Raw genomic sequence first — 101,917 nt, forward strand, 5'->3', positions numbered from 1 at the left:
TACTCACATGTACATATAATTTGCAGGTTTAGATTTAAGGGACCGATTCAGAATTAATTGGGAAAAGGTTTTTTTTTCCCCTTTCTGAAAGCAGCTCTCTTTGCTTTACTACAAAAACATCCTGCTATTGCTTCTGAAGCTGCAGATGCTACCACAATTGTAATTGCCTGTCACGCAGTGAAGAAATCTAATTAAAACCACTTATTTGTACCTATTAACCAGTCTCTTTAAATGCAGACAAAAGATCTTACCACAAGCTAAAACATAAGTACAGAGTGTGGTCTGCAATTCAGTAAGAGAAACAACGGATGTTTTCAGATAATTACACTTACCTCCATTTTCCTACTACTACCAATTAGCATTAATCGTGAACTTAAATGGCTATGTAAATCACTATACCTAGTCACTATTCCAGTCACAGTTCAGACTGTTAGCATATTGGACAAGGCATTTCATCTTTCACTTACTTAAAGTGGTGACATTTTTGTGTTGAGGATAAATTACTGATCACAGCATGGTTTAGAGGTATAATATACAATAATTATAAAAAATGTTTAATGAAGTGCAAGAAATAACCTGCAGTTTTCTCTCAAGAGTCCCAGGATTCTTGAGCAGTTTCATAGATAGCAGTATATTCCCTTGGAGGCTCCTTCACCGTATCATTTAGAACAATTAAGGTGATAGTTATTTCATAAGAAAAAACTCAACAGTAACACAACAGAAAGCTTTAACGTGAAAGAGGCAAGCAGGGCGCTAAACCAGAATGATTTAATAAATAGCCTGCTGCACAAGCTCACCTGGTAGAGTTTGCTGCACTTCCTAACGTGAAGCCTTCACTCAAGACTTCACTCTTTGTTTCACATTGTGTTGACTAGGCAGGTGGAAGGGCTGTGCTGCATACCAATTTATTACGACTGGGCATCACCACATTGCTTCTTGCTTTCTTTAAGGAAACTGCACTGCTAGGCTGAACTACTGAAAAAGTAGTCACGCTTGTACCATTTCAGGTTTCTCTATTTAAGCAGCAGGCCATTAATAAACTAAAAACTGTGGCTTATAGCCGCGATAGACAGACTTCCTTAAGTCAACGCTGTAGGAACATGGGTTTTTACCCATCTTTTGTGACTTCTTCAGGGTGCCAGGCCACCCTCACGCCCTGTGTGTGCCCATCACTCATCCACCGCTGCCTACGCAGCTACTGCGCGCTGAGCTGCCGCTGTGTCTGGTCTGGCGAAGGGGAGATGGTTAGGAGCAGAACGGGGGCTGATCTCTTCGTTACCTCAACATACGCCTGCGCCACACGGTTTTGCGATACCCTCAGCGACAGATACCTTCACAGTCGCCACGTGGGCCGACCTTCGCCTGGCACCGACCCCGCCAGCGCTGCCAGCACCCCGCTTCCTCGGGGGCGTCCCTGTCAGGCTGTCCCTGCTTCCCCACCCCGCGCAGGAAGGTGCCAGTTCCCCTCAGGTGCCCCCATCCGTCCCCCCCGCGCCCTGGGCGAGGCCGCCCACACCTCGGCGCAGGTCAGAGTTCCGCACGCCGGGGAAAGGCGAGGCGAGGCGAGGCGAGGCGAGGCGAGGCGAGGCGCGGCGCGGCGCTGCCGGGTCCGGGCCCCGGCCCCGCGCCGCCCCGCAGCGCCGCCTGCCGCCGGGCGAGGCCGCGCCAGGCCCTGCGCGGTACCTGGGCGCTGCGCGCAGCTTCTGCCCGCTCTCTGCGCGGAGCGGCCGCCGCGGCGCCACCTCCTTCCCCCCGGCCGCCCCCGCCCCTTGATTCATCCCACCGACCCCCGCCCGCCCGGGCACCGTCTTCCCCCTCCCGCCCCCCGCACCGGGCCGCGGCCGCCAGAGGGGAGCCGCCTCGTCCCGCCCATCCCGTCGAGGGGCGGGGATTGGGCAAGCCCGCCTGTCGCTCCGCGGCGGCGCCGCGCACGGGTTGGCCGCTGGCGCTGTCAGTCAACGGCGGGGCCGCGCCGGCCCCTTGTTGTCACGGCGCTGTGCGGGGCTAGAGCTCTTCGCGCCGCCGCCGCCGCCGCCGTTGTTGCCGCCGCGGGAGCCCGGGAGGGGAGCGGTTCCGCCGGCCTCGTCGCCCGCTTTCCCGGCGCGGGAGGAGGCGCCCTCGCCATGGCCACCAGCACCACGGGCTCCACGCTGCTGCAGCCCCTCAGCAACGCCGTGCGGCTGCCCGTCGACCAGGTGAGGATGGGGAGGCGCCTGCCCCGCCGCTGCCTCCCGAGGTGTCGCCGGGGAGGGGCGGTGCCGCGCCGGTCGAGCGCCCTCGCTCCGCTCCGCGCTGTCCCGCCCCGCCCCATCCCCCCGCGGCCCCTCCATCCTCCCCGCCTCCGCCGGGCGGGGGGCCGGGGGGAGGGTGGGCAGCACCCGGCGGGGCGGCGGCGGCGGTTCCCTTCACGCACCCGCGGGCGAGGGGAGAGGGGGGGTGCGACCCGCCGGGGGGCGCCGGGGCGGGGAGCTCCGGCCGCGCTCCGCGTGCAGGTGCGCTCGCGCCGCCGCCCGCCCCGCGCCCGGCGGTCCAGCAGCGCGGCCGCATCCCGGGCACGGCCCGCCCCGCCCCGCCGGCGCGCGTCTTCGGGCGTGCCGGGGTCAGGCCGCGGGGGCTGCGATCGCGGCCGGGCTGCTGCGGCGCCGGGCTGGCCAACTTGTTGGCATCCCCCTTTGGCCAGATGTGGCTCCGCAGCTGGGAACGGAGCCGGTATCGCTCGGCAATGCAAAGGTTAGATAGTGATCGCAAATGCAAAGCAGGGTGCTGTGCCTAGATGCGTCTGCCAGTGATTTTTAAATGCAGCGTTAAATAATAACGTGTGCTGCACACAGTGCTGTTGTGTACTTTGTAGGCAGAGCGTTCCTGTGGTATCTTTTGTCCGAGTGATATAAAAATTCCTGAAGGCTGTTAATCCTGTCGTCTGCATAAAACATCAGAAGATTACAAAATAAGATTGGGAAACTGAGGTTTGCAGAGTTTAATGACTGAAGTTAGACAGAATGTTTATGGGGGGAGTGGTCTAGACCTCCTAAATCTGCAGAATATTTTGTGTTTGTGAATACATAAGTAAAGTAACCTTAAGTAACTACTCCTATAAATTTTGTAGCACCAGGAATTTTCATGTGAGGAATTCTTATTTAAAAAAAAATCTCCATTAATGTATGAATGAATGAAACACATCAAGGAAGACATCTGTGCCCGTGTAGAGGGAGATTTTGATGGTTTGGTTTTACAAAATACACCTAATGAGCGAGAAAAGTAACTGGAAATGAAATACAGAGGAAGGACCATGTCTAGTGGAAGAGTTTTGGAAGTAACTGAACTGTACGCTTTTCCTTTTTTCTCCCCCCCCGCCATTTGTTTGAATGGAGGTGAGAGAACCTTAGGTTAAGGATACACATGAAAAAGTATTTTCTAGAGAACTGACAAAAGTGGGCAAGTTTAAATTAAGCTTGCTGCAATGGAATAGATACTGCACACAACTTGCAATGATACCTGCATCCGGGATGAATGGCACCACATGGCTCAGTGCCTCATACGTGCAGGCTGTAAGCTCTTCTTGGCAGGTGCCGTGTATTTATTTCCATAAAGCGTGTAGCTTCTACAGGGTACCGTAAAACAAATAAGAGATGACCATCTTTTTATGCCATGATGCTGGCATCATATAATTACCTATTCATAATAGTAGTCATAAATTTAATTGCTTCATGACGTAGTGCGGCTTCTACCAAATTTATTTTAAATACTGTGGATGTGGCATTTTGATGATAGTAAAGTTACTTTTTATCAAAGCCTGGAAAACTTTCTTGTATTGAATGTTTCGCAACAGATGCTCCTGTAAAGCCAAGGTGTTTTTATAAAATACTATTTGAGCTCTGTTGAAGCTTTTGGGGGTAATCACAATGGAGAGCGGCTAAACACATGGTTTAAAAGATTTGTTATAAGCAGTTAAAAATCATACATGCTTTGGGTTTAGATATCAGTGGACCGTACGTAATATAGGTCCAGTTGTGTATGAAGAGCACTGATTATGACTGGAGTATGAATTGAAGAATTACAAAATTATGCTGCCCTGAGGAGAATGCATCTATAACTGATTAAAAAAAAAAAAAGGCAAAGTCAGATTTTTGTAGTCTCTCATCTTAAGAGTCTATCTTGATTGTAAGTTTGTAATACAGAAAGAATGTGAAATGTGTTCAGTGTAATCAAATCAAAGGTAGTAAAGGAGAGAATGAGGGCAGAGAAGAAAAAGGAAGTGCTGATACTGTTTGGTGTGTGTGCTCGAAGATTATGCATGATATTCAGTGATACTATATGCATACTGGGTATAAAAATGTAGCAGTGCTTTGAAAAAAAAAAATAAAAGAATAAAGGTCTTCTGATTAGTAGGTTGTTTCTACTACTTGGTCCAAATTTGTACTGTGACTATGGTCATACCACTACAGCAGGTACTTGGAATGGGCACTCCAGAATAATACCAGCACTCAGAACTGACGGAGGTGAATGGGTTTTGTTTCTCCACTTCTATGTTTCAGTTTTGACCACAAGTAGATATTAATCTTTATGTCCAAAATGTTGTGATTGTGATTTACGTTTAAGCTGTTACTGTCTAATTTTCCTGCTATAAAATTTTAGTGAAGACAAAGGCATGTACCTCTGGGAGGACAAATGCAGGTAGCATTGACTACTGTCTGGGTGTTGAAACAAATGGATGGAAGAAACTTGCCTATTTGGCAGTGAATGGAAGTTAAAGGTGAAGCTGCTATCTCTAAGGTTGAACTAATTAATCAGATCCACATCTGTGTGTGGATTGAGTGTGGGAAATTGATTATTTTTTGACTTAATACTTGGTAGAACTAGAGGCACAGATTTGTTTGAGAGTGGTGTTGGTTATGTGCTAGTTGGAGATCAGTGTAAAAGATGGAGCATGACAGCTCTACCAGAGCCAATTGACACCATGTAAAAAGAACAGTCTTCTCTATGTGCCCAACTGTGTTACAAGAGAAAAGCTTTGTTGCTTTAACAGATTGCTATTCCTGGACCTTTCTTGATACTAGAATACTAGTTAGCTATAGGAATGGAGAAGAACTTGTTTTCCACTTCTGTGTATATCCCCAACGAGGTATTATGTGATAACTTGTTGCTATGTTAACCCTTCCTTTGGCTCTTATTTTGTCTTGCACCAAGTTGAAATGGCTACTTGGAAAAGCTAATGCATATTTGATAGGCTTCTTGTTCCAATTTTTCTATTGTTATTTTCAGTTGTTTGGTGCAAGGGAAGATGCTTGGTGTGAACAAGAACCTACGATTATCTCTGCAGGCAAACTTACACACCTTTCTTTAGTGTTTTGTTATAGGAAAAAAAAAACCTTCACTCCTTGGGGGTGAAAAGCTTTGTAAGAACTATATCTTCTTGGAGAACCTAAGCTTGCTGCTCAGCAAAGGAAGCATCCTGTTGATGACTGTGCCACCTTGAGTCCTTAAAGTTAATGAATGAGTGAATGACTGTTAATGTACCACAGTATTCCTTCTGTCTTGTTAGGGGAGAGAGGGAATAAAAGTAGTTTTGTCCTTCCCACCCCTGAGAGATAAAGAGAAGTATGGGAAGGATTATAATAAAAACTTGGCTGCTAGAGAATCATGTGTTGCATAATCCATTGAGGTTGCAACTTGACTGATTTTACTATAGTTACGTCTCTCACCTAACCTTCTGTTTTTCCTGTCTGTACTCACGTCGTATTTGTGTCTCTGCTGCTTTCTTTTTTCTCATAGGTGAAGCCTGACAAATAGCACGTTGGACCTTGGTCCATTTCTAGTTCTGGCACTATCTTGCTGATTGTCTATTGACAAATGACTTCTCTTGATGTCTTGTCAGCTTACCTGACATTAAATTGGAGATACTTAAATTTGCTGTGAGATGAGAATGGTTCTAGGAGAGCAAGGCTTTCTTCTTGGATTTAGGTCTCTGCGGGGTGAGTTCAGACAATAATCTTTGCTTTCACTGCTTCCACCAGAGGGAGCAAAATTTTTATCTCAAAAAGGGCAAAAACTGTATGGGTTATTACTGCCCTTCATTTGCCGTAGAAACAGATAACCATAGTAGAGGAATAGCTGAGCAGGGGAAATAGGAGATTGACTATGACGATACGTGAGGATCAACTTTTTGCATGGGTTGTCTAAGAGATTGATCTTGAGGTCCTGAAATACGGTCTGAACAACTGGATCAACTAAGCTAGCTTCAGTGATTATCTTCTAGGTAAGAAAAGAAAGAGTATGGCTCTAACTGCTAACAGTATAGCTATGTGAAGATGTGTGGACTGAATAAAATGTCATGCTTACGATTATGCACTTCACTTAAAATCCAGGATGTAAAGATAAGCAGTGTTTTTTCAACAAAAATAAAAAAAAATCCTTGCTATTTCCACACTTGTTTTTTTTTCACAGTCTAATTTTAGCTTTTATTTGAATAAATGTGCTCATTTGTGTAGAATAAATATAATTTTCTACATAAGTGCCATCAACCTTCAAAGAATCTAAACCTACCTTTTTTGATAAGAATAGGCAGAAAAATCCAAGTCCTCCTAAATGTGAATTGTGATCACAAACTGATCTGCTGCATCTACATCTTTGCATAATTTTCAGCATACACTTCCTCATGCAGAGGGTCACCCGAGTTGCTTTCAACATGCCCTTAATGCACTTGGTTCTACATAAAAGCAATTATCATTGACGTATGTTGAGCCTTCAAGGAGAGTGGGCAGGATTCTTTTTTTTCCCCTCTTATATATGTATGAAATGTTTATTTCTTACACACATATGATCGGCAAGATGTATCTGCAATTTTTTTTACTTTATTTTGATGCCTTGGAGATAAGCCACAGCTGGCGTTTAGGTAAAAGACCAGGCTCGGAGGTGGCATAGGGAATACTTTTCCTGAGAAGCAGTATGCACCTGATTTGCCTGCAGGGAACATCTGGATGTGTTTCCTAGTTAGCTCTCTGTTATCTCTCAAAATTTTGGGCATTAGTGATGCCTTAGCCCCCCTTGTTTTCTGCCAAGGCAACTTAACGTAGCCTCCTGAGGACTGAAGTGTTTTAGTCCGATAGAAACCTTTTTGTCTAAACATGGAGTGGAAATCAAAAAGTTTGTCCTGTATAGCTCTCTAGAATTTAGATGGCCTAATACTTGTCTTAAGCACTATGAAACTATTAAAAAAAAAAAAAAAGTGAAGAGTGTCCCAAGTTTTATTCTCTTTCACCATGGATTCTTAGACCCTTGTGTAACTGTGAAATACAGAGCAGCACGTTATTGATTTTTCTGATGTGACCCAGGAAACTTAGGAGTAATAAAGTGAGTAAAAGTAACATTCATGGGTGTGTGAAATCCAAACACTGAAGATAAGGGAGTGGTAGGATAAGAAAATTGTGCCGCTACTTTGCCCTGTACTTTCCCTATCTGCTGCTAGCAGCAGTCAGAAGAACGAAGCAAAGCATGATCTCCCATGACAATAGATGCAGACAGTAGTGGGTGAAAAGAAGTTGGAAAAAAAGTCCTGTTCTCCGTTCTCTATGTGCTGTTCTCAATGATTAGATGTTTTGAATTGTTTGGATTTGCTAGCAAAGTCCAGGGACGGTGTTTTTACTGGTTTCTTAACTTCCCTTTGAACTAGTGAAAGAGAGGGAATGTATCATCAGAAGGGTCTTAGTCTCTTTGCAATGACACCTTTTCCAGATTTTAGTATTACTGTTTAGGTGTTGACTTAACTCTCCAGATATTGTTGGTTGAAATTACTCTGTAATTAAAAATGTGTAAAGAAGGATGAAACTGTTGGGATAAGAGAAAAAATTGGCAAGAGAACGTGACTATCTTGAAGGAAGGAGTGGAAGCTGTAACGAACAGACTTGGAAAAGAAAAAGCAGACATTGGTTACAGTGTTGGAAAAGATGAACCATGTATTAAGTGATAGAAAGATTTAGTGCAAGAAGAATACCTCTATTTAATTCAGGTTAATTAATATTGTTGTGAGGATATAAAATACAGAGCTACTTTAATTCTTTAATTTTTAGGGAGGCAGCAGTGAATTTTAATTCTGATATACTCTTGCTAACTTTCATACTGGGTATGTTTTCTCCAGGTTTTTGTGAAGCAGTGGAAAAACTAAAATATAATTACAGCCCAAGGTTTCTACAGTAAACATCTAAAATAAACAGTCTTTACCTGAACAGCCTATAGTCACCTGCTTTGTTTTGTTAAATTGTTTTTCCCATCCTTAGGCAATCAATTTAGGTGGTGTAAGTGTCAACACTTACTGACCTATGTTTACCACAGTACAAGCCATTTCTGAGTTCAAAATGCAGTTCAGAAATTGCTACAAAAATACTGCAGTCCTGGGATGTTGAAAAGAAATACTGAAGTGCCCAAAGAACAGGCTAATAAAGAAAAAACAGTAAGGCATAAGGAAGATGACAAGAGTCACTTATTTACTGAGTACATGGTTACCACTGTGTTGCTTTCTGTTTTTGAAGTGTTACTGTTGTAAATCTATTGTACCACAGCCATGTAGCTCTTTTCCCTCTGTGGGCTTTGTTGGGTACAGTGCTGACTTAAGACAAGAGTTCTGAAAACTGATAAAACTGAAATAAATTAGTCATCTTTATAATTCATTAGTCTTGATATTTGTTGACTTTAACTCCAGTTTACCTGTTTCCTTTGTTGACCTAGTCAAGCACTGTGATACATCTTTTGCAGCCTTGATTACAGCATGTCGTCTTCACGTTTATTATTTTGACTAATGTGCACTTTTCCTGAGTAACAGTTGCCCAATTTTTTTTCTTGTTTTCCAAGCCTTTGAATGAGGGATCTAGACTGTGGGGTTTTATTTTTTCCCGGAAGGTGAGAAAAAAATAGACATACCCAGGTGAAAACCTGTTTACTTAATGCATGCATCTTTGCAGTATTCATTTTACAAAGAATGTTGATGCAGTTCTTCAGTATGGATATTTCATTTTCTTTCTTTCCTTTGGAAAATACTTTAAATTCAACATTGGTTATCATTATTAGTCTTCTAGCACTCACTCAAGTGAACAGAGCTGTTTGGCAGTTTCAATTTGTCTGCAAATTTAGGTAAATGCTAGTTAAGCCTGCTTGTTTTAAGTGATGTTTTCGGCAGCTAAGCCATCTTTTGCAAAGGAAAACATCCATAGCTCTGCCTTTTATTCTGGAATAATATAGCCAAAGGTGAAGCAGCTCTTTTGGTTTGGCTGTAATGGTGTAAGTTGCTGTAGTTGGGATTTTGGCGTTTCCTTTTACTTCTAGTTAAAGTGGCCTAAGCTGAAGGAGAAGGTGCTCTTATTCTGAAACACGGCTTGTGAGCACGCTGGCTGTCTAACTACAGTGGTATATTCTGTACTGGTAATGCTACCTGGATAGATCATTCCTAATCTTTCTGACCTGCATTCTGGCTGAACAATGCTCTTGATTCTACTGCTTCCTGTCAATCATTCATATATATATAAATAAAATATATATTAAAAACATAATAATTCAGCGAAGACTAAGCATGTCACTCAAAAAGTGGACTGACAGTCCAGAGTATAATGAATGGGTTTTTATTCTTCATGGTGGAAGAGCTACAAAGAAGTTGAGGCCATCATGAATCTGCAGGAATTTATTAGAAGCCCAGTGATGGCTACCAGATCTGTACAAGGTCTAGCCTTAGAATATGTTAACAAATTATTATCTGTAAGGGGATCGAATGTAAGAAGTCAGATAAAATATTTTAATATGGATGCATAATTCTAAATGTTACTAAAATATTATAAAAGAAAATTGAATTAATTTGAAAAGCTGTAACAGTTCGAAGTAGTGTCCGTTACTTCTGCAGGTTGCTGTGTGTTGCCAATATTTACAGGGCTGTTGTGGTGCTTGGAGACTTTGTGGGTGGCCGATTTCATGCAGATGATTTCTGAATTGGGAAGAGCAGGAGGATAATAGACATGGAGAAGTAGAGACCATCTAGCTGAACAGTAGTTCATCCAAGGGAGAGCATGGCGAACTCCTTTTCTTTCTTTTTTTTTCCATGGAGAACACTGAGAAGCTGGCTGTTTTAAAGATGGGGAACATTCGTTTTACTTGCTAATTAAATTGACTACTGCTGTTACTGGATTTCTGCAGGCTATGTGGACAAGAGAGTGTTACTTTCCATGTTTTGTTGCTTACTTTAAGATGGATTTCAGTTTCTCATGTATCAGCAGAATGTAATAGTACTGAGGTAGATCTTAATGGAGAAAGTGTCTGTTTCTGGTTGCATTTGAGAAGGATACCTCCAAAGATGTTAGTTCTTTTGCTTTATTTTTAAATTACTAGGAAAGTGAGTAACTTGTAAAGTTTTTACAAAATTTCAGGCACTGTAGTGGTTCTCTGAGCATTAAAATAAAAACTTGTCATTTAAATATACATTTGAATATCTTGTGTACTGGTGATACTCGTGATGAAGAGTAGAGGTTTTGAGGTTAATCACTATGTGCATGTGCACTGTGTGCATGTGATAAAAAATCACACTTCTGAAAACTCCGTAGCTGAGTTGGTCTTTGTTTGGAACTGTGTTTTGCCAACATAATGCCAGGCTGTTGTGTCTTGATGTTGTAAACCCTTTTTCCCTGGGAGTCCAAGTTCTGCAACCTTTAACTGGCCAAACCAGTTTTTGCTCAACAGAAGCAAGTGGTTTAGGTCCTTATTGTTTTCAAGGAGAGAAGAAACCAAAACAAAACGTGCAAGCAAAAACCCCAAGCCAGCATTCTTAGTCCGATTTCACCTTTGAACCAAACTTCCTTCCTCGATTTTGGCTATTCCTGTGAATAAATAGCTGTTACATGTGACAGCTCAGTATCTATAATGCTGAATCCTTAAGAGCTGATTGGAGAGAACACCCTTCAGCTTACATCTTCCTATCCTTAATGAATTAGTTTTGGTTGTTTTCACTATGAAGTGTGTACATTGATGTTTCATTTTACATCTTTAGTGATACAGTTTTTTTTAGAGTAATTCTGAGTAATGATTTAGTAAGCCCTGTTTGAAAAAGCTTATTGGATTTGATGCTCATTTATTGCACAAACCAGATTACTGGTGCCTACATCATGTTCTTCGTGATGTTCTTCACTCTCTCCAGCATACTTAAGAATTACAAGCTAGAAATTGGAAGTTAATACTGGAAATAGAAATACTATTATTAATGTATGTCATGACTGTCTTTGATGTTTTGGACTGAAATCAGCTTGGAAAGAAAACATTCAGAATCTGATGAGTAAGTCCTTACAGCTACCAATAAATTCATATGAAGATGAAGTATATTCGTGCAACATTAAAAACTTTTGCCAGCGTTGTTAAAGTTGACTAACACAAATGGTTAGAGTACGGAGTTCAAGGAAGTGGCTGCTGTTAGAGGGGCTGTGCTTGGAAGTCTCATCTGAAAATAAGTGTCCCTTCACATTGGGTACTGTATAAACATGCAGTTAACACAATCTTTGCTACAAAGAGCACACTACCTTAACATAAACATCTCCCATACTGATACTACCCCAAAATAACCACTGCTGCTTATGCTCTGTTTCTTCATATTTCACCCGTAAGTGAGGTTGAGACTTCAGGGCAAGAGTGTTAATTAGTTACGTTTTCATCATGGAAGATGCTGCTTATTATTTGAACCAAAAATGCATTTGAAAGCATTGCCACAAGATTTATGATTTTTGAGTTGCAAGAGGAATACCTGGTTTTTCCTATCAGTTAGAGAAGAAATGTTCTCTGAATTAATCTCTCAAGTGTCCTTCGGCTTTACTAGATACCTGTGCCAGTGTCTCTGGACTCCTCTTTCTGATATTTCCCAATAAATTGCAGAAAATTACCAAACACTTTGATTTTGATTGTTTTCATGGAATTGCTTTTTTCAGCTTTACTGTGGAAATTGTTCTTTTTTTTTTTTTAATATCAGTGCAGCAATTTTCAGGAAATAGTTAGAAAATTGATTGTTGGTTTCGAATAATAGTTATTCTTACTCTTCAGTTCTTAGTCATTTGGCAGCAGGCAATTATTGGATAATTGTACAAGCTGTTTGTTCCTTTTCTTTTATATGGGATGAAGGTTAGAAATTGGACAGAAGAAGATCCATCTGTACTGCTATCTGGTTGCTGTGGAGAAGCATCAGCTCTTCTGTGTTATAAGTAGTTTTTTGTGAACATCTGTAGATGTTTTTAATTCCTCAACTGACTGTTGTGGTGGAAAAGGGAAATAGTTTTGACCTAACTGACAGCAAGGACAAGAAAATACTGATGTTTGAGAAACAAGGCACAACTGAGGCTTCATTAGTTGTGATAAGGTTTGGCAATTTTTGACAAGTATGTGTCAACAAATATGATGCTTGGAGGGGTTTGTGTTTTTACAGTGTTACTGCTAATAAAATAGCCCTATAGACTTAGAAAAAAATTGAAGCCTCAGCTTGAAGATCGGTGCTTCTTTTTAAAGAAAATGTACATTATTCTGTCTTGATCACCTCGCTCTTGCAAGAGCTCTTTTTAAAGTGTTTTTGCAGTTCATATTCTAAAATGCTTTTAAAAATCGTCTTTTCTCTCTAAAAACTGTAGTTGTTGAAGATAGGGCCATAAGATGGGAGACTAGGAACGCTGCTCAATGCACCTTGCTCACTAGCCTTGGCGGACAAAGCAGGAACTGCATGTGCAATAACTTTGTTTCTGTGGTAGAGTGGTGGACCAAAAATGGCTATAGACAGGCTATAGACAAGTAATGCTGGCATCTTGCAGCTCGGAAAAACTGAAACATACCATGGTGTGGCAAAATGGGGAAACCCCCCTAAATCTCTGGCTGCAGAGTCATTGTCTCCACAGGTTCTTGACTGTTACTTATGAAGCATCTTGCATCTTAAAACTGTTGTTTTAGGCTCTGTGCATCAGACAGGCTTCAGTGCTTCTGCTTATATTTTGGTCACCTTTTTCCAAAGCCTATTTCATCAGCAATAAAAACTAAAATGTCTTCCTTTTTTTTTTTTTTTAAAATGAACAACTTAAAAACAAAACAAAACAAACCCCCCAGCAAAACCCCCCCACAAAACCAACCAGACAAACCAAACCGAAACAAACGCACATCAGCTTTCATTCATCAAAAGCATGTTATTGAGGCCGCTGGCATTCATTGCAGTTAACAGGTTTGAATACTTTATTTGGTCTTCTGATCAGAGAAGATTTGTTAAAAATAAGAAAATAAAGATGCACGAAGAGGATGTAACTTTCAAAGAGTTTGTGTGGGTCATTGGCAGAAGAGGTAGTAAAATGCTGTTTTCCTGAATCTTAATTTGGTGCTCTACCTGCCAGAGCACTGTTTCTCTTGTAAGGTAATTTATTGTCCCTGTTGTACTTACAGGTGCCTCTCAGTGCCTTGCTAGAGCTAGTAAGCAAAACTTTATACAATAATATTGCTACTTCTCAGTGGATTTTAGCCTGTGTGGGCCACTGTGATTAATTTTTGTCATCCAGTTAGGAATTATCTATATCAGTAAAATTCCCTTGCTGCTTTAGCTGCTTTTCTGAATGAGGCAAATGCCTTCTGTGCTGTCAAGTAGCAAGACTCTGGAGGGCTTGGCTGCACGATTAGCTTTTGATATTAAAATATAGCTGATATGAAGAGGAAGTTTAGCCTAAAATCTGAATTAGTGGATAGAATTGTATAGCAGTATAGTAAAAATTAGTTTCATACGAGAGAGAGTCTTTTCTTCCATATTTCTTTTTAACATGGACTTAAATTTCTTTAATGGTTTATTAAAAATGCTGCCTATGTCGGAAGGTTGGAGATTTCTAGCTGTTCAAATGTTTTGCCAAAACTTCCTCTTGATGATGAAAATCCCTGTAGCAATCAGTGACCTTTTTCTCCTTTTGCTTTGTGTAAAGACTTGATTTCTCAAACACTTTTTTCTTAAAAAACAACTTTGTTTTTACAAATGTGTGGTATAAATTACATTTATTTTAGTCTTTCAAAAAATTAAATGTATTTTTAGAAGTTTTGTTATAAACTTTCCATTGACTTTTGCACAAGTCATGCAAATAGGAAATTTCTTATGTAGGTAGTTTAATGCAGTTAATGGTATAATGGATTTGCATTTTATGTAGCTACTCCAAACATTGCAACTGTGAATTCATGCTCATGTTTTACTGTTAATTTGGCATAAAGCATGCCTGTAAACTGCACTGGCTGTACGACTGGTCTTGCACCAAAATAGCAAATTTCATTTTTTAATGGCTACAATACATGCAGCAGGTTTTGTTATAGCTTAGTATGTCTAAGTGGTATTTAACACACACCTGCATTAATCATTGCTGAATAACCAGTGCTGATAATTTGCATTATCATTGTAAGTTTTTTATTCTTATGTGTGCATAACTTTCCATTACACATTACTCTCTATATGGGACTTTGAGGTGTTACTGTCATGATAACCTGAGCTGTTGGTATGACCTGTACCTGAGGAGGTAAAAAATTCTGTTTGTCGTCTTATATGTATGCTAAATTACAACTATTCAGGGTGAAACTTGCCATTCCATGCATCTGCATCAGAAATTTTTTCCCCTAGGAAGTTTCTGCTTTAAGTAGATCAGGGTTTTTTATTTCTTCTATAAAATTGGAGCTGCTTATTGGAACAGGTTTTATGACTTCAGGGAGGCCAGTTAGAATTTGGTTTGAGGAATGAATCAAGCTGTTGTTGGGAATGTGTCATCTTTGTTCTTTGTGGGTGTTCTGCTCACATGTGACCAAGTCATGAGGTGTTTAAAAGTTGTATTTTGCTCATACTCACCATGTTATAAGAGCTTGACATAAGTTTTCTAAAGGTATGCAAGTATACCACTCCCAGATGTTGAAGTTACTGTATGTAACATTTGCCAACAAAATAACTGCTTGGTTAAGCACCTGTTTTTTGTGGAAACTTTCCATGGTGGTGATGTCCAGCTCTGTCCTTGTTCCTGCTCACTTGCGATCTGAATGGCTGTTCCGTTTGTGTTCTAGGAAGCTGATAATTTTTGTGCTCTATTTCAAGGCAAGTTGTATACCTTCAGTTCTTCATGTATCTCAGTGTCTGGATACAGCGGAGCTGTATGTCAGCTCCACACTGGTCAATGTGGGTAAAGATGGGAGATGTAATTAGGAAAAGGCTGGATGTTAAATTTTGGCTTTGTTTACTTCAGCAATTAGTGCAGTACAGGAGAAGTGTTTCTGTGGAGTGAAGCGGTTGGCATTGAGGATCCAACATTGATGCTATAGTAATATTGGGAAATACTGCTTTTGCCTAGGTCAGTCCATGGGCTAAATATCCGCTTATCTTTGAAGCAGATCTTCTAGTTCAGTTTAGCTTAAAAGAAATCAGGTTTGTGTATTCGGACACCACTGTACAATGCATGCCAAAGCATCTGAAGTGAGGACGACTGGGAGGCTTGCTTCAGAAGCCCTCTCCTGATCTGAACTAAAACGCTGTGTAGATGCATGAATTGTCTTGCTGCTGGAATTGGAAGCGAATGGGGTGGAATTTGGGATCCCAGAGAATCAGTTTCTCTTTCTATGCCCTATAGCATTGACAAGGGATTAATCTTATTTCTGTGTGGAAATGAGTACATATTTCTGATAGCCGAAGTGGTATAAATCTGTGCTTTGGACTGAATCAACCACAGGTGATAGCAAATGGATAAGCTTTTACTTTGTGGTAGAAATGCTGTGTTTTCCATTTTGAAATGTAAGAAATCAGATACTCAAAATGTTTACCAAGTGAATATATAGCCTGTGATAGCAAATACTCAAAAGTCAGAAAGTGTCAGATGAAGATTACCTACGTGACTGTAACACAGCCCGGTAGTGATCACAAACTCTTCCATATGAGCTCCTTCCCTTATTCAGAATACAAATCACTAGTAAACCAGAGACTTTTAGTGAGCTGGAGAAACAATATAATGAAAATATGTTGTAATGATGATTTTCAATTCCACTTGCATTTTGAGATACTTTGAGCCTCGTTTATAGGTATGCTGGATATTCAAAATAGGAGTTGAAGTTAAATTTTCAAAGCACAGCTCCAGTTAAAGTTCTGTTAAAAGTACTGACTGAAAAACCAGGCACTGAGTGTCTGAAATTGGGCAACCAAAGTTAGTGGGCATTTATTTTACCCTTTGGGCTTTCATCATTGCATGCCAGTCACCTACCTTTAGAACAGGAATAAGAATACTGATCTCACAAAATTACTGCAAAGTTTACATTTATTTTGTGTAGTCTTCCCACGTTATGGACAGATCTGCATAAACATGTCTATTGGGAAATGTAAGGTTTTTGTATCCAGCGTAGGATGCAGATGGTAAGCATTTAATGGGTCATAGGATGAGGGCAAAACTGAGCAGTTGTCCATTTGCTGAATGAAGCAGAAATCCTGCTGGGGAAAATGGAATAAAGCAGCACAAAAAATATTATCAGAAGTAGTATATATAAAGGCTGAACTGAAGTTGCATGGCTTTCAAATCTTAACTGCTGCATAGCTTGGTTTTACAAATATGTATTTAAAGCTTTGGGAGGATTTGATGTAATACAAATCTGCAAAACCGTTGGTGCTTTGTAATCTGCATTTCGGTGCACTGCGAGGCAAGTGTAAGGATTGGATTGGTAAGAGTAGAGAAGGAATGCAAGGTGGTGTGTGAACATTGTGGTGATGTCTTTTATGTATCCAAGTATGCATACATTTGTACACTTTTTGGGTGCAGTTTAAAAATACTCACTGGTAGTTTTGGAATCAATTGTGAGGAAGGCTTTCGGAACAAGATTGAATTGTTTGAGTCATTTAGTTGTATGTTCAAAACACCAACATCATGAATTGACATCCCTGGAAGTTTTGCTTGTGGGGTTGGTCTAAAGGTATGATATCCTGCATTTTATTGCTGTTCTCAAAATATTCTTGTTGGGAAAGGTGTTTTGTTTTTTTGGTTTTGGTTTTTTTCTGTTTGTTTTTTTAATGGGATACTGTTTTTCAGATATGGATTTGGTCATTTGAGTATATAGCTAAAGCAAGAGCAAGTGCTCAGGAAAGGAGTCAGCAGGTAGGGAGTGGAGAGGGGGCACCTTTCTCAGATTCTCTTTGCATGTCTTGTATGAGGATTTTCCACATTCCTAAACCTCCAGGCTCACCCTCAATTGTGAAATTCAAGGTTTGTTGTTTTGCTTGTCTGCTCCTACGGAGATGATGATACAGGTCAGAGATGCCAAGCACTTCTGCTCCTTGCCGTGGTAATAGCAGGAGCCAGGTGATGACTTTTCTTCTTCCCTGGGTCTTGCTAGCTTGCTTTGAGGGGTAATCTGAAAAAGAAGGGCATTATGAGACACCAGTTGGCAAATAATCTGTAATGCAACCAAAGCAGTGATGTCTGGACATTCAGTAAAACCAGCAATGCTAATTGTCCACTATGCTATCGCTTACAGACAGGTATTCATGCCCATTTCTGCCCTCTGTCTCTTCACATCAGCTTCACGGTGTATTTGTCTCAATTTTCTCCTGTGTCTCACTCCCCCTTCTAGTCCCTGTAGGGTGCGAGTTCCTTGGATCAGAAACATGCTCTGTGGTATACATAGCATAATTTCTGTGATAAATATCCAAAACAAATGTCAATACTGAATTCATAGTTAATTACTTCGGCTTTAATTTTTTTTTATTGCCCTCTTTTTTAAAACATCAGTTTGTTTCTCTTTCAGTGGTTCATTAAACTTGACTGTTTTGTATGAAACTTTTCCACTAAATCCACAGACTCATTCCAAGTTATAAACCGTGCTCCGTTTCATTTGCATCATTGCTTATAAAGGAGAGAAAACAGGTCAAGTTATGCCCTGAAAGAATATCTCCTCATTCATTTAGGATTTTTCAAATACTGTTAAAAGCATAATGTAAATGTGGGAGTAAAAGAATGGATGGCAAAGTGTACGTGAGAGTTTAGTTTAGGGAACTGCTCCTGTTAAAAAGAGCAGCCCTGCCTTCTGAGCCTCTTTCCCTGCTAGCACTTAAAGCTTGTGTAACTTGGTATTACAGAAGGTTTTAGAGTGATCCAGAAAAAGGGGAATTATCCTTGGATTTGCAAATGGGTAATCTATGCAATTGTTACAAAGATGAGAGTTCTGTAGGTAGCTGGTGTTACTTGGCTTCTACTTTAAATATAAACATGTTTGCATACTCTCACACCCCTACCTGTTATTGCTTGAAGCTTGGCTGAAAAATGATGAAGGAATTGGCTAGATGAATTGTAGTACTAAAGGCATGCACTGTGTTGCTGCAAACATCAGTATTAGGCCTGCTGTCATGAACATAAAAATAGTGTTGTCATTGTACCCTGTGGTATGAAGATAAAGTATGTATTTCAGGTAAGTGACATCAAACAGGCTAAAACACTGTAGTGCTAAGGACTAGTCAAGCATGCAGTATGTGCAGGTTTCTTGTGTTGAAGCGATTATGACCTGAAGGAGTGGTCCCCAAGCTGTTGCTTGTGATGACTTGGGATACTACTGTTAGACACAGATAGTTGTTAGGCAATTTTCTATGGGAAAAAAAAATGCATGGAATGGGAAATGTTCTTTTCCAAATAAAGGAGTTCATCTGGCATTTTGTAGCTTAAGCCAGTTGTGGTAGTGGTTGCTGTATTCGAGGAAATTATTTCTTTATCGTGCCCTTACTGTTAAATTTATTTCGGGCCACAGTCAGAATGATTTTTTTTTTTCCCCCCCCTTACTCACTGGTTTGGTTTTTCTAATTCCACTTTTCCTTTCAGTGTCCTAATGTCTTTAAATATTTAATATACAAGAGATTTTCTATCTTCTAGAATAAATGGCCTGAAGGGAGGAGGAATTTCTGAAACTATCCTACTTGAATGTACAAGAAGAAAATGCAGTGTACAACCAAGCTGTTTATCTGATTACATACCACAGAAGTGCACTTCGTTGAGCCCTGCTTCTGCACAGGCCACTGAAGTGATCTGCCAGTGATTTGTGTAGCTGATGCGTATTTCCAAGTCATGCTCACTTAAAAAGTAAATAAAAACCCAACCCAGATCTTCACATTACTGGAGAGTATAAATGATTCCATGATTGATAGAGTGGTTTGGTATATGGAAAATTTACAGGAAAATATGTAAAAATTAATTTTTTTTTTCCTTGATTCATGCACAGATTGCCTCTACGGGTTTGATGTATATTTTCTTCTTAGCTGCTTAGGGGAGCACTGTTTTGTGCTTTAGGAGGGGAGGGGTTCTGGGGAGAAGGAAGCTCTCTGAGGCTGACATGCTGTGTAAAGAGCCATGGCAGTGCCAAAGATTCTGCAAATTGCTAATAACGTGTGGATATTTATGTTAATTTTTAATACACAAGTGTGTGAGAAGTTTTTTCTTTTCTTTTTCATGCAGGTCAACTTTGTAGTGTGCCAACTGTTTGCCTTGCTTGCGGCTATTTGGTTTCGAACATACCTTCATTCAAGCAAAACTAGCCCATTTATAAGACATGTTGTTGCAACCCTCTTGGGCCTTTATCTTGCACTTTTTTGTTTTGGATGGTAAGTTGCACATAAATTCACTTTTCAGGGATTTGTAGATTTTCATTTCTTGTTTGCAGAGAAGCAAAGTTTTGTTATGAAGAACCTTATTACCTAATTCTGTGGGTTTTAGCTGCTGCAAACGTACAGAAATTGGCTTAAATTTTCTGATGCGGTGCACAAATATTGAAAGATCTTCCATTTGCAAACTGATAACTAACATACTGTCTTCCTGTGGTTTTGGGATGATGGAGCAGGTGCAGTTTGTTTAACTTTTACCAGTTTTTCTGTAAACTTGCTTGAAAAGTATTCTCTTGAGGCACAGCACAGGTGTGATGACTAAGATAATTCCTCCTAAATATTCAGTGCATGAGATAACTCGCTGTGTCTTTTTCTGAATATTGAATATAATCTGACTTCTTGTAGGAAGAGTGGATGGAACCGCAGAACTGATGATTCTCCTAGTAGTATAAAACACCTGGAAAGGAGCTGGCCTTGATTTGAGAGTTTTTTGTGTGTGGGTTTTTTCTTTTATATTTTGGAGGGAGGGTGTGGTTTGTGGGTTTTTTGTTTGGTTTTTTTTTTTTAACACAAATTTTCTGTGACTGCTGTTTTCACATCTTGATCTTTTCATGGTGTAGCAAGCCAGAATGTTAGTAGGGCTAATAAAGGGTATGCATTTAGTTTGGTGAAAAATTTTTTTTCCTTCAAAATTAGCTTACTAAATGGCTCTTATCTTCCCAAGCTGGCTGAAGATTAATTAAGTGCCAGTTCCATTTTATCACATGGTAAACCAAGTGCTTGCCCAGCTTTAAGTATATAGAAGACTTATTTATATGACTATTGTAGAGTATTACTGAACTACGGGGAATTAATCAAGCTGTTGTGCAGGTGGGAAGATGCACACAGAGTGTGCATGCATGTGTCCGTGCACACACAGAGTGCGTATAAGTAATTCTTGGAATTCCTAACCACAGATTTGGCCTCTACATTGGCATGTTGCAGAGGCTTCTCAACATTAGTTGTTATGTATTACTTTTAAATTTAGGAAAATAAAAATCAGTAAGTTTTATTCCTTGGATTTACATGTGCAATTTACTTGTATATATAATTCCATAACTCCCATGCATTTCTTAAACTTTTGGCCATGGTATTTTGCTTTGAGAGAATGATCTGATGGCAAAGACTTCCAGTCTTAGCACCGAATGAGGAGGATGATACGGGAGATCGGTGCCACTGTGTGTGGCTTTTGTGAGAGCTGTGTAAACTTTAGAAGCACATTCTGTATCCATTGCTTTGGAAACAGAAATCATTAATTGTAGCTTGTAATTAAGAAGTGTTGACGATATATTCATATCTGAAATTTGGGGATGGGAGACTTTAGAAAGAAACAACCTCCACCCCCAACAGATATAAAGATTTGTGGAAGTCTCTCGTTAGCAATATGCCCTGGAAAAGAACTCAGAGAGAAATCTTATGCTATAGTAGAAATCCAGATTATTCTAGTTTGCTTTGGATCATACTTAAAGCAATTATTTTAGCGATGAACTTCTATTTTACGAAAAGTTTTTTTTCTTACAACCATGGAACAAAAAGCTTTTTAAAAATGCCGAAAAGAAAGAAAATAATTTGAGATGTTAAAAGTACCACATTCTTTAGCTGATACTTCTGTTGCACTCATGCCAACTCTTTTTCCTATTGCTTAAGTATGTATTATACAAGCATGTTTTTTGAAGGTTTTGTTTTCTTTGGTTCCTCTCACCCCTCCCCAAGGAATCAAGTGTAAGTATAGGTTACAATCTCATGGTACACCTTCAGCGACTCTTTAATTGTGTTATAAAGTGTGTGTACAAGAGGGGAACGGTTCCTGTTTTCTTACATAGTGGTTATAGTAAATGTAAATTTGCAGAAAATCTCATGCAAACCTAAATATGGGAAATAATTTGGAATCTGCACCCTTTTTAGAATATTTATTAGTCATTATGTTGTCCTCTTCAATTTCAGATGTGTTAGTTTTCAGTCACCTTTGTAGTGCTTGTGATGGTGATGTGGGACAGGAAGAGAAGGGACAATTTCCTTGGGATAACAGCGAATAGCATAAAAGACCTAGAAATACCTTTGTATGTAGCTAAAATGTACTGCTTCGTGTTGTATTTAAATGCTTCCCTTTTAATTTTTGAATTGGAGATCAATCGTGTTGCTACTGTTAAAAACTCTGAAAGAGAAATATTTTCAGAGACTGTAATCTTGATATGATATTCCTTGTCAACCCAAACTTTTTCAGGCTTTGATATTGTATGATGTCCCTTTCTCTGTTTAAGAAGCAAACGTTTTAAACTTTTTTTTTGTCATTTCACTAATGCTTGTCTTTACTACACAGTGTTGCTAATATGTGGCTGATATGAAAAGAAAAAGTTAATTTTTTTTTTTAACCGGCAATTGCTTGTATTAAATGTGCATTTGAATTTTAGGTAGTTATATCTTAGATGAGACTAGCTAGTAGTGAAGCATGAGAGTGTGTACAGGTTGGATCTTCCATAAAAAGTCATGATTTTCAAGGTCAGTTAATATCCAAGTGAATTGTTTTCCCTCAGTTCATCATGTGTAGACTTTGTAGGATTTTAGCTGGATAGAACTGGGTTTCTTGTTGAAAGTCTTTGAAGACATTTCCTTAGGAATAGATGAGGAGTGAAATTAGGAAATTGCTGATGATAAGCCGAAAGAAAACAGTATCAGCAGTATAACAAAACAGTAGCTGCTTTTTAGGCTGCTTTTTATGGGAGAAATTCCAAAACTAGATCAGTGTGTCACCTGAGCAGTGTAAGTATGCTACTGAGGCACTTAAAGTACCAGAGTGAAAGAGAATCAACTTGGTGAAGATCAGATGCTTTTCCCCAGTTGCTGGCAATGGTTTGCCACCAGTGCTATATTTCAGCTTACTGAAATATAACTCCTTTAAAAAACAAAACAAAACAACCCCCCAAAAAACCAAAACAATGGTGGTATAGTAGCTATGGTGGTAAGCTGTGAAGAACAAATAAGGAGAAGAGGATAGAGCTCCTTCGTGAAATAAATCTGTGGGTTGTTGGTGTGTAGGTTTTTTTGTTTGTGTTTTTGAGACCATCATCACCACCATCCCTTTATCAGTTATTGATGACCCAGGGCAAAGAGTCTGGCTGGACAGAGTTATTGTTTCTATTGACTGGGAAATCTTCCCATGTACTGTTATTGTGGATACTAAGATATTGTTGGCCTTATCTGAGATACCTATTGTTGCAAACAGGTAAAAAAGATGAGTATGGAAATTGAATCGCAAAACATTCATGTTATTTACGCATGAAATAATGCCAGGTGCAAGTATTATGAGACATATTCTTTATATTTTAAGGATTATCAGCACTTACTATATTCTGGTTTATGAGCTGGAGAATTCTAGCTAAGTCTGTAGTTCTTGTTCATTACTGCTGCCTGTGCTATGCTAAAGGGGGAAGCTCTCAACAGAAGGGAGGGCTGCAGGAAACCTAAATAGAACAAAAGGTTTTTTTTGAAGCAGAGGTGAAGTTAAAATTTGACAAACCTCTTTAATTTCATGTTAAATAAATAAATGCATGCAGTTTATTGTCATTAATGAAAATGCTGTGAGGGTTTACTATTTTTTTTTTTCCTAGGTATGCCTTACATTTTGTTATACAAAGTGGAATTTCCTACTATATCATGATCATAATAGGAGTGGAAAATATGCACAAGTAAGTTTCCATTCTAAAATTTTTTTTTTGTTTTTACAAGAATGCTACTGTTTAGGTTTTTTTGTAATTATGCACATATGCCATACTTCTGGTTGTATCATAATATTTCAGTATTTGAATTCTGCTAACCGTGGTTTTATTTCCAGGAGAGAAAATGGCGTATTTGGGTATTTTTGCCAGCTTTTTGGAATATCTAGAGCTTGTTCCAATTGGTAATATTCCACTGAGACTTCTTTTGTGTTCTCAGCATTCTGATTTTTTTTTTGTCATTACTTAATCATAAATAATTCTAGGTGTCTCACAAATGAGTTAACTATACAAATGTAACTTGATACATAATAACAGCCAGTGCTAGTAGAAGGAAGATGTCTGAAGGGAACAGAATTTGTATCGGAATTTTTTAGGTACTAAGCGTTTGTCATTTCTTCCTTTTTTTGTTTTGGTTTGTAATAATAATGCAGTGCGGATGCTGTCTTAGGTTAAGAATACTATTGTAAATTTACATACGTAGGGCATTATTTTAGGTTTGCTTGAACACATGATTAGACTAGCTATATATGAATCCATATAGAATGACACTTGTTTCTCTTTTTCAATCATTATTAGAAGCAGGGAAGACATTTATTTTATTACTGTATGCATATGTTTTACTATTCCACTAGTCTAGAGATCAGAACCAAATTAGGTTCCCACTCTGTTAATTCCTGCATAAATGTTTAGTAAAACGGCAAATCCTTGCGTGAATAGGTTCCTGAAGTACGTGAGGCTGTCAGGAAAGATGCTGGTAAAAGAACCAAACAGGAAAATTGCTTTACACAGAAAGTGCAAAGCCAGGGTGGTCTTATTTAATGATCCTGCCTGTTAGAACATTCTGCTTCTTTATAGTCTGCTATGTAATATAATTTTATTGTCTTTTGAAATATGCCATATTAGGCACTTATTTTCAGGATTTTCTACAAAGCCTGGTATATTCAAACTACTACAGATGTGAGAGACCTTCATTTGGTTGGATGGCTGGTTTATATTCTAATGGTTTATTTGATTAGTTTTGAAGCAACTTTTTCAATGTAAGTTATAACTTATGTAGCTTAATATTTTAAAAGAAATTATTAATGCAGTTAAGTGCTGCAAAGGGAGGTACCAGGCAGGAGTACTTTGGTCTTTATCATAAAAAATTACATAGGTTTTTCATAAAAGGAAATCTAGCAGTGGTTTACTTCCCTAATAGTGAGAGGTAGATAATCATGTGTGTATTTAACATTCCTGCATTGGAGCAAGGAAACTTGCTAGTTCCTGATCCTCCCAATTCATACCAGCTGGTTTAACTGCATGGTCTGATCTGCTGAAATGTTTGCTGTGCTATACACAACTGTGCACATATGTTCTCTGTTGCTCCTAGTTACTGCACAGGTGGGAGGGTAAAACCTGGATTTGACTACCGGGCTTATGTTGCTCTATCATAGCATGAATTAACATACTATTGGGTAAAACTAGAAAGCTCTTCTTTCAGTGAAGGAAGAAAATGTAACAAATGGAGTAATTTGTTACTTCAAGTTTTGGACAATGCTTGGATGCTGTATGGGAAGCTCCAGGAGCCACTTCTAATAGGTGATACAGGCAAGACTGTACAAGGTTTGCTCCCTCCATTGCCACAGTATCCCAGGAGGGATGATGCCTCTTGGTGTCCCTATATGCCTGTACCTTTTACTGAAGGAATGCACCATGTACTCTTAATTTTCTGCTATGAAAATGCCGCTTACAGCTTTCTGTTTGGCAGTCTGAACAGAAACTAATGTGAATGACTCCCCTTCCCACCTAAATGTTTGTCTTCAGACTACAAATGTGTCTCATGGAGCCCAGGGGAGATTTAAGGTTAAGTGCTCTATAGTAGGATGCAGCTGGTATCACCTGGCCTCAGGATTGGAGAAGGGCCCTGTCGACGTTTTACTGGGGGTGTGTGTGTATATAAACAGCTAATCAGAGTACTTATGTATATCTGCATAGCCCAAGTTTTGGGATTTACTTTGTATGTCATAGAGGGACCCGTTGGCTGGCAGTCCTAATTAGAGATTACCTGCATTGTTCATGAGCTTCTTAAACTTGGAGACTATAGAACATCAAATACCTATATATGATGTAAGTATGGATTCAAGTGACTTTTATATTGGCAAAGCAGTTGTGTGTTGTACAAAATATTATTGTCTATTATCTAAACTCATTCACTGAAGTAAGTTTCCCTCTTTTCCCTGCCCTGCTTGCTGTCCTGCAGATTTCATGAATGTATGGATTGGGAAAACCATTATCCCTCTTCTGCTTCCCCCACCCCCTAATGTAGTTCTTCAGTCTCTCCAGACACTCTAAAAATTGTTTGAACAAATAAGAGACAACTGAAGTTCTTAGACTGCTTATCAGTTCAGCTGCTATGGGCTGTGTGTACCAGCTTTCCTTACCACCTGAAGCAAGGAGAGGTTTTTGATAAACTTCTACGTTCTCCAAAGCAGACTTTCAAATGTGATACTCTTCTAAACCTCTGTTGTTTTTTTAATGTACTTCCATTGGATCCTAAAAGTCTTTGCTCTGCAAGGGTCCTGTCTTTGTGACTTTCCTGAGGTAACTGAACCGTGTGCAGCTAATGCTTCTAGGTTGGTCTTGACAATACATGTTATGTTAAAGATGAAAGCCTTACTTGAACAACAGAAAAGGGAGGAGGAAAAAAGAAAGAAAAAGGTAAAACCCCTGGTGGAAAAAAAAAAGAACTGACCGTATTAAAAAGGAAGGAAACCTTTTTATATTTTAGCAACTTTTAGAATAAAGTTAATTAGCAGAAAATGAGTTACCTGAGGACTGGATTTAACTAAAATTGATCATTTATTTTTGTATTTAAGTCTTACTTAAATATGGTACTTTAAATGGAAGATGGAGTGGTAACACCACGCCTGAATGGTTTAAAAGCTCTTATTTTTTAATTTATGACTAAGCTACCTTAATATTTATTTGGTGCTTTCATGGCTCAGTTAATTGTTTAAGCACATGTTTCAGTTTCACAAGTTCTCAATTCCAGTAAATTTGCATTTCGTAACTGATACAGTGCTAATATTTTTTTTTTTTTCCCCTTAGAAATTCTTCTGTTTCTTCTAAGGTTGTGAAATTGTTACTTCTCTTAAAAGACAAAACCTCAAAGGCCACAAGGTTTTTCCTTAAAGCATTTGGCTATCGTTAGCCAAGAGCTATGTAAGCAGTGCTTGCATAGGTGATTTGATGACAAGGTTTTTAAAGTTTCTAGGTAACTCTCTCTTTTGATTTGATTGTTCACTTTGTGGTTGGTAAATAACATCCCTCAGCCTGTGGGGAAAGGAAGGTTAATTATGGGGCTCACCGTTGCTTCACTGAAGTCAGTAGTTTTCTCAGTGACTTCACTGACAAAATATAGAAGTCCCAGCTGTGTAAGAGTAGAAAATAAATGTTTATTTAAAATCATTCTTGTTAAACTGTTCACTTCAATTTCTTAAATGTGCTAATGTAAAATCAAGTGGCAGACATGCTATTCATGTCCGATATCTTCTGTGTTGTGCTTGAAGTTGCAGGATGATACTTGTTTCAAAAGTCTAGAGTTGAACTACGAAGACTTAAGGAGGTTATTTCTGGCTTTAGAAAAGAAAAAAATCATTTAACTTTTCTGGCATTTTTAAGTTATGAAAAGTAAATTAATGAAGTACCCAGAAACCTGAGATAACTAATAGCAGTAAATATATAATGAGCTGACACGTGTGTGTATGCCACAAGGGCCACAAAGCTGATGAAGGGACTGGAGCATCTCTCCTATGAGGAGAGGCTGGGAGAGCTGGGACTGTTCAGCCCGGAGGAGAGAAGGCTCAGGGGGATCTCATCAATATGTGTAAATACCTGGAGGGAGGGAGCCAGGCTGTCAGTGGTGCCCAGTGACAACACCAGAGGCAGTGGGCACAAACCGAAACACAAAAGGTGCTGTCTGAACAGCAGGAAACACTTACTGTGAGGGAGGTTGTGGAGCCTCCATCCTTGGAGATATTCAAAAGTCCTCTGGACAGCTGGCTCTAGGTGGCCCTGCTTGAGCAGAGGGGTTGGGCCAGACGACCTGTGGGGGTCCCTCCCAACCTCAGCCATTCTGTGGTTCTATTTTATTTTGATGCATATACAATTCTTTGTACTGTACCTACACTCATGTACGTGAGCTGTTTGAACATGGTAATGTAAAGAGATACTTGAATTGGAGTAAACAAACTTGGGTTGTGACTGGTCTAGCCCCTGTGGAGGTGCTTCCTGGTCATTCCTTTCCTTGGGATTTGGGAATGTTAGTCCTCATTAAGTTCCCTCCCCCCTCCTAGCCAGAGCCAGGACAGAGCAATGCTTTGCTCCCCTTCTCCCTCACTTCTTGGCGTGGCTTTGACAAACAGTGGGAGATTTGGCAGAAAGGTGGAGGAGACTTGATGGTTTGATCTTAAAAATCTCAAATTAAGAGACAAATAAGTCTTGTTCATCTGAGTGAGCTAAATCACTCAGCGTGTTAATTGAGGCACTTTATTAAATACCTGACTGACAAATTATGCTGAATGTCATGACTTGTTGATAGACAATTTTGACTGCTAGTTAGCCTACAACTTAGATTGCTGTGAAAATAAAGTTAAGGTTTTTTTTAAAGTTATGGTTTCAGTGAAATACAAAATGGATCAAGCAAACGACTTGCATCTTGTGAGTTACTGGTAAGGTTTTCGTAAGCATCTTTGTATCTTCAGAAGTGAGAGCATTCAGAAGCTGAAATGATTTTTGAAAATGGGAATTAGGCTGTTTTTTGAACTTTTGTCTTTTCCAAAGGCCCTTGATCAAGGTAAATGCAAGTTTGTTGGTTTGGTGTTTGTTTGGTTTTTTTCCTTTTTTCTTTTTTCTTTTTTTATTGCTGTCTGCTTTTGATTTGATCACAGGTGTCTTAGTCTATGAAGAACATACATGATGTGGATAACGATATTTTTTTTTTAATCCGCAAAAGAGGATCTGAAGCAACATCTAAAATTAGTTATCATGAAATCAACAGACTGAAATAACAATATCTAACAATTGTTAAGGATTTGACTAAGAAATGCTATCAACTTCTAATAATAATTTTTAGCAAATCTAGGATTGGAAGCCTGCCAATATAATTACAGTTCTTTGAAGGCGCAAGGCCATCCAGACAACTGTAAGCTATCTGGCATAACTTCTCTGTTACAAATTTGTAATTTATTTATGTAACTTGAATAAAAATGTCTGGTACACAGGTAGCTGCCAAAGGACAGTGGGCATAGCACTGAGAATACCTGGATTCAGAATTTGAAGTATTAGTAGCTGTGAACTGTTCTGCCTATGCAAACACAATTTTTCTGCATTTCTGCTTCTACAGTTAGTGCAAATAAGATAAACTTATTTGAAGTTAAGAAACTAATTGAGAGCTGAAAAATATTAAGTATGTTCTTATCATTCAGCCAAGGATAAATGCAAGATGGAGGATGATGAGATTTACTGGTTCTGTAGCCTTAAATAACACAAAGACTGAAAAAAACAAGTACTGTTCTGTCACTGCAAGCAATTTTTGTTGTCTTATCAGATCTGTTACATGCAAAAAAACCCTGTTAAAATTTTATAATGATAAAGTTTGTATTTGATTAAAAAGCAATTAAAAAGTATTTTTGTATAGATTAGAATCAAATACATATTAAACAGTATAATTTCTACAGTATGCATAGAAATATTATCCTCCTCTGTTAGAAATAAACATCAAGGCTAACGAGTGGCTGTATTTAGGAGTATATTTCAATATAACTAAATTGATCGATTCCAATATCAACTAAAAAGAATCAGTTTTCCATTCTGAAGTGGTACGTCCTTTCCCAAAGGAAAGGGATTGCACTTGTTGATTTCCCTCTAAGAAAGGGTGGATGGTGATTATATGTATCTATCTCAGCATGAGCAGTGTTGTAGCTAAAATAGCTGATGAAAATCTTCAATATATAAAGAACATCATCAGTGGTTTGTTTGGTTTTTTTTTTTATTTCCAAAAGTAGCAGTGAGATTGCAGAATTTTGTCCCATTCTAATAGCCAGGATTAAGGAGTGATTTGGAAATACTGAATCTCATGTAAAGAGCCATAGCAATGATTTGGGGAACTGAAACCAAGTATTGTTAAGAACCTCAGTGGGTTCTTATCAAGGAACTGCAAGGCAATAAAGTATTTACATTGGAGATAAAAATACAGAGAACTTCTATTTTAGCAAAGCACTGCAAGAAGTTGAGTTAATGGTATTGAAAGCAAGATTGCTGTTTTCCTTTAGATGGAAACTCTTTTCTGCTATCAGAAATACTGTTATGGCTCTATGCAGAAGGATGCTTTACCTCTCTTGTTGAATTGGTTAGTACTTTTTTTTTTAATAGCAAAGCATATGGTCTGGCTGCTAGATGGTCTTCCTAGTGAGATAAAATCTTTGGGGTTTTGCTTGTGTAATGGCAAAGACTTTTCTTGTTTGTTTGCAGAGGTGAACACTAATTTTTTTTCTTCAAGTATGTAGCTTATCTTGTACACATATATTAGAAAGGTAAAACCAAAGTTAAAATAGAACTATTGGAGATAACCGAAGCTTGTGATCTGAAATAGGCTTCATGTTTTCATTAAAATTTCTCATGGCTGCTAATTTTGTCCTTGAACTGCCGAGTTTCTTCTTTATATGGTTAAATCAGATGATCTACTTGAGAATGTCTTAACTTGAGTTAACTGTGCAGATGAGAGCTCTGCACATCTCAAATTCTTGTATCCTGCTGCTGCTACCTTGGTAATGTGTGGGGATAGGACTTGCATGGGGGATATCCTGTAGTTCTTTGAAGTTTAATAGCTGCATCCTACATGCTCTTTACATCACTTCTACATCAAATTACTCATCAAAACCACTTACTGTTTAAAACTGACCTATGAAATTTAAAAAACAAAAACAACTCCCCCTATATCCCTGTTTACTTTTTTGGAGCTTGGAAATTGAGATTAATAGTACTAGAGGTCTTGGTTTTTTTCGAGTGTGGTTTATTGACTTACTTATCTTCATAATTTGTTATATGTTTGATTTTTCTGATGCTTCCTAGAGATCAGACTTTTGTATTCTGAAGAGTGTGAATGGAAGTACTGACTAGCACCAGGCAGTTACTCTCTGTATGCTGAAGATTTGGCTGTTACAAAAATAGCCATGTAAATGGATGGCTGTCTTCAATGACTTGAAAAGTGAGCACTTGTTGAAGTTAACAGCTGTGAAGGAATTTCCTAGTAATCCTTATGAATTTCTTTTGAAAGTATTTGTTTTAAATAGCTATTACAAGTTCATCCACTTTGATAACTTCCTGTAACTTTCCTGGCTGTGTTTGCATAGAACTCAATGCATTACTTAAAACAATAAAGGTATAGGTGAAAAACAACTTGATATATTATCCTTTTTAAAATTTGAATGTTTGAATGGAAAGGCCTTTACTGATCATATTTTTTGTAATTACGGAAATGGAGTGAAAATAGAACTGGAATTTTCTTATCTTTAGTGCCTATCACTTTTGCCTTATTTTTAAATAAAGATTAAATACATTTATTTAGTCTTTGTGTTGTACCCCCCCCTTGTATATGTAGAGAGAAAGGAAGGATGGGAATCACGTAGTGTCTGCAGCTTTGTGAAGGTTGACATTTAAGTAGAGAGGCTGATAAAGATAATAAACAACAATTCAAAATAAGGCATTTTTTAAGTGTTGTAGCCACTTCAGTTGCTTTGGTACAAAAGGGGTTTATGCTGTTTTAATGCAACTAGAAAAAATTCAGATTGTATACTTTGTATTTCCAGGGAGAAGAGTCTAAGTTAGTCTATTTTAAATTCCCTCCCTCTTTTTTTTTTTTTTTTTTAAATTTTATTTTTCACTTGGTTGCTGATGTTATTCAAAGACCAGAGTTTTTGGAAGAACAGGCATTTTAACAATGTTGTTGGCATATAAAACCTCTATCATCACACTTGAGAAAACTCAGGTGAAAAAATTTCTGGACTTCTGTTTTATGAAGTAGCCCGCCAGCACGGGTTCATGGAAGGCAGGTCCTGCTTGACCAACCTGATCTCCTTCTATGACCAGGTGACCCGCCTCGTGGATGAGGGAAAGGCTGTGGATGTGGTCTACCTGGACTTCAGTAAAGCCTTTGACACTGTCTCCCACAGCATTCTCCTAGAGAAGCTGGCGGCTCACGGCCTAGACAGGTACACTCTTCGCTGGGTAAAAAACTGGCTGGACGGCCGAGCCCAGAGAGTTGTGGTGAACGGAGTTAAATCCAGTTGGCGGCTGGTCACGAGCGGTGTTCCCCAGGGCTCAGTGCTGGGGCCGGTCCTGTTCAATATCTTTATCAATGATCTATATGAGGGGATCGAGTGCTCCCTCAGTAAGTTTGCAGATGACACCAAGCTGGGCGGGAGTGTTGATCTGCTGGAGGGTAGGAAGGCTCTGCAGAGGGACCTGGACAGGCTGGATCGATGGGCTGAGGCCAACTGTATGAGGTTCAACAAGGCCAAGTGCCGGGTCCTGCACTTGGGCCACAACAACCCCAGGCAACGCTACAGGCTTGGGGAGGAGTGGCTGGAAAGCTGCCCAGAGGAAAAGGACCTGGGGGTGCTGGTTGACAGCCGACTGAACATGAGCCGGCAGTGTGCCCAGGTGGCCAAGAAGGCCAACGGCATCCTGGCCTGTATCAGAAATAGTGTGGCCAGCAGGAGCAGGGAGGTGAACGTGCCCCTGTACTCGGCACTGGTGAGGCCGCACCTCGAATCCTGTGTTCAGTTCTGGGCCCCTCACTACAAGAAGGACATGGAGGTGCTGGAGCGTGTCCAGAGGAGGGCAACGAAGCTGGTGAAGGGCCTGGAGCACAAGTCTTATGAGGAGCGGCTGAGGGAACTGGGGTTGTTTAGTCTGGAGAAGAGGAGGCTGAGGGGAGACCTCATCGCGCTCGACAACTACCTGAAAGGAGGTTGTAGTGAGGTGGGTGTTGGTCTCTTCTCCCAAGTAACCAGCGATAGGACAAGAGGAAACGAGTGGTCATTAGGGTGGACATTAGGAGAATGGACATTAGGAGAAATTTCTTTACTGAAAGTGTGGTTAAACATTGGAAGAGGCTGCCCAGGGAAGTGGTTGAGTCACCATCCCTGGAGGTATTTAAAAGACGTGTAGATGAGGTGCTTAGGGACATGGTGTAGTGGGCATGGTGGTGTTGGGTTGACGGTTGGACTCGATGATCTTGGAGGTCTTTTCCAGCCTTAATGATTCTATACATTATTGAATATTGATGTTTACCTGAAAGAGGGTTCTCTTACTTCCCTAAACTTTAAATTGATAGGTAGTTTTTTCACACTGTGTACTTGATTTCTGTAAGTATGTAGAGGACCACCTTTTCTTGGAAAGAAGCAGTAGTGTAAAATGGCTGGGTGTGTTGGAAAACTGTTGGGACTGAGTAGCTATTGCTTTTTGGCTTGCATAGATATCACTTTTTTGCGCTCAAAGTGAAGCTGAGCACAATCAATCAAGCAAAGGAAAATTGATAGTGAGAGTCAAGTCATGTTTTCTGGGCTCTGTATTTGTTTGGTAATCTCTGAAAGCTGTAGCATCTATATAGATACTTCTTTAACACACATTACTCTGCCTGTCATGCTGCCAAGCAACTTGACTGCTAGCAAATGAGCTCTGAGTCATGGTATCATTGCTGCATGGTTTATTACCTCAACAAACTATTGATGTCAAATAAATCAGGCTCCCTACAAAATGAAGTGGCAGAATAAATTGTACCTAGAAGAGTTCAGTGAAAGCTGTGTTCTTCAGCTCCTGGCAAAGACTGCTGCTAGTAAGAGTTGATTAAAAATTCTGGTTGCATGGCATTGACTGGTGTTTGTGATAGAGAGATTAGATGCAAGGATTCTGTATATTATAGTCAACTTTCTTCTCTAAGTGCATGCTACTGCATAGTTTTTTTTATTCTTTGGTGAAATATCTTTTATTTGAGACAAATTTCACTTGAGTAATTATGACAAGCTCAGCAAACAATCATTTCATTGTCCTTAGTGGAACTGTTGGCTGTAAATTATGCAAGTCAGTTTTGCCTGCAGAACTGCAAGTGGTGGTGTACAAAGTGTCTGGGTTGGAGCTAAAAGATATTTGAAGAAATAAAAGATGGGGAACCTTTTTGTCACCAATGCACAACAAAACACAAAAAATCTGTTTGTTTTGTTTCCCTATAAGGGAAGGTGGATGTAAATAAAAAGCATTGATATTTAAAAAATACAAACTTCTTCACTTTAAAATCCAGTGTCTCGATTAAACATGTTAATAAGTTTCATATAGCTTTTAAAGCTGATCGGTTTTGCAGGTCAAATGCCTTTACTGGAAGTCAAAGATGAGATCAGAGAGTCTTTAATAGCTGAGGAGGGAAGCGTTTTCGAGTCCACCCCCCCCTGTTCAAAGCAGGATCAACTAGAGCAGGTTGCTCTGTGAAACCCAAGTCGTCTTTAATATGAACACGATCCTGGGTAGCTCCAGTTGTCATAAGCATGCTAGCCATTTCCTTTTGGTGTCTTGCTTCAATGTCTATTATAGCTTAAAATTTATTTGAGGTTACTTCATGCAGCATAGTTTTCTGATCAGATCTGGACTTGCTACAAAAGCTTTTTTTATTCTTTAATTTTCCCCCACCCAATAATTGCACAGCATTGTCAAATTTCAAGGGAATTGCACAGATGTAGCATTGTTAACTTAAATCTGTTAGGCTCAGTTCAATTTTAAGTGAAATAAAACAACTGCACTTGAGACAATTATTTTGGTAGGAGAAGACCATGTTAGGCAACAAGTAGTAGTAGTAGTCTGTCTTCCTATGCTTTTTTGTAAGAGATAGTATCAATAATAAAAAGGAGGGGTAGGGGCGAAACACACATAAAAAAGACTGTGCCAAGAGAAAGTACGTAACTCTTGTGTCTTTAAGTCAGCAGAAACAGCTGGAAGCCAGGCTGAGTAAGAAAGAGGATCAGAAGGAGTATTTGATACTTCAAGTTCAGTTTTACTTTCAGTTGCGTTTGAAGACAAATGTGTTTCCGGTATTGAAACAAGAAATCCATTCTTTTCTATGCTGTGAGAAGATACGCAAGGGATCTACTTATACACTCTTCAGTATGGATGAATCGCCTGGAAGTTTTTAAGAGGGCTATGTGCAAGAAGTCCTATTTCCTTGTATATCGGTTGGTGTAGTTTTTAGCTGGGAAGCTTACTGTTTTGTGACAGTAGATTTCAAACTTTGCTGTTTAAAAGTTGCACTTGATTATGTTGAAAGAGAAATGGGTAAATAAAAAACGATATTGTAAGTGTCTTTGATTCCCATCTTAAATCTCACTTAAGTGATAGTGGAGCTTTTGGTGTTTGTATTTTCTGGGAAATTTTGGCTATATAGTACTGAAGCAGGTTTGTTGTGTGTCTACAACTGGTAAGAAGATCCCAGGCACAACAGGAACTGCAGTCAGTAAGCTTGCAAAAGGAGGATCTGGGTATTTCAAGTGTATGATTACTTAGAGAGTGAATAATCTGTTTTATTAATAGATCATATCACATGGAAATGCATACAAGTAATGCGTAATTTTAAAAAACGGTCATGTAACTGGCTTTCTTTTGCTTGGTATTCCACCCTTTCTAGGAGTGTCTGTGATGTTTTAAATCCCATATCCTGGAAACTCCCTAGTAAGTCTCAGGCTTTTCAGTTCATCAGGTGTTCCTCTTCTCCTTCCCTCCACCATGGTATCCATTTGTGTTACCATGTTTAATGTATGCTGTGGCATCATCCATGTGTTTAATTACTGTCTTCCGGCTTTGATATCAAGTGCTTATTTTTTGTGGTTGGTATTATTGCTTCTGTAGAAAGCCTTTTGTTTTCAAAGCAGCTCGCAAGCTATTGAATGCTTTAAGGACATCTTGTGAGGTATGAATGAGGTGGTATGCATATAGTGAGAACTAGTAAGATTCTGCCATTTCCCTACATAAGGTATACATATGCCAGCTAAAACTTGGTAAATGTGTTTTAATAAATCAAAATAAAAACCTATAGAGCCATCTTTTTTTTCCTACAAGATGATGGTATGTCTTATTGTTAGCAGTATTTACTTTTTGTCTCCAAGTCCAGGTTCCTCTCTTTCTTTCTCTGTGTGACCCTGGTGCTCTGGAAGGCTGACCAGTAAATGCCGTAGGCACATTCTTCTGCAGGCAGAGGACATAAATATAAAACTGTGGTCTTGAGGGCATTGTTTTTTCAGTTGTCTTGACTGCAGTAGTTTCACTGGAAGGTTTGCTTCAGAAATTCATGTAAGAATTGTCCCCACGGTAACTTCTTACCACTTTATATGGTAACAAAAGTAGGATCGGTTTCTGTGAACATGATTTAGTATGTTATGTTACGGGGCCTGAGGGAGCCTTCTAGAAGAATGGGAGGGCCTTGCTACCGAGCTGCTATCAGAGCTGCAGTCAGAAGCCAGTGGCGGCTTCATGGTTCCTAGCTGCTGGAGAGCAGAATAACAGATTTCGCTGTGTTTTATATAAATGTCTGAAGTAACAACATCCGTATCCAGGCAGGATATCTCCAAACTGAAATAGCTAAGGCTTTTTAAACTTTTCAAAAGGGTGTGAAAGCAAAAGTGGTTCATAAGTGGCTTCTGAAAAGTGGGTTGAAATAAAGCTTTATTCTGATGTTGTTTTGATGGGTGACTTTGGAAGCTGGTTAGTTTCTCTGGCATTTTTCCACACTTCATGTTTGAGTAATTAGTGTATGTGACACAATCTGTATAAACAGTAGAAGGGTCTAAATAGAGGAGCCTAAGGCACCTAGAAGCAGATTGAGTTTAGTTTGTTGTGCCAGCTATGCTTTGCTATTCATGTAACTACTCAGTGCATTTTTCAAAGATCCTGCAAATGTATTCCCTTTGCAGTGTAGAAGAACAAGTACCTCAAGACTATGAAATGATTTCTGTTCCTCAGCGCTGTCCTCTTACGAATGAGGATTGAGATACAAAGTACAACATCAATCATCTAAAACACACACAAAAATGAGAACTTCTGAAGGGCTGGAAGGAATCTCCTATGAGGAGCAGCTAAGGACTGTGGGTTTGTCTAGTTTGGAGAAAGGGAGGCTGAGGGGCGACCTCATTGCTCTCTACAGCTTCCTGAGGAGGAATTCTAGATGCAGTCCCTGTCTAGTTCTTATGGTAGAAGAGATCGTTTTCCTGGAAGTAGTAAACCCCATATATTTTAGCAGTTAATAATAATGCATTGGGTTATGAGACAAGCGTTGCTTTCTAAAATTGGTAAAATGGGCAATGGTAGAAGTAATGCCAGTGTTGGCTAATACATCCATTCCTCACAAGCATCACCTTCTTGTGTTTATGAGCAGAATCAATGAAGAAGTAAAATCATTCTTAATCTTTTGAATCTTCTGCTATAGGTGTTAACTAGATGTAGGAACATCTATTATTCAAGATACTTCTTGGAAACTTATTCTTCAGATCAGCACTGGGAGTCAGTTGTTTAAAGTATTTTTTAATCAGAACAGTAATGACCTGCTGTGTACTTGTGTTCATTGTGAAATGAAACCATTATCTGGTTATCCATAGTGTATTTCTCCGGTGTTGCATAATCACATATTTGATTTTCTTTCCTTATTTTCTCATAGTAAGAGTGAAAATATGTGAACAATCAGCAGATAGTTTCTGTGTCTTAATTGTTCTTTTTCTCCTTCACCATCTGCAAACACAGGAACATTGTGGCCAACTCTCTGGTTTGTTCTGGATACACTGCCTCAATTTCCATGTTGCAGGACATTAACAGTGATGACATATGTTTGAAATGGCATTTGATCAAGGCACTGAGCAGATACCTGACCAACCTGTATAGGTCACTTTCCTTTGCTCATTTTAACAGTGCGAATTCTTACAGTGTTCCTGTCCCTGTGTGCAGGTATGCTTAAGAATTGTAGTAGGTAGTGATTAACAGGTAACTCTTGCAACTTGTGGTTCATTCAGCAGTTGAGTGAAGATGGGATGGGAAAGAGGAGACCAAACAACCCAAACAGAATAATTAGTACTTGAATTATGGACTTTGCATATTTATTGTTGTCCTGACCTGTTGGTCTCTTATCTTTGAGTAATCAGGCTTTGTTATTGGGTAACTTCAGCAGATGATCCTTGAACTATCAGCGTGGTCAGCTAAGGATTCTCAGTCAAAGGGAATCTTTTGCAAATGGAAATATTGATTAGTTTTGCCAGAGAAGTTCAGAGTACCCCATCTCTTAGAGGGAGCCTGAAGCGTTCCAGAATGGGACTCCTGCCAGATGGGTGCTGGTTGCTGGATGCTTTAGATGCCAATAGATCTGAGGAAGCAGAGCGAGAAAATGGATGGTAGCCTCAACATAAGCCAGGCAGTCCTCATTAAAGGCTCAACAGTGAATCTTCCCCTGCAGCAACTGGTTGCTTTGTCTGTTCTGTCACCATCTTATTTTCTAATGGCAAAATTCTGGTCTTGGGGTTCCAAGATTAACTCATACACAAGCAAATCCTAGTTTTCTGATGCTTACCTGAAATAATCTGTTTTATTAATTGTAATAGGCTGAAAAGTCTTTGCAGAATCAGAGAATGGTTGAGGTTGGAAGGAACCTCTGGAGGTCACCCTCCTGCTCAAGCAGAGCCAGTTGTCCCAGGACCATGTCCAGATGGCTTTTGAGTATCTCGAAGGAGGGAGACTCCACAACTTCTCTGGGCAACCTGTGCCAGTGCTCAGTCACTCTCAAAGTAACAAAGTGTTTCATGATGTTCAGAGAGAACCTCCTATGTTTCAGTTTGTGCCCGTTGTCTCTGGTCCTATCACTGGGCACCACTGCAAAGAGCCTGGCTCTGTTCTCTTTGCACCCTCCCTTCAGGTATTTGCATACATTGGTGAGATCCCCCTGAGCCTTCTCTTCTCCAGGCTGAACAGGCCCAGCTCTCTCAGCCTTTTGTCATAAGAAGGATGCTCTGGTACCTTATTTTAGTAGCCATTTGTCGGACTCTTTCCAGTATGTCCAAGTCTCTGTTATACTGGAAAACCCAGCACTGGACCCAGCACTCCAGGTGTGGCCTCACCAGTGCTGAGTAGAGGGGACGGGTCACCTCCCTCAACCTGCTGGCAGTACTTTGCCTAATGGGGCCCGGGATACCATTAGCCGTACTCGTGGTAAGGACACACTGCTGGCTTGTGTCTGAAATGGGCTGTTATCTAAATAGAAGGAACTTTTCTTTTGGAAAACAAACACAGGAGTGTTTTCCCTTAAGAAAACCTATTAAGATATTTAAGTCCACCAGCTTCAAAACCATCCCAATTTGCTTTTGTACAAATCTTTCTAGCCACAGTATTTATTTGCCTATTTGTTGTATCTGAGGCCATACTGCTTTATTGTATGGCATGTTCGATTTTGCTTTTTAACTTTTTAATTCTAAAGCAATACCTTAAGACACTTGCAGATTTCTAAAGATCGGGTCCTCATTTTAGTATTGATGGGATTAACTGTTCCTCCACAGTTCAATCCTTTTCTGGTCCCCTTTCTTAAAAATGGAAGTGTGTGATGGGCTTGGTGTGGTTAGCTTGGTTGTTTTCTTTTTTTCTCCCTTCAGTGTCTTAGTGAAAGGAAGCTAATGTTATGCTTATGCATTTGAAATTGGCCAACTGATTAAATCAGCTTGGGCATAAATTTGACTTTCTTCAAGATAATTTCCTCTGCATGTTGTGAAAATTGGATGCCGAATGGAGAAGAGAGTACTGACTGTCCCAGTTCTGTGACGCTTTCAAAACCTTCACCCACCTCTTGCAGACTTGCTTTGTCCTGCAGGTTGAACTTAGCCATCCCCTCGTACACATATGTTCCCCTTCGCTAGCTCGACCTTCCGTTTCCTTTCTGAGAACCTGCTAATGGTTGCATTCCTGTGAATCTATGCAACTCCTTCTGTTTTCCTTCCACCTGCTGCCTGCCTCTCCTGTCTTTCTGTAGAACACTGTGGTGCCTCGACCTTTTTGTCTGTTGAACTACTGTGCCTTTCCATGGTCTCCAGTTCATGAGTGGCGCATTCATTTTTCTTGAATTTGAACTGGTGATATTTATCTGACTCTTACATACTTAGTGCTCTTGTGATTTCCTGTATCCATGTCTGTTATAAGCATTTTCTGCAGGTCAAACTGAGCTAAGTTTGGGCAGAGAAAGAGCCTTTCGGCTTCAGGTAGGAAAGAAGTTGTTGCATGTCTTTTCCAGGCTTTTGTGGTAAGAAGTGTAGGACAGTTTTAGAGAGCCAACTGCTTCCAAATTATTTTAATGCTCAGGTTCTTTTTTTTGAAGGGATTAACTACTCTCCCAAATACATGGTGCTATCGGAGCATATACCAGAATCTCATTTCCTTTAGGGTTCTTCTAAAAGATCATTTTGAGATAATCTTCCTTGCTAGGGTGTCTTAGCTGTAAAAACCCCAGGCAAACAAAAAAAAACCCAACCCCCCGAAAACCAGACCAAAAAATTCCAACCAAAAAAAACCTCCACAACCCAAAACCTCCCAAAACAAACAACAACAAAATAAAACCCCAAAAATCCTTGGGTATTTGTTGTTATTTTTTAGTCTGACCTATTTCAGTATAGCAAAAGCTAAGAAGAGGAAAGTACAATGTGAAAGGTGAGAGAGTTGGGAGAAGGTCGTCTGGCTTAATTAGTTTACATATGGACTTTGGTAACTGTTACTTTTTCCTACAAATATAGTTTGTGGGTTTTTAAAAAAATAATCTTTGCATCGTGCTTTCCAGCTAAACCTTGGGGAGGAGGTGACTTAATTTCTAAAAGGAGACTAGCAGCTTTACCCTTTAAATGTCATAGGCTATTTTGGAGATTATTTGGCTGCAGTAATGAAAGATACTATATCATTCAAGAAAATTCAGATTCCCTGCTACTTGAACTAGATAAATACAATCAAATGTGATTTCCAGAGGTTGCATAAATAGAGCTCCAAATCCACAGGAAACATTTCTAGATAGTGGGAAAGCATTTCTGGACTTCCTTGATGACCAGGTTTCAGACATCTGGCTGTCCTATTCCCAGGTATTCCACTAGGATAGAAAGCTGTCTGAAATACAGAGTGCAGAAAGTCTACCAACCAACTGCTAATGTGGAGGTTACCATTTAAATGAAGCAAGTATAAACCTTCCTTTTAGATGAGCTTAGACTTTTAGAAAGAGATTGGTTCTTGATGATTTGTCTCTATTAAAATGTTAATTGGAAAGGGAAGGCTTTTTCTGAGCTGAAGAATATTACAAATACTTTCAATTTAGTTTTTTTTTTCCCTTGGAAGTAAAGAAAGCCTCTGTATTTAAGTGCATTACTTTGGTTTTGATTTTTATTCCCTTTGGCAGACTGGGTAGACCATGAAGAGATCAACAGGAATAGGCAGGAGTAGGCCAGAAACAGTATTCCATTTCTTCCTACACTGTCTTCTCCCAGTTGCTGAAAAGGAGAAAACAATAAGATTTATGTCAACAGATTAACACTCCTGGAAGTGCCTTTTTGAAGGAAGAAGACTTCATCTTTCTTCATGCTTCTCTGCCTGCTTCTTTCTTATTGTGCTGATCAGGGCATGTCTTGTAAGAATCAATGTGTGGGTGCAGTTCTGCTGCAGAGTCCAAGATCACTGCTCAAAGAGGAGGAGAAAGCTTCTGATGTAATGTAACTTTCAGATTTTTAATCCACAACTTCTTTACATCTGTTCCTGAGGTAAATATGCATATTTGGGTTTTTTTAATGAAAGTTTTAGGAATAACTTGCCTCACAGAGGACTGCTGTCAATGTTGCTTTGACCACAAGCTTTATATCCTCATTTAGGATGGTGCTGACTCAAATGCCATAGTTCTATTACTAGATTTGCATCTTGCTCAATATTTTCTCCCCTTTTTATGGAAATTAAGGAATCCAGTATTCTAAGCATAGAATTTGGATTTCTGAATTTCGTTAGAGAATGTCCTCTTTCTTGCAGTCCCTGCTTTCCCAAAGGTATTAATGAGAAATGTTCCATCTGGCTTTTCCAGGAGAAAAGCACGTAGAGTACATGAGAGATACATGTAGAAGGAAAAAAGTGTGTGTGAGAACTTCAGCTCAGTTCAATTTTCTACATTGCTTGCATTTTATTTTTGCATTTCGTGATGTGTTCTGTGGCTTATTGCAAGAAATTTGATACACAAAGTATTTGAACAGTCTGTAAATTAGAAGATAGAAAAAAGGTTGTGGGTTACCTCCCTCTTAACAAATAAATGTTTCTGAAATTACTGGTGCTAAAGCCTCATTCTCACTCAAAAATACTTGTTTGCATCGATCAGGAGAAAGAGAGGTGTAGACTATGTGCCCTCAGAGCATAGCTGAACTCCTTAATCAAACAATGTTTAGCATATGGAATATGTGTTCAAAAAAGGTATGTGACTATATAATGCAAAATGTGAAATCTTTGCAGCAAATGTAACCTTGGTTTGATAATGTTGGAAACATTTGAAAGAAATCTGAGTAGTACTAAAATGTTACAACACAAAAACAACTCCTGTGGGTGTGTCTCTTTCATTCCTATTCTTGTGTTGGTCTTGCCAGATCATCAGCATCTTGACTGGCTCCCACAGCTGTTTTTCCTCTTTATTGCATCTGAGCCCTTAACAGACTCTGGATTATAAATACTTTAAATACAGATGTCTTTCCACCTACATACTGGATCATTTTTAGGCAGATTCCTTTTCTTTCATTTCTAAAAATGTTTATTTGGGAAACAAAGCTTGATAATAGAATTTTGGAAAAGGAGGCTGGAAGGGTTTTGAGAGTTTATCTGGACCTCTAATCAAAGGCAGTTTGAGATGTTTTAAAAATTAAAAAAAAAAAAATCCACAGAGTTTCCAGCCTTGTTAGACAATCTGTATAGGTGCTTAACTATGCTTCCAGTTAGGCTAAACTTAGGCTAATTTTTAAGATAACCTAAGTCTTCTGTAGTTTGAGCCCCTTCATCTGCGTAGGGAAGTATATTTCCTTCCTTTTTGTAGCAGTCTTCTATTTATATTATCTCATTTCAGTCCAGTCAAGCCTGAACAAGTCTGTTTAAATCTCTCCTCAGGTTGTGTTTTCAAGACCTCTTTCCATTTTTGTGTAGCTGCTTTTGGACTTCTTTCTGTTTTTCTATGTCATTTGTAGATGTGCTTTTCAAAACAGGTTGAGGTATTTGTAATGCTAAGGAAAGTAAAAAGCTTATTCTGTCTGTTTTGCAACACTGTGACTTTCCACAGATCCTTTTCTGCTCTAATGCTACCTAATAGTTGGTTTCCATTACAGATTAGTATGGTTGATTACTTAGAGCCAAAATTGTGCTTTGCACACAATTTAATTCAACTCCAAGACTGTAGGAAAATGCTAAGGGCTTCAATATCCTTACTGGAGAGAAAGGATTCTGGGAGGCTTATAAATACTAGGCATCAAAATCTAAAATGGTTTCCTGCTATAAGACGTTAAGATAAAGCTTTCATGAGGATAGGGTAAACTTCTAAAGGGAGATTTTTAAGTTTATCTTACCTGGCTTCTGATATAGCACAGACATAGTATTTCCCATGCTTATTATAACCAATAACTTGTTTAATTAAATGTATTTCACAGTCAAGATTGGATGCTTTTGCAGAAGATTCTGAGAGTCAGAAAATGTTTTCCATTGAAAGTTGATTCCCATAATCATTTTTACTGATTCTAGTCTGAATGTTTTTGAGCTATATTCCTGGCATTATTTCTTGTTATGCCTGCCTGTTTTTCGCCTTTTTAATAGGTCTTCTAATGGACCTCCCATTCTTTCACTATGAAAGTAATGTTTGTCTTCTAACCAGGTATTTTCTAGTCTGTGCCATCTGGTTCTTGCAACTGCTTCTGATTTATCTGGTCCTGACAAGGATACAGAGTTAAGTGAGCCATTGGTTTGACCCATTATGTAAAACAAAAATTGCCTAAGAAATACCAAGGTAAATTCCAGTGAACAAAATGCATTGTGACTCATTTCTTCCTTTTAAGACAAAGATAGGTGGATCTCTTGTATGGAGGGGGAAATTGCTTCTTCCTTTGAGAGCTTGCTTAGGGATTAAGGGACTGAGAAATTGCTGAATTGTGGCAAAAGGAGAGTCTCAGTGGGAGCTGCTGATGCCCATGGCTCATCTAGAGGCTGCGAGGCTTCGGTGAGGGGCCAGGAGCGGGCAGCCAGGCCTCGGAGGGGACAGGGAGAGCTTCCGAGGGACTGGGGGTAATTGAGCAAAATCGGCCACCGTTCAGAAAATAGTAGAATTGGCTGGAAGTACGGGCCTGTCTGCCAAGGACACAATGAACAGAGGGAGGGATGTGCTTTTTGTTCTGTCTGCCCTACTTGCTCTCAGATTTTTCTGTTTAAATTTAAAGCTTCTAGTTCTTGTTTTAGTAATGCTTGTGTGTGTGCTGGTTTGGTTTGGTTTTGTGTGTCATGTTCCCCCTGCCCCAAATCAAAAGCCTTTATAACACTTCTGGAAAGGGGGGGATCCAGACATGTAATTTTTAAAACTGTGGCTAAGTCTGGGTGCTTTGCATAACTCCTGTCCTTCCCTGACTAAGTGGTTTGGGGCATGCATATGTAGAGATTTTTTTTTTAATGATGGTTTCCCACAGCAAATCGTAGTGACTTGTGGAGCATGTGGTTGTTAAAGTAAATCATCTTTTTGACTCCTTTCCTCTCAGATGCTCCTGATATTTCTTTCAAAGTATCTTTACAAATGTTTGGCATCTTTAATAAAAATGTGGATTTTTCTACAATCTCTGCCACCTAAACTAAAAGTTGAGATGAAACATTTGCTCTCATCATTACAGGCTTCTGTAACTTAAAAATGAGTATTTGGGAGTAAATAGTTTTGTAGATAGAGCAGTAAGAGAAATCTGAGATTTAACTGTGATGCTTACAGTGCAATGGAATCTTCTATTTAAATTCACATTTTAGGAATTTGCAAGTTTGTATAGAAGGTACATGTTTCTACTATTACATAAATTGAAATACTGGAATTTTAAAGCTCGGTGCTTTTAGTAGAATTTCATAAATATAGCAGTATTTTATAACTTACTATATGGTGATGTATAGATACTATACAGATGAAACTATGTGCAAAAGTATCATTGTTGTTGCATTTATCCCATGTGGCAACATCTCAGTTGTGCATCCGGTGATACTCTTCTTGTGCAACTCTCCTCTTTCGCAAGTGCTAGGAAGAATTTTGATTATTTGAGGAGAATTAACTTGTTTTGGGTCAAAAAGCCGTTAGACACTACTATTTTATGCTTGGAATGCAGCTATGTTATTATTTGATGGCAAACTTCAGTAGAAAAAAGTTGCTCATTTTCTTTGCCACATTTTATCTTAGAAAATTAACAGTTAAATAAACTCTTAAATTAACAGTTAAATTTATAAATTTAACTGTTAATTAATTCATAGAATGAGAGATTTCAGGTGGAAGTGACCTCAAGAGGTCTCTGATCCAGCTTCCTGCTCAAAGCAGGGTCAGTGATGGGGTCAAATGAGGTTACTCAGGACTTGTTGGGTCCGGATGACTGTCATCATCCTATGCTGTTCTTCAAGCTGATAATCAGCTAGGAGTAGATCTATAAAAGATCAAAGTAGACCTTGAGAACAACAACCTGCCCTACACTTTATTGTCCACATTGAATTAAAATTGACCGCAGTTAATGTATTTGATTACCACTTCCTAAAACATACCTTAGGCTAACAAAACAAAGTGCAAAGCTGTGGTCGTCTTAACAGCATTTCTAATAGTCTGAGGTTTTCCTGTCTTCCTTGCAAATCTGGTCTCATGGTTTTTGCAGTGGTCCAGTATGATTTGGGCAGTGATGAATAACTACTCCTCTGGATTAAAATCTTTGTCCCTTTATTCTTGCAGTCATAGATTTCCTAAGAGAGATATGTTCGTCCTTTTTTCTATGTTAGTACATTCACAGGCATTACTGCTTCACTGTTGAAATAATTTGAGAAATAAATTGAGTCATTGCAAAGGTTTAGCATGTCTGTATCTAGTGGCAATAATGAGTTTAGGCTAGAGGTGTGCTAATATGTTCATGATCTCCTAAAAGTGCCTTCTCAGGCAAAGGTACAGTTAACTTAAGGGAACGCTGTTGATTTTCTGGCTATGTCACTGATTTAATTTATTAGTAGCTGAAGGCTAACCTACATGCTGCTTTTGGTTATAATAAAAATATCTGATCCGCATCGGAGAGCCTTCATATAGACTGAAAATACTTCAGTAAACCAACAACTGAAAAGTTTAAGATTATTGTCTTTAGCTATTAAGTAATTAATTCACTATGAATTGTGACATGACTGAAGCTCCCTCCTGTAAGTGTTGAAGTAGAATGCTTTTTCTCATGACGACTTCTGTTGATTCTTTATTCCCTGTCCTTTTTCACTCTACACTTTTCTTGTTATCTTTGCATTTCCAGAGATGAAGTATGACAAGGTTCTGGCATTCAGCTGAACTCACCAAAGCAAAATATGAATCTTGCAATCTGTGTGCTTGTTTTTAATTCTGTGCTCTTCTCACAAGACTGCCACCAACTTTTTTCTTCTTCTTGCCTCTTCCTAGTTAGAATGTGTGTGCTGGCGTAAGACTCTCTGTGAAATGGTGTTATAGCAAACAGTATTTGTCCCTAACGCCTAGCAAAAGTTTGAAAAGCATTCCATCTTGACATTTTGTCAAACTAATGCCATTTAGATTTTCTCTACTCATTTCTAAGTAACAAAAAGGCCTAAACATAATGTTTTCAGACTAGTACTGTCTTAACAGAATGCTTTCTTAACTATTCCAACAACTAAAGGTGGGAGGAGAGTGATTACTAGTAGAAGAAGAACATTATAAATGGTTGCACAGCTAGGACTCTGAGTATTGAATAGTAATTTAAATTTAGCCCTGAATGGAGGGATACCTAGTCGTCTCAAGGTCAAGCAATTTTGAAAACATAACTTGTAATCAAATAACTAAAGCAAAAAATAGGAATATAAACACAATGTGTTTTGTTTCAGATGAATAGAATGTAGCTCATTCAAACCCCTCATGGGGGAGTTCATTACTCTGGTCTGTGACTAGATAGATAACGTATGGATTTCGGTGGCCAAAACAGTATGAAAATCTGTTTGCTTAAAAGATGCAGTCTACTTCCTCTCACATTCTTGATTACTAATAAGTGTCATAAACCCCAAACATGTCAAACTGTTTTCTAAGGCATGTAGAACAGGACACGCACATTTAGCTGAAGCTTTTCTTCAAATGTGGTTTATAATGAAAATGCAGAAGGAAGCTTAACTGCAGTGACACTGCCAGGCATCACAGTAATGAATAATCAGAGAGTGTGCACTGTGTGCTTGTGTTAGATTAGTTTGTCTTGACTGTTATAATATAAGTGATTTTTCAAAGTCTTGACATTCCTGGCAAGTGCAGCGTAGGAGCTTCTGGATGCATGCTAAATTTCTGGCTGACTGGCAGTCACGCTATTTTTAGGCTTGAAGGGTTACAGTGTGGAGTTTAACATGCTTAGAATGAAATTTAAAATTCTCTTCAATCTGAAAATTAGTAATTTTAATTTGAACACAATTTATATGTATGTGGGATGCTTTCCAACAAAACTTGTCTTGGAGAGTAGACAAGTTTAGTGTTTAGGTGTTCCTATAATAGTGACCATAAAGCGGTTCAGTGAATTGTAATCTTTAACGCACTTACTCATAGAATGCTCTTGTAAACTAGGTAAGTGTTTCTATTCATGTTTTATAGATGGGGCAGTCAGAGGAATTGAAATAGCTCTGTAAATTTAGCTCCTAAATATCAAGGTTCTGTGGATTTATACAATGGGAATTTGAATGCCTAAAGAACAACTATATAAATAGGAACACTTGCATTTGTGGATCTTGGTTTAAGTCACCCGTTTGTAATCGTACAGTGAGTCTGTGATGGGCCTCCCAGGCTGCTGGAGTTCAGTTCTCTTTCTTGGTCGTTCTGCCTGTCTGTGCTGGCTGTTGAGCGGTGTTGTGGTGAACTCTCTAACGCGTAGTGGGACCTTTGCCACCATAATAATAGTAATCTGCTTCTGTATGTATGTAACATGTATTTCTTGCTATGAACAAATAGGTATAAACTATTTCCTGTAAATTACTTTTTTGACTGTTGCTCTAAGGCTAACGAACTTGATTCTAAGGGAGAATATTTGGTTTTTAATAGCGTAAATACAGGGGTTTTCGCTGCATACTGTCTAGAATTATGCTTAAAAAGAAATTTGAGCATATTTCCTAATTCAGACTAGTACCGGTCATGAAAAATACAAATCAAGACAAACTCTCTTCTCAGTCTCTTTTTTGTAGTTCAGGTTTAAAATTCATAGATGTCTCTGTAGAATTCTCTTGTGACTTTTGTGTTACCTGTAGATAAAGGAATTTAAGTAACAAAAATTATCACAAAGGAAGTTTTGAGCTGGCAAAATGATTGCAGATACCTTCCTTGTACATAACTTGCAGCCTCCAGGCAGTCCTGCTAGCAGCAGCAGATTTTGTTCATTGATAAGTCAGTGTCACAAAAGATTTGGGAGTGACAAGTTCATTTGCTTGGGCACGCTGTTTGTGACGAGAAAAATAAGTGGTCTTAGCTCGCATAAAGAATGGCTCTGTGTTTGGTCATATCCATACTTGTACAAAACAGAATAAACCAGTAGTATGAGGGAGTTACCAGGTACTCAGTAAGTATGAAGTGTTTGAATGGTGGGAGAAAGAAATTGATGAAGTAAGATTGATTATTATTTATTTGCTTGAGAGAATTTTAAGTGACTTTTCTCAGTTATATTAGTTCAAAATTCATTGCTGAGGTCTGTAGTGAGTTTAAGGGAATATAAGAGAGAGAGAGTAATTCAGGAAGTTAATGGAACACCTTGATCAGGAGTGATAGGCAAATGGCACTAATATGGGTGTACATACAGGTGAATAATTCATGATTTTGATTCAAATCTCGAAGGATAATTGATGAACAACCTGACATTCCTTATCCTTCTTAGCATTGACATGAAAACTGTATTTATACAGATATGTAGCCTCTTCCACTAGCATATATTGTGATTAAAGATATGTATATGTATATATAAACAAAAAGTTTCTGCTAGTTGACTTTATACAATATGTTGTTAGGGAGAGGTCATATGATTCTTTCGGCTGGAATAAACTGAGCAATTCTGATTTTTTTTTTAAATTATTTTTATTTTTAGTTAATTGTGAGATAATTTGATTGCTCTAGGCATTTAGAGGGAAGCTTTTGAAGAGCATTAGAAGATCATGAACACAAGTGGTTTTGTACGTCTTTACTGAAGAGCAGGGAGATTACAAAGCAGAGTGCAAGCAGTTCCGTGGCTAGTGTAGGCTGAAAGTGCAGCTAAGTTCAAATGTGTATGGAGCTAGGATCAAAACAGTATTCAAGTAAATCGAAACTGAAAAAAGATATAGTTTATATAATTATAAATATGTGTAATGTATAACTATATACTCTGAGAATACAGTTACTTCCTAACTTGGAGATCATAAATGTAGCTTTGAATAATTATTGTTTGCCTGGGGTTAACATATGACAGTCCGTGAGTGATTGTGCCATGACTTGGACTGTCACTGAGTAGTTAATTTTCTTTTTTTGGTTTCCCAGTGTTAAATGGAAGAAGGAGAAATGTTCCAAAAATACATGCAAGACTTTTTTCATATTGGGTTCCTTGTGTACTTGCATGCAACAATCTACAGGTACTGATTCTTCCTACCCATCAAACTGAAGTATTTCCTTGTGAGTGTACAGTAGGACACAAATAACCATTATGCATAGAGCTCACTTTTGCTGAGGATTGGTTTCTTGCCCTGCCATTTCTATCGCATGTCACTCTTTTTGTGGAGTATCTCAAATTCACCCCTGGAAGTAGTCAATAGGGTTTCTGTTATGTGGAAGAAAAGAGATCTGCTTGAAAATAGAAGTTGCCATCCTGTATTCAGGAGTGAGCTGTGTCAGGCTTCACCATGGAGCAAAGAAAATGGAGCTACCGAGAGGTTTTCTCCAGGCTGGGAGCAGGAGACAGCTGACTTAGATCTCTACATGTGATTCTGCAGGAGCATGTGACAAATACTGTGACAGTGGTGAAGTTGATGCATCATGTGAATGTTATATACATTGTCATGCATTGATTATAAATTGCTGTGTGATTGTGGTGCTTTAACTTAGCTTGGGTGGGGGGGTGTGGGAGAGAAAACTGGACAGAAATGAAACAAGTCATCTGAAGGGATAGGTCTTTCCAGGTTAAAGGAATGTTAAGCATCAGAGCAAAGCAGGCATTTCATTTAAGCTATATTTTAAGTAAATCAGATTTTTCAGAAAAGCTTTTATTCCAAATGTTGTGCTGCTTGAGATGCATGTCTGATTGCAAGACGATGTAAATAGCTCAGGAAGGAACAGGGCTGCAGGTCTGGTGCAGGTCAGACCAGCTGTGGGGCTTGCAGTCGACTCTGTGGCCAGTTGAAATCGGAACTGTTTGATTTCTTCCTGAAGGTGAAGCAAGAAATAGGGTGGGAAGTAGAGTACCATCATCCCCTCTGATAAGTACCTCTGTAAAAGAGGGCATTTTGTTTTGAGAAATGGTTTAAAAGGAAATGCAGCTAATTTCTGGATGTGTTAGGTTGTTAACACAAACTAACTCCTGGCTTTCCTTTGATATTGGAATCATTCAAATATTCCATTCCTGTAACTAAATTTGATTCCTGTGGCCTTTAACTTTGCATACTCCACCTTGCAGGGATTTGGGTTGTTTATTAATCTGCTGGCTGCCCTGTGTACTGATTCTGGCTGCACAACCACCTTCTCAGCAAATCACATCCCATATGTTTCCCAGCTGCTGCCATCCTTAACGCATTGCAGAAAATGTCTGCTGGCTGGCTGAACACAAATTCCAGCTGGCATCACCTCATGACTGAGCAAAACTCCCCCGTCTCTCCCAGCCGTGTTACAGTCGCGCTGTTTCTCCGTCTCAGGTGTTGTGCCTCCAGGCGAGGATGTGGGGTTGCAGCAGAGCTTGGGGGGCTGAGACAGCTGGGAATCTGTTCTGCTCCACAGCCAGGAAGGAGCAAGAGCTGTGGGGATGTGCATAGGGTACGGAGGGGGTGTGTAGCTAGAGCAGGGTGATGAGTGGATGAATGAAAATAACAGCTCGCTCTTATCTTTGTCCAAGATGATACTTGCCAAGTACCGAGTTATGGCAGTAACGGGTTTAATGATTGACCTCACCATGGTTTTGCCAGCAGAGAATTTGTTCTGTTTTACTGGCTGTGAGTTCTTGTATGAAGCTTTATGGTCCACTGAAACAAAATTACTTAGTCTTGCAAAATATTTTGTATTTAGCAGTTCTAGTTTATAGTTGCTAAAGCATTATGGCTAGTAGGGCTGTACTTCAAAATAGTACTTTCAAGAGTCCTATTATTGTCAAAGTTCTGTAATAACATCTTTATTTCCTTAAAAATATTCTACAGAAGTTGTGTTGCTGCCTGGCTCCTCAAAGGAGACCGTTTTCTGGCTATGTGCTCCATGGGTTTCTGCTGGTTTGCAAAAGTAAAGATACTGGGCATGGTTCTGGTGTTTGAAAGAAGGTTACTTATGTATCACACAGCAGAAAGAGGAAGGATAAAATCACTTGCATGCTGTGATGCTGAAACATCATATAGTTATGCAAATATTTTGTATGGAAAAATGGGTGAACACATGAAAATTCACAGCGCCAGCATAGAATTGTTTGTGGAACTTAGAAGCTATTTTATTTCTGAGTTATGAGTACTTGTCTTTGTCAGAAGGTGTGTCAAGAATCTCCTTCCTTCATGTGGGCTTTGTAAGGTGGATTCCAGCATCAGGGAGTTCTGCCTTTACGTATTTTGTGTTGTGAAGCTGGTAGGCTTTCTTCTTTATCTGTGTTTTTAAGTGCTATGTACTATTGTCAACTTTTTAAAATATAAAGGTCAGTTCTGGTGCTCTTATCTACATTGTTTACTGTTACACTTTCAAGCAATTGCAGACATAGGGGTTGATGACACACTATGGTTTTTCAGGTGAGAGAGAACTTAGGTAACCTCTCATGTCTCATCTCAGTTTAACGTTACGATTTTGGACAGGGTCAACTTCAGCTGTAACCTTTGAGTCTGATAAGGGATAAAAGAAATTTTTCTATTCCCACCCTTCCTGGTTCCATGTTCCTTTGGAAACTTACAGGAAGAATGAAGCGCACATCATGTTTCTTCCATCCCAGGGAAGAAATGAAAGCACCCTCCTCCCTGCCTCCCTTTTAGTTGTAGATGATGTTCCTCTCTTGTACGAGAGCCTGAAGCTGATGTCCTCGTCCTTGAGACGTTCCAGGTTTGGAGGGAGCGAGGTGAGAGGTTGGAAAGCGAGAGAATTTAAACTCAGGGAAAAATACCAAGTTTTTAGTATGCATTTTGACAAGAATATCTGTGTTGTATTTGTCATGTATTAATGTTGCATTTCAAATATGGCCTGTAGCTATAAATGGAATGATAATTTAATTTAGCTTGGTTCAAGATTTACTTTACCAAGCCATTATGTTGCGATTGTGTAGTAAAACATCAAAATACATTAGGCAAGTGATAATGTTTACAGTGAATCTGTACTAAAAAAACTAGCAAAACCATTGCAAATGGGTTCTGGGTGCCGTTGAGCTGACGAAGCCTCATGTCCAATGGCTTTGTGTGTATGGTTGTATACAGGAAACCGATGGGCCTGGATAGCTTTTGCTCTACTGGCTGAGCAAGACCCAACATAGACCCTAGCGGGTCCGGAGGCGTGGGCCTGACGCATGGCCAGCACGTGCTGACCAGCTCATCAAGCCACTGCACCGTAGCGGCAGGCAGGCTAAGCAAGTGGCATTGGAGGCCGCATGCAGCCATTGTGCCATATGTTGGTAGGACTGCTTTAAAATGGCTATCAGACCCAAAACTCTTCAACTGAAGGTTGAAGAGGGATGGGGTGGGATAGTTGGATTGCTCGTTACCAAAGCATGATGGTATGCATGCTTCCTTCTCTGGAAATGGGCTCATATACTGTATGGTTTTGTATTTTTTGGGTTTTTTTCAATGCGTTTTGGATCTTTGCTTGAAGTAATCAGAAGGGACAGACTAGCGTGTGGATTAGAAGGCTTCCAACTGGCTCAAAAGGATTAATATTGCTCACATTTTAGATAGTCATTTCTTGAAATACAGAGAGGATGGGGAGTTGGTTAAGGCTATACACTCAGAGTCTGTTACTGATTACATCATAAAACGGATCCATGTTCTGAGTAATACTGATGATGTATGTCAATAGTGCATCCATAGTTTGAACAGGAATTGTGTAAAGAGGAATCTCTTCTTGGTGTAACAACAGCAGGTTGTGGCAGGCTAGCTTATCTTGTGACTGTTAGACAGTCAAAACTAAGCTAATTCTAATCAGTATTTTTATTGGCTTGTACTTGATGATTACAGAATTAAAGAGGTGTTTAGCTTTGGCACTTTGGACCTTTTAGCTTGCTGTATATTTTTCCCCCTGAAGTTTTGCTGACAAATATTGTATGTTCTAACTGCATAGAGGTGAATTTCTCTGTGCGAACAATGAAAACTAATTAGAATTTAAGCAATTAATATAGCTGCATTTTGGTAAGAATTCAGTTCTGACCCTAGAGACAAGAATTTATTTTTTTAGGGTTTTTATGTTGGCACAAGCAGTAGGAAAAAGAAACAAACAAACCCAGGCAGCAGCTTTCAGCACAGGGCATGGGAAAACTCGGAGGCTATTCTGCCACCTTTTCTAAAAATCAAAGCAGTATAATGTTACATGGTGGTCAGATTTGCCTTTAGAAACCGAATAATTACACTTTTTTTTTTTTAAATTGTCTTATTTTCTAACAGAATGGAAGGAGTGGATCTTGACTGGACATGAAACCTTTATTCCAAGACTAAATCTGTTGTATATGCTGACTAGCTGGTGAAAAAGTGCCCTATGTTGATTGGTTTATTTAACTTTCTTCCAGCAAAATAACATAGTGTGCTGTTGTCCTTCCACTGCATGGGAAGAGCCTAAAATAACAGAAGCTGTTATGACATCTCCCAAAGCGTGCCTTTGTCAAGGTCGCAGTTCTATTTTTGCTGCATTTTGTGCAAACAGAGATAGGTATGGTAGGTACTGGACCAAATGTTTTATAACTAAGATGCTGAGTCCCCCAAAAGTGTAAAATCAAACAAAAATGCAACTCTCACCCTGGTTATGCAAATACAATCAGCATATATCCTATGGTTAGCCTGGGCATGTGTGCAGCCCAGCTTGCCCGTCAGTGGATACAAAGCTGTGGAATTAACCCATGGATGTTCTTGCTCTTTCTTGGCCAGCAACCCAGAATTTCTGAGGGACACAGATAAAAGCTGGGGGTTCTCTGTTAAACTACAGAATATAAAGCTATGGAATCTTTATATAAGCAGGTTCTGCTGGCTCATTCTGTGCTATCAAATTTGTACATAGTTATGTTGAAAATGTAGAAATTAACAGATCTTTCTCAAGTGTATTTGGAGCAACAGAGGGTGGTAAAGATGAGGGTGTGCTTTGGAGCAAGAAGTTGATAGAGGAGTAATATGCTGCGGATTATTAAATGCGTGGATGCCATTTTTGAATCCAGGTCTTTAAGGTGCTCATGGTTTGAGTCTGGGAGAGCATTGAGAAGTAGTTTCTGTCCTTGTTCTGCTCATCTGCTTTCCTGGGCATCTGTGTTTTACCTGCTGCTTTGGGGAGGAACGCAGTCCTGGATCCTGGGCTATAGATGGAGACTTCGCCTGACCTGTGCTGCCACTTGTGTGGCAGCACTTTATGTCCTTCTCTGTTACAGATGATGTGGTGGGCAGGATAGTAGGTGTATCACCTGGTGGGCAGGATAGTAGGTGGAATGAATTTATAAGGCAACACTGGATAAAAAGGCTTTGCCTATAAGGAAAAAAATCAGCTGTTCAAACAAAATCAGACCACTTTGCACTGAAGTAGATGAGCAGCGCTGGTGTGAATGTTCTGTTGGCTCTGCTGAATTTGTGAGGACAATAAAAAAAGAGCAGTGTACAGGAATGAGACTGATGAGGTTTTCTGCATTAGCAGAAATGGTGCTTCAGAAGTCTATTTAATGTAGCTACTCCAGTTTAGCAGTAGAAAGTGTAACAGAAAATGTATATCAAATTCCATTGAGATGTTTGGAAAGTAAAAGAAAGTTCCTGTAATGTGAAAGAACTGAAGCCTGTATGTTTCTACGTGTGTATGTATATGTAAGTATACATACAGATATAAGGAAGCTTTTTGGCTATACATATATGCAGGTAAAAAACCCTAACAATTTATTTTGATTAATGTTACTTGACAAAAAATTACTGGACAAGAAATAATGATATAGGGCAATGTATTTTCTTTGCTAATAAGAGATTCCTTTGCACTTTTTTTTTTTTTTGAATAGAATTAAAGTCTTGATGCTCACCTTCTGTAGAGTACTACTTGGAGAGGCTGTTTATGTAGTATGTAGTAACATATATGTTTATAGTATGTTATAAGTTATATCTTATGTATAATATGTTAAATATACTTTTAAAAATCTCTTCGGTTAGTTTACTTGATATATTTGTTTTTAAAGGAATGATAGAATTTTATGGATAGAACATAACAAATATTATTTTTAGTGCTCTAGGAAGTTCAAAACAGTCAGGAATTAAAACATAATATGGCAGAGTTGTACAAGAGGAGCCCTCCTGTATAATGGGTTATGCAGTATTGTTTGCTTAAAATCTATTTTGGTTTTTTTTAAAAAACTTTAAAGCAGAAGTTAGACATATCAGACAATCTGTTCTGCTTTCTGCTACTTCATTACCGCAGTGTCTCTCAGACACGTCTGACTTTGTTGTATCTGTTGATAGATAAAGTAAGGTCATTTTGACAAAGATCCTGTGATTTAATCTCAAACATATTCTAAATGAATGTCTTTGTCTTTTTGTTATATATAGTACAATATTCGTTACAGGTCAATTTGTCTTAAAGTTATTTGTAATAATAACAATATTGTGACTTGCTTCTAGTTGTTCATGTCCAGACTGAATTACTTCTGTCATTCTGCTCACAAGAACATTATTCACTGCGTAGCAGGTATAGACTAACACTGACTTTTAAGACCAATTGCTTTTCTGCTGTAAGAGAAAATTTAGCCTTGGGTAAAACTGTTGCATTCATGTACAGCCTGTAATTAATTTTGTTGTAGTTGGGTAAAACTTCATGTGGTTGAGCTCTGCAAAACCTTACTCAATTTTCTGATTTAAGGGGTGTTTTTGGTGAATGAGACTTTGAAGAGAGTAGGAAGCATGCAGTAAGAGTACTTTAGAAAGCATTTTCAGATCTGTGTTGAATCTTTTTTAAGTAAAGCTGGATTTGTATGAGAGTTAGGATGATCAGCAAGTTGCACCACAAACCTGCAGGAGAAACAACAGGCATGACACAAGTTTGTTGTAAACCTTTTAAATTTTCTTTGGGGAGAACATGTTGCTGTAATGTTACTGTACTTTCCCTGGTTAAATGACATTTCTCATCAACAAGGGATGTGATGTGGCATGGCTAGTGTGCAGAGATGCACTTGGAAGGTGAAAAGCATTGTATGGGTTGCAAGTTCCTGTATTTTCCTCGTCCATTAAAAATTTGAAGTCTTCCAAGTTGTGTGTAACTTGGAGCTGGTGGCTGACATAGTTGAAAGATAGTTAAAATTCATAGTTGTGTTTGGTGAAAGCAACATAGCAGCAAGTTTCACTGCTTTGTGAGAGGACAGCTTTTGGTTTAGGTTGTAAAATGGAATCTGGAATCTCAGAAGTTTAAAGTTTTTTTTCTTTCTTCCATTTCTGCACTATAACTTCAGTGTGGATATTAACTGAATGTTGCAAGAAATCCCACCGTGTCGGTTATGATGGCTAACATCTGTTTCAAAGGATATCTGGAAGTACCCAGGTGGCTGACAATTTGGTCAGCAGATACCAAAACCAGAGAAATGCTGTATAAACATGAAGGCAAGAAAGGATGCGCTCATTTTGTTGCTGTTCTTTCTAACTGGACTTTTTGTAGTAAAGTTAGGTTTTGGTTTGGAAGAGGGTATGGGGAAGCATAGCAGATGCTGGATTTGATAGATGTTTTTGGCTTTCCTCAAGGCAAAGTGCTAGCTGGGCTCCTGCTCAAGTGTCACAGCAAATGATATTTTCTCCTTTAAAGATGTTGGGAAAGCTCTGTCCCTCCTCCTTGTCGTCTTTACTGCAAGGGCACATTGCTGGCTCATGTTCAACTTGGTGTCCACCAGGACCCCCAGGTCGATGTCTTTCTTATGCTGGGGGCCCCAGAGCTGGATGCTTACTCCAGAGCAGAGTAGAGTAGAGGGGCAGAATCGCCTCCCTCGACCTGCTGGCCACGCTTCTTTTGATGCAGCCCAGGATACGGTTGGCCTTCTGGGCTGCGAGTGCACATTGTCAGCTCATGTCCAGCTTTTCATCCTTTGGTGTCATCAGCAAACTTGATGAGGCTACACTCTGCCCAATCGTCCAGATCATTAATGAGGATGTTAAAGAGGATCAGACCCAGTATTGACCCCTGGGGTACACAGCTAGTTACTGGTCTCCAACTCAACTTTGTGCCACTGATCACCAGCTTGTGGGCCTGGCTGTTCAGCCTGTTTTCTATCCTCTTGACTGTCTGCTCATCCAGTCCATACATCATCAGTTTGTCTACGAGGATCCTATGGGACAGAGAGTCAAAAGCTTTTCTGAAGTCCAGGTAGACAATATCCACTGCTCTCCCCTCATCTACCAGGCCAGTCATTTCATCGTAGAAAGTTAACTTGCTGTAGGAGTTGGAAGGCATTTAAGCCCCAGGAACCTGCAAGTGAAGAAGTAACCTGCCCTACATGTTTCACTGTTCCATAATCAGGTAGCATTTCTGCCTCAGTCTGTGTTCCTAAGTGTAGGACACTACAACGTGGTTTAAACTACTTGTATTAGCTACAAATATAATCTTTCACCTTTCATGGAACACCTGTGGTTAGAGTTGTAGAAGTACAGAGCACTTGTGTGCGTGTGATAAATGTACTGGTGATAACCTTTCTGTCAACGTCAAAAAAAAGACAAGTTCGCCCAAGAATTGACCTTGCATCTCCCCAGTTTGGTATTCAGACCCATGTAATCTCTTTATTTCTCAATTTTCTCATCTGTGTAGAACTGGGGTAACATTGAGTATCACTAAAATTCTTCTTAAAGAGCAATGCAATTTTTATGAAACATTTGAATGCATGGAGGATAACTGAGGAAGTGCTCATGGGGAAATCCCAAACTTCTCGAGTGCAGCATGTGGAAGGTATGGAACAAGTAAAATCACTGGATGTGTCTTGAACTTAAATGCAAAGCCTTTAAAAAATATCAAGAATAATGACCTGTTTCTTCAATGAGACAGGAATTTGCAGTTGCATGTTCACATAATGCTGCAGGACTGTTATCATAATGACTATATAGAAAAGAACCTAAGGTTTCCTGACTTCTCAGTGCTTTTCTTCTTTTAGGATATTTATTAGTTTTTCTTCACTTCTATACTTATCAGCCTAGCTTTTCTGCTTGCAAAAGGATGTCTTCATAATGTTGTGTTTAAAAACAGTGTAAATTTTTTATGACATGAACTATGAGGTAGAAACTGGTATCTGTTTTCTTCCATCTGAGAGTGTGTACCTCAGTTTTATTAAGTGTATTTCTTGCCCTAACAAAGTATGGATTGCTGCTATGGATAACATTTTAAGTTATGAAAGCTGTAGATAGCGTCACTTTTGTAATTCTGTTTTTTCTAGACCTATTGCAATATACTGTGAATAGACTGTTGTTAATAAATACATGATCTTGCCAGTGGGGATAAAATGACAATCTCTTAAAGAAAACTACAGTATTTTAATTTTTCTTGGCTTTTTAGTATGCTATCTATGGGTGGGTATGTAGGTATCTCTACACATAACAAGTTACTTTTAATCTAGGATTGCTTAGTATGTAAATCAAGAGGCTTGTAAAGCTGAAAATCATACTGAATTTTTAGTGAATGGAAGAACAGGGACTGATCTCAGCGTGGGCAAACAAAACCCACATACTTCTCATTCATGTGAAACCTGGGTGATTTGAGGGGGGGTAGTTTTTCTTAAAATATCGCAGGAAAATTTTAATTCCAAACTTTTTAAAAACGGTTCTACATTATATCATACCCCTGATAGCTGCAGTCCAGTACATGCTACTTAATTGTGTTAAATTGTTTTTCTTGCTGAAATAATTTGGTATAATTGAGCCAATTATTGTGTAATTTTGTTGGATTCTTACTGTAAACACTTTTGTACCAAGTAGCCACCCAATATAATATTGTTTCTGGATTATTAATATTCATGAAAATAGAAAATAAACTATTGCTAAAACAGGCACCCTAAACCTTTTTTAAAAAAGTAACAAGTGTGGTTTAATGCAGCTACTGATATATAAGGTAATCTGTAACTTGAAAGTTGGATGTTTTAAAATATTAAATGGTTTATATCTAGCACAATTCTTAAGTAAAGATTAAACTGCAAGTGTTCTGTGTGGCAAAAACAGGTATCACTTTCAGATTGAAGAATAATTTCTAAGACTTTAGATTTTTTATGTTAATGCTTTTTTTTGAAAAATACTTATTTGGAAGAGAAAGGAAAACCATGTTCCAAGCTCTTCCTGTAGTGTACCTCACTATTTCACCTAAAATCCAGTCATAGTCATGATTTTCCATTTGGTGTATGAATTTTGTCATTCTAACTGGATTTTGAATGTATAATATGGTCTGCTGTAGGGGTTGCACATTAGTCTTGTGAACATAAAACAAGTGCTTGATTTCATTACCATGAATGTTTCTGAAGCTATGCGGAAAAGTTCAAGACTGTAAAGTTCGTACATAAAGTCTTAAAGGATTAGTTAAGTTCCTGCTGGCATTCACCATCCTTTTTGACTGCGAAGAATATCTGGCAGATTTTGTGAGGTGTATTGGCAAATCAGTTCTCATTAGTATGCTGTTGTACATCTTAAAAATGGTGTTCAAAAAAATCCCTGACCTGAAAAAAATTATAATACTTATATAAGGTGGTTCTTATCTGTGTTTTTCTTGCATTTGCTGAGGTTCAGCTTTAACAGGAGGCATAAAGGCATCCTATTCCTCTTTCACTCAGATATGTTTTAATGTGTATATTTGAAAATTAATTGCCTTTTCCAGTTCCTTTGAAAACAGCAGCAGTGGGATTTGTGGTGCTGAATTTTGAATGTATAGAAATACATTCAGTGGAAATTATGTTTGATGTATAATTTGCCAAATTTCTATGCTCATGTAGACAACTTTGAACTAAAAAAAAAGCTTAACAGATTCATTTTTTCTTTATAGGACTTCCAGTTTTTTACAGTGGCACTTGAAATTATAAAACCTATGCTTTATTTATGTGAATAAATATTTTGGCTAATGATAATAGAATTTGTAAGTTAGTACTGCACACTTTTAAAAAAAGAAAAGTGTATGTGCTTGCATAGAATAAATGTTACCAAAAAAAACAGTCAGGATGAAAGTGTAATTACACATGCCAATTATGTTATATTCACTAGAAATAATTGGAGACTAAACTTTACTTAAAAGGTAGTTTATTCAATGGAGAAATGTTTATGGTTTTTAATTGAAAAGCTTTTTTTCCCATTTTCCTTCCAGGTATTGCTTTGTTTTTGCTTTGGGATACCTCACTGTGTGCCAAATTACTAGAGTCTATATCTTTGATTATGGACAGTATTCTGCTGATTTTTCTGGGTAAGGAGAAGAATAATCTTTCCATCTTGTCGTCCTAAGCGATATTGTATCTGTTACTGGTTTTGTTTTTTTGTCAACCTTTTAAATTTTGGAGAAAGCTGGGCATGTGTGCGCACACACACACCACACTCACCCCCCACACACTTACCACACCCCCCCCCCCCCCCCATGCTTTAATCACGCAAACTGAGGATTTTGGGAACTGTTAGAACCACAAATGCATTATCTGCTGCTTCCTGTTCCTGTCTGAAGAGCATACAGGCTTTGGTGGCTGTGGAATTTTTTTGCTTTTGCTTTTTCCCCTAAAATCTCTGTTATCACCCATGATGAAACTCGAATTGTATCTGATGTACTTGTATGCCTGGCACAGTCTGATACCACTTTGTGAGGAAAATCTGAATGCTTTATGGAATTTAGCTTTTAGCTTCTTTCTTTTTTTGGTTTTATGTTAGAAGGAAAAAGCTAAGGAGAGAGGCACGTGTATGGTGGAGTAGTCACAGCCCTTGGAAATAGAAAGTTTTGTCTATATGTGTTCTTATTTTATATAATGAACTTAAAGCTATATTTGACTTGAGCTGTATGGGAGCAAAACAGTTAAATAGGCAAAGTAAAAATAAACTATATTGGTGATGATTCTTTGTGCTGGAGACAGAGAAGTGAAGCACAACATTTCCTCTAAGTAAATTTGCTCCTGTGATGGTGCTTTTTTTGATTTAAAGGAGAGTATGTATTTTGAAAAACAGAGATGGGGAGTGTTTGCTAGTCTGCTTGAAAAAATGCATTAAATATTTTTTGGGAATACTATGAATGGCATTGGTCTTTGTAGTTTAGTATCTGTGTTGTGTAGTAGAGGTGTGCTCGCTAGCCTTGTTGCTTCTCAGTCTTCATTGGTAACAGGCATGTAGTCCAGAAACTTAACTTGTAGGCTAAAGCCAAAAGCTTTTATGGTTAAGTTCATCTTTTCTGTCATTTTTAGCTGGGTCTTACCTTCTGAAACATCTTTCTACATTTATGCCTACATCCAGGTATCTGCCTTCAAGCCAGATATCCAAGTTCCAATTGTAGTCAGTGGAGATCTGATTGATGTAGACGGTAGAGCCTGGAGGGCATTTCAGCTGACCCACCGCTAAGTATCTACCTTAGTGTGAACAGGGTCACTTGCCAGATGCCCCTGACTCTATTGACTAGATCTCCACTGGATATAATGAGAGCTTGCAACATAGACATATGCATAAAGACACTTTAAAACTAGGTTTACTGATGTTGAATTAAATTTCACTGTTACAAGTGGAACTGTAATCCAAATGCTATCCCTTCCAGTTCACTGTAGGGCCGAAGTGTACAACCTTGGCAGTGATCAAAGCCCTGAGCTGGCTCTGAAAACAGTATAATTGCACTTGTTTGTTGCTGCTCTCAAACTATTAATAGAGTTTGAGCACATCATTGCTCAAATGCAACTGTACTGCTTTCAGATTGTAGCTGTCTTTGTGGCTCTGTTGGTTTGGTGTTAGCTCAGAGATTTCTGTTAGGTCTAAACATGTCCAAAGATTTATGAGATCTGTGCTCTGGATAGAACTGTTCTGAAGCCTAGATTCAACTCTCTGATTGTATGTTTGAGCTGATTTAAACCATCCTTTTCATGCACCAGTTTCGGAGCTTGATGTATGCATATCACATTAAATCTCTGGCATATACTGCATCTGCTCCCTTGAGGCCTGAGACAGAGGTTTCTTCCAAAACAGGAGGAGAAAGAAAATGAACCAAAGGGGGCTATTTGCTGTCAGTTTTCTCTAGTTCCAGGGGAGGAGAGTAAGCTCAAGAAAATAACAAAAATTGCCTAACCAGCTGTTGAACCCCACACTAGCAAGTTCTTTCAAAGATGATGTCATGGATTCATATAGTGGTTAGCCCCAAAAGAGCTTTAAATGTCTGTTTACCTAGATATTTGTCCTAGCATGCCATGCCCATCCGAGGTGTCCAAGCCCAGAGAATCTGCAAAAAGTTTGAAGGAAGGTATCAATGTACTGACAGTGGAGAAAACTGAGGAGACCTCATGCTGGAGGTGCAATTTCTTGTGCAGAGCTGTGTGGTCCTGGCTTCAGTACTAAAAGATCCCAGCTGCCAGTGAGCCTTCCACTGCCTTCTTTGCCTTTCTGCCAGCACCTAAAAGGGATCGTTAAAATCCTGGTTCACAGCCTCGTTGTTCCAGGAAGGACTCTTCCTCTTTTAATTTCTAGATTGTTGCTCCTCAGCCAAATCCCTGAAGATCCTGGAATAGCCACTTGAGAAGGAAAAAAAATACCGGGGTCTGCTATAATAACAATGACGGATGTATCAGCTAGAATTAATGTAAGGTCTGACTGAGCTCTTCCTGCACTCCATCCTTCTACCAGGCACGATCCATGCTGTCACATGTCCACTTACAGAAGGAAAACCCATTACGTTCAGAATCAATTGGAGATTTATGCCAGCATGAGGCAGGTCTACAGCTTAAATGCTAGAAGAGATACGAGGGATTTCCCAGACTGTCTGTTCTTGTTTAGTTTTCTTCCTTGCTGACCCTTGCCTGTCACTCTAGTCTTGATATCAGGATTTTGGGGCACTGATAATACAATAGAAAAAACTTTTTCCCAGATTGCATTTTGAGGACTAGAAATATTGTGTGCTTTGAAGTAACCATAACCTAAAAAAAATTAATTTGACAGACTGAGCCATCTGGCAAAATACCGGCATAGCCCTTTCAATGAAGGAGGACTTGATGGCTCTTGGATTTGTTTTTCTGGCCAACTTAAATATGTTATGAAAAGGCCAAGTGCAGTCAAAAGACTTTAACAAAATTATATGCCCATCCTACAGTACGATTATTTTGTTGTGGGTTTTTTTTTGTCTCCATACTCAGTCTCAGATACTACTAGGTAAATACAGCCCCTGATATATTTTTGACATCTGATTTCGAAGTTAAATTTCTAAACTCTGGTAGCCTACTTTATGCTTTGCCCCATCCCCTCCCTCCCCCCAGGGGAGTTAGCAATGCTGGGATTTACATCAGTCAAAAACTCTTAGATACTATGAAGATGGTTCTCAGTATAAAGCTGACTTGCTTAGTCAGGAAGAATATCTCTTGGACAGTCTAAGATCTGCTCAAGTGTACCAAATTCAAAACAAACTAAACTCTGTTGGAGCCAGCATAATTATGCTGGTTTTTTGTTTTGCCAGATATGTTTACTTGAAGCAAATAATTCTAGATGGAAAAACTAAGCATAGGACCAGGTGTTAGTAGAAACAGTGGAAGTAGTCTGCATATCTAAATAGATAACAAATGTTCAACTTTGGTATATTTTTATTGTCCTTTGCTTACTGCTGTTGTAATTTACAATGCATTTAATTGCTCTTACTGCCCTTTTTTCTTTACTTTTCCCACTGTAAAAAAAATAAACTATGTTAGTAGAAAATAAATGTGAAACACTTTGGCTGTTTTTGTGGAACCTAATGCAGCAATAAAAGGCATGGGTTATCAAATACTATATCTAAGTATTTCTTTTCATTTCATTGAATGAATGGTTTGAGCTCCCAAAACTAATCACTTTGTCCTTGCATTGAAAAATCTTTCAGTTGAGAGTAATTAACCTGGACTATTAGTATAAACTTTCTCTGATATTTACATGTGAAAGAAAATCCTGAACTTTATTCTAAGTTATTCTGTCTTCCTTTTTTGTAACAGTCCAATGATGATAATTACACAGAAGATCACTAGTTTGGCATTTGAGATTCATGATGGTAAGTTTTCTTTAAATTGTGTTTAATTTTACATACAAAATAAATTTAAAGAAAGTTAGTCATGAGTCAGTGACTTACTTTTGTCCAGTTTGTGTTTTAGGACAAAATTAATTTTTGTGTCTCAATTGATTCTTTTGATGCTTACTAATGGAAGTACCAAGAAATGTTGCTCAGACACTACAAAAGCTCTGAAAATGCTTACATTGTGCAGAAGATACTACTTGTCAGAAGATCAGTGACACTTCTGGGGCCAATGACCAGAGACCACTGACATTTTGCTGGGCTGGGGTATTGATCCTGAGAGTTAACTAAATAATTTCCAAATTCAGAGATCACTGTTGCTGACAGAAGTACATGTAACTTAAGTCGTTGAGCACCTCTTGCTTTGAAATGCTGTTAATCTTCCCCTAATTTGTGCCATGAGTACTGATTTTTATAAAACCTTTGTATACATTTCACTTTGTTTATTATCATAATTGCACTTGCTGCTAACATACCAGTGTGAACAGGGAGATTATCTAATTATGTTTCTGTCTTCCCTCCTGTCAGATTTATCTATTAGTTAAGTGGGCCCTAGCTGTGACAAAAATGAGTCCTAATGTTGACTTTCCTGGGTAGGGTATCTAGATTTTTACTTACCTTTAAATTCAAAGGAGTAATTTTCATTTTAAAGTTTGAAAATATCATCCAGTAAACCTAGCCAATTAGCTTGAATCACTCGGAGCTACAGCTGTCAGTTGAAAATTTGGGAATGTAGCCCCAGACACCTGGATCAAACCACCTGTTTTTCTGAAATTTCTTTAGTGACATTATGTATGGAGTTTAGTATGTTTGTCTCATGTGCATCCTAGCTTTAGTGCTGCTGTTGTTTCATTTTTTTCCATTCTCGTTAAGGTACACTATCTAGAGAAGCCTGTAGGCAACATTCATGAATATGAAAAGTCGGGAAAACACCTTTTTGTAAGAATTCTTGTATGAATGAAAATAAATAAATAATGCTGGGCATATGTAGTTGGTCAAAGAAGTTGATGTCTAACTTCCAGAGAAAATGTATTCAGAAGTATTAGTCTTGCAAGCTATAATCAATTAGAGTACGGAGTACACAAGTTAAAGGGAAACAGCTTATTATAAGGAAGTAATAATTCCAGTATCAAAGGTAAATGCTTCCTCTTACTATTATTTTGCTAGGGGAAAGAGCTATTCTCGATTTGCTGACATCGTGCACAAATAGTAGAGTTGTGGTATGGGACAAGCATGTGAGTCTTCCTGGTAATCTTGAAACAAATGTTTCATTTGGTCAGCTCTATTCTTAACTTTCATCATAAACTAAACTAGATTTTTTTCTACTTAAATTAATTCAGGTAATTTGTATTTTCCTCAAAAGCCCAGCTTATTTTCTGTCTGAATTTCTGGTAGATATAATTGAATTCTGAGTATCAATCTTGAAATTTTGTTCCTGTTGACCTTATATTGGAGATCCTCTAAAGTCTTTGTCAGTCAGTGGGAGTAGCTGATAATATATTGGAAAACTTTCTCTTTGGTTGCATTTGCAGTTTAGCAGAGTCCTTGACTTGAGCTGAATGATCACTGTTGAAGGGATACTGTCACTGCTTAACTCTGTGTCTTGCAATGAGTTCATACGGTGTTCTCCCTTTTTTGCTTATAACCTACTCATCCCCACAGAGCCTCACTCATTTCACTGCAATTCTGTATGAGATCAGGGATCTTTACAGGAAAGACCCATATCCAAATCTAACCTCACTAATCTGTATGTGCTTTGGCAGCTTGTTTTTAATTCTAGTGCTTAGAATCTTAAACAAAGAGTCTCTTCAAATGTTTATATTCATAACCCACTGAAGTTCTGGAGCTCACAATGTATTTATTTTTAAATCTCCAAGAGATTCGGCCAGCAAAACTGGGGAATGTTAGACTTGATATTTGATATTTAAAAGGAAAAAAAAAATTCTCACAGCTTCTTCCAACCTTGTTCTTATTCTTCTGTCTAATTTAAACTCAATAATACATAAAACTTCAAAGAAAAAGAAAAGGTCATTTTTAAAATATAATATCTATCTACTAAACTGAAATCTAATTCTTCCAAATTATTTCTTCATATTATTATGTTGCACTTGTCCATAAAAATGTGTGGGTAGACACAGGTAAGAATCCAGAACCAAAACACTCTTCGTCTGTTCTGTCAGCTGCTTCTTGGTTCCCAGGGCTTATCTCACATGCTTTCTGACCACAAAAAAAAAACCCTCTTTGTTCCTGTGTGTACCCTTCTCCCATCCCTTATGCCTTGGGTTTCAGCTCTGTAGTTGCTAATTTTTAAATGTGCTTTTCCTGGAATGCTGCTTTTTTTTTTTTTTTCTAATTATTATTTCCTCCTTTGTATGTGGCGCTCTCCATTTTTTAAAAGCAATAGAGTAGACACTGATGTTGATCTGGTAAGGCACTGCATTAACTGTGACAACAAAAAACGAGATAAAGAGTACAGTGAATATGCAAGTCGAAGGATTTTTAAATTTTTTTTTTTTTACCTTTGCCTTTTAGTTTGAATGATATACTGGTGAAATATAGTTAAAGGCTAGTCTTACACCAGTATTTTAGGTCTCATTTACTTTGCTCCAACAGCAGGCTATTAGGACAATGGCTGGATTATTTTATGCTGTTTTTCCTCATATTGCTATTGTCCTATTACAAAGTTGTAAGATTTCCAAATAGGCTATTAGACCCTATTTCCCACTGCAGAAGTATGAAAGTATAGTCTCTGTCCAATATGGCCCCTGAGAGGAGAGATATTTCAATGGATAGATGAAACACATGGAAAATGGGAAGGAGATGAGGAAAAAGAAACAAAGGTGATGTTGGAGAAACTTATGCGCAAACACTGTATTGGTTGCCGTGGTCTTAATTATCTGTTGCTACCTACCGCATCAGGTCATGGTGCTATACCATACACTTGGGAGGTTTTTCAGTCAATGCATTGCCTTTTTTGTTGTTTTTTTTTAATTAGAAAGTAAATTTCTTGTTGGCAGCTAATGAGCAGTCCCATCCAAACTGCGGTACCTGCTATTATGTTAGTAGTAATGGTTTTGTTAGCTGTTCTTGGCACAATGTAATAGGGTCAGAAGTATTGAAGAATGTTTCTTGATTTAGTTGATATAAATATTTCTTCTTTATTTTCAGTTAACTAGATTCTTTGCCTTTTACTTTCCTCAAAGGCAAATAATTTCCATATTCAGCAGAAAGACACTACATCTTTCTAAAGTCTTGCAGACAACTTTAGTATTGGTCTGCTCTGGCTTAAAGGGTGGAAATGTGGATGTACTGAAGTGTTGAACAGCTTATGTATTTCTGTACTTTAGATGAGATATTTCAAATTTATTTTAAATAAACACCTACAAAACCAGAACAGGATTACCAGGCTGAATTGCTGATTGTCACAATGTGATCCCATGGTAAAAGGGAACATACCGTGTTTCGGCCAACTTACTTTTGCAATTAAGTGGGGTTTTTTGTTGTAGTGAGAGGTGGTCAGTTAAGAATGTTGTTACATTTATGAAAATAAAGGTCTCATAAACTATCAGTGTGCTTCTCTGATTTCAAATAGGTCTTTTATTATTATTATTGTGTCTTTTAAAAGTTGCTGTTGTGAAAGTATAAGCAAGAGAAAATTTAACAACTCTTGAGACAGAAATTCGCGCTTATGTATGTAGAACAAAATACTCCTAAGGATTTTTGATAGGTCATCATGACCTAGTTCCACTTTATAAATGCTGGTATTACAGCAAAAAAGTTGCAGCTGTTTAACCAAGAATGTTGTTTTCTAATTCGTCTGTTAATTATGTCAGTGAAACTGCCATGGCATGGTGGTGTGTGGGTGTGTATTTATTTATGTTTTTTAGTAACCTGATACTTTCCTCTGATGTCTAGGAGTTTCTTTTAATGCTCTCTCTCAATTTTCTCTTTTTTTTTTTTTTTTTAAGTGCTCCCTCTTGTGTTAGTGACAGCATTGGTCTTTATTGTTTCAGTATCAGTTACCAAATCACTTTGATTACAGTACATGTCATTAGTGTTGAAAGGAATTATATTGTATTTGTCCCTCCTAAGTCTTCAAGTGTTGTTCTGGGCCTACGTTTGCTGCACGGCTCTCTGGATATCAAGACTTCTGATTTTTCTTGCTTTTTGTAGTTTCTTTGCAATTTTACTTAGCTGGCATCTGTGTCTGTTTGCTTTTGTTGCTGCCAATGTGCTACTAACAACTAAAACTGTTATTGTCTGTCTGTCTCAAAATATTTTAATGACAGCATGCATTTGGGCTCAGCTAGTGATCCATTTCAGAACCTCAGATTAAAATTTACTGTAATTGCAACAGAGCCTGCAATATGATCTCTGTGTTTAAGTGTTATTAATGTAATATAATCTTATGTCTAAGCATTATTCAGGAGTTATTGATTAGCCAGATTTCATGCAAATACAATGGTGGGTATATTCAAGCAGATTAACTGCAAAGCTGGGGTGGTGCTATGATATGATTGTATACATTGTATTATTGTAGTGAGAGCATGGTAGTGGTCATAATATGTCTTAATAAAGCCTATATGGCAGGATATTGGTGTGTACCTAAAGATGTTGTTTTTGTTACCATTAGGATGTGGTCTCCTGAGGAGGAATGAAAAGATGCAACTTCCTCATGATCTAGAGCACTGGGGATAAATTTTGATACTGATGATATACAAAATTCTTTTATAAATTCTTTTACCAAGGAAGGAACGTAGGAGTATTTCCTACTTTACAGATGAGAAGACTGAGTTACAGATGTCGAGTGACCAAATAATTTCACCTCTCTAACAGATGTTCAGTAAAACCCATTTTCTCTAATCCCCACTCTGTGATTTGGTAGCAACTAAAAGCTGCAGCCATTGCAGTAGTCTCCTCCTTTAGGACAGGAGAAAACAATTCTCATAATCCCCAGAGAAAGGTTACAAAACTTCCTGAGTTCCCTAGCAGCAGCGTGCTGCTGAAGTCAGGTTTCTTCATCTCCAATGTGTAGCAGGTGGGGAACTGCTATGATTTATGAGGCCTCTGTTCCCATGGGCAAATACACTGCCTGGGAAATATTGAATGTATATATATTAATTCATCTCATATTAGATAAGCATCAATGTAAGAGCACCTTTTCCATATGTATTGTCTATGAATTAAAAAATGTTAACAGTAGCTTCCTGAAAGCTTTCAAGAGTACAACAGAGGCAGAGATCAATGGTTTCCTTGTTCTTGCATGCTACGCGAAGATGATAAATGGGCCTTCAAGGCACTGAGAAGACATTAAAAAGAAAAAAGAGAGAAGAAAAAAAAAACCAAAAAACCAAAAACAAAAACAAAAACAAAAAAAAAAAAAAAACCAGGGAAAGCCACTGAACTGTCCTCAAAGAAGCTGCTGGCTGGAGGGGAATCTTAGTGAGATAGGAAAACGAAAAATTAAGGGAGGCTGACTTGTACGCAGTATGTTTAAGACAGCAAGTGTGTTGCTCACCAGGTTATTTAGGCCTCAAGTGACTTCTCATGTACATACGTATATAACTTGAACCTGTTTTAAATATGCCAATTCTTTCTTCCTCACCCCTCCAAAAGTATAGGTCATATTTCAGTGGTTAGACTCTTCTATTTCAGGTTTGAGTTTTTTTCCTCCTTTTTCATACCACATAAATGATGTGAAATCTTTCGTTTGACTAATTACCTTTATTTAGTGGTTAGTCTGGCTTTATGCAAGTTCATTTGGACACTCTTGGTGACTGCTTCCTCTTTCTAACTTGAGGGTAAAATACTCATATGGAATATAACAGCGAAGGAGGCTCTTGCTCCGGTCAGTTTGCATTGTACATGCTGTGGGAGACTGAAGGCTCTGTACGGGCTACTTCCCTACACTAGTTATGTCGTGTGATCTACATACATCTATAGGAGTCTTTGTGTTAAATTTCTGTTCAAGTTTGTGTTAAATTCAAAGATTCATTACCTGAGAACTGTAATCTTATGGCCTTAAAGGTTAAAGGACCTTTCAAAATGTTTCTACCACATTTTTTATTCAGTACAGTTATCAGTGTAGAAATCTTTGCTCTATCACCAAGGAGATGTGAAAACGTAATGATGGGGAAGAGAAAGTGCCTGCATGAAGTTAGGGATGACGCTTTGTCCTTCAATTTCTTGCCTTGCTTGGATATGAATGGGTGTGACTTTCCACTGTGAAGAATCAGGACTGAGGAAGGTATTTTTCCAGGTCATATTGGAAGAGAGGAGATGACAAGTTCCTAACCCTTCTGTATTCTCAGCTTTGCTGAAGACTAAAAGTGCAGTTTTAAAGTCATGAGTGTGTACAGGTCACACAAAGACAAGAGTTATCTTCTCTTTAGATAATAAATTTCCATGAGTCATAGAATTAAACGAGGTTTGACTTCCCCCCCTACCCCCCAATCTTTTTTTGTCTTAAGACTGACTGATTTTGGTATCTAAAAAAAAAAATTGGCTCCAGTTAAAACTTTCCTTCTGCTTGGATCAAATACAAGGGCTCCCCTCTGTGGGTTAACTGGTATCAAGGGGTGGGGTTGAAGGCAACCTTTCTGTGAGTGGAGGAGGATCTTCTATACAATCACCTATTTTCATAAAGCACATTGGGATTTCATATCTATATTATCTCTACTCTTTCATCAAACTTGGTTAGAAATTGGCTGTTGGGTTTAGGCACTGCTGGGGAGGAAGACAATTGAAGTAGGATTCCATAAACTTCATTTCCTTTAGGAAGCTATGCTCATAAAAATAAATTTTTTAGTGCTTGCGATGGCAAAGAAAACTTGCAAATGTGAATAGCAGGGAATGGATGCGTGCGCTAATGTCTGAACCAGTGGAGAGGTTGCAGAAGGAACTGAAGCAGTCGTTTTGGCAAGCAGCGCTGGCTGGTATAAACCAGGGCTGTCGGAAGGAAGGAGCTCTGCTTCTTCTATGCCCCTGAATTAGTGTACTTTATAATAATTTAAAGTGTTGAAGCTCATATTTTTTTACTTTTCTCTTTTATGGGAGTACAAATTTTGAAGCCTATTTTTCAGGGGTAGGCCAGCAGCATTTCAGAAAGTGCCACGAATGGCAAGACGGTAAATTCAGTCTTGCTGCTGAACTTAGATTTGGCCTGCCCCCTTCTGTTAGCAGGGGTTAGGGCTTCTCCTTAGTGCTCATGGAAAAGACTAGAGTATCCTTTACTGTTGTGCCTGCTTCATTGGACCTTGTTTACAATCTTTACTTGCAGCATGAAGGTGCTCTTGAGGTCTGGCTTAAGTTTTTAATTGCTTAAATCTTTCTTGGACTGTGTTCATACTATGCATCAAAAGTGCAATGACTAGTGTAATGTCCGTGGGTTACTGCAATGTTGAAAGGGGTTTGGGGTTTGTCCAATTTCCAGGACTGGGAATAACGGGTTTTAAAACCTGCAGACTTTGAAATCTTAACCAATGTAGGGGAATTGTATTTGTCAACACTTATTACAAGCCTTCTTAATGCTTTCCTGAAATCCATGTGATTTCAGGTTTAGGCACTGTCGGATATAACTGAGGATACGAGAGTTTGTAATTTTGTCAAGAGTAAGAATTGTTTGATCCAACTCCAGCAAAAATGCCACATGACATAATACCTCTGAAATGACTTGAGGACTTAAGAAATTACATTGCAGCATGAGGCTTGCTCTACTGAATAAAGAAACTGCTAATTAATGTGTGGGGGTTTGGCTTTTCTTTAGTTTTCCTTTTTCCTTTCCTCTTCCCTAGGAATGTTTCGGAAAAATGAAGATTTGACTCCATCACAGAGGTGCTTGGCTGTAAGGTAGGCTTTCGGACATCTCTTAGAGTTTAGTTTTGGGTGTGGGAAGAAGCCGGTGTTTTGTGTGCTTTATTAATGCTCTGTGGAATTGCTGCAGTTCACATTCAAGATAGAGAGTTTACAAACTCACGGAAGACAGATCCATGCTTTTTATATTTGTAGCTTAATTCATACAACTATTCTCATAGTTTCTCATAGAAAATATCACTGGAAGTAGGTTTTATGCTTATTTAAGAAAAACATAAGTTCTATGCAGTCTATGCAAATTAATGCCATATCAGACAGGAGACTAGTTAACATTTAGTACACATATAAAGTAGTTGCTTAAGGAACATGCTTGTTTAATCCTGTTTTTCAGTATTTAACTTACCTTTTCTCCTTTCTTTATTCAGGAGTCTTGAAAATAGTATGTTGTCCTGGGCAAACAGTCTTGACTTGAGGCATTTTCCTTAATTAAAATAATTGCCAGTTAACACAAACCTTTGTTTACTGATTCAGTTATTGAGGAAAAAAAAGAAAACATAAACAGTTGAACAAACACTTAGGGAAACACCCTTCCTTCCCCATCCCCAGGCTCAGCTTCAGTCAAACACCTCTACTGGGCAAGGAGAGAGTCACCACAATTCAGGAGATCTGTCTGAAAACGCTCAGTACATATTGGAAAGAATTACTATGTGTAGAATGTTTTAAGCTGTGATTACAAAAGACATGCCAACTGTTTTTCTACTTTAGTGTTTTTTACTCAGTTAGAGTAAGCAATAACATGGAGTATGACTTCTCCTACTGTGGAAATTCTGTAGAACTACACATTCCATCTCACGAGTTGCTTGTCTTTGAATTACAGACGCATGCCAAGTCTACTGGAGTATTTAAGTTACAACTGTAATTTCATGGGTATCCTGGCAGGCCCGTTATGCTCTTACAAAGACTATATTACTTTCATTGAAGGCAGATCATACCAACTGCAACAGTCTGAAGCAAATGGGAAGGAAGATTCAAAATATGAACAAACGGATCCTTCTCCAAATGTAAGATGTATGACTCTTGCAGTGCCGATGCTTACGTAATCATTGCATGAAAAGCTTGGTTTGCACTGTTCATTTACAGGCATAACTTCTGAGCTGTATCTGGAGTTCATTCATCAACAGTATAGTTCCCTGTTCAAAAAGTTAAATACTTATTTTTTTAAGGCAGGTTTTCTCCATGGTTTCCAGTCTGGATCTTGTGGATAAAAGCAGATTAAATTGGAGCTTCCTAACAAGCTTATATGGTAAAAAACCATCTTTAAATTAAAACAGTTCATGCATGTTTCCTTCAAAGCATATACTGTGCATAAAAAAGTCCTGGTAAGGACGAAGTGCACATTTTGTCATTTGAAAGCTGATGAGACTTAAAAGTTCCAGTTCTCAAATTCTACTGTTTTTAATGTCTTCTTGCAGCGAGTAGGAAACATTCATATGTAACAAGTTGAAAAACACTCATAGAAATAGTTTCATTTTTCTTGCTTTCATTCACGTAGAGAGGTATTAAAGATGGACTTTGATCTCAAGGTGTAGTAAAAGATATACTAGCCATAACACTATGGCTATTAATCCATACAACATATTTCTTTTTTCTTTGTTCCATTACTGGAAAAGAGACCAAATACATACAGAATAAAGTCTAGTTGATCATACCTTACAAGAGATATTGTATGGCCTGAATTAAAATCAAAAGCTCCCGATGTTTGTTACTTTTAAAATTTAATCCAATTAGTTTAATAATATTACTGAATATTATCTTTTCCCTTTTTTCATTTTCTCTTAAATAGGAGTGTATCAGACTTATAAATTTGTGTGTGCTTAAGATAATTATTACCACACATAAAAAGCAGAATTATCATGGAGTCAAGCAGAACACTTCAGATAAATGGCTTTCGCTAATTCCAGCGCCAGTTACCTGTTTTCTGCTTATCTTGTGGACCACCAACTGTTGCTGGAGCAGATGAAGGCATTCCCACATGTAGCTGCTTGTCATGTCCTACCATCTGGAGGTTACCGTCCCCACAGCTGGGCTAACAAGGGGTGCTTCCCAATTGGTTGTGTCATCTCCAGCCGCTTCCATTCTTTGAATGTGGATGAGGACTCTTTGCACGTTCCATTCTACCCATCTTGTGTGGCCGTAGTAACTTGCACCACAGGAATGTAAACTAGTGGCTGGAGGATGATAACATTTTAAACCTCTCCACATGTTGACAAAGTACCTAAGCTCATAGAAGTGTGCTGTGGAGCAAGTATTCGGGAAGGGAAAAAGACACAAGAGACTTCCTTGCATAGATTGGCACCTCATGGTCTGTAGTCTGCACTGATGTGTTGTATTGACAAAGTGGCAGACACTTCTTTTGTTTTTAAACATCATGTTGGTTCAGTACAGGCATCGCGTCTCATGTACTAAAATGCTATTTCTGCAGAAAAATAGTGTAGTGAAATTATTGCAAATAAATGGAAATAACTAAATCTGCTAGTATCAGTACTTCTGGACATGCATCTACTGATTGCCTGGTAGGACCTCCTACCTTTTTACCACATAATCTTGCTAGCAGTCTGAACAAAGTCAATAGAAATAAATGTAAACCTATGATGAATTCTTCTTTCAGGTAAGCAGTTTTCCTTAAAATGAATTGCTCTTAAAATGCTTGGAACTTTTTGGGATTTATGCTGCATTAGCTTTTGATATAAAAATAAAGAGAAGCTGTCTATGCTGTTGATACTTCATCTCTCAACTGGTGTTAGAGAAATCTGGCTGCATTTTATAACACCAGAGAGTATTGTGTGCTTTTGGAGAAATATGGATGATATAATTTTACTGCATTTGCTGCATCAATTAAAATATTCATTGTCTTGTTCTAGAAGAATGTTTACATACCATTTAGCTTCATATTAATACTTTAAATTTGTTCCTTGATTCTCATATTATTGTTTCAAGAAGAATAAATTGTTAGGTAACTCAAAAAATGAAATGTAATGGGGATCAGCAAATGTTAATGTAGTAAATCCTTCAGCTGAGTTACAGTAAGTTTCATTTGTTGTTAAATGTAATTACATAACCAAAGTAGTTCACGTCAGCCTCCTCCTCTATACTGTGTGTTGACTGCATGATGTTAACTTGGTTTAGTATTTTTGCTGTGTTCATTGCATGTTAGATGAATCAAGTCAACATACTAAAACTTATTTCTTATATCCCTCCTATTGTGCCTTTTTGCAAGCTATCAATTGTTGGTGCTCAAAGTGGTGTCAACTCTCAGAAATTAATATCTGTCTTTGTAAGTTTCTTTTTATTATGGCTACCCTTAAAATACGAGATTCCTGTCAGCAGATACCTGCTTTCTTGCTTATTATGCAGACTCTTCCTACAGGTTATAAAGTTCTTGCTTAATTACCTGTAATTTTTACCTGAGGTGCTAACCTCCTCAAAATAATATGCTTTAACATAGTTCAATATTATATTGAGCTCCTTATTGATCATTTATCAACCAAGAAGAATAACAGGTTCATTGAAATAAAAGGTTAAAAGATGCTTTTCTACTTTTTGGTATATACTTATATATATTATACATGTTTATACAATAATATATTTATAAAATTCTTGAGCTCGGTGAATGTTTTACCTTTATTGCTTCAGTTAGAAAGCTGTTCCTGAACTCCTTTCTCCGATTAAGAATCTGGCTTTCAACCTAATTATATTCCCATCTAATGAATGAATATTTGGTTTTGTCCTGGCACTGTCGTTTAGCTGAAGTACCTTTTTACCTTCCCAGTGTTGGCCATATTTGATATTTTTATACAGGTATGCTCAGTTTTTGTTCATCAAACCTAAATGAGCCAAGCCTTTCTACCTTTTTGTTGTAAAATAAATTTTATGTTCTACTTCATGTGAGATGAGTTATCCTGCAGCTTAAGTTCTTTTAATTCCTTAACAGAACAGTTGTTTTGGGGAAGTGCAGTTTTTTAGTTATTCCACAATAACCAGGTGTTACTTTTCAACTTGATACGTTGAAAACTTTAAAGAGTGAATGAAATTAAACTTCAAACTTTTAAATCAGTTACTTCATCCTTGTAAAAGCTGACCAACTCTCCTGTGAATGTGCAATCCAGTGATTACCCATTTATGCCTTGGCAGAGAAGCTTGTATCAATAACCTAGTTAAACTAAGCAATAGGAAGTGAATTAATGTTTTACCAAATGCATTTCTATAGGTAATTGAACTATAGATTATTTTGGTGTCAGGTAAGGACTTCTTTTCTGTATAAACGTATTCAAAACTGGAGTGCTATAAACAAGCCTCAGGCTGTAGTTTAATAATCTATTTAGGCCAACCCAAGTATAAACTCTTGCTAAATATGGTAGGTCCTGGCTGTGGGTTCTGGGTCCTTTGCTTATTGTAGCAGTGCTAACATGCATTGCACTGTGTCGTGGTCTGATTCAGATAATTTGATCCAGTCTAAAACTAATTTGTCATTAAAAAAAAAAAAAAGGCAAACCCCTCAAAGGCTAGATTTTCACTTGATCTGCTTTTCTACCGTGACTCACGAGAAGGAAAAGAGCAAAAACTTGCAGCCAAGGTGAGGAGACAGGGCAGGACTGCTTCTTTGCGTTGCAGCCTGCTTGGATTGTCCTTCGGAAACTCTGCTGAAACCAGTCTTGAAACTGCAGCTCCGAGTCTTTGTAGAGGCAGGAGATTATCTCCATCACTGTTTGCTAAGGACACTAGTGTACCTGATGCTGATCCCTGTAAGTGGTATCAGCATGCTTGATTGGGGTTCTGGGATTTATAATTATTGAGTGAAGTAGTATAATTTTAAAAAAAAAAAGTCATGCTGTTTCTGGATGTAATTATGCTTGTCCCTACACCTAAATGTTGCTGCTAAAAGAAATTCTAGAAATACGTCATTTAAATACTTAATAAATAAATTAAAACAACTTCCTCCTACAGTATTTTTTCTACAACTACAAATTGAGTTTATTTTTTAAAAGTACAATTTATGGCAGAGCCCTGTATGAGTTAATTATATTTTATCTTAAGATAAATTTTATTGAAACTCTGATGTTTTCCTTAAAAGAAGGGCTTTCACTTCCATGATTTAGTTAAAAACCTTCAAAGAGGTACTAAGCATATTTTGGGTTGAATAGGCAGATTAATAGGCAACAGCAAAAAGCAGGCCTTTAAACAATGGTAACATTACTTATAAGTTGTCAAAACATATTTTGAGACTATGTAGAGATCTTCAGATGGAAAACCTATTTTCTATGTTTATGCTTGTATTTTAAGTTGCATGTTAATGTTACCAACCTATAAATGCCGTTTCTCATGCTTAAATTGAACATGGCTTTAAATTATGGCTTAGACTTTGAAGTTAAATCCTTGCAACTGTCTTCAGAACTTTGGGGTGATGCCTTTTGGTATTTACAAATATCTAACTTCTGCATGTATCAGATATTGCATGCCAAAATTAAAGATTCATTAGTAATAATAATAACTGATTTTCTGAACATTCATTTCTATTTAAATTCCTGAAGGAGTTAAGCCAACTGAACTTTCCCTCTGCTCTGGCAAAGAGAGAGATGGATTAAGAGCTACTAGAAAAACAAAGGAACACTTTTAGAAAGTTAATGCCCTTTACTTTGAACTCTTGTAGTAGAGTAAAATATTAAAATGAAGTTTATTAGAAAGCAAGTAGAAACAAATAATTAAACACCAGCTTTAGCTGTTAATGGGTAGTTGCCTCCTGAATTATCCAGCTGGTTTGTTTAACTAGCTGGGTTTTCTGATCCTCTCTGAAATATCTTCTGAGATGAGCCACATGAAATATATGCTATATCCAGAGTTACCCTCACCATTTTACAGCTTTTCCAAGTCTAATTTTTTATCGGGTTGTAGCACCTCTTACATCTGTGTGACTGGGTGAATCTTTGATACTGTGTGTCTTGCAGAAATCTGTGTTTTCAATTGGGCACTTAATGCTAGATTCTGTATCATGGAACAGAATTACTCTTTGTTTTGGAACTAAATATGTGAAGCTGCACTCTAATTGAAGCAGGATGTTATCTTTAAAAGTTTGAGCAGGTATAATGGAAGCAGGATGGACAGAAAAAGGATTCTAGTTACCTTTTTGTTCTGATGCTTCAAAGAAAAATAGCTAGATTGATTGTTTTCTTGCAAGTTTAGTGTTTGTAGAATTCTAATGTAAATTAAAATTGTAATGTTTAAATTTAAATTGAGATTACTTACAATCAAAACTTGAAAATTACATTTAAATGAACTAGCTCTCTTTTGTAGGTGCTTGGTTAGTGTGTTACCTTAGGAACTTGCACAGGACATGGTTTCTGCCCTTGGGATGTGGCTCAGACTAGCTACTCAGAGCAGTCAACGTCATGTATTATTGCTCTGTTGTTTTATAATAGAACCTTAGAAATGTTTTCCTAAAAAATACATACTCTTTAGTGTGGTGGGTATAGCAAAACTGAATTTTGAGAAAATTTGAGTCCAGGTCCTACCTGAACAACGTATTTTTACATGTCTGTGAGCATATTATTTGACCCCTTACAGCTTGGTCACTCCAGTTGGGACAACAGTCTATATAGAACTGAGGTATTTTGGCTGTAAATTCATAAATTATTTCAGTATTTTATTTGGTTTAGAATTTAGATGTTGTAATAATCTAACAGATGATTGATATATTGAGTTGGGCAGCAATTGAACACCTGCATTATGGCAAAGATTACCGAAAATGAACTGAAGCTTTGCCATTGTTTTTGGAATCTCTGCAATAACTGTAGTCATCTTGTCCTAGATTATATGCTTTGTGTTGTGATGTCTTAACAACTTACTTGCTTCAGTAATTTGACAATGAAATAAGAAAAAACTGGAGTTGCAAAAGATGTTCCCGTTATTGAAAGGGTTTTTAGAGGATCCCTGTAGTCAGATTGGATTGTGTTTGCCAAAAGTGGCGCTCACAATTTAATCAAGATAACGATGTTCTTTGAGCCTCTATAAAATGTTACCAACAATTTTAAAGTTGGTGTTACATATTACCGAAAAATTGACATATATATACATCTGTTTATGGAAGGAAGACTATAACTTGCCTTTGTTTCCAGAAGATTAACAAAAAATGAAGCTTACAAAGTCTCCCATCTTAAACTTTTCAGATAGCCGTGGCACAGAAACTCTTAATCTGTGGACTGTCCTTACTCTTCCACATGACTATTACAAAAACTTTGCCTGTGGAATACAATATTGATGATAACTTCAGAGCTACAGCATCATGGCCTGTAAGGTTTTTCTACCTATACGTGTCTCTTATGGCTGCCAGACCCAAGTATTATTTTGCATGGACTTTAGGTAAGTACATATATTAAAAAAAATAAAAGAAAGTGTATGTATTGAGTTTCATTTGAGATGCTGCACACTAAACATGTATTAAAAAGTGACAGTGCCCTCTTGAGGCCTTAGGAAAACATTATTACGTTTCAGTATTTTGAGGTATTGTCAAAGTATATTGAATGGTGTCTCTCTTTTTGAGAATCAAAACTTACCATAAATCTAAGCACAGTGTTGTGACAGTGTTGCAAATGAGATCATGGTCTCCTGAACAAATCGGAGTGAAACAAAGTTTTTTGGAGAGTGACAGTGTTCTAATGAGAGATGACTTTTTTTTTTTAAAAAATTGTAGTAAATCTAGTCTGATGTACAATCCCTGATATGTGTTTTTTTTTGATACCTTGATTTTGGCATATCTGAAAAATTATTCTAAGCCTCTTTCTGTGGTTAGTTATCAGTAATTTGCTTGATGTTATTCAAGCATGAAGGAAAAATGAATATATTGAAATTCAGATACATCATAGTGTTGTTAATAGTAGATGGCATTCGCAGTAGTATTTTCAGAATTTTATGGGTGACACTTCAGTTTTAGTCTTTGTTCACTAAAAGTTTTAATTGACCGGATAACACCCATAGTCACTGATTTAAGACACTGAATAGATGATATAGTTTAAAGAACGTTTTCCTTTTCACTTGACGTTGTTTGAAAAAAAACAACACATGCAACAGCAAAATGCTATATTTGTGTAAGATGACATCTTGGAAGTGGCTCACAAAACAGGTTTCATCAGCTTCCTCCTCCTCTCCAGTTTTACATATTTGTTTCATAATTCTTGTGAGAGAGAATCTGTGGGAAACAATGCAATAAAGAAAGCCTTAGTATAGCAGAGCAGCATGACTCATTTACAGCTGCTAGTTTCATTCCTGATCAATGAATGAAGTGCTTTCAGCTTATCTGGATGTAGTAATTCTGGGGCTTGTTGTGGAATGAAATAATTTTGGAAATTGTGCTCTACGCACCAGTATCATCATCTGTAAAGTGTAGGAGTCATCTGAAAAATGAGTAATCTTTGTTGTTTTTTTTTTTCTCTGTAATACTTCAAATGGATTTCTCCTTATGCACTTGCTAGCAGTGTAGAGCTAGCATTCCTTTGGTAAAATACTGAAGAAAATAAACTATATCAACTCTGTACTTTTAGTTTGCTAAATAACTTTTTTTACCTTCTTCGTTCCACTCTACCTCATCTAAACATCTAATGGTATGAGTAAGAATGTGAGGAGGGCCTTAACAGTTTTACTGGACGTTATGAGTTGTACATTGCTATTCTTTGCACTTAAGAAAACAAAAATCTCTTAATAAAATTAATTAAGATGAATACTTACTGAAATGCTAGTTAATAAAATGAGTACTTACTCTAGCCATAGTCTTTGTACTCTAGCTAGCAAGAGGTTATGGAGTTCATGTATTCAACTGTTTCTAATTGAGCATAAAATCATTGTCTAATGTTTGAAGTCAACATCAGTGATATCAGATGTATAGCAGCAAACTTTGTTGCTTTCAAAGATGTTTTTTAAAATTGTTATTGATGAGGAAATAAAAATATTATAAATTACCCTGTATTAAATCAAATGTCACAAAGCCCTCTTCCAGACTGCTAGACAACTGGAGAAACAGAACTTCAGGAAAGGAACTATTTGAGTCAATTGTTTCTTTTACTTTCCAAATACACTGGATTAATACCTTGAAAAAGTTGTTAAGAACAAAGGAAAATGCGAGAGATACTAATTTCTTTTACATGTCACTATTGTATAAAATAAATTCTTTTTAATATGGTAATACAAACTGAGCAATTTCTCTTGCCTCCTAGCTGTAATTTAAAAGTTGACAATCTAATTACAGTGCTGTAGATGAATTCTGAGCTAACAGAGCGGGCTCGTGTCCTGTAACTAGAGGACTAGATCTGTATTGCTTCTGCAGAGCCTTTTGCCTACCTTGCTTCCAATTCCTCAGGACTCCTCTGAACTGGGAGAGGAGCTGGCGTCCTCCCCAGGTCACTTATCTACCCACGTAGGTGAATACATGGTTGGGTTCGTGCCTTATGGATGTGTGTCCATGTTTGAGTGCATGCAACCAAGCGCATGGCTCAACAGAGGGCAATATTTGGAAAAAACCTCGTTTCCTTGTAAGTGGCCATCCTAATCTGAGAAATACAGCTGAGGAGATTTTAGTGTATGAGCTAACAAAGCTGAGGCAAAGGTGATGACTGAAAGTGACAGGCGGTACTCAGACTGAGATCCCTTATGTTTTCTTACATAGTCCAGATGACGGTAGCAGCTTTTTCTTCTAGGGAAAAATATTGTTTGCTTTGAACTATTTGGCTTTGACATGCATTGTAAACTCTTAGCATTCAGAAGTGTTGTTAACAGTGGCCTTGTGCCATTAGTGGCAAACTCTGCATTGCTCAGTAAATTACTTCTGTGAAGTTTGCACTGCTCCGTGTGGTGCTGTGAATGTGCACCTGCTTGAAATGAATCGTGCAATTTTATCTTTATGCTTTAAACATCACTGTTGCTGCATAATGAAGACCAAAGACATGCGTCTGAGTGTTGAGCTGCTATCTCAAATCATTACAACCAGCCACTGTTTCGTAGTCTTGATGCATCTCATTGAACTTGTTTTTCTGTCAGATTGCTCAAGCAAGTCTAAGTAAGTGGTATGAGAGAAGGGGGACATAGTTTTTTAATTGAAAGCCAGTGTGTTGCTTGGATTATTTTCTGTTTGTTCAAGTGTCTAATACAGTGATCTTCAGTATTTAAAAAAAATAAATAGGTAGCCTTTAAAATGTGATAAATATTTTGAACAAACTACATGTTGTGTGATGCACGATTTGTAATATAGACAGTTTATAATTCACTTGTTTCTTTTTGTTTCATTGCAGCAGATGCAATTAATAATGCAGCAGGGTTTGGTTTTAGAGGCTATGATAAAAATGGAGTTACACGTTGGGATCTAATATCAAATCTGAGAATCCAGCAAATAGAGGTTTGTTCATGGCTCTTTCAAATAAAATACATGCCCATGTAGGTCGTTGCTTGTAATTTCAGTAACTTTTCCTACTCATTTTGTTCCTCAAGATAGTGAGTATGTTCTAAGTCAGAAATGACGTGTTCACACCCTTAGGAAAGGATGGAAAATAGAGTCTGTTTTGAATATGTTCTACTATATTTGGAAGTAGTGTGGTTATATATTTTGTGGTTATAAGTAGTGGAGTAAATACCTTATTCAACACATCACAAAGTAGGGTTTTTTAAAAATAATTTATATGTCGGAATTCTGAAATGTTTTGTAACATTTTACAATTACGGAAATAATTAGTTTGTTTTTACTTTACAGTTTTCCACAAGTTTCAAGATGTTTCTTGATAACTGGAATATCCAAACAGCTCTTTGGCTTAAAAGGTATTTATTTCTTAAAGGAAAGCTTTTTTCCAATGAAGTTTCTTTAGATGAATGTGTCCTTGAAAATAATTTAATATTTAAAGCTAAACCCCACAAAACAATAAGGTTGTTTAGCAACTGCATGGGACATTCTTCTTGTAATACTTGAATTAAAGCCTCTGAATTTAGCACTTCTTTCTTAGTATAAACTTTCAGGTAATGATAGAAACTGTTTTTCTTCACTGGTCATAGGGAACCTAAAAGTATTAATCTGTGGAGGTGTCTCTTTTTTTCCCCTCTTAGCATTCAAAGCCGTGCCTGTTGCTGAGAGCAGTAGCAAAATGTGCATCTTTGGCTGCTAGCCTGTGGAAACTCTGCTCTTTTTTTTTTTTTTTTTTTTTTTTTAGCCGCACAATGGTACAGGAACTCCCATACATTCTGTGAGAGAACTTTCTGCACTCCTTCCGTAATGAGTGCGTGGCAAATATCAAACCTTACAATGTAATATCAAAAAAAATTGTAAATGAGTATCCCTCAGAGGCGCTTTTTTCCTTGTCTGGGAAACAGGTATAGTGCCCAGTGAACTAAATCACTCTGCTTTTACTACGTCTTTGTGGTAACTAGAAAGTTAAGAAGTGTAGTACACGGATGTTGTTTCCGTTCTCCCACGTATAGATCTCTGTATAGATGATCTTTTATGAATAGGTGTGAGTTTAACTGAGACCCTCATCTTGGGATCATTCAGAGGACTTTATCTCTTATTCTAGGATTCTTATTCTGGCAACAGGATGTTGCTTCCATCAAATTTCTTTACAGTGTATTCTTTCTTCCATAATTTCTTCCCTAAATATTTTTCCAACCCAATTAAAAACAGAAATTGAAATTTATGAGATTATTCTAGTTGGCTCAATAGGCAATAGAATAGTCAGTAAGGAAGAATTGCATGCTTGCAGGTGTTGAAATGTATCATTTAATAAAGCAAATAAGCTATTTTAAAATGCATTTTAATTTAGTTAGAGAACAGAAGTTTATCAGTATTAAAACTTAATAGGAGAAGGTTGTGTTCCAACAAACTTTCAAAGCTCCTAAATTGAATGATGTTAAACTAAAACTCCTTTTAATGGAGATGAGTACATTTCTGTTAGGAATTGAAAGAAAAAAATGCAATTGTTCAGGGTGACATTAAAAGACGATGCGAAGAAAAATTAAAGCATCTCCTTTAATAAATATTTTTAAGAACAATTAAGTTCAATTTAAGAACAATTAATTGCTCTTAAATTTTTAAGAACAATTGTAGAAGAATCTGTGAGGGTAGTTTAAATACATATTCATTCTGCCACAGTGAAAGGGAGAAGGGTGGATGTTTTCTTAAAGATTTCTTGCAAGTAAGAGATTGTTTTAATGATCATATATGAGGTATAAATATTGCTCCAGAGCATACATTATATTACCGATACTTCGGTTAATTGCAATGTTTGAATAGAGGACAAACTCATGTATTACATTAAACATCCACTTTTAATACCTCACCTGTTTACCACTTATGGAAGTATCTAAAATCTTACGTATTTATCTCACATGAGGTACAGAAATATCAGATGTGAGCATTCATTCTCTTCTTTTCTGATACTCTTGAAAAGGGAACCAAACTTAAACCCTGATTATGTGTAAAAACAAACCCTTTGTAAAAACAGTTAACTGTCTACAGATCATAAAGAAGTTTAATAGATCACAAAATACAGCAGTTCAAAAGTATTATTGTTACAAGCATGCAAGTTAAAATAGATATTTACATAGTAGCATATATCAACAATATATATCACGATAATGTTTCCTGACTGGGGAAGCTGTTATGTTCTCCCTCAGCCTATTGATTGTTTTTTCCAAAGAAAACATCTAATTCTTTTTGTATTTGGTCATGTTTGCAAAACCTCTGTGGTTCTTGTTGCTTTCTTCTGGCTTCTTTCCAAACTTCCTGTTTTCTTACAGTGGATGTAGTACTTCTGCTAAGACCTCCAAGGTCTTTCCCTGGTTTGTTACAGGCAGAGTGGAATGCTTTGAGTGGATTAATTACCTTTCTTTTCTTTAGATAACTCTTGCTAATACATCACAGTATTACATCTGTCTCTTTTTGCAGCAGCAATCTAGTGTTGATTCATGCTCAGCTGATACTCAGTGTTTCATACTGTTGATTCATATTCATGCTCAGCTACACTTCTTCAGTAATATTAAATGGATGGATACTGCTTTTGTATCTTCCACTTTTCCTCTTAGGTGTTCTAGACTTTGGACTTCATCCTGTTGATTTTAGAACATCATTCAAGTCTGTCAAGATAATTTTGGATTTAGTGCTCTATCTGTTAGGAAAACAATGCCAATCTCCTTCATTCCCTACCTTCCCTCCACACACACCCCCTCCACACCCCCCCAAAAAAAAAGGAAGAGAAGGCAGGGTGAAAAAAATACTTCTCAGTCTACCACCCAAACTGGTAATGAAAGCATAGAACCAGACCAAGGGGAGTATCTTGCTGAACAGTTGATGCATCTTCCCACTTCTTGAGCAAATCATAGATAACCTGAACCACCCATATTTGAACAGATTTTTCTCAGCCTGTTGTGATGACCATATTTCCTTGGTTTGCTTTTAGGAATGTCAAGTGAAGCATTTCAACAAATTTATTATTGACAAATCCATGGAGGAGTTTTTAACCTTACTGTTAACTCTTTGAAATTGAAGCCTGATGATTTTTTTTGTTTCTAGTATATATCTTATCGGACTTGCATTGATATAACTGAAATTTGATTAGTTAATTTAGGTAGTTTTGTTAGCTCCTGAATGCTTTGCAGGGGAAAATCTGATTAGTTAAAGTAGTTTAAACCAAATAAAGACTTATCAATTTATTAACAAGACTTAATTAACCACCAGTCAGTGAAATACACATTTAGAATTAATACCAGTACTAGAACAGATAACGTTTTGTAAGTGCTTAGTGTTGTGGCTTAGTAAACAAATTTCTAAACAGTATTCTGTAACTAATCCCAGAGAGTTTAAAAAAGCATACATGCACACACATGGTTACATGCAAACCACGCCTCCACTCCCAAGGACATGTGGGTTACGAAAAAACATCTCCTTCTGGAAGCGTGGGCCCCCTGCTTGTATGCACTGCCTGTGGGAGATGTGGGTGCTCCAGCTCTATGTGAACCCACTGATTCACATGCCAATTAGAAAAGCACGCCACTAGTTCACGTGCATGCAGCTGATAAGGATGAGATATTGCTCCCTGTGTATTGCATACTGCAATGACAGTCCCCTAGCTGGATGCAGGCTACTCGGTGTCTACCAGGGAGGATGCTCTGTCTTGGCCGAGACGGGTCATGAGGCTGGTGGGGCAACTTCTGGAAGTATCAAACCAGGTTTTGACGACTAGTATTTTGCTGCAAGGTGTCTCCCTGACTTGTTACAAATTTTCCTCGTGCTTTTCTACTTTCTAGGCTGACACCTTCTTTGTTTCAAAAGTCTCTTTGAAATTCCCTGGTTACTGTTTAGTCTGGCCAATGTTACTTTCCTCTTTAAGGTGATCTCTTGGGGGCAAATGTCCTCAGATAGTTTTGTGTGTTATGCATGCATGCACCTGCACCCTACTTAGGCCCGTGTTCTCGTCTTAACGGGCATTGTTAGTGAAGCCCTTTGGCAAGGGGAGGGGGCTCTGCTGGTATCCTGCACTGAAGACCTCATAAGATAAAACTATTTGACTGGAATAAACTAAATTAGCAAAATACATTTTTGATCTTTCCCTATTCAGATCCTGCCTTTTTACCTTCTGCTCTTTAACACTGACTTTATCCCTTGGTCTCGGCAATCTTTTGTATATACGGAAGTTGTAGTAAAGTAGTTACATTAGTAGTGAATGTTTTAGCCCTCTATATCATTAGCTTGTCTTCCTCTTTGAATAATAGACGTGCATTCTCTTCTCTCTCTCTGTTGCTTGCTATGTGTTTATAAAATCTTTTTACATATTGGTGTCTATGGCCTTTTTTAGTTAAAACTCATTTCTGTATGTTAGCCTTAGATTTGTGTTCATACATGCTTGTGCTGTTTATTTTTGCTTCATGTTAGTGTGCATCTGTTTCCATATTTCCTATTACTTTTTGGTTTTCAGATCATTAAAGACATTAAAGAACTTTTGATGAAGCCGTATCAGGACCTTACCATGTTTCCTATCATTCTTCCACATCATGATGGTTTGTCATTGTGTCATTCAACATTGTCTTCTAGAAACTACTTTTTTTGGATTCCTATTTCCCTTCTTCCTTCTAGAATTCCTTACTGTAGGACCTTGCCTAATAACTCGGAGTCTCAATTTTTAAATAGCAGAGTTCAGCATTCTCCTTACTTGATATTCTCACATCCCTAGAGTCATTAATGATAATTTCATCATCATGCTCACCTAATTGCCATGCACAGACACATTTTCAACTGTAGTCCTTCTATTACTCAAAATTGAAGGTAGTTGTTACTTTTTCCCTTCTCCTGTAAGCTGCTTTCATTTTATGAAAAATACATATCTGACTCATCGCAAGAGTTTGCGGGATAGTCTGTGCCTTCCAGTGTAGCTTTTCAAACACATTCTTGGATGGCTCAAGATCCCTTGTTAACACCAACACCTGTCTTTCGATGCTTGTGTAGCACTTCACTATAAATAAGTACCATATGTGATGGCACTGAGCGTAGATTAGCACTGAGGAGTTAAATCAGGAGCTGTGAATAGCTTTAAGTATTTTCTGTAAGTCATAATATAGTGGCAACATTATTAAATAATAGTAAACTGCAATTGCATTGCAAATGATGCAGATGAAACTGCTAAAAGTATAAGTGATAACTGGGAAGATTGTTGGTGATCTATGTCTCATGTTATTTATCTTGAATTGTCTTTGACTTGCTAGAGTGTGCTATGAGCGAGCCACCTTCAGCCCAACGATCCAAACCTTCATCCTCTCTGCCATTTGGCATGGGGTTTACCCAGGATATTATTTAACATTTTTAACAGGAGTACTAATGACACTAGCAGCACGAGCTGTAAGTACCAACCAAGTATCATCTTAAATAATTAGTTCTGTAAAAGAAAATTGATTATGTTCTGTAGTCCAAAGATGCGATTTACATTGACACACAAACTGTCTGATAGTTTTTTAAAATTTTTTTAGTGATGAGAGCAGTGGGAATGATTATTGATAAGGAGGGGTTGGTCAGTAGAAACAAGCAAGACTGTACACAGCCTATAACATCTTTGTAGAATATCTTTTGTGGAAGCTCTTTCTCTGTATTAACTGTTTATGTATTATTATGCCATGCTAAACAAGATGATGTTATCTAAGATCATTTTGAAAAAACTTTATCACTGATTATCAGTAGCTTAAAATTTGGGGGATCAGTGCTATATATTTATTGAGTCTGTCCCCCTCCCTAATTTCTCTCCATTAGTATTGTAAAGATGGTAACTAAAGAATGCTCCCCCTCAACCAGCAGATAAACATCTCTTATTTCTACTAAAAATTGGCCAGCCAGTAGTGCAGTCACATTAACAAGCTTTTACAGCTGCTATTCAGAACCATATGGAACCAGCAAATCTGCCAAGAAATCTGTCCTGCTTGAGAAAGCTGAGTAAGAACAGAGGCAGGCTTATCACTTACTCAAGGGGAAAGACGAACAAAAAAAACCATAGCTGTCAGCTCAGAGCAGAATAACAGACCACTTTTCTGTTGAAAGAACCAGGAGAATAAGAAATGAAGCAGACGAAGCAGACTGCTGTTTGTTGCTACAATCACAGAATCACAGAATCATTAAGGTTGGAAAAGACCTCTAAGATCATCGAGTCCAACCGTCAACCCAACACCACCATGCCCACTAAACCATGTCCCTAAGCACCACATCTACACGTCTTTTAAATACCTCCAGGGATGGTGACTCCACCACTTCCCTGGGCAGCCTGTTCCAAGGCCTGACCACTCTTTCTGTAAAGAAGTTTTTCCTAATGTCCAATCTAAACCTCCCTTGGCGCAACTTGAGGCCATTTCCTCTCGTCCTGTCGCTTGTTACTTGGGAGAAGAGACCAACACCCACCTCGCTACAGCCTCCTTTCAGGTAGTTGTTGAGCGCGATGAGGTCTCCCCTCAGCCTCCTCTTCTCCAGACTAAACAGTCCCAGCTCCCTCAGCCGCTGCTCATAAGACTTGTGCTCCAGGCCCTTCACCAGCTTCGTTGCCCTTCTCTGGACACGCTCCAGCACCTCCATGTCCTTCTTGTAGGGAGGGGCCCAAAACTGAACACAGGATTCGAGGTGCGGCCTCACCAGTGCCGAGTACAGGGGCATGATCACCTCCCTGCTCCTGCTGGCCACACTATTTCTGATGCAGGCCAGGATGCCGTTGGCCTTCTTGGCCACCTGGGCACACTGCCGGCTCATGTTCAGCCGGCTGTCAACCAGCACCCCCAGGTCCTTTTCCTCTGGGCAGCTTTCCAGCCACTCTTCCCCAAGCCTGTAGCGTTGCCTGGGGTTGTTGGGGCCGAAGTGCAGGACCCGGCACTTGGCCTTGTTGAACCTCATACAGTTGGCCTCGGCCCATCGATCCAGCCTGTCCAGGTCCCTCTGCAGAGCCTTCCTACTCTCCAGCAGATCAACACTCCCGCCCAGCTTGGTGTCATCTGCAAACTTACTGAGGGAGCACTCGATCCCCTCGTCCAGATCGTTGATAAAGATATTGAACAGGACCGGCCCCAGTACTGAGCCCTGGGGAACACCACTCGTGACCGGCCGCCAACTGGATTTAACTCCGTTGACCACAACTCTCTGGGCTCGGCCGTCCAGCCAGTTTTTTACCCAGCGAAGAGTGCACCTGTCCAAGCTGTGAGCCGCCAGCTTCTCTAGGAGAATGCTGTGGGAGACAGTGTCAAAGCCTTTACTGAAGTCCAGGTAGACCACATCCACAGCCTTTCCCTCATCCACGAGGCGGGTCACCTGGTCATAGAAGGAGATCAGGTTGGTCAAGCAGGACCTGCCTTCCATGAACCCGTGCTGGCTGGGCCTGATCCCCTGGTTGTCCTGGACATGGCTCGTGAGCGCCCTCAAGATGAACAGCTAGGGGAAGTTGGTACAAGATGAATAGCTAGGGGAAAGTAGTACTTCAGATTTAGATTGTTACTAACAGTAATAAAACAGATGCTCCTCCTCTTTCCTCACAAAGATGTAGGTATAGGCCTTGTTTGACAGAATTTACTTTCTTTACAATGGGTATAGCTCCCTTCTCCTTTCCAGGCTCTTATCACAGTGAACTTTTGACATTTATCAGCCAGGGGCTGGTGCAAAAGCCCAGGTTCACAGGTAAAAGTTGTTGAGTTCTCTCAGTAAGGTGAGTCCAGTAAATTGGAGTGATTCAGTTACTTAAATTCTGCTTAAATTCATAAATACTTAAATTCCTGTGCTGGATGAAGTGCACTATCCTAAAAGGCAGGGAATTTGAACTGACTCCTGTTGAAGTTGATGGGTATTTTGAATAGTTCAAAGATACCTGACCAAACTGTAGCATTTAAATTCATCCTATGAATTTTGGGGAAGTGCCACAAACTCTGTACAGTAAGATAGCTCTCAAAGTTTATTCCTAAGCTAACTTACTATTATCTGCCTTTTCAGATCAGAAACAATATCAGACACTATTTTGTTGAATCTCCTGCCGTTAAACTATGTTATGATATTATAACATGGATGGCAACTCAAGTAGCAATAAGTTACACAGTCGTGCCATTTGTACTGCTCTCTGTAAAACCTTCTTTCACCTTTTACAGGTAAGCGTACTCTACCTGTTTCCTTTTTGTTTTCTTTAACTTGCAATAGAAGTATTTTCTGTGGCATAAGATTTCTGAAGCTATTTTAGTGATAATTATAAAACTTATTCATTAGCTGAGCAAACTGTATTTGTGTTCTAGTGCTCGAACATAGTTTGTGTTGTGTATGAGAAACCATAAAGTGATCTCATTTTCCTATTGTAATAGACTTATTTTTACTGGGGCAGGGAAAAAAACTAACCAAAAACAAAACCAGGGGGTACCTTTGAGATTACTATATGGACTTGAACTATTTTATAATGGGACTAGATAATGATTTCCCAAAAGTAACTTTTGTGAAAAATAATTGAAAGCAGACTTCTCTTCACTTTACATCTCTGTTACAGCACTAAGTACTGTGGGGGAAGACTTCATTTTTGATTTCCCCCTTATTACTTTTCTTAAAAAGGAAATATTAATGTCTTCATGACTTAAATGTCTTATGTACAAAGTACCGTATGCAAGTAGGTTTTGACAATTTATTCTGTAAGCATCCTGTAAGAGTGGTCAGAGTTTTATTGAATTATTATTTGTTTGTTTTTTAGCTCCTGCTATTTCTGTCTTCATATTGCCAGCATCCTGGTGTTGTTGGTATTTCCATTGAAAAGAACTCAAAAAGGAAGTAAAAAGCATGAAAGCATCGAGCCCGTGTGGTCTAAAAAACTAGAAGAAGAAAATCTTTTGCAAAAGAACAGTTATTCCACAACAAATAATAGTTTCAGTCAGAAACAAGAAATAACCTGCAGATATCAAGCATTAAAACAGTGATTGAGGAAATACTATGATGAATATATTTTGTATGTTTTCAGAAACCCATTTTTAGCACCTTTTAAAGGGGTTTGTATTTGTTTGCAAAGATGTTTAGTAAGAAAAGAATGCATTACCTAGGAAAATCACATACAATAGCAAGACTGGAAACAAAACAAATTAACCCCTCCCATGCCATGTCCCTGTGGGTCACGCCTTATATGAAGATATTACCATTATTTCAATGGGCACTCAGGACTTGCAACGTATGTCCATAGGGTCATATGTGTGCCCTTTGCTGAATGTACGTTGTGTATCCCAAGGCACTGATGGGGTGGAATAAAATTGTGTCAATCTAGGATTAACAAATGGAAATTAATTTTTCCAAATGAATGACTTGCCTTAAACCCTCTATTTACTGAAATATTGTTTCTAAGTGGGTATTTTCAAGTTTGATTTTATGTGGAAAGCATATTTCAAATATATAATATCATATGCTGTAAAGAAGATAGAAATAGGAAATGCAAAGTCATTAGAAGGCTTTTGAATCTTTAAAAGGGAATTGCAATAAGCATCTCAGTATTTGGAGGGTTTTCTTAAAGTATTTCAAACTATTACAGTACATTACGGAACTGTAAACATTACTGATGCCAAATTATAGTTAGGTTTCTTTGATAAAGAGTATAATTACACACAGCCCTTCTGAATGGATTGGGAAAAAAAAAAAAACAACAAAACACCAGAAGGTTCACCTTTTCCAGGGCTTGATAGCTCTAGTCTAGGTTTTCTTTTAAAGTACCTAAAAACAATTAAAAAAAACCACTGCTTTGCAGCTAGAGAAGGAAAGGCAGCCATAGGACACAGAAGACAATGTGCAAGCACCAGGATTTCAATGAAAGTGCGTTTTTACCCTTAAATACCAGAAATACTTGCTCTAGAATAGAACTGTTTTACAAAAAATGATTTTAATACTTGAAGTTCTTTTGAATTTTCAGGCATACAGTAGTTAGTTGATGATGCTTTCAGTATAAAATAGCAAAATTACCTTGAGCTCTAGTGCACGGGTAGTCAAACATGAAATTACTGTCATAACCAATTGCTGTATGCTTGATAATTGATGGGACTTTATCCAAAGAAATATATGAATTTGAGGAAAAGCTTTTTCTTTAAATTAGAATTTTAGATGCAAAATTCACGTCAGTTTTGTGGGTAACATAATGAAAGAAAGAAATCCTTCTGACTGACTGAATTATGGAAGTGTATCAAGGGAATAATGCAGTGATTATATCTATTCCAGACCATTTATTGTGATGATGGTCCCTGCTAGAGTACTACTAAAGGGCTACATTTTAATTGCTTATATTCTGTATTTTCTTATAATTTTTTTAAGTAAACACAAACTGTTTATCCACATGGGTTTTTTTAGCTTTAAAACTGACACAAAATACTACTGGAGAAAAATAATGCAGCTTGGTGATTAATAACCTACAAATGAATGAGAAAAATTTTGTCATAATATTTTGAACCTCAAATTTTTGATCAAATATCTGGCACTAGCGGGGTGAATATTCTTAGTACCAGAAGTGCAATGACAGTCCTCAGCCTTGGGAATGCTACCATGCAAAAATAGTCACAATACTTCTGGCTTACTCGCTAAAGAACCAGATCCTAAGTCAGGTCAGAGTTGTTTCCTTGCTGTGATAGTTCAGTGTCTGGCCTTCAGCTCCTTGCCTAAAACTCCAGGAGGATAACATACCTTATCCATATATGTAGGTTAGCACTAATTAACCTACCCAGTTAGAAAGGGGGAACTAAATACGAAATGAGAGTGGATGAGTCTGTATAGATGAGCAGGGATGTTCATTGTTTCAGTGACAGCTGTATTATCTTTAAGATAAAATAATCTGACTTCTAAATCCTTACTTTGATTACCCAAGTAGACCTCCCCTTACATGGGGTTGTGGTTGTCATATGCCTCTTTGAAATGGCATTATGTTTTTTTTCTGTTGTTTATAAGTAAGGGCACACTAGTTTCTTTATGTTTGATTATCCTTATTAGATACAGAATCAAGAAAGATATTTTTCCACTTTCTGTTTTTGAAGGGACATTTACATAAAATAATAAATTAGAATTAGAATTGCACGTTTCTGGATGGGTAAGTAGAATTAGGGTTGATTCTTTCAGCATTTGTTGCTGTTGAACTTAAATTCGTCTTGTTGGTGCAGTCTATGTATCTACCCAAACAAGCACTTTTGGATGCCAGTACAACATCTGATGTGCCATTTTTCCCATTAATGTTCTGGTAGTCTTGTTTTCTTGTTTTGGCATGCATGCCCATATGTGCGATGGAGGCTTACTAATTCTTCATTATGAAATATGAAAACAGTTGTAAGCACTCCCAGAAAATAAGCAGGTTTAGGATAGTGAAGACTGGTACTTCAGTGTGAGTGAATTCACAGGTACAGTTTTGTTCAGAACTTTTGTATATGGGGAAGTTAAAACAGCTAAGAAAATACGTACATGCTTTAGTTGGGCACAAGTGGCAAGATATGGGTTTCAAAATTGGATGTGACTGATGTCTGCGTGCAATACAATTACATTTTTCTTCGTGATTTGAACCCCTTGAATAATTGCCACAAAAGAAAATTATGACAATTAGTTAGTTCTGCACAGAATTTATTTTTAAGGGTAGTGTCCTAGAATTTACCCTTTAAATGTCATTGCTGAATATAAAAGTACTTTGAACCAAAATCTGCTCTTCATGCAAGTGAATTCTCTTGGGGACTATGGAAAGAGGTTTTTTTGTTTTAATGGCAGCACTCTGATTTTAGGCAAACTGGGGTTTTGTTGTTGTTGCTTTCCCTCTGCTTTACTAGTTTTCTGCCTTGCTATCACACTGGATCCTTTTTATCCATTCAGTCAGAAAGTCAAGAACAGCCAGCCCTGATGCTTTAGATAATTTTTAGGTTTTACGCACATCACTTTATAATACTGAATTTGAAAGGATGGCAGTGATTTACTATTGTTTTTGCTGAGAAAAATAGTAGAAAGTAAATTTCCTAGAAATGTTTTGGGCATGAAGGAAACATGGTTTTAAGTATTCTTTCACTTACTAACTAATGTATATCCAAAAGGTAAAAGTGTTTTCTGTATTGCAAATCAGCACACTATGAAAAGTAAATACAACATATCATTCATAATTTTATGGTGCTTTGCAGATATTTGCCTATTGTGAACAATTCATTCAGGCACTCAATGAGTTTATGTTAGTTAGTAAATGTAGTCACCCTGATAGTAACTATTTGCTTGCTCAATCTTTTTTAACCTTTATGATTCTGTATTAATGAAAGAGATATATATTATATATTTAAATAATACTTTCAGTGGTGCCTACTACTGTTGTAATCGGGAAGGCTTTGTTAGCTTTACAGTTACAGATATGCCCTTTTATTCAGGAAACTTATTCTTCCACGGCCATTCCTTAAGTTGACATGTAGACAAGATTTCAGTAAGAGGTGACATTTTAAAATATATTACCATGTAAAAATATTGGTATGCATTTCAATATGCTCTTGATAACAAATCATACTTTAATGAGAAGACTTTACGAAGAGATCTTTGTATATTCCCTGCTCTACACTGATTTGTGATATGAGTTTTACCAGTATAGTATATTATTTATTAGAAGAATTTTACACTTAAATAATTTGTTCTCTTTCCTCTATGGGAATAATATGAATCCTATGCTTGTATGACAGGATGCACACTAGGTAGTTGTGCCTCTTTTGATGGCACTGATTTGGTTAGTGGTAAAATGTCCTCTGATGCAGAGGAGACCTTTATGAGATCCTCACCCCCTGTCAAATTCATATCAAAAGTAGTTTTAACAGAGTCTGGATTTTTCTCTTGGAGGCTTTGCAAACAAATTGTTGACACTTTGTTTAAATACATGGTCAAACGTGTCCTTACGTTTGCCTGCAAATGTGTCACTGTTGCTTACATGTAAACTTTCACATGCTCAACTTTATAAGTTGGCCTTTGAATGAAAAAGAAATTTAAAAGCACAAGTTACAATAATTTAGGCTTTCATTTCCTTTATCCTTAAGTTTTTCACTTTGTAATTCTCATTGAAATTCTGAAATCGAGTTTGAGAATTTTTTTTTTCAATGAAAATTTGGAAATATTGCCATTTATGTTGAAAAGTGATCAGTGTTAGAAAAACAGATGGAAATACATTTAAGGATTTTAATATGATGCAGACTCCACTCCACATACAAAAAATACACATTGATGCTGTGCTGATTCATCACAGCATTTCACTACATGATTAGCCTTCATGTATTTATTTAGGTCCAGTAATACTCTGAACTGCACTTGGGAGTATTTTTAAATTTCCTGTAAAAAAATCAATTGGCTATAAATACTTAAACAAGTATTTAAATGCTACGCTGAATAAGTATCTACGCAGATACACTAGTGAATTGAGCCTACTCTCATTAGATTACCAGATCTGTCTGGATCTAAGCTAGTTTGCACTGTCGGTCTTGATCTTCATAGTCATGGTGGAAAAGCTGGCTGTGAAGAAGTCTCCGGTAAGAACATGTCCCGTCAGTGGCCGGGAGGGTTTGCCACAGAGTTCCTGGGGGGAGCTAACCCTACATGCAGAGCTTGACAGAGGATCTGCTTGCTTGTGGCCCAGGCTGCAGCTGCTCTATGCTACATCTACCTGGATTTTTTACGTGTTTGCTGTCTTAACCTAGACATTTTGCAAATATCATGAAATCCAGACATCCACAAAGTCCCCCTGCAAGGTTACAACTGCAAATATTGCAACAGTTGCTTATTGTGGTCAATACTAAATGAAAAAAAAAATTAATTTCATAAAAACTTGTTTTGAGATGAGCTTTTTATGTTTTTTACAAAACCTAACCATCAACTGTATCAATTGTCATCCCATTAAATATTTAAAACACAATTTTGCTCACTTTAGGTATACAAATGTGCAAAAGCAGATTTTGCCACTTGATCATCTTCTGTGCATTAGCTGTGTGTCCAGTGATTTAGGCCTGGTTTTGGTTTTAGACATTTTTAGGTTTTCTAAATCCATGTACATATCCATGTAAACATTGTGTAAACTTTATTAACTGACAAAGTGTAGTTACATATAATGTGCATGTATGTACTTAAAATAGGCCATATCGATGTTTACGTGAGGCTAGTGTTGAGCCCTCCAGTTGCACACTACATCTGCCGAAGGCTGTAGGGCTCCGTTCTCAGAATACTAAGTTTTCTGCTTCCTAAAGTGAAGATAGAATCTGTTGGTTACACTTGGAAAGTGGAAAGTAAAGGGCTTCTTTTACTCTGTTGCAAAACCAACCCTTACAGGATATTCTGCTGCAGGCTATGAATACAAAATTTAACTTCAGATATATGACTGAAATCTGAGTTAGGGCCACTTTCAGAGGAAACTTTTTATATTAAGAGTGACTCAGTCCAGCACCTTATTCCAAACGAACCTCTCGGCAAAAGAGACGTCTGCACAATCTTCTTCCTTCCTTTTGGTCTCTGAGGGAGAAATACCCCAAGCTGCATTTTCATTTAGGTTTCACTACAATATGTCATATGGACAGATAGCTGTGGTCCATGCTCTGGTCGGATTAGGCTTCCACACTGTGACGATGTAATCTGAAACAAGAAATAGAGAAACAGGGTGCCTAGAGACCGGTAATCAGAATAGTGCAACACTACATATTAAAGGTGCAACAATCTTTTGTCACAATAAGTTAAGGAGTATTTGCCTACGCATATTTTGCCTTTCTATGTGTTTATCAGTTCTCTCTACATCTTTTCTTTGTACCTTCTTTTGTCCAGTGGTGTTGACTATTTCTATGAAGAATCTTCTGATGTGTCTTACTGTGACAAAGGTGTCAAAATGAGACAATAGTAATTAGGTAGTTATTCTTAAATCCCAGACCTCAGATGTGTTCTAGATCAGTTAGAAAAGAACATTCAAAATTTATTGAATGAAAAATACTGTAGGATGGGTAAATATAGCATTATTCAAAGATGTTGTAATAAGTTATTCAGTTTAAGAATTTAAAATATGGAACTTTGTTCTTTCCTGCCTTGGTTACACATTCAAGGGAATAGTTTTACCTCAATGCAGAAGTAGTTATGCCTCCAACTACCCATATGTTAAGGTGAGAAAACACCCCTAAAAGCGGATAGCTACAGTATTCCTGAATTTGCCTTTCCTGGTTCAGATTATAATGCGTTGTCAGTGAATTTCATTTTTATTATTCCAAAATATATATTTTTTAAAAAGTGTTATTTTTCAACAGATCCATAAACTAAGTGTTGGTGTATGGTAAAATTAAAATACAACTGTTAGTTACACTGTGATTGTGATATTTTAATAATTACTTATTTCTAATTTGTTATGTTTTAAAGGTGTTTTTAACTTGCCTATAAATGTTTTTTTCTAATTTGTGTCTTTAAATCTGATTAAACTGTAGTTTAAAAAAAGTGAACTTGTTTTTCTAAATTCTTTGGTGTCCGTCTGTCTTTAATGAGTGCTAAAGAACAAAGTTAATTTAATGTAGTTTCTCCTTTTAGATTACTAAACATTACAATGCATGCATTTACATTGTTATTTGGAGTGCTCTACTTCAAAATTGCTTTTCTTTCATTTGTTTTCTAGAGCTTATATACAAATATATGTATATAATTATTTTCCAGTAGAGCTGGTAAACAGAATTTCAAGTCTAGCCTCTGGTTACTTGGGAAAGGTGCTTATGCAACTTTAAACCCTCCATCTCAAAGCATATTGTTACCTCGTGTGCACTACTTCTGAATATGACAACTCAAGTATTTTTAGCTTGAGAAATGGAAACTCGTAACTAACAAATCAAAATCAATGTTTTGAACAAGCCACTTGTTTAACTGATGATTCAAAAAAGCACGACTAAATGTGTACTGTACATATGCATTTTTTTTCTTTTTGAAACTTGACTACTAGGACTCCACTATGATAGTTTCTGTTGGCTGGTGACAGTATGTTAAAGCAGGCTGAGACTCCTTGACCTACAGGTTCTTTACCATATGTGTTTAGATCGTTACAGAAAAGAAGGGATATTATATGTCACTACTAAACAAGGGCTGGTTTCCATCACTTCCTGTCTTATATGGAATCATTTCCTCTCTTCTCTTGATCTGGTATTTATTCTGCTTCAGTGCAAACCTTGTAAAGCCAATGTAACTTTGTGAAGACATCTTTATGAAGATCTGTTTCTGCAAGTGGTCCCACCCTAGAGGAATACTGGAGTGTGTGTGCTGGTCTCTTGAAAGGCGCTACTGTAGTAATGATATTTTTAAGCCTTGTGTGTTTAGAATTCTCTTTTAGCAAGCTGTGTCATGGGAGATTAAAATACTTGCCATTTCAACACAAAGGACTACAGATGCAGTTTTAGAATCTCTGGTGATTTTTGTCATTTCAACCAGAAGTTAGAGACTGCAATGGAAATTGCCTTCTCAAATATGCATTCACAAGGGAGTCGGTCAGGAGTATGAAAAGTATCTTCATGAACTAAACGTTTATTACCGCATTTCGCAAAAAACTCATTTGAACAGACTAAGATAAAACACAGCTTGCTGCTACTGCTTCAGGATGCTAAGACTTGTTGGTGAATCTGATTATTCTTATGATGGAAATTTTTAACTCTGCTCTTTTAAGGTACTGAACAGAAAGAGTCCTGATTAAGAACATCCCGGAGCCAGCAGATATTTTCCTGTGCCTATAATTAACTTAATGCCATCTGAGTAACTTCCTGATAACATGCAGGATGTTTCAGTATAGAATACGGAAGTAGTTCTAGGGGAAGATGTCTTCAACCTACTTGCTAGATTAGAGTTGGAGACCTGTACCCTCAGCAAGGTTTGCCAGTACATCTTACAGATCTTCCTAGGATGGTTGTATATAGTAGCAAAAGAGTTATTTCTCTGTGTGGGTTACTCATTATCTTTCCAAACTAAATAAACTATGACAGTAAAAGGACTCTCCACACTTTTATTCTAGTTATTCTGCTCTCATAAGAAAAACATTTAAATACAAATCAAGCACAAGATAAAAACCAAAACACTTCTGTATTACACAAGCTCAAAGCAATGTTTCCCCAGTGATTTCCTGCTGGGATACCTAAATTACTTGATTGATAATTAATAACTTATTTCATGGGGAGAATTCCAGCTTTTCTTTTGCTTGAAACATGCTGGTCTGTGTCAAATCCTCCTGGCCTGCCCTCCATTGCCTACTTTAGCGTTTGGGTTGTTACACAATGAGTAACATGGCTGCCCAGGTACTCCACCCCACAACAGCCGCTTCCCATATTAATGCTTTTGTCAGATGGCAAAACCATGCATGTTACATGGTCATGGTTTTGATCAATTTAAGTTGAGGAAACTGGAGGAAGGAAAGAAAAGAGTTTTAAGTATTATAGTAATTGTAATCAGAATAATAAGCTGCTTAATAATTAAAGCAGAGCAATAATCTTTAATTTATATTTGTATTGTAAATGTTGAAATCTGAAAAAGTGGGACAATTTTGTGCCTGAGATAAGCTTGGTTACTGTGACAGTTAAACTTTTCAGTTGTTTAAAAGATTAAAAATCATACATCTGTTATGAAGGAGGCTAAACAAAAAGGTAAAGAATTACTTGAAAAATGCACTTTATGTTTTTGGTTTGGTTTTTTTTTGTAAGTCTTGCTAAATTTTATCCATTATTTTGGAGTATCGAATATCAACTAATCCTGGAAACAATTTCCAGGCACTTGAAGGACAAGAAGGTGATTAGAAATAGTCAGCATGGATTCACCAAGGGGAGGTCATACTTGACCAACTTGATAAACTTGTACGATGAAACGACTGTCTTGGTAGACGAGGGGAGAGCAGTGGATATTGTCTGTCTGGACTTCAGTAAGGCTTTTGACACTGCCACCTATAAGATCCTCATAGAGAACCTGTTGATGTATGGGCTGGATGGGCAGACAGCAAGGTGGATTGAAAACTGAATGGCCAGGACCAGAGGGTGGTGATCAGTGGCACGAAGTCGAGTTGGAGGCCACTAACTAGCAGCGTACCTTGGGGGTTGACACGGGGCCAATCCTCTTTAACATCTTTATTAACGATCTGGATGATGGGGCAGAGCGTACCCTCAGCAAGTTTGCTGATGATACTAAGCTGGGAGGAGTGGCTGATATGCCAGAGCGACCTCAACGGGCTGGTGAAATAGGCTGGCAGGATCCTCATGAAGTTCAATGAGGAGAAGTGCACCCACCAGTATGTGCTGGTGGCCACCCGGCTGGAAAGCAGCTTTGCAGAGAAGGATGTGGGGATCCTGGTGGTCACCAAGTTGAACCTGAGCCAGCAATGTGCCCTTGCTTCCAAGGTAAAGAATCACCTCAACAATTCTGTGAAATCCTCTAGGAGATGGAAAAGCTGGAAAGACAAAAGAAAATTGCTTGGAAGAAATTTTTTATTTTGTGGGATTATATGCTCTATTGCAGCAGCCTACAAACATCAACATTTACTACCTTTTTAAAAAGCATCATAAAAATCAAGTATTTCTACACTTTGCAGACTCTGGAAAATTTCTACTCTGAGTTAAATGTCATCTAAACTATATTAATGATATGACAAAAGTTTTTGGGGACAACTGTTAAGAGGTTATTTATATACCTATCAACAAAAAAAAAAGTATTTGATGAGAAGTGGAATGCTTTTTGTGAAATCCTAACTCTACTAGATTCCAGTTCCAATCTTTCAGTGGGACCATGTTTCATTGTCTGTGTGAATTAATCACTAGTGGGAAAATGTTGTTCCTAATGTAAGAGTAGGGTACAAGTAGAAGAGCACAAGACAGTGTCTTGCCTTTCCCTAACTGAGATCGGATGGCACAAGGATGTCAGGAGTTGGATTGATCTGTAGCAAAAGGGGAAGAAAGTGAAGAACCATACAGAAAACTGCCTCCCTGCCTCCATATTCCCAGCGTGTGTACACTTCCCTCGTACACAGAAGGGAAGGAGCTACTGTCTCTGCCTGATAAATTTGTAACTGTGGAGTGAGACCACAGCTAACACCTGATGGGGGGGGGGGGGAAGCTATCATACTAGAATAAGGATTTGGGTGAAGAGGAGATCATGAAGTGAGAGATTAATATACATTTTGGTATAAACTCTGAAAAACAGTAATATTTTGAAAACATTTGAAAATCCATAAATTTCAAGGGGCTAACATAAGCAATGTCTCATCAGACTACAGTTTCTCCTATGTACATAAGATTATATGGATGCTGAAAACATCTGGACCACTTATCCTTGAGTAGTGGCCCATATACATAGATTCA

At 38.1% G+C, this 101,917-nt stretch overlaps 1 protein-coding gene across 2 annotated transcripts; it reads left to right on the forward strand.

The window, feature by feature from the left end:
• The first annotated feature begins 1,988 nt into the window (after positions 1-1,988).
• Positions 1,989-92,253, forward strand: MBOAT2 (membrane bound glycerophospholipid O-acyltransferase 2). Of its 2 annotated transcripts, XM_075145101.1 has the most exons (13): positions 1,989-2,195; positions 19,473-19,618; positions 23,266-23,343; positions 60,353-60,448; positions 64,170-64,225; positions 72,040-72,094; positions 72,936-73,119; positions 79,279-79,471; positions 82,390-82,493; positions 82,845-82,909; positions 87,836-87,968; positions 90,579-90,730; positions 91,315-92,253. In XM_075145101.1, exons 1-13 carry the CDS (start codon positions 2,124-2,126, stop codon positions 91,535-91,537), a joined length of 1,557 nt encoding a protein of 518 aa, XP_075001202.1. In that variant the 5' UTR covers positions 1,989-2,123; the 3' UTR covers positions 91,538-92,253. The 2 variants fall into 2 exon arrangements, with proteins under 2 accessions (XP_075001202.1, XP_075001201.1); XM_075145100.1 differs by lacking the exon at positions 1,989-2,195 and having other exon boundaries at positions 19,239-19,618.
• The last annotated feature ends 9,664 nt before the right edge of the window (positions 92,254-101,917 follow it).

Source organism: Calonectris borealis, chromosome 3, assembly GCF_964195595.1.
Source record: "Calonectris borealis chromosome 3, bCalBor7.hap1.2, whole genome shotgun sequence".
NCBI lineage: Eukaryota > Metazoa > Chordata > Aves > Procellariiformes > Procellariidae > Calonectris > Calonectris borealis.

Bases quoted from the DNA above. Each gene is read 5' to 3' on its own strand.
- MBOAT2 (XM_075145100.1), top strand. From the start codon at position 19,368: ATGGCAGTGCCAAAGATTCTGCAAATTGCTAATAACGTGTGGATATTT. The intron at 64,226-72,039 runs GTAAGTTTTCTT...CCTCTTCCCTAG, and splicing joins GGCATTTGAGATTCATGATG to GAATGTTTCGGAAAAATGAA. The intron at 82,494-82,844 runs GTTTGTTCATGG...TTTACTTTACAG, and splicing joins TGAGAATCCAGCAAATAGAG to TTTTCCACAAGTTTCAAGAT.